Raw genomic sequence first — 144179 nt, forward strand, 5'->3', positions numbered from 1 at the left:
TTGCCGAAAGTTCCGCACAACTTCGTAGAACTTTCGCACCGGATGCTGTTATCGGGCGGAAGCGCTTTAGGCGACTTCCTGTTTTGACGGACGGTAAAAAAAAACTTCCAAGTTTTCTTGCTTGAAGTTTCTAAAAGTGGCAGTTTTTGCTCGCTGTCAGATAACGAAGTTTTCACCTTCTAAACGTGGAATTAAGTGTGGGAATTGTTTTAAATGAACAATTATGTTTTGAAAGAGTGGCTTGAAGCCGTCTAGAGCAGACCGAATAGGTAAGAGGTGTAAAGAATTGTTATGTTTCATTGTTTTAGGTTAAATGTGGAGTCTCAGTCTATGACATGGATTGTAGGTGGTGTTCTTTTTTATTTTATTTTATTGCTTGGATGGGTGAACGAGCTCAAAGCCCACCTGGTATTAAGTAGACTAGATGATGACCGGTTTTTTTTTAACGCCATCTTGTTGTTTCTTTAAGGCGGTTAGTTGCCCTCAATTAAGAAAAATAGTATTATTATTCGCCAATAGATGTCGGGAAGAGTCATAAAGTTGATTATCGATAAAATTGATTATTGAAAACACGAATAAAACAAAATTTTCTGAAAATAAATCGTAGCTAGATTGATTTATCGCCCCGAAATCCTCTGTATACTAAATTTTATGAAGATCGTTGGAGCCGTTTCCAAGATTCAGATTATATAAGTATATACAATGCATCTCAAAGTGTGTGATGACTTTCATATTGCGATGACTCTGGCCTCTAATATCCGCTTAATATCATACCTGGCGTAATAAAAAAAAGATTATTTCACATTGAAATAATTTAATTCAAAGGTCACCGCTGAAACAAGAATTACTTGTAAAGTTTTATCGTCGCAGTCCCCCTGATGCGGCGTGCGCGGCACCCGACAACACCGGCGGCCGCCGGCGTCGCTCCCAACTTGTGTTTTACGAGCTCGTGTCTGTCAAATCGAAAGCGTATTAGTTGTGTTACTTTTATTATTTATTTATTTATTTGGGAAACAAACATATAATATTTTAAAAATTTTTAGCTAAAACAATAACCAAATATGTTTCCACAATCAAAATCACATAAAGTAGAGAGTGAAAAAGAAGAGAAATTTAGAAATTTCAATTACAAAAAAACAAAAGCAACACAATACGTACATATTATTTTATACATTATACGTTTATTATACTATTTATTATACTATATATATTATTTATTATACGTTTTTACGAAATCTGGTTTACGCTAGGGCCTGCCAGTCGTATTTCTAAATGCTTGCGGGATTTGAATACGCTCTGTAAGCTAAAATTCAACTGTCTAAAAAAGGCTATGATTTTAATAGATCTATTATAAAATATGTCGGAGACGGGCATTAGTTTGGTAGCTAAACGAAACGCAGCACGATTCCCGAGAGATGGCAGCACGATTGCGGTATCGTCGGAATTTGGCTAACTTCGTGCTACGACAGAGCCTAGCCGATGGAGGCGCGTAGACGCCATCACACTTACCAACCAGCCTTCTTGAAGAGCGGTGCCTCCGACCTAAGAACTGTCATTCGCTTTCGTTTGCTAACGTCAAGAGATTTCTAAATTCTTCTAAGACAACAAACGTGATTGGTGCACTCAATATTTCTCTTAGCTCGATCACCCTATTCGCCCCTATGATGTCTGACGATGGTGTTAATAATTGTGGCTTCTCTGACAAATATATTCTTGGAAACATATATTATCTAGTGAGGGTTATTCTAAACGTTATTCGACTGTACATTTTTCATTCATGAAATATAAAAATATGCCTACTTTTTCTTTTTCAAAACAGCCAGAAACAACATCACAATTCTGAAAGCTTAGTTCCGAAGTATCTACTAGAAGGTACTGTAATTAATGAGCCGGAGGTCGGGAGGTGGTGACTGAGCGATACACTTTTAAAAAACTTTCCTACTTGCAAAATTATTAATAGGTTTTACGATGGGAGTAGGGATGGGACGAGTGTAGAATGAGTTGCCGAGTTTGAAGTCGTCGTGGCCTAAAGGATAAGACGTCCGGTGCCTTCGTAGCGATGCACCAGTGTTCGAATCCCACAGGCGGGTACCAATTTTTCTAATGAAATACGTACTTAACAAATGTTCTCGATTGACTTCCACGGTGAAGGAATAACGTCCTGCAAAAAATCAAACCCGCAAGATTATAATTTGTGTAATTACTGGTGGTAGAACCTCTTGTGAGGTGTGTCCGCACGGGTAGGTACCACCACCCTGCCTATTTTCCGTGCAGCAGTAATGCTGCCGCTGCCGTGCAGCAGTAATGCTGCCGCTGCTGTGCAGCAGTAATGCGTTTTGGGTTTGAAGGTTGGGGCAGCCGTTGTAGCTATACTGAGACCTTCAAACTCATATCTCAAGGTGGGTGGCGGCATTTACGTTGTAGATGTCTCTGGGCTCCGCTAACCACTTAACACCAGGTGGGCTGTGAGCTCGTCCACCTATCCATGCAATAAAATAAAAAAGAAGTCGGTTTCTAAACAATCATAACGTGACAAGCAATAAGTCACTTATCAAAAAGCTTTAATGTGACAAATATGTCATCAATAAATACCTTTGCTTTTGTATCAATTATTTACGAAAAATGTACGTTTTGATTGACATTGCTGATCGATCAATCAGGGCTGTGTTTAAAAAGTTTTTTGTCTCTAAAGACCAAGACAGTTCCGATCGCAACACGGTTGAGCCCGGACGCGTTTTCCCGAGAAATTGTCGCTGCTGTCGCGATCGTGTGTTTGGATTGCACGACATTGTCGTTGACGTTGTTTTGCATTCCGGACGCTCTGTCGCTGGCATCGCGACCTTGAATCGGTAAAGCGTATTTCGTGTTCGTAGTTTTGCACTCGAAACGACAACTCATTATCATCACTCATTCATTTATTAAATTTATTTATCTTATTCGGCGTGGAAAACAGTCTTTTTAAAGACTAAACCCCCACTGCGATCACCGCTTGTTGTGGCACTCACAACCCAGTGGGGTCCCACCTTCCCAACTCTCCACCCCAATCCCAGCTGACTGCCGTTCTCACGGCATAGGCACTCCCCCCCTTGTAGCTGGTAAAGCTCAGGGGGTGAAATCCTACTCAGGGGACTCGCCTTTCGGCGAGTGTGCCTTAAGTCCCGGGGACGCCCCCCCCGGGCAAACCAAGATGTGCGACGATGACGACCCCGCGATGTTCGCGAAGTTTGTCCGGGAGTTCTGCCCGGACATAATATCGAAGTTCCGGGCCTATAAGGCCAACCAGAAGGCGTCCCACGTACCGGTCGCCGCCGCCGCGGATATCCCCGACTCGCCGATGTCGCCCCCCACCCCCGCGCCCGCGTCGATCGCGTCCTCCGTAGCGGAGAGCTCCGGCTCCGACTCCGAGTCGGAAATGGAGTACGAGTCCGCCGCGAGTCCCCAACCGGGAACCTCGGAAGGGTTCACCACCGTCGCGCGCGGGAAAAAACGCGCCCGCGCCGTGGAACCGTCCGCGGCGCCGAAACAGCCAAAGGCCGCGAACGCGTCGCGTCCTAAAGTCGTGGTCTCACCCGACTCCCCTCGCCGCGCAACCCCGTCGCCGCGCCCCGGGCCCGCGCCCGTCCGAAAAGTTCCCGCGCCGCCGCCGGTCATCCTGCGGGAAAAATCTTCTTGGGATCGCGTGTCCCTGGCCCTTAAGGCCCAAAAGATCAATGTCGTCCATGCGAGGAATATCCCGCATGGAATTCAGATCAAGGTAGAGACATCCGACGACCACAGGTCGTTGACAGCGTACCTCCGCAAGGAACGCATAGGTTATCACACCTATGCGCTCCAGGAGGAGCGCGAACTCCGCGTCGTAATACGCGGAGTCCCGAAAGAGCTCGACGTCGAGCAAATCAAAAATGACCTGGTAGGTCAGTCCTACCCCGTCATAAGCGTGCACCGGATGCACAGCGGTCGCGATAAATTCGCGTACGATATGGTGCTCGTAGCACTAGAAGCCACACCGGAGGGCAAGAAAATTGCCTCATGTCTCCGCACCGTGTGCGGCCTATCGGGGGTCACCGTAGAGGCCCCCTACAAACGCGGCACTCCCGGGCAGTGCCACCGTTGCCAATTATATGGCCACTCCGCGCGTAACTGCAACGCGCGACCGCGTTGCGTGAAATGTTTAGACGATCACGCGACCACCGATTGCTCGCGCGTGAAGGAGACAGCAACGGAGCCGCCGAGCTGTGTACTCTGCCGCAAGCAGGGACACACGGCCAACTACCGTGGATGCCCCAAGGCTCCACGGAAGCGCCCGGCAAACGCGCCCCCTAAAACCGCTGGCCCAAAGACTTCGGCGCCCCGCGCGCCGAAACCGGCTTTCGTACCGGCTCCGGTGCCCACCGTCTCCGCGTGGGCGAAACCGTTGCCGTTCACGAAGGCAGGAACGACACCGGCACCCCAACCGCGGTACGCGCCGCAACCTCTACTCGCGCCGCGCCCCGTCCCCGCGCCCGCGCCCGGTCCCGCGCCTCGCCCCGGCCCCGCGCACTCAAACGATTTTACAATTATTCGCGACTACATCGCCGCGATAAACATCGACCGCATGCGTGCGTTCGCCGACGCCATGCGCAGAGCGGTCACGGCCGAAGACCGCCTAAACGCGACGTTCGAGTACATCGACGTCATCGAGTCCGTCCAGCGCACGCTGGTTTGATTACCGGTAATCAATGGCGTGCAACGGTAGGGAAAAACCGCGTTCCATAAAGTTAGCATTTTATAATGCTAACGGACTCGCGCGTCAGCGCGATCAAGTATATGAGTTTCTCCGCGATAATCTCATCGACATCCTTCTGGTGCAGGAGACCTTCCTAAAGCCCTCGCGTCGCGACCCCAAAGTCGCGAACTACGTCATGGTTAGGAATGACAGACTCTCCGCCCGCAAGGGCGGGACTGTCATTTACTATAGGAGGGCCCTGCACTGCGTCCCTCTCGATACTCCCTCGCTCTTACATATCGAGGCGTCAGTGTGCCGCATCGCGCTGACGGGACACCAGCCGATCGTCATCGCATCCGTTTATCTCCCCCCTGACAAACCCCTCCTGAGCAGTGACCTCGAGACACTGTTCGGTATGGGGGACGCGGTCATCCTGGCAGGCGATTTAAATTGCCACCACACTAGGTGGAACTGCCATCGCACGAATGTGAACGGTAGGCGTCTCGACGCGTTCATAGACGACCTCACATTCGAAGTATTCAACCCCCCGACCCCCACGTGCTATCCGTACAACGCCGCGCGTCGTCCGAGCACAATAGATCTGGCACTGCTGAGGAACGTAACTCTGCGCTTACGATCCATCGAGGCAATGTCAGAACTCGACTCAGACCACCGACCTGTCGTCATGCAGCTCGGTCGCCCACTCAACCGCGAACCAGATACGAGGACCATGGTGGATTGGAAGAAGCTGGGCACGTGCTTAGCTGACACCGCTCCACCAATCCTCCCTTGCGGCCCGGATTCAACTCCATCCCCCGAGGATACCGTCGAATCCATAAACATCTTCACTGATCACGTCTCGACGGCGATCATAAGATCCTCGAAACAAGTCGATGTGGAGGACTGCTTCCACCGCATCAGACTTTCCCCCGAACTTAGGGACCTAGTTAGAATTAGAAACGCGGCAATCCGGGCCTACGATCGATATCCCACGGATTCAAACCGGACTCGGATGCGTCGCTTACAGCGGGAGGTCAAATCCCGCTTAAGCGACGCCCGAAACGAAAACTGGGATAGTTATTTAGAAGAACTCGCGCCCACTCACCAAGCATACTGGCAACTAGCTAGGACCCTCAAGTCCGAAACTATAGCCACTATGCCGCCTCTCGTACGCCCCTCAGGCCAACCACCGGCTTACGATGACGATGACAAGGCAGAGTTGCTGGCCGATGCACTGCAAGAGCAGTGCACCACCAGCACTCAACACGCGGACCCCGAACACACCGAGTTCGTCGACAGGGAGGTCGAGCGCAGAGCTTCCCTGCCGCCCTCGGACGCGTTACCCCCCATTACCACTTCCGAGGTCAAGGAGGCGATCGATAGCCTACAACCACGGAAAGCTCCCGGCTCCGACGGCATCCGCAACCGCGCGCTTAAATTGTTACCAGCCCAACTGATAACGATGTTGGCCACCATATTAAATGCTGCTATGACGAACTGCATCTTTCCCGCGGCGTGGAAAGAAGCGGACGTTATCGGCATACACAAGCCGGGCAAACCGAAGAACGAAACCGCGAGTTACCGCCCCATCAGTCTCCTCCCGGCGATAGGCAAACTATACGAACGGCTCCTTCGTAAACGCCTCTGGGACTTCGTATCCGCGAATAAAATTCTTATAGACGAGCAGTTTGGATTCCGCGCCAGACACTCGTGCGTCCATCAAGTGCACCGCCTCACGGAGCACATCTTACTAGGGCTGAACAGGCGGAAACCCATTCCGACAGGAGCCCTCTTCTTCGATATAGCGAAGGCGTTCGACAAAGTCTGGCACAACGGTTTGATATACAAACTGTATAACATGGGAGTGCCAGACAGACTCGTGCTCATCATACGAGACTACTTGTCGAACCGTTCGTTCCGATATCGAGTCGAGGGAACGCGTTCCCGGCCCCGTCACGTCACAGCCGGAGTCCCGCAAGGCTCCGCCCTCTCCCCGTTACTATTCAGTTTGTATATCAACGATATACCCCGGTCTCCGGAGACCCATCTGGCGCTCTTTGCCGATGACACCGCCATCTACTACTCGTGTAGGAAGAAGGCGTTGCTTCATCGACGACTTCAGACCGCAGCTACCACCATGGGACAGTGGTTCCGGAAGTGGCGCATCGACATTAACCCCACGAAAAGCACAGCGGTGCTCTTCAAAAGGGGTCGCCCTCCGAACACCACGCTGAGCATCCCTCTCCCGACTAGGCGCGTCAATAACCCCGCCCCCGCCGTTCGCCCAATCACGATGTTCGACCAGCCCATACCGTGGGCCCCGAAGGTCAAATATTTAGGCGTCACCCTCGACAGTAGGATGACATTCCGCCCCCACATCAAGACGGTACGCGACCGTGCCGCCTTCATTCTAGGACGTCTCTACCCGATGATATGTAGGCGAAGTAAAATGTCCCTTAGAAATAAGGTGACACTCTACAAAACTTGCATACGCCCCGTCATGACCTATGCAAGTGTAGTGTTCGCTCACGCGGCCCGCATACACTTAAAATCCTTTCAAATTATTCAATCCCGTTTTTGCAGGATAGCCGTCGGAGCCCCGTGGTTCGTCAGGAACGTCGACCTCCATGACGACCTGGACTTAGAGTCCATCAGTAAGTATCTTCAGTCGGCGTCCATGCGCCACTTCGATAAAGCGGCACGACACGAGAACCCTCTCATCGTGGCCGCCGGTAACTACATTCCCGATCCTGCGGACAGAATGGAAAGCAGTCGACGTCGCCCTAAACACGTCATCTCGGATCCTCCTGATCCACTAACGGTGCTTTTAGGTACTTCAAGCACCGGTCACCGTTCTCGTCGAACCCGTCGCTTGCGACGAAGGGCTCGACGAGTAAATTAACTCTCAGACACAGCCCACTGAGTTTCTCGCCGGATCTTCTCAGTGGGTCGCGTTTCCGATCCGGTGGTAGATTCTGCGAAGCACGACTCTTGCTAGGGTTCGTGTTAGCAACATCGTCAGGTTTGAGCCCCGTGAGCTCACCTACTAAAGTTAAGGCTACGCTGAAATAGCCGCTAGGGCTATCAGCTTAGGTAGGAAAAAAAAAAAAAAAAAAAAAAAAAAAAAAGACCAAGGAACTTACGGCCTACCCGTTGGTGAGTAGTCACAGTCGCTAAGGGACATCAACAAGACGAGGGGCACAGTTGTTGGCTACCCAACGTATTGTTCCTTAAAGGACCAACAGCAGAAATTTTCAAAAGTAAAATCGTATATATCGGTAATTCTCGTGATTTTTTATTGTCAACGTACTTTATAATTATTATTATTTTGCTTATGTTGGTGGACGAGCTCACAGCCCACCTGGTGTTAAGTGGTTACTGGAGCCCATAGACATCTACAACGTAAATGCGCCACCCACCTTGAGATATAAGTTCTAAGATCTCAGTATAGTTAAAATAGTTAATATAGATAATTTACTTGCATTAATCGCGAATTATCGTTATCGACATTCTCGACAGCTCGACCATCCCTAACAACACCTTGAAACGATATAAAAAGAAAAGAGAGAATTAAGGAGAGCGAAAGATTTTTGTAAAACCGGCGTCGGTCGAGTTAGTGACGCCACATTAATTCAATGTCGATTACTCGCGCTGAATTCGCTTAAAGACGAACAAGATAAAAATGTACCTCCGTGGCGGGGGCGAGATTGTGGACAGTGCAACCGGCTCTTCAAGTTTTGTCACAAGAACTGTTGTATTATAAAAATGTGTCATTGAGATCTACAATAACGTCCCCTCCATGGCGTTTTACGCGAGCTCTGATATGCCCTGTCTATTTCTGCCGTGAAGCAGTTATGCGTTTCGGTTTAAAGGGTGGGGTAGTCGTTGTAACTATACTTGAGACCTTAGAAGTTACATCTCAAAGTGCGTGGCGTATTTACGTCGTAGATGTCTATGGGCTCCAGTAACCACTTAACACCAGATGGACTGTGAGCTCGTCCACCAAACTAAGCAATAAAAAAATTTAAAAATGCTCTACTTCAGTTGTGGTTTGTCAAGAGTCCTCAGCATTAGGAAGCGGCTTGGCTGTGCCACTAGCATTGCTGATGTCCATGAGCGATGGTGATTACTTACCATCAAGTGGGCTGTATTTTCGTTTGCATAGAATAGGCAATTAAAAACGAATTAGAGAGCTTCCCGTTGCAAGTTGTAAAATATGAAATATAGACTTATCTATATATTAATACGTGAAGCAAAAACTTTGTATCCCTTGTTACGAAAATCGCGCGGACGCAGGAGTATGAAATTTTTCACATTTATAGAGAAGAAGTGCACAATGCTAATATTTTTTTTAAATAATGCCTAAAAGATACATTAAATCAATAAAGAAAACATTACACACACTACATACCATGTATTTGACGCACACACGCATGCATACTATTTATTGTCAAACTTTTGTTCTTGACGTCTGTGGTCTAATTGAGAATAGATTAAATATTGTTTGTCTTTATTAATATTTTTTTATAGTGTAGCCTTGGCGTAATTTGTGATTATAGAAGTATAAAATACAATCATAATAGTGTACAAACTTATTATACAATTCCAATTAATTATAGTCGAATTTCGGCTACTGCGGGACCTCTAGTTTATAGTAAAACCTTAGATTAAAGGCGATGTCTGTATTTCACTTCTTTCGAATACAGTTTATAAAAAAAAAAATTGAAACTAAATTCAGTCCGAATTCACTCTTCAGAACAAAACTCTAAATTTCATTAACAATATAAATACTTTACTTTAGAATTTATAGCCGTATCATGGATTCGGTCCTAATACAAAATGTCTGGACTTAAATTAAATTCGGGAGGTCAACAAATCAGCGTCGCTTACCGTCGAGTGGATTTTCAATTTGTTCTCTAGAGACGGTAAGTGCAGCGTTTATGTGTCACATTCGTACGTCGATGCATAAAAAAGAGTTTCGTGGATGTGGTATTGCTAACAATAACATATAAAAAAATTGTTTGTTCGGCTGCTGACCGGAAAAGATGTGTGCGCGATTCAGATCAGGAACTACTATTTCTCTCCCTAGTTAAGATCTGCCCGATAGCGTCTAAGAGCTGAGCCTATAATACATTGTTAGTGTTTAATATCTTATAAACCTGTGTCCATGAATGGGTAAAATTCGTTTGGAATTGATCCTTAGCGCCCGTGTTTCATGTGAGCTATTATTGTGGTTTGTGTATAGGCTCTTATGGATTGACGAATCGTTTAGAATAAATCGTTCGAAATAAAAACCTTTTGCCTGTTTCTACTCGCAGGATTGTATTCTTAATTCTTATTTTTTTTATCATATATCATTTCCTTAGCTTTTTGCAAGTCAACGAAATAATACAATACACTTTATTATTAAATCTCCTCTGTTATCTGTTTTAAAATTATAACAAGAATTCAAATACTTGACATTGTTAGGATCTCAAATTACGTAGATTTAATTATGAGGTCAAAATGTTTAGTTTAATTTAGGGGAAAAGTTTATCCACTTAACTGCGTACAACTGCGTGCATTAGTTATCGAGTATTTTTCTGAGCAGTAGAAAGATAAATTTAGCAGATCCAGGACCGTCAATGTGAAAGTTGTATTTTTATACCAATCTCAAAAGTATTTCAGATCTTCCTTACTGCATGATTAATTATGAACATACTGGTATACAGCTCTGAATGTAAAAATAACGTGTCCAAACTTCGTTCCTCGTTGTCGCTGCATGTGTCGTGGGCTAGCAACACTAATGATTATTTATGTGCTCGCATTGTCTGCTCCCTAACTCTATGTGTTTGAAAATGAAAATATCTTAGAATGTTCATTTCGAATCATGTGAAATTCGGTTTTAACCAACTTTTAGTTCGATTTGTTTCACATCTTTTTCTCTATCTGTTTTTGAACAATTCACGGACGGTCACCTGGCCCCAATATAGGATTTCCTGTTTGTGGGTACTAGACTGATAAACAGAATCTACATAAGAAACATTCAGACAAAGAGCAAACAAAATTGTTCATGACAATGTTTACTCAATGTGGGAACCCACGACCCTCGATGCAACAGTCATGATCTCTCACTACAGCACCATCGAGTCAGTCACGTGCTGTAGTCTTATATTGAAAACTAAACTAATTCAACTATCTTACTTAACTCCTTAAGCACGTAAATAATGCAATCATTGTGATGTTGTAATTAACCATTATTGACTTCTCGTCGAACCCGTCGCTTGCGACGAAGGGCTCGGCGAGTAAATTAACCCACAGAAACAGTCCATTGAGTTTCTTGCTGGATCTTCTCAGTGGGTCACGTTTCCGATCCGGTGGTAGATTCTGCGAAGCACGGCTCTTGCTAAGGTTAGTCTTAGCAACGTCGTCAGGTTTGAGCCCCGTGAGCTCACCTACTTGTTAGGTTACGCTGTGGTTACGCTGACATAGTTTTTCAAGGATATCAGCTTAGGTAGGAAAAAATATTGACAATGTTGTCTATTGTTGTTAAAAACGTTGTTTATTGATATAAATGATTTTGTTTCTGTCACGATGTGTGGACTTTTCGAACCATTTGGTTGGATAATGTTTCGATACTATTGAGATATCACATCATATTTCAACAACAGCGTTGTGATGTGACAATCACTATAATCACCGATAAATTCTTTAGCTCTGTCCTGGTGAAACTGAAAAGGCCTCCGGGCCACCAGTAATCCCTCAATCATAAAAAAATATCTTTGGCCCTCATGGATCGTGAGTTCGCCTGATCTTGTCACTGATGATACATGAATTGAAATAAGTAACTAAATAGCATTTTCAAAATATATATAACTAAGTGTAAGTAACTCATTACAATATACGTACAAATAAAAAAGGGTGCGTATACTTATGTACGCGCGTAAGAAGTTATACTTTATTTTTATAATTTTTTTTTTGTTTTGTTAAAATTTTAATCAATTTGAAAAAAATTCCATTAAACAACATCCTTAAACACGCATATTGGACATCCCTTTTCTTGACATCGTATAAATTCGGTAATTCTCGGTACGGATCGGAAAGTTCACCTGCGGCTATATTCAGACTCGCCAAGTTACGTCGGTCGTATTGTAATGAGCGATTTAGTGGGCAACTTCATTTCTGTTAATTTTGTGTCACGGTACGCGCGCGCATCTGTAAATTTCACTCTCATCAATTTTTCATAACGCGCCTAAAGAAATATAACTTCAAAAACTCACGACCGAATTATTATACTTTAAGATTTTTTCATTTCGCAATATTATTGACGATCAGAACCATTGTTACTTTAAGATATCAGATAAAAAAAAATCATTTTGTTTCTAAAAGATCTCGTCAAATATTTTATTCACAGGCGTCGTTTCACGTAATTGAGTTAGGGCGTCGATACATTGACTAATAAACGGGGCGCCCGATGCGCAGACACGTGTGCCCGAGGGTTTATCGGTATTGAAATCTAAAGATTGAATGGATATTAAACAAATGTATTGGAAATTTTACGGGCTCGGGAGTGGCAGTCGTGTTTTCTAATCAAGAGGTCGGAGGTTCATGTATGACCACATGGTTTATATTTTTTCAATTGTGTTTCATAGGGATCGTAGGAATGACAGTTAGCTTGGTTGAAAGGTACTTGGAATAGGTGGCCAGTTTTGTCCGAGCTACTGAAACTGAGACTTAGACGTGATTATGGACAATAGAGGTATTCCTAATTTCTTTTAGAAATACCTGTTAGAGAGATTTCGAGCCTGCTTATCTCCACTGTCCGTTTCAGTTTGGAAGTAGACTTTTGAGACAGCGATACTCCACTATGGAACATAACTATGTTGGCTTATGTTAACTATGTGTATGTCACATTTTTACGAAAATCAATTGCGGGTGCTCTGAGGAATTGTTTGAGATGATCCCCTCATCTTCTTTTGATCATCGCACTTCCCGCCCTCGGAGCAGAGTTCATCCATATCATCTGGAACCGCTGCGTTCATCGACAGTGCATTTCCAGAAGTCTTTTTCCCACGTACCATCCGGGTATGGAATGAGCTCCCCTCAACGGTATTTCCCGAGCGCTATGACACGTCCTTGTTTAAAAGAGGCTTGTGGAATATTAAGCGGTAGGCAGCGGCTTAGCTCTGCCCCTGGCATTGCTGAAGTCCATGGGTGACGGTAACCACTCACCATCAGGTGGGCCGTATGCTCGTCTTGTAGGCACAAGGGCAATAAAAAAAAAAATTTCCGTGCTATTGGCAGGCATCAACCACACACGTCCTAAGCAGAATAATATTCGTACAATTATTAAACTCTATTCCAATTGCGAAGTCCCTTTTGATACTTCTTAGTACGTATTTTTTTTATTTTGATTTATTGCTTAGATGGGTGGACGAGCTCACAGCCCACCTGGTATTAAGTGGTCACTGGAGCCCAAAGACATATACAACGTAAATGCGCCACCCACCTTAAGATATAAGCTCTAAGGTCTCAAGTATAGTTACAACGGCTGCCCCACCCTTCAAACCGAAACGCATTACTGCTTCACGGCAGAAATAGGCAGGCTGGTGGTACTTACCCGCGCGTACTCACAAGAGGTCCTACCACCAGTAAAGATCTCTAACTAACTTCTTCTAACTTCTAACTCTTCAGGTTTCGCATTATTTGAAATAACAATAATTTTTTGTTCATGAACGTAAACATCTTTTAAAAAATACACAATCAATCTAAACCATTATACAATTAATTCACACACACAATAACATTATAATGTCATATGCTTATGGGACTTCGTAATTGGTATAGAGTATAATCATACAAGCAAAAATATCGAGAAGCCAACCCCCGACGAAGAGACATAAATCTAGAGCGTATAACGTATAACGAATATTCCACGGACAGCAACATCTGATCGCATGGTAATATTTGCGTAAAATATTTGTATGTAAAGCAGAAAAGCAATCCACTTATACAGTCTTTTACCTGCAGCAAACTCGTCTCTTACATTCAGCCACTTCAATACGAACAGCGACGTGCGTGGAGACGGAACATGTTATTGAAGTTATACTTCTTTAGGTGCGCATGAAAAATTTGTGAGAGTGAAATTTTACGATGCGCTCGCTCCGTGACACAAAATTAACAGAAATGAAGTTGCCCACTAAATCGCTCATTACAATACGACCGACGTAACTTGGCGAGTCTGAATATAGCCGCAGGTGAACTTTCGCGCATGTACACTCGTAAAAAAATGTGTTATTAGCATTAATTTTTTAGTAATATAAATGACAAAATTATTATTTAATATAATTCATACTAAATATTATTAAATTATTAATGTTAAATATTTATTATTAATTATTTAATATTAAAAAAAAAAGAAATAAATTTAATAAAAATAAAGTATAACTTCTTACGCGCGTAAATAAGTACACGCACTCTTTTTTTTTTATATATTAGGCCGTCAGCGCTAAACTGGCCTAAGCTTACCTTAGTTATTAAGGAGCAATGAGTTTTAAGTTTTCATGAATTTGAGTAGACGAAAAAACAATACGCGCAAAAATAATGTTTTATTTTTATTTTGATTTATTGCTTAGATGGGCGGACGAGTTCACAGCCCACCTGGTGTTAAGTGGTTACTGGAGCCCATAGACATCTACAACGTAAATGCGCCACCCACCTTGAGATATAAGTTTTAAGGTCTCAAGTATAGTTACAATGGCTGTCCCACCCTTCAAACCGAAACGCATTACTGCTTCACGGCAGAAATAGGCAGGGCGGTGGTACCTACCGGTGCGGACTCACAAGAGGTCCTACCAACAGTAAATAATAATGTTTACAAAGTCATCTGTTATCTCTGGTTGAAACTATGGATAGGCGGGTTTTGCATTAAAAATTATTTATCTTAAATAAATTGCAATATACATTTAAGCATGATTATAAAAAACTGTGGGTTAGGCCACTTTTGCGTTGACGACCATATATTACGATTGAGTACATTTAAACTCAAGCAAAAGATTGTTTTAAAGATGTTTTATTTAGTAATCAGCAAGCCATTTCAACTCATCATAAATTCATTTTAACTTGTTACATTCTAGAACACCTCCATGCTTAAAATAAAACAAGAATACATTATTCTAAACTAATCTCATATAACAAGTATTGATACATAATAACCGACTTTTTTATATAATATTATCATAAAATTTTAAAGTGGTTTGGTTTTTTTTATTATTCTTCTGCGAACCGATTTCTTAACTACTTAAAATTAATTGGCATATGTATCTGGCCGATATTTTTTGGTTCATATCTGGTTTATCGTTTAGATTTTTTTGATTAGTTTTCTACCTTTTCAATGTAAGCTTATTCAAGCATATTCAAGTTCCGAACAACAAGATTTGGACCATCAGTCTACTGAGCAATTTCACCCGCTCGGTGGAAGAACTTCCTTTTGTCGTAATCTCCATATTTCTTAATACCGAAAAGTCACGTACGAATATTACAATAATCTAATTTCACAAATTTACAAGATCGATTTGCATCAACTCGTTTCGTTGCTCTAACAATTTGCCAAAGACTTACCTCTTCATAAAGAGGGTAGGAATTTTTCTTTATTGTCCGGATTATTCGGGCCCTCTCGAGAGGTTTACGCGATCGGGGACGCACAGATCTTTACGACATTATCAAAGAGGCGTTTCACCTTTATACTTGCGATATTAAGTTATTGCAAGGATCACGAATTGGATTTTATGGGTTTCTGCTACAAATTTTTGTCGAATAATACTACTTTATTGAACGAATTAAGAATCCAAGTGAATCGCGTTTTGAAAAGTGAGATATGAGATTGAGTCTATGGTTTGATTTGATACCTTAATCGACCATCCTGCTGTTCGGAACTTGTCATTGTTTGAGCAGAAATAGAGAAACAGACTATTAGTAAAAATTGTCGATAAACATTATTCCCGTTAACCGATGACAAAGTTTTTATTGTATTCTTGGCATTGATGCGACATGTGAGATTGCACTTTTACTAATAAAAGCGAATGGCACATTCTGCATTGTGATATTTTTACGTCCAGCTTTTTTTCTCAACGCTCTTTGATAATGGTGTGCCTTAGCTTGACAATAAAGACCAAGAATTAGGAGAGAGGTAATGTAGAAAATATAAGTACAAATATAGGACAGATGTTTAGGAGGAAGTCGTTTTTGTGGCTGCCAAACTTAAAAAGTCGTATACAAATTTTTTTTATTGCCCTTGTAGGCAGACGAGCATACAGCCCACCTGATGGTGAGTGGTTAACGTCGCCCATGGACTTCAGCAATGCCAGGGGCTGAGCCAAGCCGCTGCCTAACTATTTAGTTAATATGAGTCGTCTATTATCAAAGGTGGCAATCTGTGCATTTGGACAATTTTTTTTTATTGATATGTCAATACAGATTGATTTGAATAAAATCGTCTCCTTCAAAGAATACGGTTCAAAACCTGCATTAAATAAAGGTTAATAGTTAACCTGTTATTTATCTAAGATGTCGTTCAGAAGAGTTTTGTGACTGCCAATGGAATACAAAGTTAATAATTCGTTTTTCTGATTTACCAATAATTGTCCAAAAGTCACATTGCCGGCTTTGATAATAGTCGACTTATATATTAAGGTATTAATATCACATATTATCCCCACTAAGTTTCTCACCGGTTCTTCTCAGTGGGTTGCGATTGGAATCTGGTGGTAGATTCTGCGAAGCACTGCTCTTGCTACGGCTAGAGTTACCAAATTCTCTCAGTTGAGCCCGTGAGCTCACATACCTGTCCGGGCGTAGCTGCAATATTGCTATAGGTTACCAGCGAATAGGTAGGGAAAGAAAAACAATTAAATATGCCGAAGTACTGACGTGGAACTATTTTATTTTTGCGTAGTCTTGAGGCACGAGGGCGAAGTCTCAGAATTTTATTCGATTAACAGCTTTCTTATCGTATATTTTGTGTGCTTGCGAGTAACAAACATAATAAAACTTTTCATATAATTTTTATGGCCTAATTTCGCGTTTATTATTATTATTTTTTACTAAGATATTATTCGGTGATATTGGGATATTGTGTTAAACTATCCTCTGATATTTTTGTTTCCGAAATTATTGAATTATTTAAAAGAGATTGCAATTCGCACACAGTTAGAAGTAATATTATTTAAGTAACAGATGTTATCATATAAGTCGTCAGTGACCATGAAATCTGTGATGCATTCGAAATGTCATGTTAATGTCAATGTCAGATATTATTTAAAAAAAACTAAGCTGTACAAAAATCGTTGTTGGACAACTAACGAGAAAGATGGATGATTTGGTCAAAGTTTTGGAATATAATTAGATGCGTATAGCCCAAAATGGGAACACAACATAGATACATAAACTCAGCATCGGATAGTTTGTGGTTGAAGTATATTGAACAGTAAAAGTACTTTCATTCAGCTTTTTTACTGGTGGTAGGACCTCTTGTGAGTGCGCGCGGGTAGGTACCACCACCCTGCCTATTTCTGCCGTGAAGCAGTAATGCGTTTCGGTTTGAAGGGTGGGGCAGCCGTTGTAGCTATACTTGAGACCTTAGAACTTATATCTCAAGGTGGGTGGCGCATTTACGTTGTAGATGTCTATGGGCTCCAGTAACCACTTAACATCAGGTGGGCTGTGAGCTCGTTCATCCATCTAAGCAATAAAAAAAAATCTATCCTCCAAACTGATTGGTTGAATTTGACACTACTATTCATACCCCGGTAGTCTTCTTTCAATTCAAAGGACCATAAAAGAATTCGTTAAAATCCCCTGTCAGATACCGGAGGTGTTGGTCGTAGGTGGGTGCAATAATCTTGACGAATGATCCGCGTCCGCGTGCCGAGCCGTGGCGGAGGTGATTCATCACCTATAACTCCGGTAGATTGATTGATGCGGGCTTATGAATTCATAGCGGGTTTTTTTTTTATAATGACACGCGATACGTCTTACGTGCATTAGGTTTTCTATTGCTTCAATAGGCAGATGAGCGCGCGATTTAACTGATGTAATTCGGACGCGACATCCGATTTTGTTGTGTCTGAGTGTAGAGTAAAAATAAAAATATGAAAAGGAACTTTTTTTTATTTTTGATGTGAAACATCATAGCCGCACGTAAAACCAATTTCTGGCGTGGCGACGCATGCCGTGGCGACGCGTCGCCATGCGCAATCGACTGTGCGACTCTTTCCCACCCGATCCGGCGCTAAGCCATCTCTCTCGCTACACTGAGCTCGGATACCTATAGTGTATACTCCGTAGTGTATACAGTGTTGTTTACTACAGTAAACATAACCTGTGTTTTACTTGAAAACAAATTATTTATTTGTAATATTTTATTTTATCATTATGACATATTTAGTTCCTGTTCTTTTCTGCATATTACTTTTACAAAATAATGTCGATGTTTCACATCTGCTAGGCGTCCCGTGACGGCTCACTTTTTTTTTTTACTGCATAGATGGGTGGACGAACTCGCAGCCCACCTGGTGTTAAGTGGTTACTGGAGCCCATAGACATCTACAACGTAAATGCGCCACCCACCTTGAGATATAAGTTCTAAATTCTCAGTATAGTTACAACGGCTGCCCCACCCTTCAAACCGAAACGCATTACTGCTTCACGGCAACAATAGGCAGGGCAGTGGTACCTATCCGCGCGGACTCACAAGTGGTCCTACCACTAGTAAAACATACATTACAGGTAAATATAGATTACAAATAGTTTAGGTTGATATTAACAGTTGTCATTAACCACTTGACCAATGAGGCGATGACGAGTTGCTTAGTAGTGTGTGGTGTAGTGTGGGCTAGTCTAAATTCTCCAACGGTTTTTTCTTTTTATTACATCATTTATCATAAATTTAAAAGTCGAATATTGTGTAACGGTGCTAAAGAGTTTTACCAAAAAAAATGTTCAATAAACAAGGAGTTACTGGAGCCCATAGGTATCGACAACGTAAATGCGCCACCCACCTTGAGATATAAGTTCTAAGGTAAGGTATAGTTATAGGAATACAGCCGAGTCGCTGCCTATCGTATATCCATTATACAGGTTACGCAACCCCTTTTTTTCTATCAGTAGCTTGCTGTCATTCAAGAATGATATCAAAAGTGACCTTTGTGAAGAGTATTAAAAATACAATTGACGGGTTGCTAACATTGCATTAGTGACCGCGAAGCTTAAAGTCTTCTAGCAGTATATGGACATTACCAAACTAAGGCATCTCGTTTCGTTCAGAAGTTAAAAGTTATCCATCGTATCCGAGCTCAAAGCTCTAACTATCTCTCAATAGCATCATAAACTTTAGAACATACCGTTAACTAAAGCTCCTGTTTGAGCTTTTAAGGGAAGCTGTCTCGGTATCCATTAGAGGCGGCTATCACCCACAATGACTGAGAAAGTAATGAGATTAGATTGAGTTCTCTGACCAGGTTCTGGGTTTCGCGTGGCTAAGTCACAAGCGGTTGCGGGTATTGAAAGTGATACATTTGAAAGAAATGTCTATGCGATCCATTCGTTAGAAATTGCTAGTAATATTAATGTAATTTTTAGTTCTAATTTTTACTGGTGGTATGACTTCTTGTGAGTCCGTACCGGTAGGTACCATCACTCTGCCTATTTCTGCCGTGAAGCAGTATGTAATGCGTTTCGATTTGACGGGTGGGGCAACCGTTGTAACTAGGGTAAAGCCGAGATAGATGCCCCACTTTTTGAAATAGTCATGTAATTTTAAAAATATTTATTTTATACGAATAATTTCTATTAATGTAGTTAGCTCAGTCCTTTATGTTTAATTAGTATATATTTTTTTTAACCTATCAAATACAGATTTTGCAGAAATTCGTTTTTCGTAGAACCTTTTTTTGGAGGATAGATGCCTACCTGTATGGATAGTTGCCCCACCAAGAAAATACTGAGTAGGATAGATGCCTGCAATGCAGGATAGTTGCCCTTTATACCGTGTAAACGAAAAAACCAAATATTAAAAAGTTCTATTCCTAAAGCAATTGTCTCCAAGAAACATGGGTCATAATAATACAAAATATTTAGTATTTTAATTTTTTTTATTTTGTATTTTAATGTTTATAATTAGAAGATAATTCTCATATCACACAAATGATCATAATTAAATTTTTAAAGCGTTTGTTTACTAAACTACAAATTTTTAAGTTTCAACATGTATTATCATATTTTTTTATTAATTAAAATTTTACAAATATTTATTCAACAAAAATATAAATTCTTAATTGTTTATAAAATATTCACATTAAATGCCAATGTGTACATTGCAAAATCATATTTTTTTATATTAAAATAACACAATAAAGATATCTTTATTATTTTGTCCATATGAAGTTAAACTGGATAGTGCTTTTAATTTTCCACATCTTCGACATCATTTCTGAAAAACACGTTTCATGAAGCTAGTTCTGAAATATTAAACATTGAATCCAGTCAGATTGAGAATTCGTATTTTTATAGTTTTCAAAACATTCAATGCAGATATTTTTACGTGCGTTTTAGGTATCCCTTAGTTATCCCTTAGATTTCTTTAGGGGCCAATCTATAGTTTTATTTCCTTTCATTTTATAGTTAAGTGGATTGTCTTCATCTTCGCTGCTTGAACTGTAAATCATTTGTTTGTGTTTTATGTTTTCGTGGCATATTTCTGCTGTATTCTGAAATAGCAGAGTATGGAGGGATAGATTGCCCCTAACGGCACCTATACCCCAAAAAATCAGGGCAACTATCCTTTATGATAAGGATAGATGCCCAATTTTTTTGTAAATAAATTATAAACATAATAGCATTTATTTACACCTAGATGCAGACTCAATGAACCAATATATTCACGTAGTAAAAAATATAATGGAATTTTACACTAATTATAAAGTTATACCACGCTAAATACTAACCTTTAAATCTTTGACGTGTTCGTGAAATTCCGCGCGGAGAAAATTTGATGCACGAGGAAAACACTTCGTCACCAAGCGATTGTCAAATGGTACAGAAGGTATAGGGTGACTGTGGTTCCTACTTATTCAATTAATTTTTTGTTATTTGCAAATACATGTATCTAGTTATTTAAGAATTTTGGCGAATAGGCGACAATGGCTGAAAAGACTAATAACTTAATCATATTACTAGAGGATGACGTTTTTAGAAATTATATTTAAATACGAATTACATATTGATAAAATGATGAAATATTCCAATATCCTTTAGGCATTTTTAAGTGAGAACGTGAGTTAAAAAGACACAAATAATATAAATAAACAATTCATTTTCTTGGTCTAACCTTAAACCAAACACTCACTGGCTTCCGGGTGTCTTTAAAGCAGTTAGTTGCTCTGAATTATGAAAAATAGTATTATTATTCGCCAATAGATGTCGGGAAGAGTCATAAACTTGATTATCGATAAAATTGATTATTGAAAACACGAATAATACAACATTTTCTGAAAATAGATCGTAGCTAGATCGATTTATCGCCCCCGAAATCCCCCGTATACTAAATTTTATCGTATAATATATTTTAAAAAAAATCGTTGGAGCCGTTTCCGAGATTTAGATTGTATATATACAAGAATTGCTCGTTTAAAGGTATAAGATTCATCCTTAGGCGGTTTTTCGGCTTTGCGGCTTAGTAAGTAAGTACAATGAAATCGTGTCCATTTGCTTATACGTTTGATACAGAGTTACTAATTGGAATAAGAGAAACCGCGTTCATCTCATGTCTTGGGCTACTCCGAGGTGGTTTAAGGTGTTGCGGAAGGAGCGAGGGATTAGCCGAGAGGCAACGTTGAGATTTTATTATCCAACACTTACATGCATAGACGAACCCGCAGAATGAGTATCCATTGTTCAAAGCGTCACGACATATAGTAACGTAATGTTTGAGTTTTTCAACTAGTTTCCGTTAATTTACTGGTGGTAGGACGTCTCGTGAATCCGCACGGTTAAGTACCACCACCCTGCCTAATTCTGCCGGAAAGCAGTTACGCGTTTCGGTTTGAAGAGTGGGGCAGTCGTTGTACTGTAAAAAGTGAGACCTCAGAACTATTATCGCAAAGTGGCAGTATTTACAAGTAGTTCTGTAAAAGTAAGTTCTATCGAGTAACATTAACCACCCAGAGGAAGAATTCCCCTTCGTCATTATCGCTATCAAACTGGTGACCTGCGAAGAAACTACAATCTTCACCATTACACCATCATGGCGTCATCCGCACACTTAAGAATATAAACTATACAAAGGTTTTATTACGTGTCTTCTGAGTTTAACATTGGACTAACTAGACAGTACCTTATTATGATCGTTTTTGTTATGTGTCTCATATCTATCTATATATTAATACGTGAAGCAAAAACTTTGTATCCCTTTTTACGAAAATTGCGTGGACGGAGGAGTATGAAATTTTCCACACTTATAGAGAAGAATATAAAGAAGAAGTGTACAATGCTAATATATTTTTTAAATAATGCATAAAAGATACATTAAATCAATAAAGAAAACATTACACACACTACATACCATGTATTTGACGCACACACGCATGCATACTACTTATTGTCAAACTTTTGTTCTTGACGTCTGTTGTCAAATTGAGAATAGATTAAATATTGTTTGTCTTTTTTAATATTTTTTATAATGTAGTCTTGGCGAAATTTGTGATTACAGAAGTATAAAATACAATCATAATAGTGTACAAACTTACAATTCCAATTAATTATAGTCGAATTTCGACTACTGCGGGATTATTATCTTTTATTGTCAAAATTTATGGAGCTCAAACATGTAAGAAGCGTGTTCATGTTAAATATTGTAATACATTCTTGCAACGATAATTCCAGTTATTTTTTTGTTAAGTGGTTACCGGAGCCCATAGACATCTACCATGCCACCTCTAGCATGAGTTCTAAGTTCTCAGTTTTACCGTACAACGGCTGCCCCCTCCTTCAAACCACCGCTTACTGGTGGTTTATTTATCTTCTTATTCTATGATAGCTGCCGCTTTAAGCTTCCAACTTAGATCCCGGAACATAGTAGACATATCTAGTTTGGGCTCATCGAATTTGACGAGTTTTACTCACGAAATCCGCTTACTGAGTACGATTTTAAAATTTAAGCATCCAATGCAATGCAATAAAGCAACGGTTACCATGGCAACCATTGTTATTTATTAGATAACGCACGCTGTTAAATAACGCATAAAGAAAGCACAAGCTTATCTATACTAATATTATAAAGAGGAAAGATTTGTTTGTTTGTTTGTTTCGAATAGGCTCCGAAACTACTGGATCGATTTGAAAAATTCTTTTTCCATTAGAAGCCGACATTGTCCCTGATGAACATAGGCTACTTTTTTAAAAAAAAAAAACTTTTATTTTTTTGGTTTCATGTTTGTTTTAATGTTTCCGAAGCGAAGCGAGGGCGGGTCGCTAGTCCACACATAAGAAGAAAACCTTGTACTATCATTTTTTTTTCTTTCAGATAAAGATTTTGTTGGAGGTAATAATTATATTGAATTATATGGCGCAATGGAAACCAACATGAAGACAATCCCGCTCTCCGAGTTAAGCTCCAACTCTCGGACAATTAAGCCATTTCACCTTTAAGGTGAACATCGCTAGCCCTTTGCCAACGTTTACTGGAGAAATATCCGGTTTGTTTATTCCTTTTGGAAATGAAACAGTAAACAAGAGATTGACCGCAAAAGTAATCTTATTTATAGTTGTTTTGTTCACTCAGATATAAAGCAGCTACGTTTGATATATATAATTAAATTGAAGTCAAGCTCCGCATTCCGTTTCACCTGTTCAAAGCAACGAATCTAATGCCGAGTTATCCGATAAATAGCGGCATTGTCGGTGAAAAATGTGGCGTTTTGTCGTCGAGCGGGCCGGCTATTGTGTTCAGGTATCCGAGGGTCTAGTCTAGACGGTATAAAAGTTAAATGAAATGAAAATACGGACTAGATAAATTATTTTCTTATACGTCCTTAGTGTTGTTATTCTTTAGGACTGGTGGCACGGTATTTCATATTTCTGCCGCACCGATGTCATCGGTTACGTTTTAAAGAGTAGAAACAGATATTTAAAAATGAATTGCTGTTCGTTAGTCCCGCTAAAACACGAGAACAGCAGACCGTTTTGGCTAATTTTGGTCTTGAATTATTTGTGGAAGTCCAGAGAAGGTTTAAATGGTAGACAAATATGAAAATGCTTGGAATCAAATAAAAATAACAATTTTGTTTTTCCTTTCACGTGTCCCCCGTCGGACAGATTCCTTTTGTTTATTTTAAGTTTATTTTATACCAAAGTTTAGGTCTTTTATTTATTGATTGAGGCACTACGAAGTCTGGCGTGTCAGCTAGTTTAAAATAAAAACCTTTGAGTCTCCAATAAAATCTTCCAGTTGAGGTGCGGTATCCACATTGGATCTAGGGTGAAGTGCTTGAACATCAAGTGCCTTGAAAGCTGGTCAATGCGTATTAGCCAAAAATGGTGTCGGAATATTTCTATTATCCTGTGAATTATTTCCACTAAAGAAGCAGAGAGTAAAATATTACATAGTATAGCGTATAATTTATATAGTATAATATGTTGTATGAATATTATGTAATATACATACTTAATAATATAATATGAGACTTCAATCACGCAGTTTTTTTTTCGTAGTCGCGAACGGTAAAATATAAGTTTTGTAAAAATCGTTTAAACACATTTGTCCATAAATCATCCTCAACATAGGTCACCGAGATATTGTTATAGTGTAAAATGTATAGACTAAAGTTATTCTAGAGTTATCGCACCGCTCGCCACCGGAGTAGAGTTCATCCATACTACTTCCAGCCACTACGTTCATCCACAGTGCGTTTCCAGAGATCTTTTTTGCCAAGTACCAACCGGCTATGAAATGAGCTCCCCCCTCCACGTTGTTTCCCGAGCGCTGTGATATGTCCTTCTTCAAACGAGGCTTGTGGAGAATATTAAGCGGTAGGCAGCGGCTTGGCTCTGCCCCTGGCATTGCTGAAGTCCATAGGCGAAGATAACCATTCACCATCAGGTGGGTCGTATGCTCGTCTGCCTACAAGGGCAATTAAAAAAACTATATTATAAGAGGTGTCAATGGCATTATGGCGTGTACCAATTACGACATCCCACACTAGTGTTCTGATTTACAATGAAAACGTTCATAACCGAATAACTATGACGTAATTAAGCAGTGGATCTCGTGCTCCAAGGATTACTAGTTTTTAATGTCTATTTTAGTAAAAGGTCATAAGTTGGTGATGATTGATTTACACTAATCCTTAGAACTGTTTATTGAATGAAGGTCTTACTTTTGTCATTTAAATTTATATATAATAATATTTTGTAAGCGCAGTAGTAAAAATTAGATGGCCTACTGACTCGCAATTGCTTAGATTCTCACAATAGATATAAAATATTATGTTTGTGTTATAGATAACTGACAGACTTACGTTCTATTTGTGTGTTATATTTTCACACCCAAATCACTGAACCGATTTTGATGAAGTAAGGTTTGGTAATAATTTGAAAGTTATGAAAGAATATGGGCTACTTCTCATTATACTGTTGATTATGGGGCTCAAGAGACCCTCTAACGCAGCTCTAACGTAGACAGATCTGCGTTAGAGCCAGCAGGTGATATGTTAAAAAATAAAGTTGTCAATGCGTTTTATAAACTTAAAAGCCACGCGCTAAAGAGATTTATGCGATACGAAAGAGTCTTTCAAAAATCGAACGTTCAAAGAATCGGAACCGACCGGAAGTTCAGCCATTTCCTCACTCCACCTGTCACCTCAACGACTTCCGGTCAAATCGTTGAGCGTGTAGACTCTTACAGTTCGATTTTTTATTTATTTTCAACGCCTTTTGTTCGACGGGTATTTGGATTAAATGTGTTGGTATTATTTGGAAATGTTAAAAGTGAACTTAACTTTATTAAGATTCAGAGAAATGTGCTGAATTCGAACATATATTACTGAAAGATGCTGCAAGAATCAAAATTATAACAATCGAGTTCGAAATTACATCAAAGTGGGCTTCTAGCAGTACTAAGCATTTGTCCCAAAAGTATTCTTACCAAAGAATGTCTATGGTCTCCGGTAACCCCTTAATGCCAAATAGACCTATAGCTAGAACAGCTCACGAATGCAAAAATATAGAAAAAAAAACACGTCGCTGACATCATCAAACATATAGATAGCTACAGCTTATATTCTACAATGATCATACAATGATACGATACCTGATAATACTTGATAATGATACAATGATCAAATACTTAGATATGATCTTGCGTTATAGTTTAACTATAATCGTATGATTTTTGTTCAGCGTTGCATACATATATATGTTAGCCGATTAAGGTTCTATATTACCTGGTATAAACCACACCCTGTATAAGCGAATTGCCGTAAGCCCATTTTGGAAAAATACCGACTAATGTGGGGGCGCGGCGGGGAAGCCCCAATGATAGCGAGTAGCTTATCTTAAATAAAGAGTTAACACCAGAAAGATAATCTAGCCACAATTAGCTACAATATTGTATGCAATATGTATTGTAATGGCTCGACGAGTAAATTAACTCCCAGACACAGCCCACTGAGTTTCTCGCCGGATCTTCTCAGTGGGTCGCGTTTCCGATCCGGTGGTAGATTCTGCGAAGCACGACTCTTGCTAGGGTTCGTGTTAGCAACGTCATCAGGCTTGAGCCCCGTGAGCTCACCTACAAACGTTAGGGTTACGCTGAAATAGCCTCTCAAGGCTCTCAGCTTAGGTAGGAAAAAAAAAAAGTACTCTATATACTCTTAGTACACCGCAAACTTACCTGCTGTATCTTTATCTTTTCCAAAATTTCTGTAAATTAAACGGTTTTCAGGAACTATAAGACCGCCTATTCTACAAATGTATCTGCTTGTTGACTGTTTTTTAATGCTAATTGTGTACTGGTGTGCAATAAAGTATATTTTCTCTCTCCCTCTCTCTACAACCGTAAGTCATCTTTGTCTTTGTAAAAAAACAAAGCCGTATTTGTAAAAAGCAATGTAATTTTACAAGAACTGTAGAAAACACACGCGCAATAAATAAACTTCCCGACACACAGGTCGTCTAGACTCTTAATCTAAAGTACCTGACTCACGGCTCCCTTGAATTGTATAAAAACGTTGACTATGAAAAATTGAATACGTTTTCCAGTGGCACATTTTAAATGTAGATGAAAATAAAATTATCTTATTCCATATATTTGTTTGAAACAAATTTTTTTTTTCATTATCGTCCTCTATGCGATCTTCAGCAATTCATCAGAATGTGGTGAAGTTTGGTACAGTTTTGATTGACGTTTCAAAGTCTTCTCTGAAATGTCTATCTTATATAAATTTCTATACACCTACTATAAATGAATCCAGGGGCTCTAGGAACGAAATCAGTTTCGATAGCGCATTGTGTGATAGCAATCACTAAGATGTCTTGGATTTTGGATATAGCTCGGAAGGGGTATTGGTTTTTAAGTCCTTATAAAATGTTTTAAAGCAGAATATTCTTATCCGTTTTTTGAATGGCAGGGAAATCTCACTACTTTTATTTTTATATTTTTTATTGCCTAGATGTGTGGACGAGCTCACAGCCCACCTGGTGTTAAGCGTTTACTGGAACCCATAGACATCTACAACGTAAATGCGCCACCCACCTTGAGATATAAGTTCTAAGGTCTCAGTATAGTTACAACGGCTGCCCCACCCTTCAAACCGAAACGCATTACTGCTTCACGGCAGAAATAGGCGGGGCGGTGGTACCTACCCGTGCGGACTCACAAGAGGTCCTACCGCCAGTAATTAATCTTTCAGCCAACGCATTATGGAAATAGGTGTGATACGAATACATTGCAGTCTAAAAGCTCTCTCGTACTCAACAGCAAGCTTCCAAATAGAGAAAGCTCAAAGAAGGCAGATCAGGACCAAAATAGCGTCCCGAGTGAAGCGCATTTCTCCTTTACCGATTCTGGAACGTTTTTTTCTTCTCTCTTTTCCTGTTTCCTAGGTTTTTATCCCAGATTTTCCACTTTAGCATCTCGCTTTTTAGATTTCTCGTAATTCAATAATTTTTCTGGAAAGCCCTTAATTAGGTTAATGCCACATCTATTTCCTATAGTAAATCGACGTGTGTAAGAGGCGTGTTATCACTTTATTCAAGTCTACGAAGATGTGTTTCTTTTGTTTTTAAGCATCTATTTTTTTTATCAAATTGTTATTTGCCAACGACAGGTTAGAGCGCAGATCTCAAAAGGCATAATTGTAGTGACTTAAATTTTTTATTTTGTATATTAGTGGACAAGCTCACGGCCCATCTGGGTTTAGTATTTAAACCGAAACGCATGACTTTTCGGCAAAATAAGCGGAATGGTATCTGCCCTTGCCGTTTTATGAACCAATATACCCTAGTACGCAAATTGTTTTAGAATCCATTATTGGATTTAGACATTTAAATAAAATTTACTGTAATCTTTCTGAGGAATGACTGTACTTTTAAGCAGATGGATAATATAACGTGCACTGGTCATCGTCTTCCAATCGACTTCCAATGTAACTATACTGAGACCATAGAACTCATATCTCAAGGTAGGTGGCGGCATTTACGTTGTAGATGTCTATGGGCTCCGGTAACCACTTAACACAGGTGGGCTGTGGGCTCGTCCACCCATTTATGCAATTAAAAAAATAATAGAAGCATTGTGACGGCAATGTACTTTACCCCCAATACGATTTTTGACAAGTACTTTTTTAGAAGCCTACAGCTAACGTTAAATTATCACAGTCTGCGAGAACAAACTTCGCGTAACCTACAAATGATAATAATTTTCAATTTTAATTTTAAAAAATACAATAATTTCGGACCGAAATCGTATTTCATTCCTGAGCCAGAAGCGCCTTTTTAATGTTCATACTTTATCTAAGGTTATCTGTTGGTTAAGTTACTTTATTGTGGTCGAAAATGTTCACAGGTCTGTTAAAAACCAGGCCATTGTCGCTTTCGCTCGCGGCATCACGCGCCGGTCTATGCATACGTGCGACTTCTTATAAATATCATCTATCTACTTATATAAAAATGAATTGCTGTTCGTTAGTCTCACTAAAACTCGCAAACGGCTGGACCGATTTGGCTGGTTTGGATGATGAAAGACATAAGTCATTGGAAATTACCATACCCCAACATACTCTTAGATCTTCCTAGTCGGATACTCTTCCATAGAGAGACTTGTTGTACAGAGCTGTCTAGAGGGTAGAAGACCTCAAAGTCGATCCCCTACACGGTGGGTTGACCTCCTTACCAGCACTACGAAAGCCACCGCAGTACAATGTGCTCGCAATGCTAACAGCCGCCTCCAATGGAGAAACATCGCTTGACGTGCGGCTACCTTGGAAGCGAGCGGCGACAATGAGACTCTTAGATCTTTTTGTGTGTAAAAACAAACGTAAATGGCAACATATATATTAAGATACTATATACATATATAATTATATCGGGTATTAACTGTTTTGTTTTTATAATGTCTTGCCCCGTTTTTGTAACACAAAATAAATGAATAAATTTAAAACAATAAATGTGCAATAATGACAAAAAAATCGTACGATTTTTAAATAATCTATCTATGTATATAAAAATGAATTGTTGTTCGTTAGTCTCACTAAAACTCGAGAAAGGCTGGACCGTTTTGGCTAATTTTGGTCTTGAATTATTTGTGGAAGTACAGAGAAGGTTTAAAAGGTAGATAAATATGAATGCTCGGGATTAAATAAAAATAACAATTTTGTTTTCCAATTGATGTGTCCCCCGTCGGATGGATTCATTTTGTTTGTTTTAAGTTTATTTTATACAAAAGTTTAGGTCTTTTATTTATCGATTGAGGCACTACGAAGTCTACCGAATCAGCTAGTCCAATATATATTTTCATCCAATATAAATAAATATCCATCCAATTTGAAACAGTGAGTAGCTTTGAAGCATGAAGGAAATCGAATAATATATCGTTGAAATAACGATTCAAACATATGTATGTTGATGTTTATGCAATTTATTTGAACTATAGCTTAGCATTATACTATATTTGTAAAATAAAATATTTTCAAATTAATTTTCAAGCCTTAATGTAGTCCTTTCGGGTCGTCGCGTCAATGAAAAATACCCTATGCCAAATGTAAAAAGACCGCTTTTGATACGGCGATATAATACAAACTAACATGGACTTTTTCTTGACTTAGTATGAAGGTGAATTAATCTTACACGTAGATATGTATCACGAACTTGTGCTAAGTATGCATTTCATTAGAAAAAATAGTACCTCCTGTTGGGATTTGAACATCGGTCTAATGGCATCGTTCGATATGAATACACTGACCGTCTTATCCTTTACTCCACGGCGACTTTGTAAATTCACGTATGTACGAGACCGCAGCTATACATAATTGTATTACATTGCTTGCTGTGTAGGTAAATAAACTTTAATTGGTTTTCTACTTTTCTGTAGTTTTATAAAAAAAAAAATTTAATTGTCTGTTATTCATGCATTTATTCTCCTTTATCCCAATGTTTTGAGACTTTTTATCTTTGTGATTGGTATTTGAGAGCAGATTTTGACTGTAGTTAAGTGAAAACATGAACCGGTCGCAAGCCTGCATCTCACCGTAATATTATTATGTTGGCTCAGATTGTAATATTTAGTGCGCAGGTACTTTGGCGAGTCTCCAAAAGATGTCGAGCGCAAGATTTTTAAAACTCGCACCGCTGAATTTTAGGCGCCAGCTTTTTTTCACGATTAGCCAAAAGAAACGCCCAACTAGTTTCTTGGTTTCATCAGACAATAAGTCAGAGAAAATGTAATCGGCAGAATTACAATTTCGTTATAACCGGTTATGAGGCGGTTAGCTCTCACGGTTGTAACTTTGCGTCTACTACTACTACTTATTTTTTGTATAATTTTAGAGAAAAAATACTAAAAGATTCTAAAAGATGTCAATTATTTAATCAAGTTGTGGTAGTATATGAAAAGTGTTTAAGCATGTTGATAGTGCGTATTTCCAGTAATACAAATCCACTCGATCAACACTACAGCTTTTATAATACGTGCCAAATAGCCACCAATGAAACAGTCACCAATGAAATTTGATGTAAATACAAGTCAAGTAAAATGTAAGTAGGGGTTAGAAAATTGGCATCCAGGGTGATGTTGCTTTTAAAAATCAAATTTTTGTACGCAATGTTCTTTGCATTGACACCACAAGCTTTTTTTTGCTTAGATGGGTGAACGAGCTCATAGTCCTCTTGTGGTAGGACCTCTTGTGAGTCCGCGCGGGTGGGTACCACCACCCTGCCTATTTCTGCCGTGAAGCAGTAATGCGTTTCGGTTTGAAGGGTGGGGCAGCCGTCGTTACTATAAATGAGACCTTAGAACTTGTATCTCAAGGTGGGTGGCGCATTTACGTTGTGGATGTCTATGGGCTCCAGTTACCACTTAACACCAGGTGGGCTGTGAGCTCGTCCACCCATCTAAGCAATAAAAAAAAAAAAAACTTGGTGTTAAGTAGTTTCTGGAGCCCATAAACATCTACAACGTAAATGCGTCACCCACCTTGAGATATAAGTTCTAAGGTCTCAGTATAGCTACAACAGGTGCCCCATCCTTCAAACCGAAACGCATTACTACTTCACGGCAGAAATAGGCGAGGTGGTGGTACCTACCCGCGCGGAATCACAAGAGATCCTACCACCAAAACAAGAGATCCTACCACATTGCATTGGCTGGTACCAAACTTAAATAAGACCTTAAATACGGTATGAGGAATGGATTCGATCTGTAACCCTTTGATAAAGGAAAGCGCGCAGCTCAGCGCTACGAGCAGATAGCAATCCGCAAATGTATTTGTGTACAAGAGATTGGTTGTGAAACTGTAGGTATGCTTACAAGTGTACCTGAATGTAAAAGTTAACTGGTGCCGCGCCATTACCTCCGTTACAATGTTATATCTGACAGTTTGACGGCGTTATGCTGTAGGGAGTCAAGAAAATGAAAATCAAAGTTTACAATCGGATTATTTTACTTGAAGGAAAAGAATAGAGTTCGTCTTTGTCATCAATTTCCATGTTTGATCCCAGTCGTGCGTAATCGGGCGAGGAGAACATGAATACATAACGCTAGATATTGTGTTATAATTACAAGTTAATAACACTAATTGGCACATAATAAGTCCTGGATCGTATTGTTACATGTGAATCTAATGACACTTCACTAAACACGTAATACAAGTTTGCGATTTGAAACGATTGCCGTTTTTTTACGTAATGGCGGCGTTATCTCTTGCTTAAATATTAATTGTATTATCTATGGTGCCTTGCTGCTGTAATAACTCCCAGTTTTGCGTCAGAGCCCAATGACAGCAAATGACAGTAACAAAATCCCGCTGTCACATATTAAGTGTATAATCTATGGCTGTCACTATTGTCTACTCTCCATAATTGAACGCGCCGTCTTATTTATTATCGATTAGCATAGATGTAATAAGCAATGAAAAGTCTCAGAGTTTTTTAGATATTACTTCAGTTCTAGAACGAAAGTAGTAACGTGTACTCGAATAAAGTATAGTATAGTTGTATACAACATAATCTCTATATATAAAAATGAATTGCTGTTCGTTAGTCTCGCTAAAACTCGAGAACGGCTGGACCAATTTGACTGATTTTGGTGTTGCATTATTCGTAGAAGTCCAAGGAAGGTTTAACGGTGAGAAAATATAAAAAAGCTCGGAATTATATAAAAACAAAAAATTTTGTTTTTCCTTTGATGTGTCCCCTTGATGTGTCTTTTATTTATCGATTGAGGCACTACGAAGTCTGCCGGGTCAGCTAGTATAGTAAAAATATCAACCGCTAATAATAGTTGAGTATATAATGATTGTTCTATCAAGGTATGACTCCGTCACCGTCAGACAACAAGCCTACAAGGGCCAATAAAGACGCGGGGGGCGCATTAAGCCAGTCATCTTGTTTTTGTAAACAGCCCCTAACCTGCTACGGCTACGACCGTACGGGGGCAGCTACCTCGAGACCCTTGATAAGAATGCGGGAATTGATAATAGTCTTATTGTTTACTGTTAGGTTTTTTTTCCTACCTATTCTAGAAACTTCGAGAATTAAACTAGATTCACCCAACTAGTGGGTGAGCTCCCGGGGGTCTCAAACCTAACGCCGTTGCTGACACTAACCCTAGCAAGAGCAGTGCTTCGCAGAATCTACCACCGGATCGAAAACGCGACCTGTTAGGTTTTTTAGGTAAAATCATTGGATGTCATTAGATAGTTTTAAATAAATAAAAAATCGGTTGTCTGTAAAGTCGGTTTACTGACGATAGTTGAACGTGGCAATGTCATAAAAAATACCGATAGAATGGTTTCATTTTTCAAAAGAAAATATTAATTTTATTTGTTTGATAATTATTTTGTATGGACAATTGACACCACATTCACTTTTCACTGAACTTCATACTTGACGAAAACATGTAAATGTATTACTGTATAGCAGCTGTCCACGCGGATGCATCGCTCACTCATGTAGGAGAGAGACAGATGTCGAACGCTACCGAACGCGGAGGCCGATTGTGCCTCTTTGTCGCTCGTTGTACGCTCTCGCTTGCACTTCAAGCCTTAAATGGAACGCCTCAGAGCGAGGCAACGCCGCAAGTCATGTTTTTTCGTGCGTGCAGCCGGCTTCATCGATTTATTAGACGTTGTCACGTCAAAAATAGAAGGTCAATTACCCTATATATAATATTTAAAATAATAGTTTATTCTAATTTTTGGTGCCGTCTATTTCCACAACCGACAATTCCTAAACAATGCCCCGCGCCACTGAACCTGAAGTTAGAAGCTAAACGACAACACTGTAACATCTTCACTCGAGGAAAACAATTAACCATTACTTTTAAAACATTGTTAAGTTTTATTTTCCGTCGTTAATTATTCGCAGTTAACAAGGTGTTGTCTCTGCTTATTTATTACTCTTTGCGCGGTGAGCCACTTGATAAAGGCGACGGTGTACTGTGTTTGTAGTATCGCTTTATCGATCTCAATTTGAGTAGCTTCTGATTTGTTATATTAGTATTTATTTTATTAAAGTGAAACTTTTATTACATCGTCTCAAACTTTTTCGTCTGTGTGTTGCATGTCGCGTGACGGTCGGCCGCGGAGTAGGGATAAAGTGAAAGGCACTCGTCAGAGCAGCCAAGGCCAATATGGCGGCGCCTATAGTTCGTAGCAGCTGACCGGGTAGTGTTAATACTAATACTCATTTGTGCCAGTGCTCCACGCTATTTTGTTTTTGTCAGTGTTTAATGTAAATGTTGTTTGTCAGAGTTAAATGTCTTAAATGTGAATGTGATGTCTATAAAAGTTTCACTTTTACCGTGATTTCATAAAACCACACAATCCTTTTTCTTTTTTTATTATTTAAAAATCGAACGGTTTTTTTAAATTGTTGCACATTTATTGTTTCAAGTTTATTCATTTATTTGGTGTTACAAAAACGGCACAAGAAATTTTAAAAACAACACCCTTAATACCCGATATAATTATGTATATAGTATCTTAATATATATGTTGCCCTTTTTTTTTTACACACAAATAGATCTAAGAGTCTCGTCGCCGCTCGCTTCCAAGGTAGCCGCACGTCAAGCGATGTTCCTCCAGTGGAGGCGGCTGTTAGCATTGCGAGCACATTGTACTGCGGTGGCTTTCGTAGTGCTGATAAGGAGGTCAACCCACCATGTAGGGGATCGACTTTGAGGTCTTCTGCCCTCTAGACAGCTCTGTACAACAAGTCTCTCTATGGAAGAGTATCCGACTAGGAAGATTTAAGAGTATGTTGGGGTATGGTAATTTCCAATGACTTATGCCTTTCATCATCATAAACTTGACTAAATTAGTTGGTATGGAATGTAAAGGACATTATGGGATCGTTGCTATATTTTCCCATCTGAAATACTAGCCTAGGAGTATACAATGCAAAACGCAGAGTATATCTTTCAGAGTATATCTTTCTTTATAGAACAAACTTTACAACAACACGGAGTCTCGTTAGTCAAGTCACCTCACGAAAGAATTAATTGTTGTATTCTGATGCTTATTACTTACAGCGCGAGGTTGCTTTTTACTTTTTTTTGCCATCGTTGAAGATTTACTGGCATAACTAAACTTTCCTTAATGTTATAGTATTAAGTGACTACAAAAATCTGGGATGTAGTTGAATTCGCTTCAGTAATGGATATGAGAATTAGATGTTACTAAACTACTGATAATGTGAGTCTGCTAATTATCTATGGACATGCTTATTTCTATAGCAATCATGCGTCTGATTTCCAAGGTAATGACAGGTGGTGAGACATCTTGCGGTGGGTAAATACCACCAGCCCTTGTTTTTTCCCTCGGGCCTAAGGATATTTTTAGGGTTCTACCCACAAAACGACTCCCCTAGCACTCTATCACTCGTCGTCCGATCAAGTCCAGGGTCAGAACCCGATCAGAGTGGGGGTTTTCCTGAGGTGACCAGACAACCAAACCCGCGGCGCCACTCCAATGATGCCGGACCAATGGGTCATAGAGGTGATGGTACCACCACCCTGTCTATTTCTGCCGTCAACCAGTAATGCGTTTTGGTTTGAAGCGCGAGGCAGTGGTTATACTGCTGCTGCTATCGTAGCATTCACATCATGATGTCTATGGACTCCGGTAAGTACGCAAATGTCAGGGATTACAGAATATATAGGTACTTGTACCATGGAACAACATATTAATAACCTTTAAAGCTTAGATAATTATTTTTGAAATTTGAAAATAGCTCATTTAATGATCGAAAAATCTTGTAGATAACGTTTTTTATATAATTGTATTCAAATAGCCAGTTCCATCATCCATCGTCGTAAAGCATCTGAATAAATTTAAGCCAAACTTGATAATTTGATTATCAAAAACTTGCAAACATAGTAACAAAAAAAGCTACCTATGATTTATTTTATGTTAATAAATAAAATAGCTCAAATGATTGAATGATAGTTTATTTTTAGAAAATTATTCCAATTTATTAGTTCATTATATGTTAAATTTCAGAATAAAGGATTATTTTTTTTGCTTAGATGAGTGGACGAGCTCACAGCCCACCGGGGGTTCAGTGGTTACCGGAGCCCGTAGACATCTACAAAGTAAATGCGCCACCCACCTTGAGATATAAGTTTTAAGGTCTTAGTATAGTTACAACGGCTACCCCACCCTTCTAACCGAAACGCGTTACTGCTTCACGGCAGAAATAAGCGAGGTGGTGGTACCTACCCGTGGGGACTCACAAGACGTCCTACCACTAGTAAATGGCCTCACAAGCGTCATTATAATTCCAAGAGAGACCAGTTAGAGATTCTGTCCAATAGTTTAATATTCAGTCTCAATAACTAAAGCGATCGTACTGGATCGAAACTAACGCTACCGACTATGACATGAGCAACCCTACCTCATTACTCAGAAACATCAAATTACCTTTAAAGAGCGTGTATTTTCATCTCTTTGTGTCAGTCACGTCTCGAGGCTAAATAGCGCTTTGATGTCAGCCCTGCTTTATCACACGTAACAGCGCTAATCACACCGAAACACAGTTATATCACGCTTTCAAACTCCGCCAAATTTACTTTATAGTTTTGCGCCTCGTAAACATGATTTGATAATACGTTAAATGGAAAATAATTGAAGCTGCAAATTAAAATTCCAAAATAATTACTATTAGGGTGATTATTGCTTATCGCGTGTTGTTAGATATTTCATTTTACTGATCTATATCTATAAATGTCTATCTATATCTATCTATATAGGAGATGTATGGAAATGGTAGTGCAAGGTAGAGGGGGAAGAGATCGACCGAAGAAGACATGGATGGAGTGTGTGAATGACGATATGAGAGAGAGAGGAGTGAGTGTTGAGATGACGGCTGATAGAAGAGAATGAAAGAGAAAAATTAGCTGTGCCGACCCCACCTAGTGGGATAAGGTGGAGAAAAAGAAGAATCTATATCTATATATGAATACGTGAAACGAAAACTTTGTACCCCTTTTTACGAAAATTGCGCGGTCGGAGGAGTATGAAATTTCCCAAAGAAAAGAGAAAAGGGTCCTTGAAGTCTGGATACCCCGCCGAGCTGAAGAGCTTTTCGAGGGTCTTCTTATTATGTAATTATAAAGGTCCGATAACTCATTATAAGACCATAACTCGTTGTTTGTGACTACGAAACTATTAAAGTATTTCTCCGCTCATCGGCGAAGGGCTTGGCGAGTAAATTAACTCACAGGCACAGCCCACGGAGTTTCTCGCAGGAGCAGATTAGTGTTAGCAACGACGCCAGGTTTGAGCCCCGTGAGCTCACCTACTTATTAGGGTTACCCTGAAATGGTCTCTCAAGACCATCAGTTTAGATAGGAAAAAATTATTCCAATAATAAAATGAATAATTAAGATCATTAATATTTTAATGTCACCTAATCTCGCTTAAACCATAAAATTCGTTTTAATGATGTCTAAGACTAATGAAGTCTGATGAATTCTCCCATAAATTCTCCTATCAATTTAAAACCATGGTCATATTAGAAGACTAATCATATGTCTGTCATATGATTTAATACTAATCATTTAATTTTAAAACAATCAATCGATAAATCGCAGTCGCGCCATTAAAGATTGCGAAAGAAAGTATCTTCGGATGCGTGTGGGCTGTTCAAAATTTATATGCCGGTTCAGTTTTATTGTGTAATGGCGCAATCATGAGGCGAGCCAGGGATTATGAGCGGGCAGGTACCGCCATCCAACTCATGTCGCGCGCGAAGTCATATTACGTTCTTGTATGAACAGACTTGACAACTTTTTTTTTAATTATTATTATTAAGATATTTTTTTATTGCTTATATGGGTGGACGAGCTCATAGCCCACCTGGTATTAAGTGGTTACTGGAACCCATAGACATCTACAATGTAAATGCGCCACACACCTTTTTTATTGCTTAGATGGGTGGAAGAGCTCACAGCCCACCTGGTGTTAAGTGCTTACTGGAGCCCATAGACATCTACAACGTAAATGCGCCACCCACCTTGAGATATAAGTTCTAAGTTCTCGGTATAGTTACAACGGCTGCCCCACCCTTTAAACCGAAACGCATTACTGCTTCACGGCGGAAATGGGCAAGGCGGTGGTGCCTATACGTGCGGACTCACAAGAGGTCCTATCACCAGTAATTACACAAATTATAATTTTGCGGGTTTGATTTTTACTACACGATGTTATTCCTTCACCGTGGAAGTCAATCATGAACATTCGATAAGTACGTATTTCATTAGAAAAAATGGTACCCACCTGCGGGATTCGAACACCATCGATAGATACGAATGCACCGGACGTCTTATCCTTTAGGCCACGACGACTTCACAAAACTACAACTACTATTTACTACTATTTACAACTACTAACAACTATTTAGCGGGCCGAAAGCAATTGAATACAACTAAATAATGCCAAAAGTAAAATCAGTAAATATCTAATATTCACTGGTGACGCATAAGCGTGCGCTAATTCAAACAAACGCGAATTCTTTCGAAATTCGAGTACATGTATTATTTTATGTTGTAATTGCTTATGGTCGGTCGATTAGTGGTTTATCATGAATGCCGGATACATCATAATCGAAAGAGCATTTTGTGTGTTTCCAAAAGTAGACGACATTTCATGAACGAGAAATATATCGTTTGAATTATTAGAAGTGAATGATTTCACTTTTTGTCTAACAATTAGTTTTAAATATTAATGTATGTAACCATAGCAAATAATTTTTTAAGCTTTTTGTTTAAGTTAAGCTAGAGGAATAAATGTTTGGATAAGTATGATCTTGGTTATTTTGTATTGCCTTTGTAGGCAGACGAGCATACGGCCCGCCTGATGGTAAGTGGTCACCGTCGCTCGTGGACTTTAGCAATGCCAGGGGCAGAGCCAAGCCACTGCCTACCCTTAAGTACTCTCTCTCCACAAGCCTCATTTGAAGAAGGACATGTCATAGCGCTCGGAAAACACCGTTTGGTACTTCCTCTTGGTTTTCTGGCTAAAACTATTGTATAAGTCACCCTAACTTAGCTCACTTTAAGTCGTAAGCATTGATTAACACATACATACAAATGAGTCTACATGTCGTAGAAGGGTCGATTCCTTCATTATTTTTTGACTTAGTGGGCGTATGGTGGGTAGTCGTAAAATGCTTGGGATTACTTTAAAAAATGACATCTTCGAGTTATACAATGTTTTCTTTATAAGTAGTGTAATCCAGCTCCGCTGTGTCTACTTCTCATCATATGAAGATATCGACATCGTAAAACTACTCGAAGATGCTATGAAAAAAATATGCTCCAAGATGCCGACAATAACAGCTGTATCAAATTTTTTCAAAATCGGAATGATAGTATAGTTTTTATTTAACTGAATAATTAGAACACGGAGGATATCAGATATTTTTATTTATTAGTGGTAGCTGTATTCTAATCTATATTCTTAGCTTCTTCATACTCGAATTGATGTATTAGTACTTTAACTAAGGCACCTTGCATACCCTTACCGTTGGGTAAGTCCGTCTGGCTTGGTCCTGTCGCGAAGTCATATTGCTTAACGGGTAGAATAGCTGACGTACCGATGTAACTGAGACTTCAATCTCATAACTTGAGGCAGGCAGAGGCATTCCCTCAATGAAGGAACTTTCAGATTGTAACGTAATGTTACAACTGAAATTGTCTGCAAAATAAAAAGATAAAAAAAAACCTTAAAACAAAAGTATTAATGTTCAAAGCAGTTATTTTATCGACTGTACCGCTGAGGTGAGAACAATAGTTCCCACCTCCCCCCGAGACGTAGGTTCGGCTGGTGCAGACACTGCGCAGCCGCCGGCAGTCGTCACTAGACTTCCTTATTAGTCTTACGTTTGTATTCGAGTTCAGTTAAAGTTCGTTTTCAAACCTAGACGACTTACCTACAAATAATTTATTTAAAAAATATATTTAGTACAGCAATATCGTGTGCTGTTTAATATTAACACGATTAAAATAAACGGATTCGACCCCGCTTTTAGGGTGAGTTGGAAATGGCATATTATTATTTTTTAACGCATTACTTCTTTTCTATTTTTTTGCTAATTATGCACAGCTATATTTCACTTGTTTTTTTTTGCTTTCATTTTTTATTGTGAATTTACTCCGTTCTGGTTGTCCACTACCACGATAATCTCGCCACAAGATGTGGGTACCTTGCTCGAGTTCTCATTGGTCAACCAGATCGGAAGGTAGATAAACCAGTTCGTGAAATTGGTCTTATCGCTTCCAGGGTTCATGCCTTGCTGCCTTTCACGCTTCTTGCTTCGCTTGATAATCTGCGTCTGTGCTGAAAAGGTCATCTCCGCACAGTAACCCGTACCCTGGTGATCTAGCCAGCCCAGGAAACCTCCAGGAGTCCAGACGTGGTGCTTCAGCGGGTCAACCCACGTCCGTTGGCTGCCGGAATTCAGGAGGGTAACCTACAGAGGGAGAGTCAGATCGGCCGTACAACCACACCCTACAAATTTGTGTGCTCAACTGCCTGTTTTTTTTTTTGTAATATATATTCTTTTAACTGAGACACTAGTTTTTTTCTTTTTTTTAAAGGAAAGACTAAGCAGTTGTCGCACTGGCGCCCAACGTGGGGCTATATGACTTTGCCTCTCGAGTCAAGTGGTTGCAGATTATACGTGTGTGTGTGTGTCCTTTTGTTTAACATTATTGTGTTGTGACTGTCCTAAGTGTTGTAAAAATCGTCGTACTGTACATGTCCTATATTGTGTTATTTTTGTGTACCTACATTTTTAGTTTATGATACTCTTACAAACCTAACGTTTTTATTTAAGATTTGTTTCAAGCAAAAATAGGTACAATCAAAATCAAAAGTGTTAATTTTAGTTAATTTAAAATTTAATTAAACAAAAAGCTTGTTTTTTTGTATTAATACAATCCAGACGATTTTTTAATTTAAATAGTACATGTATATTTTTGCTTTATTTGCATTCTTCTGGATTTTTTATTATTTAGCCCTAGACGTTTTATTGGTGCGAACTTTGTAACAGAACGGAGTTTTTTTTTTCTTAACTATATTCCTTTATTTTATTCGTATGCCATTTCGGGCTAACCCTGAGGCATCACTATGGTTTTTACGATAAAATTTTTATCCCTACAAAAAACTGAACTGGAATACGAAGTCGCGATAAGAGGTGAGACCCCCGGTGCTACGGTGGCTGATCTTAGGAAACAGATTAGCAAATTAAGTCAATCTTTTCCTTCAGAAGATATATTATGTTCTCATCTCGAACCCCTAGATGATCTTCAAGCTGTTTTGGACTTGCTGAATAAAGTCAATGCAAGTCTCGAGTCAAGCCCTACTGATAAAAGTACATTATCGCGCATAGAAAATATTTTTCATCACCTTTATCATAGGATCAACAGAATAGTGGTTGATGAAGTAGAGAAGCCGCACTCTGCTTGTAGTAAACTTTTTAAAGAATCCTACGAAAAATTCCAGAAATTAAGCAAAAAGGCAGTTGACCCTCTATTAGTTTGTGTATCTAGTTCAGCATCTGCTTCTGTACCTGGCATTCAGGCACCAATTAATGTCGCTGTTACTTGTGATCGAGGTGTTACTTCAGAACTGAGTAGGCTGAAGTTCGATGGTAAATCATGTGTTCGATCTTTTATTCAACGTGTTTACGAATTTAGCGAGGCTCGTAGCATCCCCGACTCAAAACTTATCTCATCTGCTACAGAAATATTTACAGATGATGCGCTGCATTGGTTCAGGAGTGTTAAGGACCAGGTTTCATCTTGGGATGATCTTGTTATTCTTTTAAAAAAAGATTTTGATAAAGCAGACTATGATTACCGTTTACTTGTTGAGATTCGTGCTAGGACTCAAGGGGAAACGGAAAATATTACGATCTACTTAGCTATTCTCTCGGGTATGTTTGCCCGCCTCTTAAAATCACTTTCGGAAGAGGACAAGCTTGAAATAGTATTACATAATATCCGCCCTTGCTATGCAAGCACTCTAGCCTCTGCTACTGAAATAAGCAACATTGATCAATTGAGATCCTTGTGCAGGAATTATGAAATTGTTCAGTCTAGGCTCGTCCACTTTCGAGAACCATCTGCAGCGACTTCCGATACCTTGGCACCAGAATTTGCGTACAAATATGCGACCAAGGCGAAATCGACCTACGACTATAAATCTAGCTATAGTTACAACAAACAGTCGTATCAACCATTAAAAATAAACGGGAACACTAATATTAATCAAAAATATCTACACAGTATTGAAGAAAGTCATCACGATGCAAGGGAAAAATTACCCTATTGTCCTAGGTGCCGCAACAATACGCATAGTTTTAGGGACTGCAGTAATACGGAAGTTTTGTGTTTTAAATGTGGTCGCAAGGGAGTTAAGAAACCTGAGTGTCCAAATTGTACTGGAAAAAAGGCTCCAAAAAACTAAATTTGCAGAATTGTAGCAAACCATTGTCCCTGGAACATGTAAAGATACACCGTACCAGCCAGGATGAATGGAAGAATTGGTTAAAAACAATTAGTTTATTTTTTAATGGCTACAAGGTTGCTTCAATTCTGCATACAAAACCAATTAACGATAAAAGACCCTATGTTAATATTAAGCGGTTAGTCGATTTATTGTTTGGCAACATGGATCACAAGGCGTTCGCATATTTAGATGATGTGATAATAGTAAGTAGCACGTTTGATGAGCATGTTAGTCTTCTTCTTCGCGTGTTAGACAAACTGCGCCATGCTAATCTAACAATTAATTTAGAAAAGTGTGAATTTTTTCGAAGTAAACTTAAATATTTAGGCTATGTGGTCGACGCGAATGGTTTGCGGACTGATCCGGATAAAGTTACAGCCATTCTAAATTACCCAACTCCTACATGTCGTAAGGACTTGAAACGGTTCCTAGGCACGGCAACATGGTACCGGAGATTTGTCCCAAACTTTAGCACTATCGCAGGGCCGCTTAATAGGTTGACATCGAACAAAAAATCAACACCTCCCTTCCAGTGGACAGATGAGGCCGACACTGCGTTCAAAAAACTTAAGGAATCTTTGGTCTCTGCACCTGTTCTCTCCTGTCCAAATTATGATCTGCCTTTCGAAGTCCATACAGATGCTAGTAACTATGGGATAGGTGGTATGCTCACACAAACTATTGACGGGAAAGAGCACCCTATAGCGTATATGAGCAAGTCCTTATCGGGGGCCGAAAAGAATTATAGCATTACCGAACGTGAGACCTTAGCTGTTCTCGTGGCTCTCGAGCACTGGCGTTGCTATCTGGAGAACGGAAAGACATTCACAGTTTACACAGACCACAGCGCACTTAAGTGGTTCCTTTCCTTGAACAATCCTACGGGTAGGCTTGCACGTTGGGGAGTTCGATTATCGTCGTTTGATTTTGAAATCAAACACCGCCGCGGTGTAGACAATGTGATTCCCGACGCTTTGTATAGAGCTGTCCCGGTCAATACTATCACTACTGCTAAATCACTCACGACTTCTAGTGATGATTGGTATAAGACCCTTTATAATAATTGTTTAACCCAGCCTGTACATTATCCAAATTATCATATCAAAAATGACGCTCTTTTCCGTTGTAGTAAGAATAAGTGTTATCTCACAAATGAATTTTCGTGGAAAGAGGTAGTTCCTTCAGAACTTAGAAACACTGTCATTGCTGAGAATCATAGTGAGCCAACTGCTGGTCATTTGGGTATTTTTAAGACTTACAGACGTATCGCCCTTAGATACTATTGGCCAGGCATGTATCGAGACGTAGCAAATTTCGTAGGTTCATGTTCCACTTGTCTCAAGTACAAAATTCAAAACCATGCTACTTTAGGAGAAATGGGTCGCCCCAAGCAGTGCTCTCGACCGTATCAGATGTTATCTATTGATTTAATGGGTCCTTTGCCTGTGACTCGAAAACAAAATTGCCATATTCTAGTGATAACTTGCTGTTTTTCGAAATTTTGTCACATTTATCCAATTAAAAAGGCAACTTCAGACATTATAGTCCGAATTTTAGAAGAGCAAATTTTCCTCGTTCATGGTGTGCCTCAAACAATTTTTCTCGATAATGGCTCTCAGTTCATTAGTAGTCATACAAATGCACTATTCAAAAAGTATAACATACCAAACGTATTTTTCACGCCAAAATATACCCCCCAGGTGAATACCGTAGAGCGGTATAATAAAACAATTATTACTTGTATTTCTACGTTTGTTGAGAGCGATCATCGGTCATGGGATACTTTTATTCCTAGTGTCCAGTTTGCCATTAATAATTCGGTTAACGAGGCTACTGGTTTCACTCCGTCATTTCTTGTCTTTGGCAGAGAACTAGTAGTATGTGGCTCTCATTATACTGATATTGATTTGGGTGATCAAGTTTTGTTTCTACCTCGAGATGTGTATGCCGAAAACCTAGGGTGTTTGAGCTCCATCTTCGATCAAGTTCAGAAATCTCTATATCACGCACACGTAAAAAACACTGCTAACTATAATTTACGCAGAAAGCCTTTTGAATTTAATGTAGGAGATACTGTTTATAAACGCGCTTACGTCCTGAGTGACAAAGATAAGTATTTTAGTAAGAAGTTAGCACCGAAATATATCAAGTGCAAAGTTGTCGAAAAACTCTCGCCACTTGTCTACGTCCTAGAAGACATGTCGGGTAAAAACATAGGCACTTGGCATATTAAAGACTTGAAAATATTAGGACAACACTCATAGTTGTTACGTTTCGTTTTTGTTGCCCATGCCCATTAAAATCTTTTTTTACATTTCTTGCAAAAAGTCGTAAGCCGATAAGACTTATGACTTTCGTTATGCTATGGAGTCTTATAATTATGCATCTTATTTGATTTATTTTGACTGTTGGTGAAGTATGAAAGGTTGTGTGAAAGGTGATTGTAAGAAATTGATACACGCTTGAAAATTGCGGATTTTAATTTTAAGATTAAAATCCTTATGCGCGACGGGGGGTAATGTAACGTAATGTTACAACTGAAATTGTCTGCAAAATAAAAAGATAAAAAAAAACCTTAAAACAAAAGTATTAATGTTCAAAGCAGTTATTTTATCGACTGTACCGCTGAGGTGAGAACAATAGTTCCCACCTCCCCCCGAGACGTAGGTTCGGCTGGTGCAGACACTGCGCAGCCGCCGGCAGTCGTCACTAGACTTCCTTATTAGTCTTACGTTTGTATTCGAGTTCAGTTAAAGTTCGTTTTCAAACCTAGACGACTTACCTACAAATAATTTATTTAAAAAATATATTTAGTACAGCAATATCGTGTGCTGTTTAATATTAACACGATTAAAATAAACGGATTCGACCCCGCTTTTAGGGTGAGTTGGAAATGGCATATTATTATTTTTTAACGCATTACTTCTTTTCTATTTTTTTGCTAATTATGCACAGCTATATTTCACTTGTTTTTTTTTGCTTTCATTTTTTATTGTGAATTTACTCCGTTCTGGTTGTCCACTACCACGATAATCTCGCCACAAGATGTGGGTACCTTGCTCGAGTTCTCATTGGTCAACCAGATCGGAAGGTAGATAAACCAGTTCGTGAAATTGGTCTTATCGCTTCCAGGGTTCATGCCTTGCTGCCTTTCACGCTTCTTGCTTCGCTTGATAATCTGCGTCTGTGCTGAAAAGGTCATCTCCGCACAGTAACCCGTACCCTGGTGATCTAGCCAGCCCAGGAAACCTCCAGGAGTCCAGACGTGGTGCTTCAGCGGGTCAACCCACGTCCGTTGGCTGCCGGAATTCAGGAGGGTAACCTACAGAGGGAGAGTCAGATCGGCCGTACAACCACACCCTACAAATTTGTGTGCTCAACTGCCTGTTTTTTTTTTGTAATATATATTCTTTTAACTGAGACACTAGTTTTTTTCTTTTTTTTAAAGGAAAGACTAAGCAGTTGTCGCAAGATATTAAGCTGAAAAGAACAGATACTACACTTTGATCTTAGCCAAAAGGCCGAGAAGCGATCTGTTGCTGAAGCGTGTGTCTGGTTGTAGTGTTGACCGCGGGAACCCCCCCTACTCTGACCGGGTTCTGACCCCGGACGGAGATCGGATGTCGGGTGTAAGAGTGCAGGGGAGTCGTTTAGTGGGTGGGCCCTAAAATCCTTGGGCCCGCGATCTGCTCTCAACACCTGCAGATTGTTGAGTCTCACATACCCCGCGCGCCCCCTAGGCGCGGGGGCCTCGTAGGAGGTTCGGCCCTTTACCCGAAAAAAAAAAAGGCAGAGGCATTCCTGGTTATGGTGTATATTGGGCCTGGTAACCGCCTGTTTGTTACGAATATTCCACAGCGAGCTTCACCAAGCCGAGAGTTCGTCTGCTCATACTATCAAAAACAAACATTTAAAAATCTAGCCTAGTGTATGTCATTATAATAATGCGTCCAGTATTGGTTAAACTCTAAATAAAAGCTATTTCAATTTATGACCTCCCTCGCGACATTTGTTTCCAAAACTACCATTTTCAAGTACTGAATGACGTTGAATGTATGTTAAACACTTTTATCGAACCGTGGAAACGCTGCGTATAATTTAGATCCAAATGCCATTATAAAAAAAGAGAAGACGTACGAATTTTTTTATTTTTTTTATTGCTTAGATGGGTAGACGAGCTCATAGCCCACCTGGCGTTAAGTGGTTACTGGAGCCCATAGACATACACAACGTAAATGCGCCACCCACCTTGAGGTATAAGTTCTAAGGTCTCAAGTATAGTTACAACGGCTGCCCCACCCTTCAAACCGAAACGCATTACTGCTTCACGGCATAAATAGGCAGAGTGGTGGTACCCACCCGCGCGGACTCACAAGAGGTCCTACCACCAGTAAAAATTCAATAAAATAAAGAAATGAATCAATTAATCAATTATCGTAACGTATCGTAACCTGGAAACGTTCGTGTGACGGGTCAAGTGAATGGACGTCTTAACATATAATACACACTAGTGCTATGCTTATTTTTATTCCGTAATTATGCGGCAAGCGACATTCGTGGCGTGTCAAGGCAAACCCGTCTCATCTCTCAGCGACACGAAAGCTTCGTTTTTATAATTAAATAATACATTATTTTAATATCCTTATTAAATATTAAATTAAATTCTCGTTTTTACCATCGCACCGCCCGCCACCGGAGTAGAGTTCATCCATACTACCTGGAGCCACTGCGGTCATCCACAGTGCGTTTCCAGATTTTTTGGCACGTACCATCTGGCTATGGAATGAGCTCCCCTCCACGGTGTTTCCCGAGCGCTATATGTCCTTCTTCAAACGAGGCTTGTGGAGAGTATTAAGCGGTAGGCAGCGGCTTGGCTCTATCCCTAGCATTTCTGAAGTCCATGGGCGACGGTCACCACTCACCATCAGGTGTGCCGTATGCTCGTCTGCATACAAGGGCAGTAAAAAAAAATTTTTTTTTCTTGATGAATTATTACGTGTTTATTTTAATTATAGTTGGCTAGATTTAGCTCACGGCCCATCCACCGTTGAAGTGAATGCTTTTAAGGCGTCGATGCAAGATTGGAATATATGTTTGAGTTTTGTCATACAGTAGGTATGTAAAACAATATATTGAGACCTACCAACCTCATATCTTAACGCGGTATCATGTAGTAACGCGTGAGTCGGCCTCGCAATTAAGAACTATTAAAAAAAAGTTATTCAGTTAAGTTCACGACCTTTCTAGAGTTGAGGTATGAATTCGCCGTACCGACTAAGTTGGTATTGGTAGTGCCAAATGTTTCATTATTTTTCGCAACTACTTGTAAAACTTGTACTGATGAGGTGCTAAATCGAATTTGCAACGCACGCAACCTGACGCACGTACACGAGGGAAATTTAAATAACAATAATCTGTCTAATATACTTATATATTTAGTTACTTATATATTTATACTTATATATTATTTGTGCTTTTGTTGTTTGTGTCCTGAGCATTAGTGCGGAAAGGTTTTCGTTTTTTTTTCCCTACCTAAGCTGATAGCCTTGAGAGGCTATTTCAGCGTAACCTTTACTAGTAAGTGAGCTCATGGGGCTCAAAAGATCCGGCGAGAAACGCAGCGGGCTGTGTTTATGGGTTAATTCGCTCGTCGAGCTCTTCGTCGCAAGCGACGGGTTCGACGTGAACGGTGACCGGGGTTTTTGTCATAGAACCACCAACGTACGGAAGGTGTTTTTTTTATACAAATATATCATAATTTGGGGCAAAATTTATAAATTTGTGAATAACTAATTATAAATTATTACTCTGTGCGATTTGCGATATGCGTACCTCTTTATATCTCTAGAATATAATAACATATTGAAAGGGTTGCTTAATAGTATGAGGCGCAGTGTGGTGTCGCTTTGCAAACCTTAGTGCAGGAACTGTTTTTTTTCTCTAGTATGTAGATATTTAAAAGTGACCTTTTTTCCCTACTCATTAGGCTAAGGGACTATTCAAGTTTCGACCGGACGGGTATATGAGCTCACGAACTCAACCTGAGAAAATTTGCTAACACCACTTATTGGTGGTAGGACCTCTTGTGAGTCTGCGCGGGTAGGTACCACTACTCTCCAGTAACCACTTAACAGCAGGTGAGCTCGTCCCCATCTGAGCGATAAAAAAAAATCAGTAATAAATCTGGCAACACTCGAATAAATTTGTGAGCTAATTGACAGGAAATATTTGAATAGTTCGCCTTTAAAAAGGTCAGAAGAACAGCTTAAAAAGTGGGGATGTAAAAAAAGCCAAACAGACTTTTACGGTTTGCACACTAAAATGACATTAATATTTATAAAATGAATCTGTCTAAAAACGTTAATGAATTCATGGAAAGTGTTCGGCGAACAAAACCTAAGATTTATAATTCTTAACTACGCAAACAATTTTCAGTTTTATGTTTGAGCCGCGAAGCTCGTAAATAATGAAATCGTATAAAACTCGTTAAGTGTAGAAATGGTCAAGACACGTTTTGAAGGTCACTCAGAATAGATGTCATTTCAATTAAACGAGTATAGTTTTAATCCAGTTACATAAACCGGTCGTCATTAAATAAAACGGAACCAACAAAAAAAAAGATGTTACTAAATATTAAAAACATTGTATGTTAGAAACACAGTATATTTACAATGTAACTCGTATAATGGAAGTACAGATGCAAGTAAATGTAACAAATGTAAGAGTAATTCTTTTTATTCCTACCTATGCTGATAGCCGTGAGAGGCTATTTCAGCTTCGCCCTAACATGTAGGTGAGCTCACGGGGCTCAAACCGGAGTGATGCTAACACTGGCCCTAGCAAGAGCAGTGCTTCGCAGAATCTACTACCGGACCGGAAACGCGACCCACCGAAAAGAACCGGCGAGAAACTCAGTGGGCTGGTAATTCTTAATAACAAAGTGTTCTAGTCTTTTTAAGAATATGTAAATGACCAGTACTTTCCATATATCAACCGGTGTGTTATAACGTATATCGTGGTTAGAAGTAAAAATAGATAGCCTTGGACGCTGGTGATGTTCACACACATGTCGTGTCCAGTCTGTCACATGCTCTGGTTCCAGAAGGAATACAAAAACGTTAATTAAAATCTATAAATGAATGCCTTATTGCGTTTAACGTCGTCCATTATTGATTATAAAAGAGCGACTTTGCTAATGTCAATTTTGCATGCAAAGAACAAAAATAGTTCCTGGTTTTCGTATTTGGAATATTCATGCGAATAATATTTGTCAATAGCAATCGATCACATTTCAGTAGACAAAAAAAATCATCGCTAAAGTTTGGATCGTAGGTGACGAATATTGCAAATGTTATTCTCATATGATAATATAGAAAACTAACATAATTACGAATATCTCCTTTCAATTCAAAGTTATTTTAGATTATTTCAACCTTATCACTAGTTCAAGTTTACTAATTATTATTTATGTGACGTTTCAACAAAATATACTACAATATATTATTATTATCTACCTTACTCGATGACTGCCGTAGCATTGTACATACATCACTTTAATCTCAAGACTGTAGATGTGTATTTATCTGAGGAATTGGGATGATCTCATGATCACGTTTTTATGATCGCACCACCCGGAGCTGATCCCATGATTGCCTTTTTACGATCGTACCTCCCGCACCGGAGCAGAGCTCATCCATAGTACCTAGAATCACTGCGTTCATCCATAGTGTGTTTCTGGAGATCTTTTCTAGCACATACCAGCCGGCTCTCCAACGAGCTCCCCTCCACGGTGTTTCCCGACGGCTCTGAAATGTCTTTCTTCAAACACAAAACAAGCCCACACCGCATAATTTGGGGTACTCTTTTAGTTTATCGGCAAGTGATTCTATGGCGCACCTTATGTTTGTAAGCAACTTTGTGATCAGAAACGGAGATCAGGGTCAAGTTTAATTACCAACTTAATGACTCGAGTCAACAGAGTAAAAAGTCTCAAGTACATTGCAATAATGGTTATCCCAGTTCAATTCATATTCAAAGCAGAGTAGGTACATGCGCATTTTGCAGCGGCAGTGGACCGGACACTAATGTTAGCTCTGATCACCGGGACCGAACTAAAAACACTACATTAAGCTTTCACCACAATATGCATTACGCAAGCATTTAATGCTTAGACATAATCAATATGAAAATCAATTACGCATTATGTTTGTAAATAAAATAAAATAAAAGATTATTTATCTTATTCGTAATAGAAAGAAGTTTACGTAAGCTTTTCGAAATTAATTCGCTCCGTGTTGTCAAACATAGATGTGAACAACGCAATAGGATACGGTGTGGCGCTGATATACTCAGTAAAGGTTAGGTGGTACTATCTGGTACTAGCTGGTATTCCGATTTGAATTCGGAATACACAACATAGAGCTGAGGAAACATCGTCAGATCAATCCAGAGCTAGATTGTTACAGAAATAATCTCTTGAAATATATTGCTGCAATAGGTCGAAATTAGCAGAAGTAGAAATTAGTCGAAATAGCCAGCCTTAGCATCATGTGCTAGCTAGAGCGTCCTTCAAGCATTGCATGAAGATAAAGGTACATTTAAATTTAGTTTTGATCCAACGTTGGTTGAGTTGATATCTGAATAATCAGAAAAATACTATCAAATATCCTAGGGTTATCACTAGCGCGAGTGTTAGAAGATCAGACCTATTTCTAGCGATTTTGGAACTCGAATCTAAACCGAAATAGCTCTCGGAGGTTTCCAGACCCCAATGGTAATTAAAGTTAAAAAAGAGTAAATATCCAATAGGGAGACTCTAATTCATGAATATTTCCTAGTATTTTCTCTCTTATTTTATGGGAACCAACCAAAAATCTATCGTCATGAATGTGGCATGCCATCTTTTACTTCGGACAAGACTAAGCGACCTTAGTCAATCAAAACAAGGAAGCGTTCTCACTGTAGTTATAATTTGATTACACGCTAATTACGTGTGATTGTTTTGAAACATAATCTAATTTGATATGCGTTATGATACTATTCACGTTTTCGTCACATTTTTTATTGTTAATTTTTAAAAGCTTGGAACGAAATTTTTCGTTCATCGACTTACGTGTGCCTGTATACATCAGGAAGCGAATACCTGTTTTTCCTACCTATGCTGACAGCCTGGAGAGGCTACTTCAACTTTACCTTAACGTGTAGGTGAGCTCACGGGGCTCAAGCCGGATGTGGTGCTAACCCTAGCAAGAGAAGTGTTTCGCAGAATCTACCACCGGATCGGAAACGTGTCGGTCGGCATCAGACACATAGTTTCAATACTATGCTAGATGTCGTATCGGATCCCTACGAATAAGTAAGAGTGCTCTTTATTCGTAGGGGTTAAGGTACTTTATCATTATCATTCTCCTGCCCTTTTCCCAGTCACCTGGGATCGACGCAACATGTTTTCTCCTTCCATACTCCTCTATCATATACCATTTCTTCGCTCACTCCCCTCTTATACATATCGTCTTTCACGCAATCGATCCATTTCTTCTTAAGTCTATCTCTTCCTCTATGTTCTCCCACATTCATAGTTAACATTCTCTTACCAACCTCATTTTTATTTCGTCTCATCACATGTCTATACCATCCCAAGCGCGGACTTCTCAGGTTCTCTGTCACAGGTGCCACTTTCAGACTTCCTCTAATTCTAAGTAAGGTACTTTATCATTATACAGTCAAACCTGGGTAAGTGAGAACTGGATAAGTGAGAAAACTCTATAAGTGAGAGTAATAGCCAGTACCCGTCATTTTAAGCTCCCAAAACCTCTATTAGCGAGAAACAGAAACCTTTGTAAGAGAGAGTCGTTTTTCCCTCATGGACATTAAGTGATACTCCTACTTATTATTATATTTATAATTTATTATTATTATATTATAATTTCACATTGTCTTATTGCTTTACATAACGCCATCTTGTACAGCACTCGAGTTCATAGTTACAGCATAAGTATCGTAATAATGTGAGTGAGTGACACTGCTCGGAGGTGCAATGATGTCTGTGATGACTAAGCTTGTTATATACGTTTGGTGAGAGCGACGCAAATATAGTTTTAAGATATCACTCTCACTGATCTGTAGCCGGCTGGCGTCAGAACCATACGGTACGATATTTAGATGATGTACTCGTATGTATTATATTAAAAATCGTTTTTAAAATGTGGTTCGTATCGAAGTATTTATGTAAACTAGAGGTACCGCAGTAGTCGAAATTCGACTATAATTAATTGGAATTGTAAGTTTGTACACTATTATGATTGTATTTTCTTTTCTTTTTTTTATTGCCTTTGTAGGCAGACTGGCATACGGCCCACCTGATGGTGAGTGGTTACCGTCGCCCATGGACTTCAGCAATGCAAGGGGCAGAGCCAAGCTGCTGCCTACCGCTTAATACTCTCCATAAGCCTCGTTTGAAGAAGGACATGTCATAGCGCTCGGGAAGCACCGTGGAGGGGAGCTCATTCCATAGCCGGATGGTACGTGGCAAAAAAGATCTCTGGAAACGCACTGTGGATGACCGCAGTGGCTCCAGGTAGTATCGATGAACTCTACTCCGGTGGCGGGCGGTGCGACGGTAAAAACGAGATGCCGGTATCATCTCGAACAATTCCTCAGAACACTCCCCATGGAACATACGGTACAAAATACAGAGGGAACCGAAGTCCCTCCGCAGACCCAACGCCAATACTACACTATAGAAAAATATTAATAAAGACTAACAATATTTAATCTATTCTCAATTTGACCACAGACGTCAAGAACAAAAGTTTGACAATAAATAGTATGCATGCGTGTGTGCGACAAATACATGGTATGTAGTGTGTGTAATGTTTTCTTTATTGATTTAATGTATCTTTTATGCATTATTTTAAAAAAAATATTAGCATTGTGCACTTCTTCTCTATATTCTCTATAAGTGTGGAAAATTTTATACTTCTCCGTCGGCGCAATTTTCGTAAAAAGGGATACAAAGTTTTTGCTTCACGTATTAATATATAGATTTATGATGATTAATGTTTAATAACAGAAAAATAAGATTTTGATCGATGTTATCGGTATTAGAAGGATAATAATGAAACATATACGATTTTATGCAATGAAATAATTTGTTTTAATGCAAATTTAAAATAATATACCATCATTTTTAATGACACAATAATAAATCTAATAGATATGATCTCGATGGACGCGTATGATTTTTTTTTTAAAACAAGACTGAATATAATTAAACGCAGCAACTTAGCTGTGCACCTGGCATTGTTGACGTCCATGAGCGACGGTAACCACTTACCATCAGGTGGGCCGTATGCTCGTCTGCCTACACGGGCAATAAATAAAAAAGTGGCGCCGGGCAAGTGTGAATTAATCAAATATTTGTAAATAAAAATTAATTAATTCAAATATAAGCCCTTATAATAAGTTATTATTCTTAATTTATACAAAGATATCCAACTAGTCGCGCGACTTTAATATTACAGGTTTAGTAAAAGCCACTAAATACGAGTAATTGTGTTAATCGCACAGTACTATTGGTGTAGCACGTCTTAATATGTACTAGTGAACGAAGCCGCTTATGACCTAGTGAGAAAGGTGCCGGGTCGGAAGGTCACACGCCGGCCAGACAACTGGAATATCTTCACGGATTATTTTACTGATGTACAGACGGAGGTTTATTAAGTAATTATTTTTATATATATATATGTTTTTCAATTTTTTTTGTTAGATACCAACATGTTATACATCAGCACAGAACATTATAGGTAACTTTTTTTTTATTAATTAGATGAGTGAACGAGCTCACAGCCCATCTTGTGTTGACTGGTTACTGGAGCCCATAGACATCTATAACGTAAATGCGCCACCCACCTTGCGATATAAGTTCTAAGGTCTCAAGTATAGTTACAACGGCTGCCCCACCCTTCAAACTGAAACGCATTACCGCTTCACGGCACAAATAGACAGGGTAGTGGTACTTACCCGCGCGGACTCAAAAGAGGTCCTACCACCAGTAAGGTAACCAATGTGAGTAATTCTAGGCTTTGTGTTAGAATTATGGTGATGGCGATTGCTATACAGTCGCACCTACAAGGTAAACCGTGAACTCGCCTCGTCTACGCCGTTAAAAACGGAAACTTAAAATCCTTAACATGATTCAGAAATTATAAAATCGGATACTTTCTAATTGCGTCACTAAACGCAATCGAACCTTGAACTGTGACTCGAGGACATCACTGACAATACGTTGATGCGAATATATAATCGGTGTCAGTTTTAGATAACTATAAAATAATATATTTACTAATTTTGATTTGGATTGTTTAAGGCGTAGAAAAATTTAGGTTAGGTCGTACACTATGTTTGAGTTATGTGGACCGTATCGTAACGAAAGATACCTTATAAAGATAACCGAATACCTACTCGGTAAGAAATAATAAAACAACGGGATCTATTGTTTCCAATATGTCTCTAGCCTTTTTTTCCGGGCAGGGGGCCGACCCTCATACGATGGTATACGAGCCTAAGGGGCACGCTGGGTATTGACGGTGACTTGGGACTGGACGGTCTGGAGATGCTGATAGGAGACCGCGCCCCCAAGGTTGTTTTTAGGGCCCTACCTGCCGAACGACCCCCCCTGCACTCTATCACCCGACGTCTGTTCTACCCTGGGGTCAGATCCCGGGGAAAGTGGGGGAGTTCCGGCGCTCAACATTACGACCAGAGTCGCTGCGCCACCCCGAGGACGCCCGAACAACGTGTCGTTGAGGTGATTTTCGACGAACATCAGGCTGCTAGAGCGGTGCCGCTCGTGTGCCGGGATACCCCGCTGGACCTGAACCAACCGTATAGGAAATATAATCAATATCAATACAGGAACTCTAATGACCGTCCGATTTGACGCCATATTTTAGAGATCCTAGGACTCCCGGACTCCTGGACTCTATCAGATGTTTTTTTTTTTTGAGGTAACTATGTGACCCCTGAGAATTGACATAATACCAGGGCAAATCAGAGGGAGCCCGTAAATTCTTATATTAAATATAATTTACATAATTTATTTGATTAGGTTATTTTTAATTTGTTTATTATTTATTCGAATTGAAACAATCTCATTCACAATGTAATTAAAATATGTTTTAGAATTGTTAATTGTCTAAACAGAAATTAAGTCAGTTTTACAAATTGAATGAATATTTTTTCTAATGATTTTATTACACAATTAATTGTTCGAAAGACCTTAAAGAGAATGATTTAAAAACGTTATTATTACGTTTTATGTGTATTGACATTTAAATGTTCATGTGATGAAAATATTTGAATACTATTATAATATTGGACGTCTAGCTACTTTGATTATTATGAAGAAGACTTAATAAGTCCATCGACGGGGAACGTTGTTGTATTACGCAGTTCTGCAGATCATGTTAAAATTTTCAACATAACCTGATCTTCCGACCGGTTATACGTGATATCAACCAAAAACGAACATATTTCCCGAATTAAGATCCTTCGTTCTCTATTATATCTAGTCTTTTAAAATAGTTGATAATCATTCCTCGCGGATAAAAATCGATCGTCTGCGATTTATTATAGCCAATCTAATTAAGGCAAATTTTGACCTTTTAACCGAATAATTTAACTCTATAACATCTTCTTTAAGAGGTGTGCAGAATCGATAGACGGGACGTTTAGCTAGTAGTATAGTCATTATAATTTGGCCATTTTGTGTTCTTTTTTTTAATTAGGTTCCTGATCGCAGCTTCGGTTATAGTGCTGAGGACCTCTATTCATTAGTGCGATGATAGGTAGCTCCGCCTTCTTTCACAGGTTTCTAGCTATTCTCATAGAGGAATTCATTCCAATCAATTCAGTGTCTTGGGCGTGGAAACTAGGCAGACAGACAGAGCTTTTCTCACTATCTTTTTCAATCCGAGTCCATCTAAGGCTGAGTGTAGGTCTCTTTATATGCCTTGCATTATTTCGGTCTCTTGCCTTACGCATCCACTCCTCACCAACTATTTTGGCAGATTCATAATGATAATACGTATTAATTTTAAATTACTTTGCTGTATAACTAATAGTATAAAAAGTAAATTCCGAAAATCTCAATTCAATCACTATCACTCAACAGGTCTCTCTATGCTCACTTGGTCAATTACAAAAGTGCCGAAATTATTGATTACATAAAAAAAAAACAACATGATAATGAACAACAATTTACTTTGAGCTTTATTACTGGTGGTAGTACCCTGCCTATTTCTGCCGTGAAGCAGTAATGCCGTTGTAACTACTTATTAGAACTTATATCTCAAGATGGGTGGCGCATTTACGTTGTAGATGTCTATGGGATCTAGACGGACGTGTAGGCTGTCAAATGTATACAAATTTGTTTCCTTCAGTGTTTCCGTCAACGGTCAGGTCTAATGACCTTTATAACCTTCATAAGTCGTATAGCTCTCTAGGATGGTGTAGATCATGATGCACTATTATGTAATGCGACTGGGCCGGTGTTCAATTCCGCAGGCAGATTCTAAGTTTTCAAAGGAAATACTTAACAGATCTTCAGGAATGACTTGACGATGATTGAGTTTTCGATACATTGCGTAATAACTGGTGTTTGTTCGAATTGTGAGCAGAGTTTGGCACTTAATACGCTTTAAAAACATTACAGCCGGCGTGCTATTTAAAAAGCCAACATTAATTGTAATATAAAACAAATATTTGCATCAGACTTTAGTGACTCATTAAAGAGTCGTAGCGTAATTTGTGATATTTGCTTATTCCTCCCTTCCCTCAGACTTATAACTAACTTTCCTTGTACAGAAATCGATATTTTAAATAAAATATTATCGACAAAAAACACAATGTAATCACAAGCGACGTACAGTAGTTAATTATATTAATTAATAATAAAAGTAACAAGATTACGTGCGTAAATATTAGAAGTGTTACATTTTTGCGGGCATCCCTTCCTGCGACCATCGTGTCAAGTCAAATCACATTAGGCTCAAGGACGTATAGAGAACAAGCAAACAAAACAGCCTTTGCTCTTAACTTTTAAATGTACTTATTTGAATAATACGAAATTCTAAAAGAAAAAAAATCTGCCTTCAACAAAATAAAATCACAATATCATCAGCGTAGTCGGAATCAATTGAGTGTGTATTGTCAAGGAGAACTCAAAAAGCACTGATCAGATCTTGTTAAAGTTAAAATGGAAGCACATGAGAAGCACCAGTTTCTAAATAATAATAGAACCCTCAAAATCGTTTCTTCTAGAAGACGGTTCTGAGGTAACATAAAAAACAAATACAATCAAATTGTGAACCACCTCATTTTGTTGAAGTCGGTTAAAAACGTAATGCTTCTGTCGAGAATCACCCGTCTAAACTAAAAATCCGACCTTTTGGCTCCGATGACGCTAATTAAAAAACGATAAATAAAATATAAGGAATGCTGTAAATGTGACCTGATATTTAATTCACTCGTCCTGTCTTGACCTTCACAATGCCATTTATAGACACAAAATGTTGTGCAAAAATGTACTATACATATATTGATTTAAATTAAAATATTGTTGATAATACATTATTATTTTAGAGTGGCATTTTATTTACACCACCTAATTACCAGTGGTCTCGAGGGGCTATTCTGGTTTCACCGGACTGGTAGGCGAGTTCACGGGGCTCATCCTGAGAGACTTTGCTAACGGTTGCCCTAGAAAGAAAGAGCAGTGCTTCGCTGAATCTACCACCGGATCGGAATCGTGACCCACTGAGAAGATCCGGCGATAAATCCAGTGGGTAGTGTGCTTGTAGCCCCATGCGCTGGACTGATCAGGTGAAAGACCTAACTAAGCCCCCACTTAACGAGTGCGTGCGCCAACCTTCAGTTCGCAAACTATGGAGAACATTTGTCAAGGCTTTTTGAAGTCGTCGTGGCCTAAAGGATAAGACGTCCAGTGCATTCGTGTTGACCGATGCACCGATGTTCGAATACCTTGGCGGGTACCAATTTTTCTAATGAAATACGTACTCAACAAATGTTCCCGATTGACTTCCACGGTGAAGGAATAATATCGTGTAATAAAAATTTAACCCGCAAAATTATAATTTGCGTAATTACTGGTGGTAGGACCTCTTGTGAGTCCGCACGGGTAGGTACCACCACCCTGCCTATTTCAGCAGTAAAGCAGTCATGCGTTTCGGTTTGAAGGGTGGGGTAGCCGTTGTAACAATACTGAGAACTTAGAACTTATATCTCAAGGTAGGTGGTGCATTTACATTGTAGATGTCTATGGGCTCCAGTAAGCACTTAACACCAGTTGGGCTGTGAGCTCGTTCAACCATCTAAGCAATAAATAAAAAAAATAAGCAAGGATTCCACATGACTGTTCTGCCAAGAGTTACCAATTATGATGATGAGATGGCTGTAGGTTAAGTATGTCGTACTCGAGAATGGTGACCGGTAGTTGGAATGCCTAAAAGCACTGAGAGTGGATCGGGAGGATCAGAAGTTAGAAATAAGCCTTTAGCGCCATAACCGGACTAAGCGCATTACGTACCGTCTTGTGTAAGGAATATACATCTCCTCGAAATAATTTATAGCTACAGATTCTCAGCTCTATGCTTACTGGTGGTAGGACGTCTTGTGAGTCCGCACGGGTAGGTACCACCACCCCGCCTATTTCTGCAGTAAAGCAGTCATGCGTTTCGGTTTGAAGGGTGGGGCAGCCGTTGTAACTATTCTGAGACCTCAGAGCTCATATCTCAGCATTTACGTTGTAGCTGTCTATGGGCTCCATTAACCACTTAACACCAGGTGGGCTGTGAGCTCGTCCATCCATCTAAGCAATAACTAAAAAAAGGAAATATAAAATTCTAGGACCTAATGTTGAAATAAATTATAAATAAATAAAAACATAAACTTATATTAGTTCGAGATGCGCAAAATAACCTCAGTTAAGTTATTGGTTTGACATAATTCTGTGAACGTTTTTAAATGTAGTGCCATATTTGATGCCCACGGTCACGCCTACGCGACGGCCTTGTGTTGCAAATTGGACAATAAGAATTTTACTAGTGAATACTTAGTAATAACCACAATCGAAGTCTCAAGCGCCCTTTTCAACTTGAAGTGTAAAGCCAAAACGAGTACCACCATACTGCCTATCCCGAGAAATTAAGTAGATGGGTTCTTCATGGTTTTCAGAACGAGAAAACTGTTCCGTAATAAAAATGAACTTCGAAAACGTATCTCAACGTTTTTAAGTCGATGAGATTGTCTGCTTAGAGCCAAAGGAGTGTTCCCACAACTTGAAAGTGGATATTTAAAAATGTCAGGATCGAATTGGAATGGAAAAGCTATGAAGCGGTTTTTTATGGGTTCTCTTATCTGTCTTGTGATTCGGCGAATAAGCTTTTGCTGCCTATATTAACCCTCTTTATTATCAGACGATTCGGGAATACTCTCCGATTTTCCATTCGTAATACCTAGTTTATTTATTTAAAAAATCTGTCAACAAAGCGAAAACCAATATCGTCTGTTTACCTTTAGACTTAATAGAAGTATTGAACGCGATTTCGATCCGGTTGTAGATTCATTCGCGAAGCAACTGCTCTTGAGTTGTTAGGGTCTTCTTCGGAGGCGCTCGAGCACCTGTTAGCAAATCCCACCCTTTGAGTCTTTGCTCTTCCACCTGTCCTGATAAAACTGGAAAGGCCTCCGGGCTACCAGTTATCCCTCATTCATAAAAATATATTTATAGTGTAATTAACAGGTAAAACACCCGTTAGCAGGTGCCCTTATTTTTCAGTTTTGTACACTAAGTTCCTATGTAACAAGTGCACCTAAGACTATAATCCCCATAAGCCCTACGTAGGAACTCTACGTAACACGCATTTACATCTAAGTCTAAAATAAACTCATCATATCTGCTCGTACGATGTACCGTGAATACGAAAGGGTAGTACTACCGCTCTGCCTATTTCTGCCGCGAAGCAGTAATGCGGTAGACGGCTCCCACACTTCGAACTGGAGAAAGCCGTTATAATAATTCACGTTGCTATATCTATGGGCTTCGGTTACCACTTAACACTAGGTGCACCGTGAACTATTTCTCTTGTCATAGTGAACTATCCGAAAATTACTGTGTAAATCTATAACTTACTCGTTATATACATAGTTCACTCATTGTCTAGAAAGTTAATGGAAAGAAGTCTATCGAATTTTTAAAGAAAGCACTTGGTTTGTCGTTTTTAAATCATATTAAAATTATTATATAATAAAATAATATTAAGCTCTTTTACTATAATTTATTTTAAGGACAAAACCAGATTTAGCAAATAGTTTGAAAGCAAAAGTAACTTATTCTTAAAATGCTAAATCGAAAATCGATTCCACTGACATATTATGTTGAAATTCATCTAAGTTTAAACAGAGATATTTTTATAGTAAATCGGGTTTTAATAAACACGTGCACACATATCGAAAAACACGTAGCTTATGTCGCTGTGCATGAATAACTAATGCTCTCAAAACTCAGCTGTGACGTGTGAGAATCTCAGGGAAATATTTTAAGTTTATAATCTTGTAATTTATTACTTCGAAAAGCGCGCGAATCCAACTCAGGCTCAGTGGACATCTTTGAAGTTCAAATGTCAAAATGCACGTCCTCGTCTGCGGCGATGGCCCGACCGAGTATAAAAACCGCTGCGCGCATCTTCGTAGCATCAGTCAATCGTTCACTGTCCTCAAACAACAGTCTTAGGACAAAACAAACAATCAATCAAAATGAAATCGGTACGTGATAACTGTCTACTTTTTATTACTATTCCAAATTATTATTTTATGTGAAATGTGAATTCATAATTAACACCAGTATAATTTGCTAAATGTATTCAAATGTATTGTCTGACCATTGATCCGAGTAAGGTAACGTAACCGAGTAAGCCAACATTGGAAAATAGTTCTAACTCATCGGCATTAGCTATCCTTCACACGTAATTCAGAGTTGCCAATCTATATATATATAAATTAATTGCTGTTCGTTAGTCTCGCTAAAACTCGAGAGCGGCTGGACCGAATTGGCTATAATTAGCCATAAAATGGTCTTGAATTATTCGTGAAAAATATGAAAATGCTCGGAATTACATAAAAACAAACAATTTGTTTTTCCTTTGATGTGTCCCCCGTCGGACGGATTCCTTTTGTTTTTTTTTAAAGTTTATTTTATACAAAAGTTTAGGTCTTTTATTTATCCATTGAGGCATTCGAAGTCTGCCGGGTCAGCTAGTCTGATATAAAACAAGTGAGTCCATGGATATGTCGACTCGGTCCTGATTGTTCGATTTTTTTTCTAGTTCTTCGTTGTCGCTCTCTTCGTCGCCGTAGCTGTCGCTGCCCCAGTCGGCCCTGATGCCGACGCTGTCGTCATCAGACAAGACAACGACAACATTGGTGTCGAAGGATACAACACCGGGTAAGATTTCCCTAAATAAAATGATCACTAATACAATGTTTGAATTACTGTAGCGTTCGTTCTCTGGGTACAGTTTAGGCGCACATTTTTTTATTGCTTAGATGGGTGGACGAGCTCACAGCCCACCGGTGTTAAGTGGTTACTGGAGCCCATAGACACCTACGACGTAAATGCGCCACCCACTTTGAGATATAAGTTCTAAGGTCTCAAGTATAGTTACAACGGCTGCCCCACCCTTCAAACCGAAACGCATTACTGCTTCACGGCAGAAATAGGCAGGGTGACTCACAAGAGGTCCTACCACTAGTAATACAAGTCAGCTTTCTTATAATTTATGTCAATGGCCAATAAGCTGATCCTCCGCAAGCATGACACGAAATATATCGTTCAGCAGTGTCTCTAATGCGAGTCGTTACTCAATAAAATAGGAAAATAATCGGTGATTTTCTCCCGGCAGCTATGAAACCTCCAACGGAATCAAGGCTCAGGAAACCGGTCAACTGAAGAACATTGGCACTGAAAACGAAGCTCTTGAGGTCCGCGGAGAATTTGCGTACATCGGCCCTGACGGTGTTACTTACGCTGTGACCTACGTCGCTAACGAGGGTGGATTCCAGCCTTCGGCACCTCACATTCCCAAGGCTTAAGTCAACCGAACAGGCCCCAGCATCTAGTCCAAAAATACTCATTCATTTGAAAAGTTTTCGTTTGTTATTAGAATCCAAGCGATCTGTGATACGATCCTGATGATATAATACATACGTTTAAGTAATCTGTATTGTTTAATTTACTCCTACTGAGACGGCACATTTTGAACAGAATAGTTTGGCGGCGTTTGCCCTAAGTCGACGAGTGCCTATACCTAATACACACATACTTAAAGTCGTCGTGGCCTAACGGATAAGACGTCCGGTGCATTCGTGTTGAGCGATGCACCGGTGTTCGAATCCCGCAGGCGGGTACCAATTTTTCTAATGAAATACGTACTCAACAAATGTTCACGATTGACTTCCACGGTGAAGGAATGACATCGTGTAATAAAAATGAAACCCGCAAAATTATAATTTGCGTAATTACTGGTGGTAGGACCTCTTGTGAGTCCGCGCGGGTGGGTACCACCGGCCTGCTTATTTCTGCCGTGAAGCAGTAATGCGTTTCGATTTGAAGGGTGGGGCATAAGTAAGTTACTATACTTGAGACCTTAGAACTTGTATCTCAAGGTGGGTGGCGCCTTTACGTTGTGGATGTCTATGGGCTCCAGTAACCACTTAACATCAGGTGGGCTGTGATCCCGTCCACACATCTAAGCAATAAAAAAAAACTTAAGTAAAATTACAAACGAAATTCAGAAATATAATTACAAGAGTAGCTTAGTAGTTACCACGTAACAAAGTTAAAAACGAAAAGAAATTGTGCAAAAGGTTAGTGAAAAGTTAATAAATACTATCGATATGCGCACAATCTTAATGAGTTTTTGAGTCACTGGATACTTGAATAGAAGCTTAAAAATATTTATCAAATCGAAGCACTCTGTTAATAAAAGTATTTCCTGACTTGTATTCCTGTAGATGAAATAATCAATTCCATTCAAATTTTATTATGAAATTTTTTAATCAAGCATCTCGTGTAATTTCAAAGTTGTTTTTTTCACAACGTGTTTCAAGAGTAACCGGTCGATGAACGCATCAATGTTCAAAGGTCAAAATCGATTATGTGCGTTGCTTAATAAAATTTTACGACACCCATATAAATCACATACATCGAAATAAAGCATTCCGAAGTGAGGTCGTTGTATTACGAAACCGATCAGGTACTCATTTTTGTCAATCCGGACTTCATAGATGCATCCATTGGGTTTTGAAATATCGCACGGGAAGCAATCATGCGTGCTGATTCGAAGGTTCAAACTCAACACACCCGTTGTACAGTTTTTTTTTATTGCTTAGATGGGTGGACGAGCTCACAGCCCACCTGGTGTTAAGTGGTTACTCGCCCATGGACATCTACGACGTAAATGCGCCACCCACCTTGAGATATAAGTTCTAAGATCTCAGTATAGATACAACGGCTGCCCCACCCTTCAAACCGAAACGCATTACTGCTTCACGGCAGAAATAGTCAGGGTGGTGGTACCTGCCCACGCGGACTCTCAAGAGGTCCTACCAACAGTAAAAACTCTAGTCTAGTCCTACCACAGTGCAATTGAGACTTTGATCCCTTAAGGATTTGACACCTTAAGGTGGGTGCCCTCATTCATTGTGTGATATTCATTAGCCGCGGTAACCAGTAACCACCCAAGCTATGAATTCCACTCCAAATCTATTAAAAAAGTAGACTAATGGATATATGTACTACATTTTAAATGGGACTGCGTTGCTTTTCTGTGGATATAAGATGGTAGTATTAAGCTTTCGATTTAGATATACCATTATAGTCCTGAGGTAAATTTAAAACCTTCGTATTCATTAGCCAAATTTTAATTTGTTCTTCCATCGAAATGATTTCTAAGCAAATATTTGTGTGTCGTTTCTATTTTATCAAATATAAATTAATTCGGTTGGTTAATGCGGACGCGAGTCGTTTCTCTGATTGATTCGATACTTTGTGATCATGGTCGTGCTTCAGGGTATGTACGGAGCGGCGGACGCACCGTATCAGCAGAAACAAGTGAATTTCCATGATTACACACAGCGAAGCGTCACTGTTTTACTCGTATATTATAGCTTTATACTAAAATCTATATATTAATACGTGAAGCAAAAAACTTTGTATCCCTTTTTACGAAAATTGCGCGGACGGAGGAGTATGAAATTTTCCACACTTATAGAGAATATAGAGAAGATGTGCACAATGATAATATTTTTTTAAAATAATGCATAAAAGATATATTAAATCAATAAAGAAAACATTACACACACTACGTACCATGTATTTGACGCACACACGCATTCATACTATTTATTGTCAAACTTTTGTTCTTGACGTCTGTTGTCAAATTGAGAATAGATTAAATATTGTTTGTCGTTGTTAATATTTTTTATATTGTAGTCTTGCCGAAATTTGTGATTATAGAAGTATAAAATACAATCATAATAGTGTACAAACTTACAATTCCAATTAGTTATAGTCGAATTTCGACTACTGCGGGACCTCTAGTAGGATGTAGTTAATTTACTGACGTTTCGACCTTCTGAATTGGACACACTCAGTCTATCCGGTGTAATCTAATTAAAATTTCAAATTTTTAATTGTCCTTGGCGGCGATCTGATACCGATCCTAAATATATGTAAAATGCGCTGGAATTCGTTCCAAGTTACTAAATCTGTTTTATTTTCCTTGTTATTAGGAAGACGTGGCTCGTTTAATAACGCGTGTTTTTTTACTACCACTAGTAATGTGTGACACAGAGATTTGCATGCAAACTCGTCAGTACGTACGTCACGTGTCGAGTTCACGAGTGCTCATAATTCATTGTTTTTTTTTGGCTAAAATCGTTTATACTTGTCTTATATCTTTAAACGAGCAATTCCGGAAACGGCTCCAACGATTTTTATAAAATTTAGTATACACGGGATTTCGGGGGCGATAAATCGATCTGGCTACGATTTATTTTCAGAAAATGTTGTTTTATTCGTGTGTTCAATAATCAACTTTATCGATAATCAACTTTATGACTCTTCCTGACATCTATTGGCGAATAATAATACTATTTTTCATAATTGAGAGCAACTAACTCCTTTAAAGACACCCGAAGCCAATGAGTGTTTGGTTTAAGGTTAGACTAAGAAAATGAATTGTTTATTTATATTATTTGTGTCTTTTTAACTCACGTGTTCACTTAAAAATGCCTAAACGATCTTCGAATATTTCATCATTCTATCAATATGTAATTCGTATTTAAATATAATTTCTGAAAAACACAATTTATCAAAAAATAATCGTCGTCGTCTAGTTCATTATTAAATTGGACATTGGACAAACAGCCTACGGCATGGTCGTTGTCAAAAAGCCATATGGCGGAGAAAGCTCTACAGAATCATTTTCCGTCTTAAACGGGCAGATGAACTTTCGGGCCACCAGGCCACTCCGTAGATGTCACGAAGTTTCCCGTACCGTATCATAAACAGATTAACAGAACGTTGCCTTTTGAATACGAAGTAAGATTTGTATATCACGGAGCGGTAACCGATATCCGGAATTATTATCAGTACTATTAGGAGTATACCCGGCCAGCAAGCACTTAAGAATCTTTTTAAGCCTCGTTTGAAGAAGAATAAATTGTTTTTTTTCCTACCTAAGCTGATAGACTTAAGAGGCTATGTCAGTGTAACCCTAACAAGTAAGTGAGCTCACGTGGCTCAAACCTGGCGACGAACCCTAACAAGAGCAGTGCTTTGCTGAATCTAATACCGGAAACGCGACCCACTGAGAAGATCCGGCGACAAACTGTGCTGTGTCTGTGGGTTAATTTACTGGGCGAGCCCTTCGTCGCAAGGGACGTGTTGGACGAGAAGAACTAAGCAACTGTGTCGCTCAAGTAAAGCTACTGAAACAGAGTTCATTCCAGTGACGGGCTCAGAGCGTTCATGTAAAAATACAAGCTGGAAACCCACTGTAGGTCCAGTATGCGTTAAATCTGTTGAGCTTTGGGGGAGACCTATGTCCAGCAGTGGACTGCCGCAGGCTGATGATGATGATGAATTCTGTTTCGGCGTTGGGCTGGGTCTAACCCCATTTTCAAATTTTTGTAAGCAGCTCATAGCTGGTGTTTACGCGTTGATTGATCAACGAAGAAAACTCTGTAACAAAAGTGCCCGTATTGATTAATTAACTTAAAAAGTGTTATCCACAGCGGCGTCTTGCTTATTTGTTCGAACAAGCCATGTGCTTTTTATTGTCTATAAAAAAGCGTGAATACAGCCGATAAACGACGCTAAAGTTAAAACTAGTTCTGTGTTTAGGTAAACTTAAGCGTTTTAAATTTCATGCTAAGCAGACAGAATAAGGACGAGAATGTTTATGTCTGTGAAGTGTTTGAATCGAGCCCACTGAGTAGGTAGGTATTCTGTAAAGCACTGCTCTTGCTAGGGCTAGTGTTAACAAATTCTCTCAGGTTGAGCCCGTGAGCTCACCTACCCGTCAGCGCGTAGCTGGAATAGGTAGGCAGCGGTTTGGCTCTGCCCCTGGCATTGCTGAAGTCCATGGGCGACGGTAACCACTCACCATCCAGTGGGCCGTATGCTCCTCTGCCTACATGGGCAATAAAAAAAAGTCCCCTAGACTACTAGTGAGTAGGTAGGGGGAAATTTGAATCGAACACTCGTTTTGACAGAATGAGACCGACCATATTGTATCAATTCCTGTTAATGCGTTTCGGTTTGAAGGGTGGGGCAGCCGTTGTAACTATACTGAGACCTTAGAACTTGTATCTCAAGTTGGGTGGCGCATTTACGTTGTAGATGTCTATGGGCTCCAGTAACCACTTAACACCAGGTGGTCTGTGAGCTCGTCCACACATCTAGGCAATAAAAAAGAAAAAAGAAAAAAATAACATATTTATTCGCAGATATTTCGGCATCTTCGTTTTTTTTTAATTCTTACAGTATGTAGCTATGTCGTTGCAGCGCAGTATTGCAGTTCATTGGGAAGAATAGTGTACAGCTGTCGACGAAAATTGCTTTCTTAATTCTTAAAATTAAACGAACATAAATCTAAAAGCTAGGTGCATGTGTTAGTGCTTGCTATCAAATATCTGTAAAAGTTAAAAACTCTGAAATAAAGCCTTTGGATCCAAATGGCGCACTTGTTGAGACCATGCTTCTTCTTCTCCATCGTTCCCTCATTGCTGAGGATCGTGACTCCGTTTTAGCTTGTCGACTGTCAGCCTCCATCGGTTCCGGTCAGTTGCCTGGTGTAGTGCAGCGCTAAGCGGTCCCCTGGTTTGCTCGGACATCTGGTCGGACCAACGTTTGGGGCTCCGGCCTCTAGGACGTTTTCCTTCTACTTTTCCAGTGACCATCAGACGTTCCAAGTTGTCTACACCTCTGCGGGCAATGTCATCTTTTTGTGTTTATATGTTATATGACAATATGTATATTATACGTATGTACTAATGATCTTGCCTATTTCTGGGGCTAGTCCTCGTGATACACGGAAAAAGGGATGTAGGAGCCGTCATTTTTTTTAATGAATGATGAATTTTACCAAAGTATTTTTTTTCAAACCTTATTCGAAATACATACGAGTAGGTATGACATGTGACAGCATTCAGAAAACATTGATTAGAGGAGTTAATCTCAGACCAGGATCCTACGTGTGGATAAATTGTGATGATGGAGAGAAATGAAGATGACGGGATCATCTCAATGCTTAGCCTGAATGCCAGGTAGTGCATAAGTATTACAGTTTTACGTTTGGCACTTATTGCGGTGAACAAATGTCGTATTCGTTTGTGGTTTGCTATAGTCAATGACCTGGTTTTGCCGTTCCCATTAATGATGTCCATGAGCCCCTATAGCTATAGTACAATATTTGGACTATAGGTAATATAGCAAGACTGGTGGTAGGACCTCTTGTGAGTCCGCACGGGTAGGTACCACCGCCCCGCCTATTTCTGCCGTGAAGCAGTAATGCGTTTCGGTTTGAAGGGTGGGGCAGCCGTTGTGACTATACTGAGACCTTAGAACTATATCTCAAGGTGTGTGGCGCATTTACGTTGTAGATGTCTATGGGCTCCAGTAACCACTTAACATCAGGTGGGCTGTGAGCTCGTCCACACAGCTAAGCAATAAAAAAAAAAAAAAAAAAAAAAAAAAGACAGTGGACACAGTATACCGGCATTTTTTTATTTAATTTTTTCAGGAGGAAATCACTGGACTTCCGCCCTCCACTGGGGATGGAGGGCGGGGCATGTCGGAGTTGAACCGACTAAAACCTCCTGTCGCTCAACAACCAACATCCAAACCTCGCATGAGACAGAACTCATGCAAAGGCAAAGGGGGGAAAGTGAAGCGTTTAGTGCGGAGCACATCTCTCCCATCACCCTCCCCCTCGGGACGCCGGACTGGCGGTCGTCGGCGCCAAGGGATCCTTATACTATGTTAAGTGTTCACAGTTCTTAGTAGAGATAAACAATCGACAAACCACTACTTACTTGGTAGCTAGTCACAAACTGGCTTGAGTCATGAAGTCAGGTTTCAAACGGCCACGCTTAGGATGGGTGACCGCCTCTAAAGTTTACTGATTAAACATGAGATTGCGTGATCATACAAGCGGTAGCGGTTTTCGCAAAATGCTTAACATTTAACAGAGCTATAACCTCTTGGCCTTCACCTTGTTACGTAAAGTAAAGAACGACGTGAGATAAAGTCATAGGTCACACTGTAAGCGGGTAGCGTTTTAATATTTAATACGGCAATTGCATGTCTGTGTCTGTGTGTGGATGTCATTTCACCTTTCTCTTCTAAGCCACTTTTTTTTATAAATTCAGATTTCTAATCACCTATATCAATTTCTGATTTTAATCTAGTATTACGAATCAGTGACCTATGATGTCTGCTTAAAAATATCATCTCTTTTCGGAGTATTATACCAGCGTGCTGCAGGTGTAAACCCGCACGGGTAGGCACCATTAATCTGCCTATTTCTGCCGCAAAACAGTCATGTGTTGAAGAGTGAAACAGTTGTTATAATAGTACAATTGAGACTCCAAGTTTATGTCACAGAGCAGGAAACGGCGTACTAATTTTGAGGTCTATGGACTTCGATAAACCTCTAATTTTTCATATTATGACGCGTAGCCATTATACAATACAAGATATTTGACCGATGCCTGAATCCGGCTTTTTTTTTATTGCCCGTGTAGGCAGACGAGCATACGGTCCACCTGATGGTGAGTGGTTACCCGCCCATGCACTTCAGCAATGACAGGGGCAGAGTCAAGCCGCTGCCTACAATGCCACGGCATTTTCAAGATAAGCTTGCATGCACGTTCCGAACAACCACATTTGGACCGTCGATCTACCGAGCAGTAGACCGGCTCGGTGGAAGATCTCCTCTTCGTTGTTATTTCCACAATATCTTAGATAGGTTGATGACCTCATGGACCACCTGGTATTATGTGGTCATTAGAACCAATAAACAATATCAACGTAAATGACGCCTCCCACATTGAAACATGAGTTCTAAGTGTTAGGTTTTACAGTATAAATAGGCAGGATGGTGGTACCTACCCGTATGGGCTCAAAAGATGCCCTACCAGCTTTATACTGGTTGGACTAAGTCATCAATCCTGAAGCGGTTTTCATACTAAAATACGCTATACCGTCAGTTGGTAAAAACAACTCTTTTTCAGGGGCTCCAAGCGTGTTCAATGAAGAAGGCTGCCTCTTAAGGGACCTATTTCATCTTTCTCAAGTCATTGAGGAAAAAATATAAATACGCTATCCGCTCACAATGAAAACGCATACTAACAGTGAAGATCATTCTTACATCAGCCGACTTAATTCGATGTTAGCAATCCATGTGGAATTTGTGTAGTATTAGCATAAAATTCATATGTCATTTATATTTGATCGGATTAAATTAACGGATTTGGAAGGTTAAAGCTAAATGTAATGATCATTGAGCACATGCGCTGTCTCTCGTGAAGTTTACCTCCAGCAGGGCGTATTGTGAGCTTATGTGCCCTTAACTATTTCTACCGCAAGCACCACTTCGATAAAGCGGCACGACACGAGAACCCTCTCATCGTGGCCGCCGGTAACTACATTCCCGATCCTACGAAAAGAATGGAAAGCAGTCGACGTCGCCCCAAACACGTCATTTCGGATCCTCCCGATCCACTAACGGTGGTTTTAGGTACCTCAAGCACCGGTCACCGTTCTCGTCGAACCTGTCGCTGGCGACGAAGGGAAATTAACCCTCAGACACATCCCACTGAGTTTCTTGTCGGATCTTCTCAGTGGGCATTTCCGATCCGGTGGTAGATTCTGCGAAGCACGGCTCTTGCTAGGGTTCGTGTTAGCAACGTCGTCAGGTTTGAGCCCCGTGAGCTCACCTACTAGTTAAGGTTCCGCTGATATAGCCTCAAGGCTATCAGCTTAAGTAGAAAAAAAAACCGCAAGCAGTAATTAATGTTTTTCAGTTTGAAGGGTGGGAGACTCACGATCAGACCTCATGTCTCAAGCAGGGTTGCGGCGTTACCTTGTTTTGTTTACGGGCTAGTCGTCCGGTTATACAAAACAGTATGATTGACTAAAAACAGATTCCAAGCTTGTGTCAAGAACTAAGTGCCGCAATCACTCCAGGACTGGTAGTAGCCATCATAAATCTGTTAACCTCGCAACAATCAAAGCGACATTTTGATATATTAATAATTTAAAACAAAATCATAAGCCTTGGATACGCATTAGATCTAATAAGGATTCACGCGCTAAAAAGTGCACACCTAATCAGCGATATGTTAATAACCGGATTTATTGATGGAAATTAATTAGGTATGTAAATCAATAAACATATAAAATAGTGTAAAATTAGACTTTTGCTTTGATTGACATAAAATTGAGTTTTGAATGTCGATTAAATGACGACGAAGCCTTATTCACATTGCGAAACAGTTCGATCCGAATTCTCTAATGCGATTCTGTAACATACTGATTCATAAATGTATCTGCAACAGATTTCTTGGATTTTTTGTAATAAAATTCAATACTCAATATCTATACTTAATATTATAAAGAGGAAAGATTTGTTTGTTTGTTTGTTTCGAATAGGCTCCAAAACTACTGGACCGATTTGAAAAAGTCTTTTTCCATTAGAAGCCGACATTGTCCCTGATGAACATAGGCTACTTTTTTTAATTTTTTTTTAATTTTTTTTTTTTGGTTTCATTTGTGTTTTAATGTTTCCGAAGCGAAGCGAGGGCGGGTCGCTAGTATACTAATATTTTAGTAACGAATTACAGGATCTTTAGTCATCATGTATGTTCCGAAAAACACATTATTTAGGATTGTTTCCTAATTTATTTGTAACTAGCGACCCGCCCTCGCTTCGCTTCGGAAACTGTAATTTATTATTGATTTCTCCATTATTTAATGGATGTTATTATACATATAAACCGTCCTCTTCAATCACTCTATCTATTAAAAAAATCGGTTGTCTGTAAAGTCGGTTTACTGACTATAGTTGAACGTGACAACGTCATAAGAAAATACTCATGGAATGGTTTCATTTTTCAATTATCGCAATTATCGTTGCTATAAACAATTGACACCACATTCATTTTTCACCGAGTTTCATACTTGACGAAAACATGTACGCCTCAGAGCGAGGTAACGCCGCACGAGTCATGTTTTTTCGTGCGTGCAGCCGGCTCCATCCAATTAAAAGACGTTGTCACGTCAAAAAACCGCATCAAAATCCGTCGCGTAGTTTTAAAGATTTAAGCATATATAGAGACAGAGAAAGCGACTTTGTTTTATACTATGTAGTGATAAAAGAACATTACGGTAGGCAACTATTTGGCTGCAGTTCTTTTGGCATCGTCCGGGGATACAGGGAGTACGGAAAATTGCCGTAAAGACTTTTTTCTGAGCTGAGACGAGCGAGGCTCTGACATGGACAGAAACAGTGCAAAAGAAATATTACTTTCAATAAGTGATGTTCTTTTTACTTTTGTGCGACGATTTATTTATTTAATTTACAAATTGCATTCGGATTGCAGTTCTCTGGGCGTAAAAGGTCCACAGAAAGAGCATTTTGTATCTTAGGAATATCACATATGAAGTACTTACTGAAGGCGCCTTGTTATAATAATAATAATAATAATAATGATTGGGAACAAATCACGCACGGTCATTTGGCTTAATTTAGATTCACTGTGATGGGCACTAGAGAATGAGATACATACTTATATACGTTTAAATAAATGCATATAATGGATAATAACAAGTCAGAAAAAAGCAAATAAGCCTTTTCATCACACGAATGTTTGCCCACTGTGGGAATCGAACCCATGACCATAACCTTCGATCCTACAGGGTCGCTAGTTACTACTGCATGGAGACAGTCAGTTTTTATAAATAATATTTTGACAAGGCTTACAACACGATCGAAAGAAGCAAGGTCCCTCCTGGCTGAGCTTTAAGCACGGTATAAGATAAGACGAGTTACACCAGTTACAACGAGAAATTTTACCCATATCCAGTAACTCTTTGTTGGTTTCAAAAAAATCTTTACGCAAATAATTAATGTTTAAAAAAAAGTGCTCAATAATTTACATAATTCTTATGTTGTACAAATAATATTATCGAAAAAGCATCTTCACGACTTCAAGTCTTTAATTAGAGTGTTCGATACGATTTTGTAACACGACTTTTCTCGAATTATCAATATTGTTTTAATTAGTTTGAATGTTGTGAAATTATCTTGATATTCTTCAACGGAGATCATTTTTGACTGTCTGTATACACTATTAACAAGTGAAAAAAGAATGTCAATTGTATGCATGAATCATTTGCTTATCTGTCAAAGTAGATTTCACATAAAAAAAATCGTAATCACATTCTACTATTTGAAAACATCGTATCGTATGTTCTAAAGTTTTGCTGTTCGGATGAACCGGTTCTGTTGATTAATCTCAACCGAGTCTCATCTTCAACGGCGCGCCGTGGAAAGTGAATGTCAAGGTTGATTGTAAAACTATAGCGGGTTAATATAGGATAATAAACTTTTTTAAATGTCATTACCAAAAAATACCTAAAAATGTCGCTCGTAAAACTATTTTGAAATAATGTAAATTGAGGATTCACAAGTGATAGTATATTGTTGTCGTTGTCACCGCAATTCGTTGATTAACAATAAAATAGCCGCTTTTTAACATAAGCGTAGATTTAGAAATTAATTATTATTGAAGATTTAGAAAAGGTAGAGGTAGAGGGGTCGACCGAAGAAGACATGGATGGAGTGTTTGAATGACGATATGAGAGAGAGAGAGAGAGGAGTGAGTGTTGGGATGACGGCTGATAGAAGAGAATGTAAGATAATAATTAGCTGTGCTGAGCCCACCTAGTGGGATAAGGTGGATAAAAAATATATATTTAGAAACTAGCTGACCGGGCAGACTTCGTAGTGCCTCAATCGATAAAGAAAATATCTAAACTTTTGTGTAAAATAAAGTTAAAACAAACAAAAGGAATCCGTCCGACGGGGGCCACATCAAAGGAAAAACAAAATTGTTATTTTATTTAATTCCGAGCATTTTCATATTTATTATATACCTTTTAAACCTTTTCTGGACTTCCTCAAATAATTCAAGACCAAAATTAGCCAAATCGATCCAGCCGTTCTCGAGCTTTAGCGAAACTAACGAACAGCAATTCATTTATATATATAGATGAACGAAAAGCTCACCTTGTGTTATGGATGTGGACGTTGGCAGCCGTCGATTTATCTATGTAAGGTGGGCAAGATAAACAAAAAATGCCGGAAAGATTGGATAGCTTTGATTCCCTATCTCAATGCGGTTGGCGGATTCTTTTCGATGAAATAAGAGACAGTGAATTTGAAACTGCAAGGAACAAACAATTCTCCTTCGTGAGCACGATCTTAATTTTTAAATGAAACAAAGAATGATTCGATTATTTCGTGTCCTTCTTGCCTCCGGGCGTACCTACATTGCGTATTTGAAGAGTTATCTCACTCGTACACTCATAGATCAAGCTTTTGATATATTATTTCATCATAATGTGTAAGTGTTCCAAAATACTAAATGCAGTTAATTCACGGTGAAGGAATAATATCGTGTAATAAAAATCATACCCGCAAAATTATAATTTGCGTAATTACTGGTGGTAGGACCTCTTGTGAGTCTGCACGGGTAGGTACCACCGCCCCGCCTATTTCTGCCGTGAAGCAGTAATGCGTTTCGATTTGAAGGGTGGGGCAGCCGTTGTGACTATACTTGAGACCTTAGAACTTATATCTCAAGGTGGGTGGCGCATTTACGTTATAGATGTCTATGGGCTCCTGTAACCACTTAACACCAGGTGGGCTGTGAGCTCGTCCACCCACCTAAGCAATAAAAAAAAAGAAAGTTAATTCAGTTATTTGTTATTACTGTGTAATAATATCTTGATTTTGTAGAATTCTTCAGGTATAGTGAGCCCGGTCGACTAGTTATCACCACCCTGTCTATTTCTGCCACGAAGCACTAATATGGTCCGATTTAGTGGGTGGGGACGTAGTGGCGTTTACATTGTAAAGGCCCGGTGGCCACTTAACAGCAAGCGGACCGTAGGCTCGTTCCTTGTCTACGTTTTTAAAATAATCAAGGCACATCATTTTCAAGGCTATCAGTTTAGGTAGGAAAAAAATATTGCCGCGCATAATTTCGGATATATCTTAAATATATACTCGATCATTTCATATATAAATGGGTGAAATTCTAACATCGACCACAGTCGGCATCGTTCCATCAAGCAGTAAACCCTCACCGGACCAAACCTTCATTATGAAATCCGTGAGTATTAGTACTATTTACTTGTGCCAAGTAGTCTCGCTTTTTTTTTTATTGCTTACATTGGTGGGCGAGCTCACAGCCCACCTGGTGTTAAGTGGTTACTGGACCCCATAGACGCAGAGAGATCACGCAGGTCAATTCTAACCGCGCTCCCCGGTGGTAATTGTTAGTTTCAAATATTTTAATTATTTTCTAAATTTCTTACAGTCTCGTCTTATATATATATTTTTTTAAGTCGTTTTATCAAATCCCCGTAACAGCACGATGTTCTTTCTTTTTTTGTGGAAGTCAGTCATGAAAAAACGGCACGTGCGTATTTCCTTCATTAAATTGGTACTTGCTCGCGAGATTCGAACACCGACTCAGTCGCATCGTTTGATACGACTACACCGAGCGTCTTATCTTTTAGGCCACGACGACTTCGAAATCCCTCGAGATTGAGTTTAAAAAAAAACCAGAAACTAACATTTGGTCTATTTTAAAACAGGAACATAAAAAATGTTTTTAAATTCAAGATTTACACAAAAATAAATTAGCAGTCTCTCACCCAGATTATCATTTTTAAAATAAAAATTTCTTTGTTAAATTTTTCGTTGGTTCCAACAAGACTTAGGGGGCGAATTCAATGAAACTGACTTATGAGTACACACTAAATATGAGATAGTACCTAACTGAAATATTAGAAAAATCTGTTATGAACGACTTATAGAGCATTTAGAGTTAGTAATAAAAGGCAATCAATATTTGAATTCGCTTCCTTCTTTGCTGTTTCTCTACCAGAGCCGGGCGACGCGTTGGGTGCGGCAAAATGGCGGCAAATGTCAAAGCATCATACGTGATTCTATTCGTTCACGAGTACACGTGAACGTCTTCACACGATTACGAATGCCGGTCATTTGACGAAAATAGATTGAATCAGAAATAAGATACTTGAATTCTTGCCTTTTGAATTTTAATACTTAATTAGAATATTCAATACGTATGTGTATATAAATAATACTACACAAGAATTTGGTGTGTTCACATCGATGAAAAGTAATTTAAAAAAAAAGGTGCTAAATAAAATACTGCCAATTATTTTGCTTCCCTCTGTCTGTTTTAATTAGGAACACCTTCGAAGCTATTAAACGGATTTTCATGTAGCCCTAACAAGTAGACAGATATTAATTAGCTATCATTATCAAGGGTTCAACATTTATTGGTACTGTCAGAAGTTAATTATTAAGTAATAAGGCCAATTTGGCAGTCTGTAACGTTTAGTGACCAATGAAATTGATTTTAAAAATCAGTAATCGAAAGAGTTTGCGTCCTGGAAAATAATACGTAAAAGCTACCTTGAGTTCCATCGTTGAGAATAGGTTTTTTTCTACGCGATACGCAGGCAACGTTGCGAGCCGAAAGCTAGTGGCACAAATATATGTAAATCCTAAACAGCTGAGTGAATCGTGAAGATTTTATCACAGCTGCCGCATCTCAACTAATCATATTTAATATTATAAGGACGCACTTAAGGGAAATATACAAAGTAATAGAAAACAGTCAACTTTCTTAGGTAGGACGTCTTGTGAGTCCGCACGGGTAGGTACCACCGCCCTGCCTGCGTTAATAGTTTGATGGGTGGGGCGGCCGTTGTAACTATATTTGAGACCTTAGAGCTCATATTTCAAAGTGTCGGCATTTACGTTATAGACGTCTTTAGGATTCGAATGTACCCACTGCTGACATATTGTTAGTGGCACAGGCCGTTTACCCACTGAGTTCCTCACCGGATCTTCGCAGTGGGTCGCGATTCTGATCCGGTGGTAGCCTCTGCGAAGCACTGCTCTTGCTAGGACTAGTGTTAGCAAATTCTCTCAAGTTGACTCCGTGAGCTCACCTACCCGTTCGGTCGTAGCTGGAATAGCCCCTTAAAGCTGTTGGGTACGCATCACGTCACACGTGTCGATAAGGCGAGTGACCTCAACCCAGGTTGGAAGGGTTTTTTTTTTTTATTGCCCTTTTAGGCAGACGAGCACACGGCCCACCTGATGGTGAGTGGTTACCATCGCCCATGGACTTCAGCAATGCCAAGCGCAGAGCCAAACCGCTGCCTACCGAAATCTACCATCGGACCTATCAACCGTTTGTGTTCAATATTAATAATACCGATGAAACTATAATAATGGAATTACAATACAATATAGATGTGTAAATGATGTATATTTAATTTATGACATAGCAGGATTCCAACATAATCTACTAGTAAAAAAATCGATCATTAATATGTATGAAAACAGTCAATAATTTTTAAAGATGAGCATAATTAACATGAAATTAGAATTTTAAATGGTATTTATGTTAAACCTTGACATTTAGCGATCTTGTTATGCGTAGGATTTTAAATATCAAATATAAAGAGAATCCGATAGGTCACTACATTATTGAGATAGAGTTCTCGTGTATTAAAGAGTCATACATTTTGCGCATATCTCCTAATACTGTACTGAAACTGATCCGAAAGATCTTTGAAGATGAAGATAAAAAGATAATAGGATGTTCAGGAGTCTACCACTTGTTATAGTTGAGGCTGGAGAGTCGCGCTTAGAGCTAATGTGACGGATAAGGCCGCGTGCTCTTCATATATATGTCATTGTTCTTTTAATTTAATTAATTTTTTTTTGGTTTTAACGCAATCTCAGTTGACTCAAAGTTTCTGGGTGCACGATTTTTATTTTTTTCTATGGTAGCCAGTTCAATGTTCAAATATTAACGAATTACACCATAGTTATTCCATGACCACGAAAACTTTAAAGTATTCAAATAGTCCTAAAAAGTACTAGTACATCCGAGGTAATGAAAAAAAAACGTTCGGCGTGCCTTTAGGCCAGGTCGAAACGTAATATCATTTTTATTGCTTACATGATACCAGCATCTTGTTTTTACTATCGCACCGCCCGCCACCGAAGTAGAGTTCATCCATACTACCTGGAGCCACTGCGGTCATCCACAGTGCGTTTCCAGAGGTCTTTTTTGCCACGTACCATCCGGCTATGGAATGAGCTCCCCTCCACGGTGTTTCCCGAGCGCTATGACATGTCCTTCTTTAAAAGAGGCTTGTGGAGAGTATTAAGCGGTAGGCAGCGGCTTGGCTCTGCCCCTGGCATTGCTGAAGTCCATGGGCGACGGTAACCACTCACCATCAGGTGGGCCGTATGCTCGTCTGCCTACAAGGGCAATAAAAAAAAAACATGTGTGGACGAGCTGACAGTCCACCTGATTTTAAGTGGTTACTGGAGCCCATAGACATTTACAACGTAAATGCGCCGCCCACCTTGAGATATAAGTTTTAAGGTCTCAGTATAGTTACTTATGTAATTAATTGTTTAATGATATACTGTGTATCTTGCTATTGCAGTGCATCGTTTTCGCTTTATTCGTGGCCGCTGCCTCGGCCGCCGCCATCACCACCAACAGCAAGGACGCTGTCATCCTTCAACAGACATTTGACAATATCGGCGTTGAGGGTTACGGCTTTGGGTAAGTATTATTTTTTCTTTTTTTATAGTTTAGATGGGTGGACGAGCTCACAGCCAACCTGGTTTTAAGTGGTTACTGGAGCCCATAGACATCACGCAAATGCGCCACCCACCTTGAGATATAAGTTCTAAGGTCTCAGTATAGTTACAACGGCTGCCCCAAGCTTCAAACGCATTACTGCTTCACGGCAGAAATAGGCGGAGCAGTGGTACCTACCCATGCAGACTCACAAAAGGTCCTATTACCATTACAAGTGAAGCTAATATAAAGCGTGTAAAAATAACGATATTCCCTCGCTTCGAGCAAGTGATTAGATGGGTGGACGAGCTCACAGCCCACCTGGCGCTAAGTGGTTACTGGAGCCCATAGACATCTACAACGTAAAATGCGCACCCACCTTGAGATATAAGTCCTAAGGTCTCAAGTATAGTTACAACGGCTGCCCCGCTCTTCAAACCGAAACGCATTACTGCTTCACGGCAGAAATAGGCAGGGTGATGGTACCCACGCGGACTCACAAGAGGTCCTACCACCAGTAATAAAATTTTAAAAGTTTAATTTTCCACTAGCTTTGAAACTTCTGATGGCAAAACAGCCCAGGAATCTGCTGTATTGAAGAACGTCGGTACCGAAAATGAGGCTCTTGAGGTTCGCGGACAGTACTCGTACGTCGACCTCGATGGAAAGGTCCACGAGACGACGTACACCGCTGACGAAAATGGTTTCCATCCCTCCGGAGCAGACATTCCCCAGCTCCCTCAAGTCTAAACCACCAACACCAACGAAAAATGTAGTCCAAAGTGACCTAACAAAGTGTTGTCGATCATCTGCAACGTTAGGATCTTGTACACTAAAAACACGATAGGGTAGCGAATAAAAGATTTGTTTGATTTATTTCGGTTTTATTATTTCCGTTTTGATCCATCACTACCTATATTTCGAAGTAGAGGGAGTTTATTTTCGCACTTTAGGGTTGACGCTATATTACGCTGCTGACGCTATATTATGACACTTTAACGCTATATTCTGCTAAAGGTTTTCGCACGTCGCGTATAGTGCTGTTGGCCATTAACTGCCATCAGTTTGTAGATAAGATTTGCTATGTAATATTGATCATGCTTCAGAACTGATAACGACGATATGACTAGGGAATGGTATAAAAACCTGGTCTTAAGAGACTATCGGATCCTATAACCCTTGATATGAATGTTGCCGTGTATCTTGAAGTCGTCGTGGCCTAAAGGATAATACGTCCGGTGCGTTTGTATGTAGCGATGCACCGGTGTTCGAATCCCGCTGGCGGGTACCAATTTTTTTAATGAAATACGTACTCAACAAATGTTCACGATTGACTTCCACGGTGAAGGAATAACATCATGGAATAAAAATCAAACCTGCTAAATTATAATTTGCCTAATTACTGGTGGTAGGACCTCTTGTGAGTTCGCACGGGTAGGTACCCCCACTCCGCCTATTTTTGCCGTGAAGCAGTAATGCGTTTCTGTTTGAAGGGTGGGGCAGCCGTTGTAACTATACTGAGACCTTAGAACTTATATCTCAAGGTGGGTGGCGCATTTACGTTGTAGATGTCTATGGGCCTCAGTAACCACTAAAACACCAGGTGGGCTGTGAGCTCGTCCACCCATCTAAGCAATAAAAAAAAACAAAAGACCGCGAATCATTCATGCGCCCTCCTCGAAAGTTTGATAAAACCGTTACACAATTAAATTGGGATTTGATCCTCATGTCTTAGAGGACAGTGGCGTTGTAATGTCTATAAGTCTTAGCTACTTATTACTACATAGGCTATGAGCAGGCTCATCCCTCCAAATCTATATATTAATAAGGGAAGGAAAAATTAAAATTATGCATAAAAATACATTAAATGAATAAAAAAAACAATACACACACTACCATGTATTTGACACACACGCATGCATACTATTTGTTTATTGTCAAACTTTTCTTATTGCTTTCAAGTAGTCAAATTGAGAATAGAATAAATATTGTTTTTCTTAATTCATATTTGTCTAAAGTATAGTATTGGCGAAATCTGTGATTATTGAAGTTTAATGTAGTCTTTGACAATAGAACCAATAAGAATGTTCAAACTTATAATTTCGACGAACTCACAGCCGAGCCACACAGGACGAGCTCACAGCCCACCTTGTGTTAAGAGGTTACTGGAGCCCATAGACATCTACAACGTAAATGCGGCACCCACCTTGAGATATAAGTTCTAAGATCTCAGTATAGTTACAACGGCTGCCCTACCCTTCAAACCGAAACGCATTACTGCTTCACGGCAGAAATAGGCAGGGCGGTTGTGCCTACCCGCGCGGACTCACAAGAGGTCCTACCACCAGTAGACTTATAATAATATTTGGGTTTGGATCTCCAGACTTCAAATAAAAACGGTAATTTTCCAAGAAACCCAATTTCTTAAGCAGGTAAAAGCACTCTTAGGCACAATCCATTAGCACTACCTCTGTACTCACCTACATCAAAGTTAATCAAAGCAGAAAGCCACAAAGGACCGAAAAAGGAGTTCCATTGTGACAAATAGTATGTTACACTAGCAACGGCGTGAATGTAGCTCTGTTTCTCAATTATATTTAACTAGCTTTTGCCTACGACTCCGTCCGCGTGGAATAATTACTTTGGCATAACGCTAAGTTTTACCCCCCACTTCATTTACGTAGAAAGTGAAAATATTTTTAATTATATGATAGAATGTTAAGGAGCTATTTAAACACCTATTTTGAAACATTCTTTATTGGTGCTCCACTTGTATTGGTCTTACCGTGATGTTATCTTACACTGAAAGAATTTTTCAAATCGGACCAGTAGTTGCTGAGATTAGCGCGTTCAAACAAACAAACAAACAAACTCTTCAGCTTTATAATATTAGTATAGATTTATAAGCTGTATTGGTAAATGTTGTTGTTGAACCGTGACACGGTTCGGATAAGCGATGACCGGTTTATAAAACGCTTTTATTAAGTATATAAGGATATCTATTTATATCCAACTTCCTTACTAACTCCAATACGTCCTATGAAAAGACAATGCATAAACAATCATATTATCATAATATTCTGATCAGGATTACTGCGTTAAAAATGTACGCTGGTACAAATTTTGTGGTTAATCGGATGTCTTAAAGCTGGTTGTAGATAATATAAACGGTAACAATATTATCCTCGTCGAAAACTCGTCGATTACGACGAAGAGTTCGATAGGAGAACTAACTCATAGACACAGTCCATTGAGTTTCTCGCCAGATTTTCTTAGCGGGTCGTGCTTCCGATCCGGTGGAAGATTTTGCAAAGCACTGCGCTTGCTAGAGTGTTAGCAAATCCTCTTCGGTTTTTTTTTGTTTTTTTATTGCTTAGATGGGAGGACGAGCTCACAGTACACCTCCTGGTCTTAAGTTGTTACTGGAGCCCATACATACCTACAACGTAAATGCGCCACTCACATTGAGATATAAGTTCTAAGATCTCAAGTATAGTTACAACGGCTGCCCCACCCTTCAAACCGTAACGCACTACTTCTTCACGGCAGAAATAGGCGGTACCTACCCGTGCGGACTCACAAGAGGTCCTACCACCAGTAATTACGCAAATTATAGTTTTGTGGGTTTGATTTTTATTACACGACGTTCCTTTCTTTCCTTCACCGTAGAAGTCAATCGTGAACGTTTGTTGAGTATGTATTTCATTAGAAAAATTGGTACCCGCGTAGGATTCGAACACCAGTGCATCGCTCAACACCAATGCACCAGACGTCTTATCCTTTAGGCCATGACGACGACGGTTGAGCCTCACCTACCCGTTCGCGCGTAGCTGGACCTCCTCCAACCTATAGGTTGAAAATAAGACACGTCAAGCAATAACAGTGCATTAAAATGGCAGAATACAACGAATATAAAAATTTGAAGGTTAACGAGAAATTTGGTAACATTTATAATTTATTATTTTATCCGAAGTAGAGCACGCTGCAAAGCATAACACAGATAAGCGCAGGCAAGCGAGATTACATGTGTCTTCAAAGACGCTTTGATATCGCGTAGGTGTTAATGCACCAGCTTTTAACGACCTACCTTTACCGAGTAATACTTTTAAAAGTAACGAAAGAAAAAAGATAGATGCACAGAGTGAAGTAGGTTTTTGACGCTCGTCTTATTGCTGGGTTTGTTGAGGTCGGTGTATACTGACTGGGCATTCAAAGCGTTTACAATCTCATAGAGACCTTTTGTCTCAAGCAAGCAGCGAGCGTCTGTATATCTACGCTATTTTGAAGTAATTGTGGCCTAAAGGATAAGACACCCAGTGCATTCGTGTCAAACGATGCACCGGTGTTCAAGTCCCGCAAGCGTGTACTAATTTTTCTAATGAAATACGTTTTTTTTAATTTTTGTGAGATTACTGGTAGCCCGGACACTTTTCCAGTTTTATCAGGGTAGGTGGGCGAACAAGGGCTCAGCCAGGAGGGCTGGGATTCGATAACTGCCGCCCGTACGCCTCCAAAGGAGACCTAACAACTCAAGAGTAGCTGCTTCGCGAATGAATCTACTAGCGATTCGGAGTCGCAAACCGCTGACAAAATAATGAAATAAGTACTTAACAAATGTTCACGATTGACTTTAACGGTGAAGGAATAACATCGTGTAATAAAAATCAAACCCGCAAAATTATAATTTGTGTAATTACTGGTGGTAAGACGTCTTGTGAGTCCGCACGGGTAGGTACTACTATCCTGGCAATTTCTACCGTGAAACAGTAATGCGTTTCGGTTTGTAGGGTGGGGCAGCCGTTGTAGTATAAAACTTAGATTTAGAACTCATGTCTCAAGGTGGGTGGTGACATTTACATTGTTAATGTCTATAATTAAAAATAGCTTGTGTCTTTTTAATTGTGAGCTCACACTACACCTCGTATTTTATTGGTTTCCAGACAACGTGATCAGACATCGGGTGAAACACTCTCAAATACTAACCAGCCTGGAGCTTCTGGGTCTGCGAAGGGATTTCGGTTCCCTCTGTATTCTGTACCGTATGGTCCATGGGGAGTGATCTGAGGAATTGTTCGAGATGATACCGGCATCTCGTTTTTACCATCGCACCGCCCGCCATCGGAGTAGAGTTCATCCATACTACCTGGAGCCACTGCGGTCATCCACAGTGCGTTTCCAGAGATCTTTTTTGCCACGCACCATCCTGCTATGGAATGAGCTCCCCTCCACGGTGTTTCCCGAGCGCTATGACATGTCCTTCTTCAAACGAGGCTTGTGGAGAGTATTAAGCGGTAGGCAGCGGCTTGGCTCTGCCCCTGGCATTGCTGACGTGCATGAGCGACGGTGACCACTTACCATCAGGTGGGCCGTATGCTCGTCTGCCTACAATGACAATAAAAAAAATATTCTTGGGTATGAGTGTGCAAGTACCTAGTTTCCAGTCATGTGTATTGTGCTCAGTCGGCTCTGTTACAGTATCATATTTCAAAATAATAAAAAAATGTAATTTATCATTTACTATTTAATACGGCGCTATATTTTTATCGGGGGGCACATAACCCGTACATCTTCTCGATAGTAGAACATCCGAAAAAATATTATTATTTTTGAAATTTACGTTGCTTTGCGCATAGAAAGAAGTGATACTAACTTGTAACTTTGATTGAGTCGTTACCAGCTTTATTTTTAATTTTTTTTTATAGCCCGTGTAGGCAGACGAGCATACGGTCTACCTGATGGTGAGTGCTTACCGTCACCCATGGACTTCAGCAATGCCAGGGGCAGAGCCAAGCCGCTGCCTACCAACTCTTCACATATTTTTAACTACACCTATGAGATATTTTCTTTGTTAAATATTCATATTAAACTTACGTTCCGTATAATTCACGTATACGATATGTACATGTGCGCCCCCTGAGCTGGCAGCATGTGCGCGTGATAGTAGGCGTTAATATTACAGGTGCCTTTGATCTATAGGCCCTACGTGGTGGGTCGTGGTTCAAAGTATAAACGGCGGGCGATTGAGAATTGAATGGAAGAGCTAGGAATGGCTAGAAATGGAAGTATAAGTCTTTATTTTATTTTGTTTGAAATCTATATATATAAAAGAAAGTCGTGTTAGTTACACTATTTTTAACTCAAGAACGGCTGAACTGATTTGGCTGAAAATTGGTTGGCAGGTAGCTTAGAACCAGGTGAAGGACATAGGATACTTTTTATCACGTTCCCGTGAGACGTGACATAAAACGTGGTATAACAAAACGCAACTGATATGGAATAACGAAATGCAACTGACAGCTAAATGTAATGTAGTCTGTGGTTAATTATAGTAGAATTTTGAAGTTGACGTGTTGATGTGTTTGTTTCGAATTTCTATTTATTGTGCCGAGATAGGTAATCATTAAGAAAGCCATGCCGCGACCGGCACGATCAAATCTTTCCCGACGAAGCCGTAATGCAACTATATAGGATTCGAAACATTGCGAGTGAAAGGACTAAAGAAGAACAAGAAAATACAATAATAATAATAATAATAACAGCTAAAATACATGGCCAATAAAGTATCATTAAAATACTTGCTATTTTAATTTATATTAATTATCCAAATAAAAAAATTATCATGATAAAATCAAAAGTTCGCTCATTTATTGCCTCTAAGGCGAAACAAAGTTCGCCGGGTCACCTAGTTATCAAATAAAATTTAAAAAGAATTGGAATTAGAGATTATTTCATATCAAGCGAAAAGTAGGATACAAGATGACACCAGATGACAGAAAATTTAAATTAAAAATCAATACCTATGTTGAATTCTGCTTTCAATCTTTAAAGATCTGCGGGAGGAACTAATCACCATTTCGTGTTTCATCATCATGTATCATTGTCATGTTTCATCATCATGTTGTTCATGTCTTGAATTCGATGTGGTGACAAATCATGCTAATGTAATATTTGTTACTAGTGCTCCCGTAGTAGTCGAAATTCAACTATAATTAATTGAAATAACTTTGAACATTATTAAGGTTCTATTGTGTCAAAGACATACTTCTTTATTCACAGATTCCGCCAAGACCACACTATAGGAAAATAATATTAAAGATAAACAATATTAACCTATTCTCAATTTGACCAAATACTTTATGCTATAACAAAGTTTGATATAAACAAAGAGTATATACCTATATATTTTATATGTGCGTGTGTGTGTCAAAATCATAGTAGTATGTGTAATGTTTTTTTTATTGATTTAATGTATTATTAGTGGATTATTAAAACAAAATTTAGCATTCTGCCCTCCTTCTATATATTCTCTAAAGTGTTGGGAATTTCATACTCCTCTGTTGCCGCAATTTTCATAAAAAGGGGTACAATGTTTTTGGTTCACGTATTAATATATAGATAGCTGTGGAAAGAAAAATGTTGAGGCTCAAAAAGCGCTGGCTGGTCTTCGTTAAACGAGCCCTAATATTTTCATATTTGAACATGGTCATTATCGGCTAAATAGGAAGTAAATTAGAAGAGTAGAGCCTGTTCAAAACAATAGTATTATTGGGATTGACGATTATTAATTTTGACCAGAAAATGATTGAGTGTAGTAGTATAAGCATAATAATAGTAAGTCTTTTGATAAATACCAGTGCTCGGATTTGCGACTGAACAAATTCTCGATTATTTTGTTGAATCTCTTTACTTCGATATTTTCATACATCTATATAATTAAAATATTTAGTGTGATTTTGATCTTGTGGACTCGGCGTCGCTCGGTGGAGCAGGAGCTGGGCATCTTGGGTATGACGTGGCAAGAGTTAAAACAGACTGTTTAAAACCAATGTAAATGGAAGGATTTGATTCGAGCCCTGCAGGGCGTACCCCAGCAGAGGGTAATAGGAAAGATAGAAGAAGAAGAAGGGAGTGATCATATCAAAATTTGGGTTGATCTAATGAAACCCGCAAATTTTTCTTAGTAATTATTCCCTAGCAGTTATGTAGGTACACGAATGTGTTATACGATCGGTTCCTGTCACCGTAAAAGTAAATTAACCTACAGACACAGCCCACTGAGTTTCTCGCCGGATTTTCTAAGTGGGTCGCATTTCCGATCGGGTGGCAGATTCTGCAAAGTACCGCTCTTGCTAGGGCCAGAGTTAGAAACACCTCCGGTTTGAGCTGCGAGAGCTCACCTACACGTTAGGGTAACGCTGATATAGCCTCTCAAGGCTATCAGCATAGGAAGGAAAAAAAACCGATCCGAATACTATCTTAATCTGCTTAAACTGCTCACGGACTACCAAATATTTTTCGAATTAAATACGATTCGCTTGAACATTTTTCAATTGACCAACAAACCTTTTCTTTGAAGCTGTACGTCCAGAAATTTAGAGCGCGTCCGTTTCTAAACTGCACCCAACTCCAAATCGAGGTAGACACGTTACAAAAGAACACGTTGTATATTTTGTTAAACAACTGGTTCCGATCGTGCAGATTGTCGTTATATGGCTTTACAAATGTGATTTATTGATTTCCACGATTTCTGCGTTAACTTCAAATTGTATCTAAGGAAAATCGAATCTTAGAACAAATTTATACATTATTTATGAAATATCTATTAATAGAATTTGTGAATGCTAAATGTCTTGGTCGTTGAGATTTAAGTTAATTGATTATTGTCAATACATGCGGTATGGTAACAGATATTGCGAATTATGTAATATGTACCTAGTTTCTTTGACATGCGGTATGGTAACAGATATTGTGTATTATGTAATATGTACACAGGTTCTTTGAGTATCTTTAGAATCATCAGTGGACTGACAGTACGGTTTTCGTCATGGTCGCTCATCTGGTGATTTTCTAGTAATCTACTTACTGATGGGCTAAAGTTTTGACAACAATGGTTGAGGCTCCCGCTTTGTTTGTTACCACTAAGCTTACGTTGGGATTATAATTTTTTCTGGTATATATGGATGTTCCACGGGAAGTACTTTAAAATATTGTTTGAGACCATTTCTTTTTTTTTTTCGTACCATCTGCTTTTAGAATGCGCTCCCCTTCTACTATGAAAATCAAAGCGGCTTTAACGTTGCGGTGTTACTGAGGTTAAAGGGACGGTAATCACTCACCATCAAGTAGGCCGTGTGCTTGTTTGTTTACAATAAAAAACGATGTTTGGTATCGTGGGACACCGGATAGGAACGAAGTCCCTTATTATAAAAATATTAATTTTAAGTTCTATTCGAGGTATAAAGAGAATAAAACTGGAGGTTTCGCAACAACCCACGGTCATTCGGTAACGTGCAAACTTATTGTGGTACACTTCATTCACGGTCGTTTGCATAAGAGTTAGTGTATTGCGCAAACGAACGCTCTGAGATCGTGGTCAATGAATAATAAAAAAATATGTTATTTTTTGTACGTTATTACAAAGTTAAGTCGTACACTGTATGCATTACTAATAAAAATCTTACGTTACGGACGTTTTTTCCCAGTTAGGGTACCTCCGCATCGTCCCATAAGGAACTTCGTTCCAAAAGTAATATTTTATTTTATCATGCTAGTTACATCAAGCTGTCCTGTTTCAGTTGTGTTTGAGGCTGACTGTCAAAAGTCTACCAGGATGTTCGCATCTTTGATTCCAAACAAACGTGTCTTTGATTGTTTTCTTCCTGACACTTTTTCCTCCCCGCGTTGCCATATCGAAGGCAATTTAATGACAGGAAAATTGAAAGTTTTCTCCCTCCCTTTCCTCAAAAAAAAAAAAAACTAGGAAACTCTCGTAAAAATGTGTTCATGAGATAATGGGGAAAAGATTTCGCTATCGTGGACGCCTTGGAACCTGTTCAGAGCGATAAGTGTTTTTTTAGGTTTTCCAGATTAACAGAACTAGTCACGGAGTCCGGTTAAATACTTGAAGTAGTTTAAGTTTGATAGCAGATAAAACGTGAGGTCGTGTTTACGGTACCAAAAATAACTAGAGCTTTCAGATTGACCTTGTGCTTAGTGCGAGTTTTATAACGTTCTCGATCGCGTAAAAGTTAAATTTGTATGCACTTGGAACAGCGCACTAAGCGGCAAACGTAGGTAAACAATCCAATCCCTAATAAATTTGAGTTAACTTTTACGCTATCGAGAACGTTAAAAAAAACTCGCAATAAACACACTGAAGGTAGGCGACTACCGTATCTTTTATAAAAAATACAGTTTAATAGCCCCAACTTAGCCGTTTCTTCTTTGTTATCTATATAGTAGACAAAGGTAATTATCCCTAGACCTCGTCAAATATCCGCAAGAGAAATCGTCTCGGATACTACTGTGCACCATAGACAAGCATTTGATTATTGATTAGCCACATTCATTGATCTGATATACTCAGTAATAGTTTTATTTTAAATAAAATTGTGAAAAAACAGTACTAATTTTTCGACTGAAAAACGATTGGTTCTGTCACAGAGAAGCTATTAACTTTATGAGCGTAGAGATATAGAGTTGAGTTTTCATAGCTTTTAACTTAATTTTATATTAAAATCTTGCAGCTATTGCTTATGTTAATCAACTATTAGTATGTTTATTTTCATTAAATTGATTATCGTAATGAAAAAGTATCGCAATATGATCCTTCATTAATTAATTCATTGCGATATCAGAATCCTTTGTCAGCTTTTTTTATATTTATTTATATGGATTGCTGGTTGTCCGGGGACATTTCCAGCTTCTCCTGGTACGGTGGGAGAGCTCAGCGAAGAGTTGGCTTACTCATTAAATACACCCATACGTCTCACAATGTCGTAGTGATCCTTCCATGCCGTTTCCAAATTTTATTAACCTTTATCCGCGCAATATAAAATTAAAGAGTTAGAAAAATACCGAAAGGAATTTCTACAAAAACGAATACGCTTTTAACAAAAAAAAACAACGTAAAAGACTAAAGTTCGTTCATTGCACCTCTATTAAGCTCGGAATTGGTATCGAATCGGCTAATAACAGTGCTATCAGGTGTAAGGAATTCACTTTCCCTTTCTTAATAGTGAGGGGAAGGTTTTTGTTGATGTCGATTTTTTGTTAATTCTCTATTTTGAAATGTGTTATGTTAGTTGTATCAGGAGCTCTCGTGAACCTATATTTATTTGTACCACCAATATGCTTAATGCTGCCGCGAAACCGTAATGCGTTCCGATTTCAAACCCGGGACAGCCGTTAAACTATACCATTGAGATTTACGCTTTATGTGCCAGGGTGGGTCGTGGCATTGAATTTAGGCTACAGTTTTGGCCATAGGCTCCGATAGCCATTTAGCACTATATTGACGGTCTATTTTGTTTATAAATATAGGTTGGTGATTTTGTGGTGGCGATCACTAGCCCATCGGTATGGATTTGTTTCTCGGCCAGAATGACTACAATATTTTAATATCTTGGAAGGTCTACTCGTAGTAATAGATTGCATACCAGTGGTTTACATAGTATTAAGACTAACAAACTAGGGGTATAATAGATGTGTAAGTAAATAATGTAGTAAATTAAAAATTTTAACATATAAATTGTAGATAAGATTTAAATATTCGTATGTAAGCAATAAAAAGTAAGAACATAGATAGTAAGAAAGTACAATGTAAGAAATTAGAAGTGTAATTGTGTTAGCTTGTATGGAAAATAGTGCTCGTTAGTAGTAAATAATAAAGTAGCCGCCCCACCTGTAGATCATAGAAAAGAAGGACGAAATAAAAGTATTAAGAGTGAAGTGTTGAAGTGTGAATGAAGAATTGGAACGAAAGAATGAAAGTATAAAAGGTCTCCGCCGTGGTCTGTGACCACTATGACGGAGGGTATGGTAGAAAAGCAGGTCCAATACCCTGTGAAGGCGGGTGCTGTATTATATAAAAAAAAAAATACCAGTGGTTGCCAAAGCTTATAGACATTAAGGATACTAGTAAAGTCAAGCCACAGCTAACCGCTTCGGACTCTCCTCAAAGCTCGTTCAACAAAGGACATGTCATGGGGCTCAAGGAACACTGAAGAGTAAAACTCTTTCCAATATATTTAAAAGCACTTTATGCTCTAGATTTATTATAAATTAATCCAGTGGTAGATTCTGTGAAGCTCTGCTCTTGCTAAGGCCAGTGTTAGCAACATTCTCGGTTTGAGCCCCGTGAGCTTACCGACACGTCAAGGAGAAGCTGAGATAGCCTCCAAGACTATTAGCATAGAAAGGAGAAAAAAAAAGTGAATTATCGATTGAAGCACGTTCGTATTATTTAGTCAAAAAGGGAGTAGAGACGTCACTTTTAATTGTATTGAATACTTTAATGGCATAAGCCTATCAATATTTAAAAATAAGTCTATCGATAAACCGTTAAAATTGTTCTCGTCCCTATTTATCTATTTCGTTGAAACTTTGTCCACCTTGATGCGAGTTGGGCAGTTCGTGAAGACATTTAGTGCCATTTTACATTATCACGTCTTTGTAGACGACGCGGAAGTTCTGAGAATTCGTACTTTTGGAAAGTCGACTTGTGTTTGAATTTCTTTCATAACAAAAGCTACACACGAAGTTCTATTTATGCCAAGGAGCTCACTTGGAGTTAAATGAAAGTCTATATAAGGCATAATGTAAATTTTAGATTCTAACTAGAACCTTTACCTCCAAGCTTAAAGAATGCCTTGGTGGTATCTTGGATTTTACCATGTTATTTAATTACGGTTCCCGGCCGAAATTGTTACCTTAATCAAAGATATTTAGCATAGTGTTCTATTTTTTTGATTTTAGGGTTTTATTTTTATAACACGATGATATTTCTTTACTGTGGTAATCGTTCATGAACATGAGTTCAGTACACACGTATTTCATTATAAACATTGGTACCTGCTTGCGGAATTTGATCACCGATCATCATTCGACATGACTACACGAAACGTCTTAACCTTTGGACCACGACAACTTTAATAAATATATATACGAAATGATTCAAATTCATTGAATTTACATTGAAAAACGCTTTCATAGAACTAAAATTAATTAGATACTTGCGTTAAAAAAATAAAAAAATCCTCTTTCGGAGAAAGGTCTCCTTCAGTCTCTCTCTGTCGTCTCGATCCTTTCCCAATCCTTGTTGCCTAATACATTTGTTTCTTAAAATCCTACTTAAAAGACAAAATATATACTGATGGATTAGGCTGTTTCCATGGTGTTTTAATGTGATGACGTCTTTATCTCCACCACCATTCTCTTCATTATTATCATTGCCTTCCATAGTGACAGTAATTAAGACTCACTTTTCTAATGAATTCCATTTATTACATTTCAAGTGTACAGCGATAACAACAGAGAGCTCCGCCTCGTTCGGCTGCTCACGTCAGAATGTTTTTTGCGACAATAGTCCCTCGTATTGATAGTAAAAAGTGGCGGTAACTTAGTCATGAACTCTCATGAATACCATCTTAAACACTTGCTGACATGCGTAACGTTAAGGAAACAGTGAACTTTAATTATTTTTAGTTAACTAAATAGTGAAGTTACGCCGACATATCTATAGGTATATAGTTATATTCAGGTGTGCACTTGACGGCAATAATCGTCAAGTACCGTCCCGCGGGCCGGTTAAACCGCCAACGGCCATTACCGTATTTCAGCCGTTCATATTGTCCACTGAATCAGTCACCTGTCTAGCGTCGACGCTGCTAATATACAGGACCGTTATTTCGTTTCATTGCCCGAACAATAGTCTGGTTGGAATTTCAAATGCATAATTCAGTTTCGAGCATCCTAGTGAACAAAAAAAAAAGAGAGACAAGCGAAATTGAATTTAGCATTTGCCCTTTTCAGAGTTTTCAATAAAATATTGTAATTTAAAAGAAGAAAAAAGTAATAAATGACTACATATTTTTTTCGACTTTCGCAAATCACAGATATGATTACTATTGTTGTTATGGTATTATAATCTTAAGTTTTTTATCGATATTTTATTATTCCCGATGGATTTTTTTTTATTGCCCTTGTAGGCAGACGAGCATACGGCCCACCTGATGGTGAGTGGTTACCGTCGCCCATGGACTTCAGCAATGCCAGGGGCAGAGACAAGCCGCTGCCTACCGAAAAAATGTTTCGTTAGCTTTACAGTTTTTTTTTCTAACATATGTGGACGAGCTCACAGCCGTGGTGAAGTGGTTACCAGAGCCCATAGACATCTACAACGTAAATTCCGCTACCCACTTCGTGACGTAAGTTCTAAGGTCTCACTTTTTACTTCCGCTACCCACTTCGAGACATAAGTTCTAAGGTCTTTTTTTATTGCCCCATTCTTCGAACCGAAACGCATTACATTCATGGCAGAAATAGACAGGCTGGTACCTACCCGTGCGAACTCACAAAACGTTAGGCCACCAGTAAAATGAACAACCACGTTTGATTGACGACTGATCCTAAATACGATTATTGAAATAATTTAAATGCAATATAGTTCTTTCTTATCTATTTATTAATACGTGAAGCAAAAACTTTGTATCCCTTTTTACGAAAATTGCGCGGACGGAGGAGTATGAAATTTTCCACACTTATAGAGAATATAGAGAAGAAGTGCACAATGCTAATATTTTTTTTTAAATAATGCATAAAAGATACATTAAATCAATAAAGCAAAAATTTTCACACACTACTGTGTATTTGACACACACACGCATGCATACTATTTATTTATTGTCAAATTTTTGTTCTTGTCGTCTGTTGTCAAATTGAGAATAGATTAAATATTGTTTGTCTTTATTAATATTTTTCTATTTTTCTTTTATTTTATATAGTGTAGTCTTAGCGTTGAGAATACAATCATAACAGTGTACAAACTTACAATTCCAATTAATTATAGTCGAATTTCGACTACTGCGGGACCTCTAGTTATTAATGTTACGCGCTCGGGTTCGGGATAAATAAAAAATTATACTGAAGTACAAATTAACACTGTATTTGCACTGAGAACACTTAAAACACTTCACAAACACTTTAAAATTCTCAATTAAATTCTTTCGCTTCGCTTCAGGTGATCTGTTCGCTGTGTCGCTTCGAGTAGTTCCGATTATTAACACACTGCGTGCCATCTCTGCAACGCTTTTATAGTCGATACGACATCCCTAGAATCGTCGAGATCATTCCTCACAAATCGAGTACCTTCGATGTGTGTTGATATTCGTTCGGCTATTCGGCGATAGATGGCGTCACTCTTAGGGGCTTAACATTATTTTTCACGTCAACTACCAGACAAGCACGGCACCGACATGTGCTGACTTGTCTGGTAGTTGACTTCTAGTGAAGACGCCTTGTAGTATTTCGGAAATATCGCAACAATTCGTATAGGTGGAATAAAACAAATTCTAACGCTCTGTAGTCGTGTCGAAGTAGCGACCTCATAGATTATCTCATGTTTCCTTTGAAGGACGGTCCAAGCGCTTACTGAGATTCATGAATACCGTAACATGAGTCTCGAATACTTAAAATAATGCCTATGAATCTACCAACGGATTGATTTGCGGTAAAAATAGTGAAAAGTAATATTTCAACTAAAATGATTGAGGGTAGTTCCATGACCATCTTAAATGTAAACAGAAAATGTAATCACTATAGAATTATCAAAAATCAAAAGAAAAGCTGAATGAGGAATGTCAAATAAAATGTATTCAGGTATGATTCAGGCGACTATTTGACTATTTAAGTGTCAGAACCTAAACACTGACGATACACGTACACCTTTTAGAGATAAAGCAAATGTTCACCGCCGTAACAATCTCAAGTCTACAATCTCTGAAAACGTTTGTACGTCTTAATTTATCCGCGTAACATCTCGTCGGAGATTAAAAATGCTAATCAGTGAATTGTACGAAGTAATTTATTCAACTAGCCCTCGGGAGTGTACCTTTCTTCGTATCTACAGCATGTTTTGTACTTCAAAATTTTAAATCTTATAACGGCTATTTGACATTCATAACATAACAGAACAGAGGTAGCTAGAGGTAGGTAGAGGTAGAGATTGATTTCCATGGTGAAGGAATAACATCGTGTAATAAAAATGAAACCCGCAAAATTATAATTTGCGTAATTACTGGTGGTAGGACCTCTTGCGAGTCCGCACGGGTAGGTACCACCGCCCTGCCTATTTCTGCCGTGAAGCAGTAATGCGTTTCGGTTTGAAGGGTGGGGCAGCCGTTGTAACTATAATTGAGACCTTAGAACTTATATCTCAAGGTGGGTGGCGCATTTACGTTGTAGATGTCTATGGGCTCCAGTAACCACTTAACACCAGGTGGGCTGTGAGCTCGTCCACTCATATAAGCAATAAAAAAAAAAAAAAGCTCCGTAGGCCCGAAATTGTGATATAGATACAACTGTTTATATTGCCTATATAAAATTTAACTTTTGGTATTCTTTGCTTAAATCCATATTTCGGGTTAATTTATAATTAATGAGAACTGGCTGTATTCACCTTTGTAAGTATAGGCGCGTTATTATTCTACATGTGCTGCCATCTAGTTTTGATTGATGAATATATCATGATTGTACGGCTATATTGCGAGTTTCTAGCGATCTATGTTAGGATTATGTAGGAAAGCTAACTTAATGTTGCAAAGCTTACATTTACTTGTTCAATATTAAGCAATAAATAAAAATACAATTTTTTTAATTTGATATTGGTCAGAAAGTTTCTATCTACGGAATTCACAGAGGGATGTCTCTTGTTCTTATAAATGTTATTAAAGTAGGGATGACGTCTTGACGTGTTGACGATGAGTTGTTTCAAATTGCTGTGCTTACCAGCATCTCATACATACATCATTGAATAATAATATTTAAAAAAAACACCCTGTACGTTAAACATGGGTTACAGTGATCTCTTCATTAATCTACCGGAGGTATCCTTAATTCATGTTAAATAATGCCGTGTTCGATTCATTACGCCAACCCTCCAGTTAGCGGGGTTTGAGTCACCTGCCACGGCGACTGAACGCAAAACTTCAATGTTACGAAAGTTACTCAACACAACTCAGTGAATTGAAGCAAACGCCGTCTAGTCGGTAGCTCAATTTAGTTCTGCTAGTGGATGTCCCTCACTAGATATGATCAATTATGAATTGATACCTAGAAGAGGCTGTTGTATCCTATAACGTAAGTTTAACCGACTCTAACCAAGCTAGGAGTGTGTTTCAAACTCGTTAAGCGAAATACGCTTCTCTGTTTCTAAGCACTTTGTACTTTTCTACGTACTTCGGCCACATGGCTCGTAGAGGCCCCGATAACTCAGAGAAGCTGATGGTAGTTGGTCAGGTTGACGGGAGAAGATCACGCGAACGCTCACCTACCCACTGGTCTGATCTGGTAAAGGCGCTCACCGGCCTGCCAATAACCGAGGCTGTAAAGACCGCTGAGGACAGGAAGACGTGGGGAAGCATTGTGCATCGAGTGGTCCACATTTCAAATTAGACACGACCTTCAGCAATGAAGAGACTGACTCAGAAGAAGAAGTTTCTAAGCTAGCATAAAACGCAATATTGGCCAGAGGTCACAGAGATAACAAAAAGAAAGTGCAATGTAAAATTTCAGTGCTCCCTTTGGAGACCTAGAGGTAGACCCAAGACAAGGTGGAAAGATGTAGTGCTGAAGGACAAAGGGGAATGCAATGTTGCTGACGAAGATGTCGAAGACATAGCGAAGTGGTGGGGGAGTTTAAGGAAAGCTGTCCCCACCACCATGTGGGATAAATAGCTCGGAAGAGAGAGAGAGAGTAAAATTTGTATGCAATCTATGGCCTCAACTATATAATTTATTTTGCAAATAAAATTTCTGTTCATATCCAAACGAAAGCGTCCATAATTGATTTGTCTTTAAATCGATAAGTTTAAGCGTCTGCAAAAAGTCACATACCATATCTGTTTATAGTCACTGTAGGCAGACAATCGTACGTCCGTCCCATCTAATAGTAGTTGCCGTCGTGGACATCACTACTGCCAGGGGCCAACAAGGCAACAACAACTGCTTACCTTTCAGGGCTCTCTTCAAAGCTCGTTTGAAGAAAGTCTTTTTAGAGGGCTCAGGAAATACCATAGAGGGAGATCATTACAAAGTTGTATGTCGCGTGGCAAAAAAGAACTCTGGAAAAGGGTGAAGGAACCCTAAGTCATCTGGGGGGCGGCGTTATGGTACGTTACGAAGACCTCAAAAAAAAAATGATAACTACAGAGAACTTAGTTAAAATTCACATCACATTCGCACAACACAATTTATCACACATAAAAATCAGAACACACAATCCGATGCCGGAACATCAGGTGCATAACCTCGGGGAGTATTTTAATACTGCCCTTTCGGGCCCTTCGCAATCATTTTATTTTCATACGAAGTCTCAAAGGCCCTGAAGGTTGTACCTCCATGATTTGCCATTCAAAGTGAGACGTGACTCCGCATCAGGTATACGGGTCCGTTCGGCCCACGCCAGTGAGCGTCGGGTTAAGATAATATTGTTGACAGATAGTTCGGGTTACGATTGTGGAAATCAATTTTGGGTTATAGCTTTTTTTTTCATTCGATTTTATTGTTGGCTCTGTTTTGCGTGGCTGTTTATTCTTTGAATTTTGTTTGATGTTGGAATTATTTTCTAAAATCATCTCTACTTACACGGGAGGAAAGATTAGAAATACGTTTTATTTGATAGAAAATTATGTTTATGGGAATCGTCCGTGGTTTATAGATACGAGGTCACACATATCTAGTTATCAGTTTGGAATATATCGATATTTTTTTACCTAGACGAAAAAAAAGCCCATAGACATTAAAACGTGGATGGCACCCGCCTTGAGACATGAGGTCGTTATCTCCATTGAATTGTTTAATGACTCTCCCTACCCTTAAAAGCGTCTGCTTTCATCCGCGCAATAGTCTTATTTCGCGGCTAAAATAGGTAGGAAGGTGGTATCAACATATGCGGTCTTACAATAAGTCGTATGATAACTAACTATATTACAAAACAGATTTATAAATTTGATCAGTTTAATTTTTATGACATAATTTTATAGTTTGATTATTTATAGAAGCTTGGTTCGCGGACATCTTAAATAGGTATTTTATTTGTAAAAATTGTGATCTTTTTCCCCATCGGCCGGATATACGTAAACTGGATTTGCCAACGTAAAAATAATAATAATATGATTTGCATGTGGGATTTGAACGTCAGTATAATTGCATCGCTTGAAATAGTTGCAAAGATACACTTTTTTTTTTATTGCTTAGATGGACGAGCTCACAGCCCACCTGGTGATAAGTGGTTACTGGAGCCCATAGACATCCACAACGTAAATGCGCCACCCACCTTGAGATATAAGTTTTAAGGTCTCAGTATAGTTACAACGGCTGCCCCACCATTCAAACCGAAACGCATTACTGCTCCACGGCAGAAATAGGCAGGGCGGTGGTACCCACCCGCGCGTACTCACAAGAGGTCCTGTTCGCGACGGACACGAATAAATATAAGATTAGAATAGATATTGTTCGCGACGGACAGTGTTAAAAATAGTTATAAGAAAATGTCCGTAATAAATAGTTGTGTTAGAAAATAGTTAAAATAGAGAATAAATAGTTATAAATGTCCGTAAATAGATAATATGTTAAAAATAGGTTAACATAAATAGAACGTTAAATTTTAATAGAGATAGTTAAAAATAGATATAAGTAAATTTGTAAATATTTGTTTGAAAATAAAGATTGGTCCTCGTGGTCTTTAATTTGGCGTGGGAACGCAGGAGCGAGTCACAATACGGGCGACTAATAGAGCGACTAGGCAAACAATAGGCGAGCGAGGCGGCCGAGAGAACAATAGACGCCCACCGTGCTCGGACTCATAATAGCGCTGGCCGAGTGCGCGTGGGCGACCATAAATAAGGGGCCTACCTCGCTGCAAATTCGAAACGAAACCGACACGACCTTACGGCTAGGAAGATCCGCGGAAGGCCGGAGAACGCGGGTCCGGATCCAGTCCGAAACGTAAGACGATTTTCGCGAGTGTCATATTAAATATATACAGTTTTTGAGGCCGCATTATATTAAAATACTAACTCGCTAAAACGAACATAACGCACGAACATCGACCAGACCCGGCACCGGCCGCATCCGCTTCCCGTCCAAACCCGACACGCCCCGGTCCTCAGAGCCAATCCTTATTCCGAAGTTACGGATCCAATTTGCCGATTTCATTCCCCGGGGTACCAGTGCGAGTGACGGACGTGTGAACTAAGGCTGTGCTGACTTGGATACTCTCCTCATCGCGAGTGTACAAAACTCTTGAAGTTCTGTGTAGGCGCGCTGTCAACGCTCCGAACAGAACAAATTCGGGACCCGGGACCAGGTAAGTCGAACGACACTTTATTTCTTAACATTTGTTAATTGCGGGTAGGTGTCGTTCATACCTGTTAAGCTGCGTACTGACTTTATTCTGAGAATAAAATTGAGTTACGTTAGCGCCGCTGAGTCTGGCCACCTGTGTCCGATCCCAGTCCTCCCCTACCCTTCGGGGCTAGGAAGGGCTGAATTCTAAACCCGAACTGGCAGTCGGATCAGTATAGGCTAGAGTACATGGGTGTAGGTGCCTTAGTTAGTTTAGTTTAGATTAGTGTAAATAATAGTTTTTAGTTAGTATAGTTACCACCATAGTTTCCACCCCCTTAGTCTCAGTTAAACCTAGTTTTGATAAATTAATAAATAAATAAAAAAAAAAAAAAAAAAACAATTAAATTAATTCATTTTAAATTAATAGTCTGCTCTCAGCTTTACAACAATCCCTTATCGCATCACTTGTTTTGTCACATCTATAGCCAATAGGAATCGTTGTTTTATTTTAAATTGAAATAACACACATTCCTTCTTCCAAATTACAGAATTCCTCCATTTCTACCCTCTTTCACTTTAATATTTTTAGATTTCAATACATTTAAATTTTTTACCTTAATTTAGCTACGTAATCCGACTGACGACTGCCCATAGATTGTAAGCTTACCTTTACGTTTTATGTTAGTAGTATTAAATTAAATTTTTAGTGACCGATTTAACCTGCCTGTTCGTCTTGTTTGTTCGTGAAAAAGCTGATGTTAATTTAACTAACACCAGTAATTTCCAAATTATTCTTTGTTTGTTTGTTTGTTTCTGGGTCGCATTGACTCGGTGAGTAAGTCGGTAGGGAGCAGCGGTATTGATCGCGCGACCGTGGGCTCGGGCTTGACATCGATCTCACTGATCTGGTGTTAGGTTCGTGGCTCCCGGTCGAAGTCGTGGTCAGCGGCTGCCTGCAGACAACCCGCTGACTCAATGCATGACTACGTATGTTCGTTGTCTGTTATCGTATTATTGTATGGTATTGTGTAGTTAGTTCTTTTACTTCTTTTATTATTCACTTTATTCTAATTCTTTCCAAATTAGCAAGTTTATATAGTCCAATAGTTATATAAGTAGCATCAATAGACCGGAACCATATTTATATATAATATTATTTATAAGTATTTATTCAGTCGGTCTGAACCCCCGTAAGGGATTGTATCTTTATATATTTCTAATTCATTTGTAATTTAATAAGGCACTGATGCCTGGTGACCCTGCTGCTGCCCACTAGATAGCCAATATCATGTCGGGGGGGACATCTCCCCCCATTATCAGCACGCCCGGTCCGTCCCGCAAGGGACGCCAAGCGATGGCGGGAATTTTCGCCCATCGCTCCCAACCCACCGGCCCGGAAATGGACTCCGGAAAGGACGACCGGCCCAGGCCTTCGGTCGCGGCCCAGGGGACTCCGAGGATTCGTCCAGAGGAAACTTCGTCTCCCCCGTTGACGGATCGCTCTGGACCCCCTCGGCCGCGAAAGAAGGTCAGATCCGAGTCCGACCGAAGCATTTCCGAAGCCCAGGACAAACGACCCCGAATTGGACCCTCGTCCAAATCAATAAATGAAGCCGAAGAGGATGAGGACAGCGAGGAGACTTCCTACGAGACAACGGACTCAGAATATGAGTCCGATGTAACTCATTCTTCTCGCTCCTCTTCTTCCTCGAGTAAGGAGTCCCCCCCCACTCGCAAGCCCATTCCCAGACCGAGGATGTGTGTCGAGACGGCCGTGGCTGCAGCAGCTAAGCAGCTGCGTACGCCTCCTCGGTCTCCCTCTCCTCCAATCTCACCCATTCCAACAATCCCGCGCAGAGGTGCCCCCACTACAAGCTGCACAGTGGGCAACCTTGAATCAACAAGGTACATGGACCTCGAACATTCCAAACCTACGACCGGTGCACCCGAGTCTCCGACCCCTTCAACTTCATACGCTGCTATGGCAGCCAAGCAATACGCTCCCACCAAAAAACAATGTAAACCCCCTGCTCCAGATAAGTCTGGTACCAGTGAGGTCCCCCGCCGTCACCCCCCTATTATGGTCGAGGCGCTTCCCAATTGGCCCCGCCATATGGCGGCCTTAAGGGAGCGCTTGGGGAGGGCCCCATCTGTGCGTCCTTACGGAACAGGGTTCCGATTTCTGCCCGCGTCGGGAGAGGAATATAGGGTTGTCCAGGCCTATCTCGCCGAGGTCTCTTCCACTGACAATGCCATTAAATGGTATTGTTACGCGTTGGAGGAGGAGATCCCGGCGAGGGTGGCTGTTCGTGGACTGCCTGCCGATACCGACGCGGCGGAAATCACAAACTCCCTGAAGGAGCTAGGGTTTCCGGCTCGCTACGCGCGGTGCATACGGGCCAAGAGAGGGCGGCCAGGTTGCGTCTTTTATGTAACCTTGGACCACCTCTCGAAGGATGACCTCGCCCGCTTGTACGCGGTTGAAGAACTGATGTACCTGCCGGGGGTGTCAGTTGAGGGATGGCGTCCGAACCGAGGACCGGCGCAGTGCCATCGCTGCCAGGCCTTCGGACACGCCTCCACCAACTGCCACCGAGCAGTCCGCTGTGTGCGATGTGCGGGCGAGCACATCGTGGCGGACTGCCCGAGGCCAAGGGAGGGACCCCTCACCTGCGCCAACTGCGGGAAGGGCCACGCCGCTACTGACAAGCGGTGTGTGGTCTACCGCAGGAGGGCGCGGATGATGGGGGTCGCTATTCCTCCCCCCGTACCGCAAGCAGCGACGCGTGCCAGTCAAGCCCCTACCCCCGCTCCACGTCTCGGTCCACGCCCATCTCTGAAGGGTAAGGGCAAGGGGAAGACCTCTCAACCCCCCACTCTCCCTCCGGTTATAGAGCAACCTGCCACTGTGGAGGCCAACCCAACAGCGGCCACCCTGATGGCAGAAGCAAACCCGCAGCGACAGGCTATAAAGCCGCGACCTGCCCCTCGTTCCAGAGCAGCACTCAATCTACAAGCTGCCCCAACCAGTACAAAAACAATAACAAAAACTCAAAAAAAAAATAAGAAAAAAAAATTAAAAGCCAAAGAAAAGAAAAAAAAACAATGGAAGAAGCAGCTGCCCTGAGAGAAGGCCAAGTTGAGCCAGCTACCGAACCTCCATGCCCAATGGAGACGACAGCTAGCGACCCGCCCCAGAACGTCAACATCACTCTGGGCGACTCACAGCCCCCATTACCACCCCGCCCGCAGAGAGAGCGGCGCAGTGGCCGACAGGACACGCAGCCTGCCGGCTTCGCTGCCTGGCTCCTCTCCCTGTGGGAGAAACTGTCCGAGGTGATCTCCGGAGTAATCCGAGAGATCGCCTCGGGAGCCAGTCCCTTCGGGGCCTTGCTCGCGGGGTTCTACCGGATGATTGCGCAGCTCAATGGCTAGCCAGGAGCTGCGCATCATCTATTGGAACCCCGACGGGATAGGGTCCCGAAGGTCGGAGTTAATCCGACTCGCCCAGGAGTATGACCCGCAGGTTATCCTCCTGGGCGAGACCAAGCTCAAACCTCGACAAGATTTTAGGATGCCCAACTACTTCGTGTACCGACGGGACGAACTGACCTCCAGCGGGCGCCCGTTCAGGGGCACTGCGGCGCTCGTCAGGAGGGACGTGGTGCACGAGGAGCTTGAGCTACTGACCTTCGCCTCTACCAGAACGGTCGGGGTGAGGGTCCACGTACCGGGGGCCGAATTGCGGATTTATGCCGCGTATCGACCCCCGGGTCCTGATTTTGTCGAGGACGATATTAGACGGGCCTTGAACCATGATCGCCATCCGGCCTTGGTGGTCGGGGACCTCAATGCGAAACATGTCGCTTGGGGCTCCCGAATCATCACGCCGCCCGGAAGGCGATTGTACGAGGATGCCGAAAGGGGGGACTACTGCGTGGTCGGCCCCAACGAACCCACCCACGTTCCAACGTTGGCCCGGTACCAACCGGACGTATTGGACGTGTGTGTTCACAAGGGGCTACGGTGCCCTCTAGCGATAGAGGCACTGTACGACCTGAGCACCCCTCACCTACCGATCTTGGTCACGGTGGGTTTGGGGCTCACTCGGGTCGCGACATCCCCTCTCAGGCCTAGGGTCGACTGGCAGTCCTTTACGGGACTGCTGGCCGACCAATCCTTGTTTCAAGACCCGTCTACCCCTGATGAGGTCGACACGGCGGCTTCCCGTCTCGTCGACACCATCAAGGGAGCCCTGGACCAAGCGACGACTCTGGTACCCAGCGGGGGGCCCAGAGCGGAACTCCCGGTGCACCTCAAGACGTTAATTCGTCGGAAGAGGGCACTGAGGAGGCTCTGGGCGACATCTAGGTGTCCCAGGATTAAGCGCGAGCTTAACCGACTTGAGGGTGAGCTGGCGACTAAGATGCGGACTTACCGGGGTGATTCCTGGGAGGGGGGACTGTTGGACGCGTCCGACGACCGTACGATGGCCCCCCTTCACCGCATCTGTCGCCGGCTCACCAACAAGCCTTCCCCCACTTGCCCCTTGGAGGACGAGGGGGGAAGACGGTGTTTTACACCGTTGGCTCGTGCCGAAGTCCTGGCCAACTCGCTGGAGCGGCAGTTCACTCCGAATGTCTCTGCACCCTCGATGGTTGCATTCCATCGTGAGGTGTCAGAGGGTGTAATCCAATTCCTCAAACCGGAATCGCCGGGAGTCGAGCTGGGAGATGACGACTTAGTCACTCCCAGCGAGGTGCGCCTCCTCATCAAGTTGATGAAGAGGCGCAAAGCCCCCGGCGAGGACGGTATTCCTCCCCTCGCCTTGCAAAACCTCCCTCCCTCAATCGTGTCAGCAATGACACGATTGTTTAATTCCATTCTCCGGGTAGGACACTTCCCTGGAACTTGGAAACTGGGCAAGATCATCGTCTTGCCCAAACCCGGCAAGGACAGGAGAAAGCCCTCCAGTTACCGACCGATTACCTTGCTCTCGCACGTGGGCAAGTTGTTCGAGCGGCTGCTCCTGAGGAGAATATCGCCGTATATTCTCCTCAGGCCGGAGCAATTCGGCTTTAGAAGCGGCCACTCGACGACTCTGCAACTGACCCGTGTCCTGCATCACTTGGCAGACCGGCGAAACTCGGGCCAATACACGGTCGCGGTCCTTCTCGATATCGAGAAGGCCTTCGACCGTGTGTGGCACGAGGGGCTGGTCCACAAGCTGCGGGACGCGGGCCTACCGCACGCTCACGTGCGACTGCTCGGGTCGTATCTGGAGGGCAGAACCTTCTTTGTCGCGGTCGAGGGCGCACGGTCTTCCGTGCGTCCCATTACGGCCGGGGTTCCCCAGGGTAGTGTCCTATCACCTATCCTATACGCCCTCTACACCAACGACATCCCCACCCTGGAGGGTCACCTTCGGGCGTGGGAGGAGGACGTGAAGTTGGCCTTGTTCGCTGACGACTCGGCCTACTTCTCGTCCTCTCCGTTCCCCTCTGCAGCCATTATGAGGATGCAGAGGCTTTTGGATTTACTGCCCCAGTGGCTGGACCGTTGGAGAGTCGCGGTCAATGTGGGAAAGACCGCGGCCTTACTCTACGGTCCGGTCCGTATCAGAGTCGTCCCAAAGAAACTCAGCCTCCGAGGTGTGAATGTCGAGTTCAGGACCACGGTCCGGTATCTCGGATGCGACATCGACCGCTCCTTGAGCATGGTCGCGCACGTCAACCGAGTCATCGGTCAGACTCGCGCGACCAGGTTCTTGTTGCGGCCGGTGTTTGCGTCCGGGCTTCCGACCAGGACCAAACTCGCCATTTACAAGACATACGTCCGTTCCCGCCTCACATACGCTGCTGTGGCCTGGTATCACCTGTTGTCGCCGTCCCAGCGATCTAGGTTGCAGGCCCAGCAGAGTCTTTCCCTCCGCATTATCGTCGGGGCCGGGCAGTACGTCAGAAATGACGTTATTGCCCGGGACCTAGGTGTGGAGTCGCTCGTGGAGTTTGTGACTAGGCTCGCCCGTAATATGTACGAGCGAGCCGAAAACGGGCCCCATGAGCATCTCCACAACATAGCCCCGCTGCACGCCAGACCACCGGATGGTACGGCGTTGCCGCGGGAGCTATTGGTACCCCCGACGATCGTTCGGAGATAAAGCTCCTCGCCGGCTGTGAGGCCGGGAGGACCTATGAGCGCCCCTCTCGGAGCTGAGTTTCATCAGCCTCTAGCCCCACGCCTCTTGCCCGTTTGGCGGGTCCCCCGTATGGGGACCGCGGCTGCACCCCGTAGGTGCAGCCTATTTCCATGAGGGGCTTTGACCCCACCCCCCACCCCCCTTTGGGATGGGGTGTTCTTACCCGCTACAATCCTCCCCCCTATCAATATTGTATAACGATGGGGAGAGGGGGAGAGGACTGTAGCGTGGAGTGCGGATTCGCTCTCTCCCCCATATTAGGTTAGCTAGGTTATGTTAGGTTAAGTTAGATTAGGATTAGTTTAGGTGTGACGGCGCGCGCTGTCCCGGCACTCCACGGAGTGCAGGAACGGCGCGCTGCCGTCACTTAGATGTAAGTTAGATTAAGTTAGGTTTACTTTAGGTTAAGTTAGGTTAAGATGAAATTGTAAAAAAAAAAAAAAAAAAACAAGGAAAAAAAAAAAAAAAAAAAAAAAAAAAAAAAAAAAAAAAAAAAAAAAAAAAAAAAAAAAAAAAAAACATTTTGGAGGAGAGCAGCAGCCGCCCCCGGAAGAAGGGAAGAATGAAGAGGAAGAAAGAAGAAGAGAAGAGAAGAGTGAAGAAGGAGACGAAGAAAGAAGTCGACCCCACACACATCTTCAATCCTGCCTGATACTCCATCCAGCAGCGCATCACCCCTGCCTTATTAGGCAGGGAGCTACATGTCCGGGCAGAGGGGTTTCCCCGAGGCCCGCTCCGTGCCCCCCCAAAGGGGGTACGACGACCCCACGACTGCAAATTCAGTTCGAGACAGCGAGCCGACGAGTCAAGACCTCTCCGAAAGAAGAGGAGAGCGCCAACCGAAGAAGAAAAGACTCGCTCCTACGCCCTGCGCCGGTCAAGCCACGAGGACCGTGTGAACGCCATACTTGAAGCCTTCGTTATTTTCCTCGAACCAATCCCAGCACCCGTTCCGCGACAGCCACTGCGGCAATACTCGAGCCACCACGTTTGCCACGAGTAAGAAGTCTAAAAATCACACGTGGTGGCCGAAACCTGAGCGGTGGCCGTCCGGAATATTGGTCCTTCGAGAGCCGGATTCATTTGAGGAAGATCGAAGAAAATTGAAGATTGAAGATTGAAGAAATGGTGCTCACACGGTCCGAGAAGATGAGGTCGTCACGCCTTGACCGGCCCGGCAACGAAGCTGTCTCGGGCTCAACTACGCAAGACGCACAGCAACGAGCTGTGTCGGCCGCGCCGCGTTCGGGAGTGACGCAGGGACCGCCACCGATGGCGGCAACCTCCTCCCAGTCAACCGCGCCGCGTTCGGGAGTGACGCAGGGACCGCCACCGATGGCGGCACCCTCCTCCCAAGTGGAAAAGTGTCCGGGAGTGCCGCGGGGCTCACTAGCGATGCCCCCCTCCCGCCAAATATTGCCTACGCAATACTCGCCGGCGTCGCCAACGGGACCGAACAGCGGGGTCTGTCGTCGAGTGGTCAGACCTCCCAGCACCGCGACACCGGCAACAACCTCAGGCGACGCAGCAACGGAGAGCGTCGTATCCGCGAGCCAGAACAAGAAGGAGTCAGCGCTCGCGGCCAATCAAATAGTACACGGGTCCCACATCACGGACGCCGCTGCCAAAATCTCGACGACAGAAGAAGGCTCCACACTCCGCGACGGGATGGCGCCACCAGTACGAGGATCTTCAAGAAAGTCGAGTCAACAGTCACAACGGCTGTTGCTTATGGCGCGCCTCAAGGAAGAGCATCTTCGCGCCAAAGAAGAACAAGCCCGACTCCAAGCAGAGCTCGCCGCCGCCCGCATCTCAACATTAGAAGCCGAAGCGCTCGTTGAAGAGGAGGAAGATGCGCGCACAACACTCACGGAGGACGAGAACGAGCAATCACAGCGCATCGATACATGGCTCAGTCAGCAACGATCGATCGCGCTACAGGGAGTCGAAGAAACAGTAATGCAGCAAACACACGGATCACCAGCCACCATCGAGCAACCGCAACTGGAACTTCCCGCACCAATAGAACAGCTGAAGCTACCGGCCCCTGCCGCGGCACCGATTGCCGCACCTGTCGCACCGAAGAGCGACATTGCCGAACTAGCAGCTGCCATCGCGACGGCCGCCCGCCAAGCCAGGCCCGGACCATCGCATCGGTACTACGGGGAGCTTCCAGTGTACAGTGGATCGCACCAAGAATGGCTCTCCTTCAAGGTCGCCTACGCCGAATCAGCGGACAGCTTCAGCGCCGCAGAGAATACTGCGAGACTTCGGCGTACGTTGAGAGGAAGAGCAAGAGAAGCGGTCGAAAACTTGTTGCTGCATTACACCGAGCCCGCCGAGATCATGCGGACTCTAGAATCGCGCTTCGGACGTCCAGAAGCAATCGCCGCAACGGAGCTGGAACGACTGCGCGCGCTGCCACGCTGCACGGACACACCGAGGGACATCTGCGTATTCGCGAACAAGGTGAACAACGTCATCGCCGCTCTGAGGGCCCTCGACCGCGTACATTACATGTACAACCCGGAGCTCACCAACATCACATCAGAGAAGCTGCCGTCCACTCTACGCCACCGCTGGTTCGAATTTTCAGCGACTCAACCGGCGGGAGAACCGGACCTCGTCAAGCTGTCGCGCTTCCTGCAACGCGAGGCGGACCTGTGCAGCCCATACGCACAGCCGGAGCCAGAGACGAGAGTGGAGAACACCAGCGGTCGGCGGAAGATGGTGAATACGCCTCAGAGGACGCACACCACGCAAGCGAAGGAAGAGAGGAAATGCGCAGCATGTCAGAAGCCGGGGCACATCCCACAAGATTGTCCCGAATTCGAGAGAGCAGCCATCAGCGAGCGCTGGGATACGGCGAAGCGTGAAAATTTGTGTTTCCGGTGCCTACGGTTCCGGTCCCGGGGACACGTGTGTAAAAAGAGGAAGTGCGGCGTCGACAGCTGTGAACGCACGCACCATGAGCTGTTGCATAAGAAGCCAGCATGGCAGAAGCCGAAGGAAAAAGAAGAGGCGGTCACCTCGACGTGGGCCGCAAGAAGTGCGACAGCCTACCTAAAGATGGCGCCAATTACTGTTATCGGACCGGCGGGAGAAGCAGATACATGGGCCCTGCTGGACGACGGGTCAACGATCTCGCTGATCGACGAAGACTTCGCGAGACGAGTCGGCGCCAAAGGACCGATTGAACCCCTCTTCATCACTGCCATCGGAGACAACAAGATAGACGCAACACGCTCACGACGCGTCCCGCTTAAGCTATGCGGACGCACGGGGGAACCGCAAGAACTGAACCTACGGACAGTCAACGTCTTAAAATTAACACCACAGCGACTGAACATCGAAGTCCTCGCGTCGTGCCATCACCTCACCGACCTCCGGCATCACTTCAAAACGAGCTACGCCTCGCCGAAGATCCTGATCGGCCAAGACAACTGGCACCTGCTGGTGACGGAGGAGATGCGGACGGGACGACGCGATCAGCCAGTGGCGTCTCGTACTCCGCTCGGGTGGGTTGTGCACGGAGCACGCCCGGGAGGCAAGAGACAGCGCGTCAACTTCGTGGGACACGCGACGACGGTCGACACGAACATGGACGAAGCCCTCAAACAGTACTTCGCGATCGAGGGACTCACCGTCGCCGCCAAGACACCGAAAAACGATCCGGACGAGCGCGCGCTGAAGATCCTGCGAGAGACCACTCAACAGCAACCCGACGGCCGCTACGAGACCGCACTGCTGTGGCGTGAAGAGGGCCTGAAGATGCCCAACAATCTTGAAGCCGCGCTGAATCGCCTGACGTCCGTAGAGAAGAAACTGGAGAAGGATCCAAACTTAAAAGAGCGCTACAAGCAAGAAATTAACGCACTGGTAGCGAAAGGATACGCCGAAGTAGCTCCGTCGACGGGTACGAAGGATCGAACCCGGTACTTGCCACACTTCGACGTGACGCATCCCAAGAAGCAGGAGAAGATTCGCATCGTGCACGACGCCGCTGCGAAAACTAGAGGGAAGAAGCCCGAACGACTTCCTGCTCACCGACCCGGACCTGCTGCAGTCGCTGCCTGGAGCGATGATGCGCTTCAGGCAGCACGCCCTCGCCGTCTCCGCGGACATCGCGGAGATGTTCATCCAGATAGGCGTCCGAAGTGAGGACCGCGACGCGCTCCGGTACTTGTGGAGGGAGGACCCTTCACGAGAACCTATAGAATACCGGATGAGGTCCATCGTCTTCGGCGCGACAAGCGCACCTGCAACCACCATCTGCGTGAAGAACCGACTGCAGTACCCGGACGCCGCCGACCTCAAGCTCCACACGTAAGTGGACACCAACAAGTACGCCCACGACGCCGCGTTGTACTGGCGCGTGGAGACGCCCGACGGGGAGATGAGGACCTCCCTAGCCAAAGACCGAGTCGCAACCGTGAAGCTAACTTCGATACTGCGTCTCGAGCTACAAGCCGCCGTGATGAGCAGCCGCATGGCCGCGGCTGTCACAGAGGAACACGACAGAAAACCAGACGCGAGAGCGTTCTGGACAGACAGCGCCACCGTATTGACCTGGCTACGAACGGGGTCGAGGTCGTATCGACCGTTCGTCGCTCACCGCATTGCAGCGATAGAAGAGAACAGCACTGTGGAGGAATGGCGCTGGGTCCCCACAAAGGAGAATGTCGCCGACGACGCCACAAGGGAGATACCCGTCGGCTTTGAAAGAAACCACCGCTGGTTCATAGGCCCGGAATACCTAAGACGGCATCCGGATGATTGGCCCGTACAACGGACTGCAAGAATGGCAGAAGAGACGGGTGAAGAGAAGTGCGCAACGCTCGCCGTGAGCAGAGAGAGCCTCGGCGAAGCGATCCCGGACCCAAGACGCTTCTCCAAGTGGGAGAAGTACCTGCGTGCAACGGGGCGAATACTGCAATTCGTCGACCTATGCCGCAAAAATCGCGAGCGCACTCATTACAAGAGGACCAGACGGAACCCGCGTTCGGACCCGACGTGGGAGAAGAATAGAAAGAAGACGACTTCGAAGACCCCGCTGAACACACCGCGGACGCCAGAGCAAGCAGTCATTCAATGGAAGACTTTAGACGCCGACACGCTTCGACGCGCCGAGACGCTCATTTGGCGACAGAGCCAGCGGGCGGCCTTCGAGGAAGAGATTTTGACGCTCCAACGAGGGAAGCAAGTATCCCCAGCGAGCCGACTGCGAAACTTGTCCGTAACTTACACGGACGGGATATTGAGAATAAACGGACGCATCGGCAACATTGAGGGAGCTAACGTCATCACCTCGCCTCTCGTGCTAGACGGATCCCGACGCGAAACGAGACTGATGATAGACTTCATCCACAGAAAGATGCACCACGCCGGAACCGAAGCTACGATCGCCGAGTGCCGACAGTCGTACTGGGTCTTACGCCTACGCCCAGTGACACGGAGCGTGATCCACAATTGTCTTCCGTGTCGTATCCGCAAGGACACTCCACCGCGTCCAGCCACAGGCGATCACCCACCGAGCAGACTGGCACACCATCGGCGACCATTCACATACGTGGGCCTCGATTACTTCGGGCCCTATCAAGTTACCACCGGCAGAAGCACCCAGAAGCACTACGTGGCCATCTTCACATGTCTCACTACGCGTGCGGTGCATTTAGAACCAGCAGCGAGCCTCAGCACGGACTCAGCAGTGATGGCACTCCGGCGCATGATCGCGCGCCGGGGAGCCCCGACGGAGATATGGAGCGACAACGGCACCAATTTACGGGGTGCCGACAAGGAGCTGCGCCAAGCTTTGGACAAGGCGACTGAGCACGAAGCAAGCTTAAGGCTTATACAATGGCGCTTCATCCCACCGGGCGCACCTTTCATGGGCGGCGCCTGGGAGAGAATGGTGCGGGCGGTAAAGGCCGCGCTCTCGGCCACGGAACAGCCGAGGCACCCGACGCCCGAAATATTTCACACTCTGCTAGCTGAAGCAGAATTCACCGTGAACAGCCGACCTCTCACTCACGTATCGGTGAGCGCCGACGATCCCGACCCTCTGACACCGAACCACTTCCTGCTAGGAGGCCCAGCGCGAGTCCCCGTGCCGGGCAAGTTCGACGACGCCGACCTCATAGGGCGCGCACACTGGCGCGCAGCTCAACGTCTGGCAGATGTGTTCTGGAGTCGCTGGCTCCGGGAGTACCTGCCCGACCTGCAGAACCGGCGGGAGCCCCACAGCCGCGGGCCCGCCCTGAAGATAGGCGACGTCGTGATAATAGCAGACGGAACGCTCCCACGGAACACCTGGCCACGAGGGATCATCCAGGAGGTTTACCCGGGGGCCGACGGCATCACTCGAGTGGTCGACGTGCGCACCGCCGGCGGTATCCTGCGACGCCCGGCAAAGAAGATCATCGTGCTGCCCACGATGTCCGCCGCTCACCAGGGAGGATGCAGCGACGTGAACGACGCTGCACGGCGGGAGGATGTTCGCGACGGACACGAATAAATATAAGATTAGAATAGATATTGTTCGCGACGGACAGTGTTAAAAATAGTTATAAGAAAATGTCCGTAATAAATAGTTGTGTTAGAAAATAGTTAAAATAGAGAATAAATAGTTATAAATGTCCGTAAATAGATAATATGTTAAAAATAGGTTAACATAAATAGAACGTTAAATTTTAATAGAGATAGTTAAAAATAGATATAAGTAAATTTGTAAATATTTGTTTGAAAATAAAGATTGGTCCTCGTGGTCTTTAATTTGGCGTGGGAACGCAGGAGCGAGTCACAATACGGGCGACTAATAGAGCGACTAGGCAAACAATAGGCGAGCGAGGCGGCCGAGAGAACAATAGACGCCCACCGTGCTCGGACTCATAATAGCGCTGGCCGAGTGCGCGTGGGCGACCATAAATAAGGGGCCTACCTCGCTGCAAATTCAGTTCGAGACAGCGAGCCGACGAGTCAAGACCTCTCCGAAAGAAGAGGAGAGCGCCAACCGAAGAAGAAAAGACTCGCTCCTACGCCCTGCGCCGGTCAAGCCACGAGGACCGTGTGAACGCCATACTTGAAGCCTTCGTTATTTTCCTCGAACCAATCCCAGCACCCGTTCCGCGACAGCCACTGCGGCAATACTCGAGCCACCACGTTTGCCACGAGTAAGAAGTCTAAAAATCACACGTGGTGGCCGAAACCTGAGCGGTGGCCGTCCGGAATAGGTCCTACCGCCAGTAATTACGCAAATTATAATTTTGCGGGTTTCATTTTTATTACACGATATTATTCCTTCACCGTGGAAGTCAATCGTGAACATTTGTTGAGTACGTATTTCATTACAAAAATTGGTACCCGCCTGAGATTCGAACATCGGTGCATCGCTCAACACGAACGCACCGGACGTCTTATCCGTTAGGCCACGACGACTACGTTGAGAGTATATTGTTCTTTTAAAATAAAATTTCAAAGCAATTCTTGTCTGCACCGATTGATTGAATTTGATACTAGCGTATGCTGTGATTAGTATTTTTCTTCTACGCCTTACATTAAAACATAATGTGTTATTGATTTCAATATTCACCAGTATTAGAGGGAGTTGAGAAGAAACTTTTTTACCGCACACCTCCCTCTGTGAATCTGGCCGGAACGTGACCGGAGTTGCAAGCATGAAACCCTTTAATAAATACCACTATTTTTTTTATCTGGCAGCACCTTGCGTCCGCCATTTTATGTCCGCCGTGTGTTTTGAATTTGATGATATGAGTTTCGGGGTTTTTATATTGCGTTTTCAGATTTATGTTTCTATATTGTTTATTTGTTTGAAGTGTTAATTCATTATTTTTCTTCTGTTTTTTTTTTCAAATAACATGTCGACATACTGTCATCTACGTAAAATGAAACGTGTCATGAAAATCGTTGCGATTTGAAACGAACACTGATATTTTGCAGGAAAACAGATACCTATTAAGTAGGTAGGGGTATAGGTTTGCACGTTCACTGCTAAGAAAAATGACCCTTTGGCATAGTGCCACAATTCCAAGGAGTACCCCTGCGACCTTCCGTGAGCATTGCGATTCTTAGGATCGACTTTTGAGCGAAGCCCACTATCGGAGTCTTTTAGAGGGCAAAGCCAAGGTGTAGGACCTCTTGTGAGTCGGCGCAGGTAGGTACCACCACCCTGCCTATCTCTGCCGTGAAGCAGTAATGCGTTTCGGTTTGAAGGGTGGGGCAGCCGCTGTGACTATACTTGAGACCTTAGAACTTATATCTCAAGGTGGGTGGCGCATTGGTGGTGGTGGTGGGCTGTGAGCTGGTCCACCCATCTAAGCAATAATAAAAAAGGTGTCGTCAAAAATCCTACTGTCGTTCTTGTCACAACAGTTGAATTCATCAGTACTCGATTATTGTAGATATTACTTAAACAATTATTGTAACTAGTGGTCGCCCGGTAGTCGAAATTCGAAATTCGATAATTAATTGAAAATATAAGTTTGTACACTATTATGATTCTATTTTCAACTACTATTATACTTCTATAATCACAACTTTCGTCACAAATTTCGCCAAGACTACACTATAGAAAAATATTATTAGAGAACAAACAATATTTAATCTATTCTCGATTTGACCACAGACGTCAAGAACAAAAGTTTGACAATAAATAAATAGTATGCATGCGTGTGTGCGTCAAATACATGGTAGCGTGTGTAATGTAATTTTTTTATTTAAAAAAAAAAATTAGTCTTGTGCACCTCTTCTCTGTATTCTCTATAAGTGTGGAAAATTTCATACTCCTCCGTCCACGAAATTTTCGTAAAAAGGGATACAAAGTTTTTCCTTCACGTATTAATATATAGATAAAAAAGCATCAACTTGATTCATAATTTCATAATTCTTCGCTCCTTCCAACAGTATGTTGGAATTTCGTCATAACATTAAAAGTAGCGGCTCTCATACTGTGGATGCATTATTTATATTGGTTATCTATATGAAGTAAAACACAACTTTCACGACCCCCAATAATATTGCGGAATAACTTAATTATCGATTGTGATTATAAACAAAAAACAATAGATTTTACCAACCGAAATAATTGGGAAAAATTCTTTCTGAGTCTGAGGTAATCGAACACTTCTTTCTAATTAGGAAGGATTGCCGTTAATCTAACGCAATTAAAATCTCATCTTGAGATCATGTCTTTTGCGAAGATTTTATTATTACTGCATGAAGAAAGAATAATCTTATTTTTATTATTATTTTATTATTATTTATTTATTTTATTATTACTTATTTTTCTTGTTTCCCTCACCATAGTTTATTATAGTTTTATGATAATTATACAAAGTAAATAAATGATAAGGATGTGGTCTCAGGAAAATCCATTTCTGAATAAAGGAGGCAATTTGTCCGAGATCATGTTGAACTATCGACTTCTGAACAATATACAATTTTTAATACTTCTAAAATTTGAGAGCCACAGACTTAAATAATAGTGCGTGTATCAGCAAAGCCATAAAACTCGTCTAGACAAGTGATTTACGTTCACCTGAGGGTCGAGAATTTTGCTCAAAAAAATAGGTAATTTATTGTGTACCTCAATTGTGCGGGAGAAAGCTTTTTGGGTTATATGTTTTGAAGCTTTTTTTTTCATGATAAGTTTTAATTACATTGGTTGGTTTGATTTTTTTATAACAGTCGCTGGGTTAACAGCCTCTACTTTGGATATTGCAGGATTACCCGTGAGTTTTTTTTTTTTTTTTTTATTGCCTTTGTAGGCAGACGGGCATACGGCCCACCTGATGGTGAGTGGTTACCGTCGCCCATGGACTTCAGCAATGCCAGGGGCAGAGCCAAGCCGCTGTTAGGACTGAAAAGCGCCAATGTTACGGTTTTCTCCACAAATATCGACACAAGTTTCAAATTTACCTTTTCTTTTTCTATTTATAATAATTTTGATCAGCCTACAAGCTTTTTCGTAATACATGTAGGCTTAACGGTAATGTTTTTTACACTATTTGTTTGTATCGCGAAATAATTCTCTATTCCAGTCATTGGCATACAATTAGTATTTTAAACTCACCGTTTCAGGCGAATGGCGATATTATCCTTTTAAAAAAGATAGATTAGATTCCAGAACTCATCGTGGCCTAAAGGATAAGACGTCCGGTGCATTCGTATCTAGTGATGTAACGGTGTTCGAATCCCGTAGGCAGGTACCAATTTTTCTAATGAAATACGTACTTAACAAATGTTCACGATTGACTTCCACCGGAGTTCGTCCACCCACCTAAGAAAAAACAAAAAAAAAAGATAGCATGTTAAAAAAAGAGTATTGTTTACGTGCAAGAAAAAAGGGAAGATTTATAATAAACAACAAAAAGTTTTATTTTGCACAATTATGTCGAAACCAATGGAGATACTCGTAGCGTGCAATGATTTCAGGATAGTGTCGTTAGCTATTTACGAAGCTGATAGTTACAGACAGTTCAACTGAGTGTTCCCAGTTGAAACTATTGTCGTCTTACTGAATGTTTGTCGGTAATTCTATTTCCTGGGACTTTTGCTCTGAATTGACTTTAAAACTTAGTCTGAAATAGTTTTGGTAAAACTTAGTTTCACTTTTGTTGACTTTGAAATAGTTTTTGATCGTTAAAAAAGATCTTGTGTTTTTAGTTTCGTTCGGTTTTCTTCAAAAGCTTAGCAATTTCGTGACATTAATTTTTGAAAGTGTTTTAAATTTATTTAGATTGATTCATTTATGTTTTTTTTTTTTAATAATTTGATTTTGTCAGCGGCTATAATCAAATACAATATAAGTTGTGGCTCGCGGAATTTTTGAAATAACGTAATTGGTTATTTTAGTTGCGATTTATCAACGTGTTTTTATGTAAATCAAATGTGTGAAACTATACAATATTTTAAAATTTAATGAGTCAGGTTCTTTTAGAGAACTTTTAGGGTCAGGTCTATTAGGCAGTGGCTTGACTTTTATTACTGATGTCTAAAAGTGGTGGTAACCACTAACACCCCATATACATATGTAGGTAACTCAACAAACTAATACGGTCATGAAAGGCACCGAAATAGGATACACTATCACTTTGGTCTTTCTTTTTTTTTCTTTTTATGATTGAAAGTTTACTGGTGGCCCGAAGGCCTTTCCAGTTTCACCAGGACAGGTGGGCGAGCAAAGGCTCAGCCAAGAGGGGTGGGATTTGCTAACAACTGCCCGAGCGCCTCCGAAGGAGACCTAACAACTCAAGAGCAATTGTTTCGCGAATGAATCTACTACCGGATCGGAATCGCGACCCGCTGAGAAGATCCGGCGAGAAACTCAGCGGGCTGATGCATGGGTTAGGTTGCACGTCGACCTCTTTGTCGAGTTCGACGAGTACGGTTACCGGGGTCCCTAAGCCTGCCCCTAGTATTAGAGCTGAAGGCATCTAATGCACCACGCTTAATCATGTCAGAGTAAAGGAGCCAACAGATTTAACACTAAAAAGTGAAAGTAATCAAATGGACGTGCCTTTTCTATGCAAACTAACTACTATAATAAATATACATAAACGTACAGACGACCATGATACAGCTAATAAGCAAATGGGTACCGTTTTTTTTAATTTTTGATACAGAGACTAAAAGCTGAATTGAATTCTGAAACTACAGAGCTATAGTTTTGAGTCTGATAACTTTTACAGGAGAGATGTGCTAAGTATTAGAAGAGGTTGTGGCAGGAGATGTACGGAAATCACTGCAAGGAGTGACGAGAGTGAAGGAAAAGAAAAGTTAATATGTAAAAGTTTTGAACAATGAAATATACAACATTCTTAACTATATTCATAGAGTGATATTAAGTGGAAGCGTTACTTGTATAAAGTAAATGGGTTAAACGCTTCGGTATAGGAAACCGATAGAAAGTCCGGCACGTGTGGACGGCGATTGGCTATTAACGTCGCGGTCCGAGCCGGTCGTAAACCGGCCGCTCGGAACGGACAGATACCGGAGACCTTCCGATTATACTGACCGGCTTGGAGTACAATGGGAACGAACATTTTCATTTTTCATGAATCTTCTCGTGGATGAAAGTTTTTGTACCTAATGGAATTGTCATATAGTCACATTCTTTAATTTAACTTTTTGGAGTTTATTGGAGTTTACTCCTTTAGAATCGATTTACATATATAGGCCCGGGGTATGAAAATTATGGGGACCAAAATCGTACTAGCATGTCACACGAAATGCGTTATGCGCCTGATTGGCTCCTGATTGCGTGATGCGTGCGCGCGCCAATCAGGAGCCAACGCGCGGCCGCGTTATCGCAGGTGACGCCGGGCTGCTGCGCCGGCAGTCCGCCACAAAGCCTCGTACTGATCGCGCGTTTCTCTCATTATTGTATTTTCATATATTTGTTAGTCGTTTGTTTTGTGTCTCGTTAATTTGTTAATAATCTGTAGTGTATCGTGTTGTCGTAATATAGAACTATTTCTCGTATTGTTTCGTTTAATTTTTTATATCCAGTAAACTCCAGTCGTGCGTCGGAGCGGACACACACACTTTTTTTCAGATTGTTCGTTGCTAACGTCATTCGTTTATTAATAAAACAAGGATAGATTGACCATAAAATTCATCACTATAATCACGGCCGCCACTATATGACATAATGATAACTAATAACGTTTTCTAATGTATAAGTTGATTGCTGGTTGTTTAAGGACACGCCAAATGGCTATAGTGGTTGATTGTACCACCTTGTCTATTTCTGTAGTTCTTTTTGGTTTCCGGTTCAAGGAATTTTCAAAAGCACAAAATTTTAGTGCAGCAGAACCTTCTAAATCAGATCGGAAGGTGAACGATCACAGTCATATCTCACACTCGATAGAAACCAAAGTAAAAAAATATATATTAATCTCAATTTATCTGCTCTCGTTGTGTCCAATAATTCTTTCGCTACCTTATTTTATGCGGATTATACGATCAGCCGTCCACCTTGTCAACGTTCTTACGTCTCCAGGTTGGACATTGTTACTGATACAGCCTCCAAATGCATCCTTAATAATCCTTACGCTTTTGTAGTAGAGTTCAAACTCGCTTAGACCGAGATCAGTGTAACCTTGGGCTCCACAAGGGTGGAGAAAATTGACTTACCCTAGATAAGGGACGGTAATGGACAATATTTTTTTTCTTCAGAATTAGGTTTGAACGGTAACTGTTTTTCTTGTTTACCTTTATTTTGTTATCTGTTGTATAAAGTGGGTTCGTGTTCATTAATTTATTTTAGGGTTAGGTTATATAGACTCTAGATGAAAATATCTCAAAGTTTGATAGGATTTGTGCTAGTGGCTAAACAGATCATATCACTAATCTCATCATGTCGTCTTCTTTTCAGTAATGCGCCGCCCGCCAAGGAATTGAAATTAATTCAAATTACCTAGAACTATAACGTTCATCCACAGTGCTCATTCCCGATCCTGCGGACAGAATGGAAAGCAGTCGACGTCGCCCAAAACACGTCATCTCGGATCCTCCCGATCCACTAACGGTGCTTTTAGGTACTCCAAGCACCGGTCACCGTTCTCGTCGAGCCCGTCGCTTGCGACGAAGGGCTCGATGAGTAAATTAACTCTCAGACACAGCCCACTGAGTTTTTCGCCGGATCTTCTCAGTGGGTCGCGTTTCCGATCCGGTGGTAGATTCTGCGAAGCACGGCTCTTGCTAGCAACGTCATCAGGTTTGAGCCCCGTGAGCTCACCTACAAACGTTAGGGTTACGCTGAAATAGCCACTCAAGGCTCTCAGGTTAGGTAGGAAAAAAAAAAAAACCACATTGCGTTTCCATAGATTTATTAGCCACGGACCATTCCACTTTGGAATGAAACTCCCTTCCACACCGTTTTTCGGGTACTATGAAATATTTTTCATCAAACGAAATCTAGGGAGGGTGAACGGTAGGCAGTTAATTTGATTATATCCTTGCATTGTTGACGTCCATGAGCGACGGTGACCATTCACCATCAGGTGGACTGTATGTTCGTGTCTGTACACCAAGTCAATAAGAAGGGAGTGATGGTTCAGACTTAGCATTTAACACATTGCTAATGGTATTTTTAAGGTATGATTTCATCTGTATTTAAAAGATTTTATGGTGTGTTTTAATAATCAATGTTTCAATAGTTCGATGTACCTGTGTAAATTAAGATACTAACATTTTCAGAGCTGTAATATAAAGCAATATTTGATTTGCAAAGTAAACATTGATTTCTTGGACCAATAGCATTCGTGTGGGCCAAAAATATTATTAAGCTACCTGCCGTTAGGAAGCGTTCTAAGTGGCCACTAATCTTTCATTTCATTTTATATCTGAATAGCTTTAAATTGGATCGGACTTCGATCGTCTTGAAGAACAACGCTTACAGAACGATGATGATGATCGTTCTTTGATGATTTTGGCAACAGCGACTTGCTTCTACGTTTTTCACACGATATTCAATTTTTTTAGCTGTAACCTTTTTTCATTTGTTCAGTTGCATTAATGCATGCTTTCATCATTTTCATGATCACCATCAGATCATGTTCACAATCTACGGTGATCACTAGTAATGAAACGGACGGTAAACTGTAATTTGAATACCTGGAAAATTTAAAATTGTTTTTATTTTTTTATTAGGACCCAATAAGACGTCAAAGTGATGTAACTCTCAAAATTTGATTCAGCTAAAGCATTAATAGAATAATGAAATCCTTTGGATAGCCATGTATAGAGCATCCTCATATAAACCTTTACGATCTAATTTGGCATCGAACTTGGCCATTTGGCTCTCGGATCTCATACACCATATTACATTCAATGCTCCATGACACACAACAGGTATTATCCCATGAAAACTGCACCATAAAAGCCTTGCTTGATCATCTGATCCACAAACAAATTGGATTCTAAATACGTTTGAATTAGAGCTGAAAGTCGATTAAAATTTTCATTGTTAAAAGCGCATTCTGAATATTCAATGTTGTTTTCGTAGCTATTTTGAAGTACTTATTATTGTTTGATGCCATTCTAGGTATTGTTACAGTATGTAAGGCTTTGGGCTTTGTTAAAATTTCTGGGACATCATGTAGTTTGAAACTAGAGGAATCTTTCATTTTATTCGCCACACATTTGTGGTAGCTCTTTGATATGGTTTGGGACTTTCTGGCTATTTGTTTTCGGCTTTTGGGAGCAAGTTCTAGGTTTAGCTGTATTCTTTTACATCCGACCTTAATAATACTTTTATCCTAATTTATATTCACTGACATTTATATTCACAAGGAAATCAAAGCTAACAAATTCTATACCTTCAATTATAATTAGCTAACTTAGATAAATCATTCTTGGTAGAGCGTACACGTGAGCCCGTGCATAATACGTACAGACAGACTCACTGTGCACTCGATGTTATGTAGTTACTGAAACCAATACTCATCAAGTCATGAATACCACTGTCATGCCTCAGATTTCTGACGTGACGTGAAGACAAGACCACGCTATAGCTTTTCAAAAACGCTAAGAAAGTCTTTTCATTGTGAAGTACAAAGAAACGTGATAAAAATGATTTCTGATGTGGAGTAGCTGTTCCAGGTACAGATGGATTCTGGTCGATATATAGTGATTGAATATAATAAGTGATTGAATCATCTAAAATTATTATTTTAAATTATGATTTTTGGAACGAAGTTCCTTATGAGACGATGCGGAGGTACCCTAACCGGGAAAAAACGTCCGTAACGTAAGATTTTTATTAGTAATGCACACAATGTACGACTTAACTTTGTAATAACGTACAAATTAGTAATGCACACAGTGTACGACTTAACTTTGTAATAACGTACAAAAAATAACATATTTTTTTATCATTCATTGACCACGATCTCAGAGCATTCGTTTGCGCAATACACTAACTCTTATGCAAACAACCGTGAATGAAGTATACCACAATAAGTTCGCACGTTACCGAATGACCGTGGGTTGTTGCGAAACCTTCAGTTTTATTTTCTTTATACTTCGAATAGAACTTAAAATTAATATTTTTATATTAAAGAACTTCGTTCCTATCCGTTGTCCCACGACACCACACATCTTTTTTAAATTATTATTCCTTACCTTACCTTTCAAGGCAGTATCCAAGTTCTTGAGCAGATTCAGGATAATTTACGATCAGATGAACCATAAACCTAATCGCCAAAATTCATATAGCAGTTACGAACTCTATTAGAAATAAGTACAAACAATGATAATGTTAAAAAACAAAAAACAATAATAATATAAGAGCAATTTAACCCATCGAGAAATCTAGGCTTCCTTGATACTCATCGTATATCAGGCGCCGCGGCTAAGTGGCAGCTTAGCTCACCTTATCTGTTTTGGCTCGCGTGGAGACAGCCGGATCCGAAGGTGTTAAGATATGTTATGCGACTACGTATATACTATTGCTTTAGATGTATAATTGGAAAATAATATGTCTTAGCTTAAACTCAAGAAGGACATATAGTATTGTGTTCAATTTTCAAAAGTTATAGTCATAATTAATAGAGCTTTTAGGGTTCAATTCTGCTTTAAAGATTTCAAGATGATTGATTGATTACTAGTCATTTTAAAATTAAATTACTTGTAACTAATATAAATAATAATAATAAATAAATATTTACTAACAATCACGCCACGTTAACTGGTCCCGTGATAAGTTCGTAAAGAACTTGTGTTACAGGTACCAGATAACGGATATAAATGTAAGATTTTTATTATACACATACACATATTTAATATACATCCATAACCCTGGAAAAGACATTTATATTTATCATACAAATATCTTCCCTTGGCGGGATTCGAACCCGCGACCCCCTTGTGTAGTGACCATGTCACTTACCACTACACCAGACGGCCGTGAAAAGATCTTCACAGCGGCGAAATGACATGACACGACGCATCGGACTGTTTCACTCTGTTTCGCTGCAGAAATTGACCAGATTGAAAGAATTTTGTGAATCCTAGCAATTTTGAAATTTTTTTATAGTTTGTATTTTAAAAGTGATAATAAAATCTTGATTTAAATACCAGCTCAATAGTATTTTATAGTGTCACACACTATGTTTAAAAATCACCAAATTTCGTGATAGCAAGGGTGAATGCAAGGATTTTATTAACGAAAAACAAAAACCAATACAAAAGGGATACGCAATGACAATTCTTACTAAAAGCACAGTCGATAACGTAGTTAGACGGCCTGTAATTAGGTTCATGTAATTACCGAGGGACGTTACGTGAGCTAAGTACTAACACCTGCATTATGCAGAAGAAGGGGAGCCATTCCTTCACTAGGTACCTTTAGGAACGACCTATCCTTGGGACTTTAATTTTGTGTTAATATTTTGAATGTACTTTTGTCTGGCTTGTAGGTTTATTTACATTCGACATTAAAGGCGTTTTTATTCTAGTCACAGTGATGATAGTAGTAGTAGTAGATAGAGATCCAGAAAAAACCGGAAAACGCGCCAAACATGTTTTCAAGATAATCTTGGTCGAACAGGTCCGACCAGACGGGTGTCTGCCAGGTGGAACATCTGCTTTTGTTTTTATTTTGTATTTATATATTTCGATTGTTTCTCGGACTGGTCCCGATTTATAGTCGCATTCTGTAAAATGCATATGACTTCGGGAAGTCGTCGTGGCCTAAAAGATAAGACGTCCGGTGCATTCGTATTTAGCGATGCACCGGTGTTCGAATCTCGCAGGCGGGTACCAATTTTTCTAATGAAATACGTACAAACAAATGTTCATATGTTAACAAATGTTCACTATTGACTTCCACGGTGAAGGAATAACATCGTGTAATAAAAATCAAACCCGCAAAATAATAATTTGCGTAATTACTGGTGGTAGGACGTCTTGTGAGTCCGCACGGGTAGATATGCCGTTTCCACCCTGCCTATTTCTGCCTTGAAGCAGTAATGCGTTTCAATTTGAATGGTGGGGTAGCCGTTGTAATTATACTGAGACCTTAGAACTCATATCTCAAGGTGGGTGGCGGCATTTACGCTGTAGATGTATATGGGCTCCGGTAACCATTTAACACCAGGTCGACAAATCTATGCAATAAGAAAATAAAAAAAATACTTGTGAAAATCAAGTCCATAATTGTGTCCTGCCTTATCCAAAGAATTTGGTTTAGCGATGACAGGATTACGCGTAATCGAAGAAAATACTATAATATCATTAATTTGATTAAAAATTACTTGGATAAATATTTTTGTGTATAGGCTGTGAAAGTGTGAAAGTAAATTCTCTGTAGCAAAATCATTGTCACATCAAAACCTATTTTAAGAGAATACGTAAAAACATTTATACGACAAGACGGTTCCAGTCAACATTATCAAGTAATAAGTCGTTTATTATAAGAATGAAGAAAATTAATGGGATTTTTTTTAAATAAATTCCATAAAAGCGGAACAAGCGTCACCTGTCAGGCGGCGTGACGCGGAACGACGTGACAAATTGTGGAAAATAAAAATTACGTGACGACAGTGACGTTTCCCCCTTTTTTAATCGACTTTGTTTGTTTAAACGTGTTTTTATGTTTCGATATTGTTTCGAGTCCTGATGCTTTTGTAATTAAGGAAGTAGATACTATTTAACAATAACAATTCATAAAGACAAAAGTCTCCAACGCTTGCGTGCTTGACATATGGCGCTGAAATGTGGACATTGACCGTAGGTCTGGTCCGTAAGTTTAAATTCCGATGGAATAAAGGACCGATGGCCGATGGAGCAGACGCATTCTGGACAGGAGACCCCGTACTGGTTAGCGCAGCGTTGGGCGCCCCCCTGCCCGTTGGACCGACGACTTACGGCGATATGCGGGAGAAGATTGGATGCGGAAAGCGGAGGACTATTGTGGCGGACTATGGGAGAGGCCTATAGGAGAGGCCTTCAGCCGTGAGGATATACAAGATGATTATGAACATTTAACTGTCAGAAGTTAGTGTGTAGTTTCTACGGACATGTTCATAGTTATTTCGTGTTGCACTTGATGGGAAACGAGAATATGGTCTGGTATTAAGTGATTCCCCGAAAACCATAAACAAATTGAGCTTATCTCAATTATTTTATTTTAATGGGTTTAATCCTTAGTGGGGGAACTCATGAGTACTTCATGAATAGACACGACGGTAATACCTTCTCCAAATACGCCCTACTATAAGTAAAAATTTGGGTATTTCACGTGAAATACAGATGACGTGTATTCTTTTTCAAACTCAGAATCTTATATTGAGTAGTAGAGAAAACTTATATAAGGTTTATCACTATATAACCATGACTTTTGTTCCGTCTTCAGAACTCTTCATGATGCTTTCCTTGGCATGATTTTGGCCACTTCTAACTTCGAAATTAATCTGTGATCTCGCTCGACATGATTGAACTACGTTGCTGCACATGAATTGTGCTGACACTAGGTATATCGGAGATAAACGGGAGTGAAAATACAGGAAATTTTAAAAACACGAATTGTTTCACTCAAACCCTCTGCTGCCAGTCACGTGTCGTGACGCGACACTGGGAATAGGGTTGGCAACAACCGGTTTCTTTGCTAACTTAATTGTCGTGGCTCAGCGATTCGGTAAACGCTTAAAGCCATGAAAGTAAATAAACTTAATATAATTGGATAATAGTAGTAGTAGTAGTAGTATATAGGGCCCTTATAAGTTGTCTCCATTTCACCATGTTATAACTTGACATCGCTTTAGATCAGGCCGGCAGTCTTCATCTTGCTCTCCACGGTGCGTTACTAAGTGTTTACAGGGAGACCAGGTCTTCTCTTGGCACACGGTTTCCACTCCAAAGCCATCGGTCACGCAAAGGTCACACACTGTGGTGCAGCAGAGTCAACGCAGCATTAATTAAACAATACCGAACTAAATTAAATTTGAATGGATGAGGCATCATAACTTACTTATTGAGTGTAGGTTTCCTTTAAAATTAAGTCACGATCAGGAACCAACGAAAGAGATTAGAGGAAAGAGGAACCTCTGATGTGCGGAGGTACTTCGGTTCCCTCTGTATTTTGTACCGTATGTTCCATGGGGAGTGCTCTGAGGAATTGTTCGAGATGATACCGTCATCTCGTTTTTACTATCGCACCGCCCGCCACCGGAGTAGAGTTCATCCATACTACCTGTGCCACTGCGGTCATCCACAGTGCGTTTCCAGAAGTCTTTCTTGCGACGTACTATCTGGCTATGGAATGAGCTCCCCTCCACGGTGTTTCCCGAGCGCTATGACATGTCCTTCTTCAAACGAGGCTTGTGGAGAGTGTTAAGCGGTAGGTAGCGGCTTGGCTCTGCCCCTGGCATTGCTGAGGCCATGGGCGACGGTAACCACTCACCATCAGGTGGGTACCCTCGTCTGCCTACAAGGACAATAAAAAAAAGAAGACCGGAGCTTCAAGAATTTTCTCATGATACTCAAATGCCGGCTGCGACAGCCCTACAAGTGACACGCCGCCGACAGGTAACAAGGTTAGCTGCCAATTTTTAACACGACAACATTTAATTTGAATACTCGTTTCGGAGGCGACACACGTCGCTCCTGCGCGGTGCCTTTAATTTAACCAATTACATTAAAGGCCTTACCTTTGCAATTCGTAAAATGATGCTTTATTTTACTGTTCGAAGTACGGTGTTGCGTTTTTAGTATAATAATATATGACGGAGAGGCTGGTTCCATTCTCTTCATCATTATCATTGCTTTCCATAGTGATAGTAATTAAAACTCGTTTTTCTAATGAATTCCATTTATTACATTTCAAGTGTACAGCGATAACAACAGAGTACACCGCCTCGTTCAGCTGCTCGAGTCTGACACCCATATCTTTAGATATTACCTGCAATATTCCTCCACTCTAACTCATCTGAGGATGCTCGAGCTTTCCTCGAAAACATACTTGAGTTTGGTATTTATAGTTGACCATTACATTATTCCTCAACTCTACTCGACCGAGGTAGAGGCGAAGTATTATAAGTTCTAAAGTCTCAGTATATTTACAGCGGCTGCCCCACCCTTCAAACCGAAACGCATTACTGCTTCACGGTAGAAATAGGCAGGGTGGTGGTACCTACCCATGCGGACTCACAAGAGGTCCTACCACCAGTAAAAAATATTTATTGCTATATCACCAGTATTTATCACTGATTACTATTTTAAATGTAGCATCTGTCTTGAAATACAATGAGTAAATTAAAAAAAACTACTGTGGCGCACAATAATGATGTTGTTGAGCATGTAATGTATACGTTAGAAGTCATATAAACTGAAAGTACAATGGTTATGACTAAACTACAAAATAAGAGTACGAAGAAATTTTACTGGTTGACTTGTTTCGTTTGGAATCCGACGACCAATATCCAGTCCCAGAAATGTCGAATCGATTTAATAAGCTCTACGAAGAAGCGAATCGTGGCTCTATACCTGGATGTGTCAGTAACCCAGCTTTGTTATCTGTAATAATGATTGCAACAAACAACAACGGAAAGTTAATATTTTTAATGGAAACATAAATAAGGATGTTTACATCGAACTTTTACGTTGACGAGCCCGATTCACGGATCGCATTAGACAAGTTTTTTGTCTCCACTTTCTTTTAGTTCAAGTTTATTAGGTGATTGGGTATAAATCTTACTTGTTTATGAAGTCTGTTGTGAGACAAAAAGCTCGTTTTGAGTGTATTATATGGCAACTGTGTAAACTGTATAGAGCAACTGCGTATAGGTGTGTAGTTTTGGGAAATAGAGAGTGACTGATGCATCCTTGGTAGCAGGGTGATGTCAGAATCCACTGGTGAAGATTATGGGGTGACCCGACTAGCTGAGGCTGCATGCATGACACTATCGCACTGCCGTGAAAGAGCAACTGGTGGAGCACCCCATGCATCAGCTCGCTGAGTTTCTCGCCGGATCTTCTCAGCGGGTCGCGATTCCGATCCGGTAGTAGATTCATTCGCGAAGCAGTTGCCCATGAGTTGTTAGGTCTTCTTGGGAGGCGCTCGGGCAGCTGTTAACAAATCCTACCCCTCCTGGCTGAGCCTTTGCTTGCCCACCTGTCCTGGTGAAACTGGAAAGGCCTCCGGGCCACCAGTAATCTTTCAATCATAAAAAAAGAATAAAAAAAAGCAACTGGTTGGCAGTGCATCGCATTTCGACCTGGCAGGCTAGTTCTGGTCTAGTGGAGTATTCCGGTAAACTAATGGTACCATCTGAGCGGCCTGACCGGCTGCCTTACTGAGACAGCTGACGTAGAGTCGTAAACTATCGCTTCGACGATCCCTCGATCGGGCGTCCTCAGGTGCGTATTATTCCACCCGAATTCTGATCCCGGGCGAAGATTGGACTTCGGGTGAGAGAGTGCAAGGCGAGTCGTTTGGTAGTCCTAAAACATCTTTGAACCTAGGCGCGGACGTCTCGTATGAGGTTCGGCACCCTACCTGAAAAACAAGGGTGTTATGAGAATCTAAGTGATATCTTTTCTGCAAGATGAAAGCACGTGCTTCACTTGATAAATAAATAAAAATCATTTCCTTGCGCATGCCTCTACTGCATGAGGACTCATCTTTTAAGCTATGGATTATCAGTAAACTACTATTGAATGTTTTATTAAATGTTTTTTTCAATATTTTTGTAAATCACGAACGCATTCGAACAAGAAAACGCTTCAGTACAAAATTATTTTCCAAGTCGAAATCTGGCCCAAAGTCTGGAGTCGAAAATCTAGATTCGTACTTTGTACGTAAATCAATGCAGCGTTTGTAGATGGTTGTCTGTACGCAGTGGCAGGTTACTTTGGCATTGTTCCCGTGCGTTACGTAGAGGTGTACTTCACTTCCTTTGGTGTAGTACAATTTGATTGCAGTAATCTAGTTCTGGAAAAAATGTATTTTTATATTTTTTTATTTATTTTTTATTGCCCCTGTAGGCAGACGAGCGTACGACCCACCTGATGGTGAGTGGTTACCGTCGCCCATGGACTTCAGCAATGCCAGGGGCAGAGCCAAGCCGCTGCCTACAAGTTTATAGTTAGACTTACGAACTAGCAGGTTACGAACTTGCGGTAGGCAGCGGCTTGGCTCTGCCCCTGGCATTGCTGAAGTCCATGGGCGACGGTAACCACTCACCATCAGGTGGGCCGTATGCTCGTCTGCCTACAAAGGCAATAAAAAAAGAAAAAGAAAAATAGTTGATTTACAAGAGCATCGCGAGTGTTGATCGACAATTTGAAAATACCTTCACTTCTAATGAAAAAAGAGAACGAAATCTCGAACTTGTTGTAACGAGTCTGAGCTATCCTTCAAAGTGGAACTCATGAAGGCTTCCTAGCAGAGATAAGGTACGTATCAGTGGTACTAAGATTCTGGAAGAGGCTGCTGCTACAAACGAGAGGCACAGTTTCGAGGAGTCCACGTCTTCTGATTAACATCAGGGCCAACCATCATTAACCCTCCGATTACAAAACAAACATTGTTTAAAGACTAAAAAAGCATCCCTTAATAACTAGAAATAACATATTTTTGCCCTGTTGATCGTGAGGGTATAAAACTAAAATAACAGTATTGTTGTGTATTTTTCCACTCTTGATCCGTATAAAAAATTCTAGTTGTTCGGACGTTTTGAAGAATGTAAAAATTATGGTAAAGCGGGTTAAAGATCTCCTTTGAGATTGGCATTTATGTATTTGATATCTATCTTGTTCTGTTGCTATTGATGCCTCTTTCCCACCTAAGATTTCTCAATACAATAACTCGTCATCGTTAGATTTAACCGTATGTATTAACTGTGAGTTCGCATATACTGTGGTGCAGGCCGTCTCAGTGTCGTTCCGGGGCAAATAAAGAAATTTCACTTGAAAATTTATTTTCCCCGGAGAGCGTATTCTTGTATCGCATTCGGGTTTTCAATGAGCATGTTTTTAAATTGTTATTCTAAACATATTATCTTTCTTAAAAATTATTTTTTTGAAATTACTTACATTATCTTTGTATTGACACGATATCCTATATTTCGACTTTAGCATTAACAGTTTTAAAATAAAAATTAATAGTATCTGAATAAAGAGGGATTTTTAAACAATTAGCGACTATGTCGACGACAAAACCTGCTTAGGTATATTATTGTATCTCACACAGGAACTGACCAAATCTTTGGTTGTTGCTCAGCAATGTAAACATATTTTGGTTCTATTAAGCCACAAGCGTAACGCACTTATCCATATTGTAACAGAGCAAGCTTTGAGTTTCCTGGTGGTAGTTCTGGCGATTTGAAAGTGCCCATACGTAAGACCTTCTTCTCTTCTTCATCGTTCTCTCACTGCTGAGGATCGCGACCACATGTGATTATCCTCCCAGAGTTCGATCATGCGTAGCATGGACCGCATGGTACAGACTATCACCAAGTGCTGCTTTTATTAGATCTGGTCATCTGGTTGGTGTTCTGCCCACGGCGCGCTTGCCCTCTATGCGACCCGAAATTATGAGCTATTATTACGTAAGCATTAACCAACCAACGCCTCGATCCTAAAAGAACTAAATACCTCTCAAAGGTTATCGTCAACATTGCAATCCAGGATTCTTCGATATTTTGGACACGTATCGCGACGGCCAGCAGAGTATATCGAGAAACTTGTTGTTCAGGGTAGGGTCAATGGTAAGAGATCTCGTGGATGAATCCCCATGCGCTGGACTGATCAGGCGAAAGACCTTACTGAAACCTCACTTAGCAAGTGTGTGCGCCAAGCCTTGGTTCGCAAACCGTGGAAAACATTTGTCAAGGCTTTAATAAGCAAGAATTCCACATGACCACGACTGCTCTGCCAAGAGCAACCGATTATGATGATGATGATTACGTAAGATCTACTTGTATAAAAAAAATATGATTTCAATCGCTAACAGGATTATTACTCCCACTAATATTTCAAGATCAAAGAGCACTGGTCCTCTTAATTCCCTATTTACTGGTCACCAGGCTACGTTGACCAGATAAAGGGCAATAAATCTACGTACCTGTCCGAGGTCACTTCGCCCCAAATAAATCTTCGTGACCCTTGAACTCATAAATATTGAACTATCGAGGGCAGACACAGAAAGAGCATATAGAAAGAAAATTATGCAACTACTTATGACGCGTATGGAAAAACTGATCAAATATATTTGTATTTAGAATTTTTTCTCTATGCACCTGTCATTTTTGTGCATACATTGGCAAAATCAATGCCTAAGGCGTTGGAGCCAAATTTTTTAATAATAAAAAAAAAATTTTGCACTTGCACATACTTCTGGTGTATCTAATCGTGAAGGCTTATTATAGTCCTACCACCATAAAGGCGAGTTAACGCTGATATAATACTCTAAGAACGTTGCTGTCCAATGGTGCCTTAGTCGTTTTTAGACATGACGAGACGAGTGCTATTCTAAGACAACGGCACACAATTAACTGGTTAATGATTAATGACGCTGGTTAGTGGTTAGTATTCAACGGATTCCTTAATCATAGCACAGGCGGATATCTTAGTTCACGACTGATGATTGTCTCTTTGGAGTTGCATCAAAAAATCTACTGACTTTAGTTGTGTAAGTGTTGTTAAAGGGATTAAAATTAGTATTCCGCTGGCACCCAGAGCCACGTGCAATTCCGCTATGTCTGGAATTCTAATTTGTACTTTACTTTTGTACCACACCTTTGGAGAAATTCGCATCGTTATTATTCCTTTTTTTCTCATTAGCTTACGCTCGGAGACGACGGTGACTCAAGTAACAATTAACGGCAGTGCCATTAACAACTTAAATGCGATTTATCAAAGCATAAAATAGAGTGTATAATGAGGTTATGTTCTGTTTTTATTCTTATAAAACATTTCATTAATAGTACTTTGTCTGAAGATTACATTGAGGATTTTATAAATTTAAATGATTAAAACAGTATCTCATTTCCCATACAACTTCAAGACTTCAGTATTCTAATTCTTAATTATAGGTGAAACTAAAAAAAAACAAGTTATCTTCCTTTAAAACTATCTAAAAACTTTTAATAGCCCCGTTCAACCCTCGCCCGGCCAAGGGTTGAACAATTGCCACGTAGTTAGTAATTACATTCGATAGGGGGATGAACAAACACGTGCAGGTGCTAATCGAAAAACTTCCCTTAACAATTTTCCTAACTTTTTCAATATATCTGCAAACTTATCTCTTCACTATGTATAGCAACTGTGTTATTAGAATTAGGAAAAGTGTTGACGAATGATTTGAATAGTCACACAGGTTAGTAGCTTTTTTGCTCTAGATGGGTGGACGAGCTCACGACCCATGCGATCTTATGTTGATATGTTTCAGGAATCGCTAGGAAAAAGCTTAAGATTTATAAATCACAAATATAATTTTTAAGCTTGAAAATATTTGCAGAATAATCGAAAAATGACGATGAAAATCTTTATAGTATCGGAATTCATAGTTTATTTTTTGGGTACCCATCCTCTAGCTAACATAGCGCATTACCCAATTATTTTTTTTCCATAAACTGTATTTTTTTTCGACTATTCTAAAAAAACGCCTCAACGCAAGCAAAAACAAACAAACACAAAATTAAAATTAAAAAACAACTTGTAATTTAATTTTTAGTAGTAATTTTAGTAATTTTTGTAGGCAGCGGTTTGGCTTTGCCCCTGGCATTGCTGAAGTCCATGGGCGACGGTAACCACTCACCACCAGGTGGGTCGTATGCTCGTCTGCCTACAAGGGCAATAAAAAAAAAGAAAAAGATAAAAAAATAATACATTTTTTATACCTAGAGGTACATTTAAGTTATTTTTATTAATACTATATCTCCAGCTATGACCCCAATGTCTTGATTAGATCTTCCACCTGCGCTATGACGCTCTGGCTTTATCTACGTTTATGTTCAACCAAATAAATTAAAAAAACACATAAAATTATCAAACAAAGTTTTCATGCCGTCTAGTCTCATTATTCTTACCATTCAAAACTTCGGAAGCAAGTTACAAGAAGATTTAATTTGTGGTCTCCACAAATCTAGGTTTTAATTCAGCGTTCGTTCTTCGCTTAGGTGCCCTAAATCACGGTGGCAGGTAACGGCCCCAGGGTCTAGTCAACCGTGAAACTGATAGTCATAAAATCCACTGGAAATGAAACATTATGGGTCGGATCTTGGCTATTTCTTAATAAAAGACTAGGCTAGCAGAAGTTTTTATGTTTTGTCATTTTATTTGATTGATAATCACGAGGTCATGTACAGAGGTTATGGTCACAGTTCATGCTATGATTTCGACTTTGACTCAATGACAATGTCATTCGATAGAATAGTGAATAGTTAATAGTTCAACAAAGTAACTTCCTATCGCTGAAACTTTAAGCAATACTTTTCTTGTATAAGGTATTCTGGTAGCGGATTTAGTATTATCTTCGGTTTTCACGTCTCGTAGATATAATTGAAATTATTTTTACGGTTTAATCGGTTTTTTATTGTTATTACATTATCATGGCGATGGTCATCCGTAAAGTAGTTTTAGTTATAGTAGTAGCTTACTGATGGTAGGGCGTTTTTTGAGTCTGCACCGGTAGGTACCATCACGCACTGTACGGTGCTCCCGTGTGGTCGCCCGCACTCTCCGCGAGAAACGCGGCTCTGCTGCATAGAGCTCAGCGGGCGCTTGCGGTGAGGGTCATCAGGGGGTACCGCACCATCTCTCAAGATGTGGCCTGCGCTCTCGCCGGATCCCTACCCTGGGACCTCGAGGCCGAAATCTTGGCTGCGGTATATCGGCGTAAGGCGCAGGCCTTGAGTCGGGGGCGGTCGCCCGGCTCGTCGGCTGTCGGTCGGTGGAAGCGTGCTGCGCGTCATGTAGCATACGCTAAGTGGAGAGAGCGATTGCTGAAAGAACTTGGCCAAACTTCGGCCACCCGCCGGCGCACCCTCGAGGCCCTGGTGCCCGTGCTGGAGGCATGGTCGGATCGGCGTCACGGCGTACTCTCCTTTCACCTTGCGCAGGTCCTCTCGGGACATGGCTGTTTCGGGAGATACCTGTGGAAGGTCTGCAGGAGAGAGCCACACCCGGGCTGTCACCAGTGCGGGCACCCGGACGATGACGCGCAGCACGCGCTCGAAACGTGCCCGCGTTGGGAGCACTCGCGGCGAGATCTCGTCGCGGTGCTGGGGAGAAACCTCTCCCTGCGGGCTGTCGTCGCCCGCATGTTAGAGGATCAGGGCTCGTGGGAGGCCATGGCCAGGTTTTGTGACCTGGTAATGGAGTCCCGTGAGGCTGAGGAGCGTGAAAGGGAGTGGAATCCCTCTTCAGCACCTCAGCGCAGAAGGCGGGATGGCCGGCGCGGGCGTGAAGCTCCCGCTCAGCCCCCGTAGGGACTATCAGGTGGCGGGTGCGGGGGCGCCCGGTACTCGACTGTCGGTCCGGTGGTGGGGCGGTGCAAGGTGGCTCCTGTGCGCCGCCCACGGTGTATCTCCCGAAATGACGTCCTTCGGGATTTTCCCGGAGATGAAATCCCGTCTTATCATCAGGACGGGTACCGGCGAAGGCAGACTTTCGGCGCGCACTGCGGTACCGTATGTCTGGTATAGCCGGTGTGGTGGAGCTCGATGGGGTTTAGTCGGTAGTCGTTCTGCGGGGCAAGTGCTTCGCGCGCCTTTTTCAAGGCGTAGTCTCTTGCGAGGAATTCGGGGAGGTGGAGGACCTTCTCGTCCCCCTCTTCCTCTCAGGAGGCGCCGGAGTCCGACATAACCCGGTTCGTTACCCCCCCGGAACGGGTATCCGTAAATGGATTCGCCAGCGTTAAAAAAAAAAAAAAAAAAAGGTACCATCACGCATCCTATTTCTGCCACGAAGCACTTATGGGTACCGGTTTAAGGGGTAAGGCGGGCGTTGTATCATATAACTTGGAATTAGAACTTATTTTCCCTGATGGATGGTTTTGTTTACTTTGTTGATGTCCAAGGGCTCTGGTATCCACTAAGCAGCAGGTGAACCGTAAGCGGGGCTTAACCAAATAAGCTATAAATATACTTTGGGTTTAAATAAATTTATGAAAAAAAAAATCTGGTGATAGAGTACTCTGTGAGTCCGCTCGCGTATGTGGCACGATCCTGATAATTTCTTACGCGAAGCGTTTATGCGCTTTGGCTTAAAATTGCAACCACAACTATACAATAGAATTGAAATTTCTGAGGACTTGCTACTTCACTAAGCAACCGAGTTTGCAAGTCTGTTTCTGTTTTTAAATATAAGGTCAAACAATTCTATCTCTCATCAACCGAATGATCATTGTTCTATACTCTTCGTATATACTGTGTTACTTATAATATTTTGTATTCAAGTTTAACAATATTTGCTATGTGTATGTGCTTTACTATAATTCTCATGTTGTATTTGTTATTTTAGCTGTTCTACACACACTCATCACTTTAAATTATTATTCTCATAATCCTCTCGCAGGTCTGCTGGAAGAGATTTCTTAAAGAAATAAGCAGTGCCTTTGTATATAATTTTCCTATTACTCTGTACTATGTCTTCTTTTTTGTGTGTACATAAATAAATAAATAAAATAAGTGGACCGTAAGCTCGTTTGACCATCCCAAACAGAAAAAAGGGAAGTTCCATCTTAAAGGAAATGTTTTCGAAAACCAAACAAACGTTCACATTACCATAAGGCAGTCCCCGTGGTTCGCACGGCCTACACTCCCATAACTCACACTCCAACGCTTACGGTCATCGCTTTATTCGAGAAACCCACGTGAGATTTGACTCAAGGAAAAATCAAGTTACGCAAGCGAATTTGAACTGTGTTCCAAAGTAACAGAATCTATTCGAAAATTCCTCTACATGAAAATTACAAATTTACATTTTGCTGCCAAAATCACAGTTTTCCCTTGAAGAATGTTAGGACAAGGTACAATTCGAATACATTGTTTGATTTGGCACTCGGTTTTCTGGCATATGGCCTCATTTGCATTGGACAGGAGCGAAAATTGTCTGTTTGTCACCTTTTATAGTTTGATGCGAATATGGCTTTAGGGAGTTTGTAGCGATTTAATATTTGTGCATCTTTAAATAATATTTTGAACATGACGAAGGATATTAACATGTTGACTGCAATACAGGCCCTGCACGGCGCACTGATGTAATTTATATTAATATATCAGGTGCACAGCTAAACCGACCTACTGAAAAATTATTTGAATGTCGTAGTACTTCAATTAGTTTTCGGGTCTTGATGTGATTAAAAACGCTGAATTTAGTTACGTGTTTGAAGTTAAATGTTTCTAAATTCTTGAAGCTTGAAACATTTCGCATATTTTGCAGTAGGCACCGGCTTGGCTCTGCCGCTGACATTGCTGAAGTCTGTGGGCGACGGCAACCACTCGCCATCAGATGGGCCGTATGCTCGTCTGCCTACAAGGGCCATAAAAAAATGTGTGAAGACGTGGAAAAAAAAACAAATTTTATCATGTAAAGCTTTCTTGATTAGTCTAAGTAAATATCACTCAAAGCATTTTCTTGAAACAACAAACCTGTTCAATCCACTTACGTAGCAGTCAGACGCGAGTCTAGACCGGATCGCACCTATTCCGAAAACTTAATATTTTAGGATCTGATCCGCTCAGCTCTTGAAATAAGATGCCATCTTCTGTCCGTGATCTGAGTAGTGTGGGTAATATATTCCATTTACATGGAACAATTGTTCCAGATTTCTGTTATAAAATTTACTTAGACGTTAGAAAGATTTTTAACGTCTAAGTATAGGCTTATAAATAAGTAAAGACTTCCTTTACTTTATATAAGTAAAGGAAGTCGTCGTGGCCTAAAGGATAAGATATCCAGCGGATTCTGGATTTCTGATGTTCGAATCCCACATATTCTGATAAAATACGCAATGAAAAAATAAATAATACAACAAAAATGATTATTTTCGTAATTAATGGAGGTAAGGTGTCTTGTGCGCCCGTTTGGGAAGGTACCACCCTGTCCATTTCTACGGTGAATCAGTACTGCGTTTCGGCTTGAAGAGTAAACGGCCGTTATACTGTAAAACTGAGACTTAGAACACTAAAGAATGAGTTGAGAGTGAAAGGTGGTTGGCGGCATTTAGGTTGCTGACGTCTATGGCCTCCGTTAACCAATTAACATCGGGTGAGGTTGTGCAGCCATCCAAGCATTAAAAAATCATTCAAAGGCTTTCAATTTCCAACTACGCAATATTGTTTGTATCGAATTCAGATCTCATGAGTTTAGCTTTACGCTTCAAGCCCATATCTTTTGAGAAGCTGTTTTGTTTATTAAGAACAAACATTTTTTTTTCAATTACAATAAATACACTAGAGAGAATATTCAATTTCCGTTTTTAAATACGTAAACCTTCATAAAACACTTGCGGGCGTCTCCCTCATAATTCAAACGAACGAATAAGAAAAAGTTGGAACTCATTACAAAGTTTGGAGATCACCTCAGGTTAAGTTAGGTTACCAAGTTTTCGGGATACGTTGCCAAGAAATCCTGGAGTCCGGAGCTGGATTAGCTGTCCTCGCTCGACCGTACTGTTTGACAAACTAGCAGTTTTGTTACGGAGTTTAAAAACTTAGATTGAAATTGGTTTAAGGAGCTCAAACTTTTGGGTTTGGATAAGGTGGGAAATTTGTTCTGTTTTCGATTTGATTTATTTCAATCAAACATACGTCACGGTTCAGTTTTGTGTGGAAAATATCTCTTTTTATTATTTACTAGCTGTACCCGTCCGCTTCGCTGGGCATTCAAAATTAACATTATTATTTCTCAACCCCACAAAGATTCTCATCATTAACGCCCCCGCAACTGGAGTAGGGAGCCCAACACACATACAAATATCTATCCATTATGTACATGTATTCTCTACATGGATACCAAGTTTCAAGTCAATCGAATGCATAGTTCAGTAGTTATAACGGAACATCCGTAAAAACCACTGTAGATTTATATATTTAATTTTATTATTATTTATGACGGTCAATTATTTGTTTAGTGTATGCCGGAGATTTCAGGTTGCACAATTGATATCGAAGCTGACCAAATAACCAGATGAGTGATTCAAACTTCTTTGTCTACAAAAGACACATATGAGAACAAAAAATTCGCAACAGTGAATCTATACATATTAATAAAATTGGATTGTTTGTTTTTAATATTGAAATAACCGCTTTTTACTACATGCATATGAATACAATAACTGCTTTGTACATAAATGATAGGCAATGACCATATTCGATGTGCAAAAAAAATATATTTCTAGGTATATGTATAAACTAGTATATTATACTAGGTACATACACCAAAATAATATTTTTTACAATTTTTATCTGTCTGTTTGTTCCGGCTAATCTCTGGAACGGCTGGACCGATTTTGACGAGACATTCACTGATAGGTAGCTGATGACTTAAGCTACTTTTTTTAGACTAGCTTCGCCCTGCGGCCTCACCCGCGGTACGACAATTGCCGCCGGTGGCATCGTGGGACTCAGTATTAAATATATTTATAATAAATTGGTTATCAGAGTAAGGTCAGTCAGACATTTAGTATAATTCCTACCGGTAATCAAACGTAGAGATGTAGAGGTACAGCAGACCATCCAATTTCGAACTTACGATTCATTTCAGTAACATATTCAACTGATATCTGTTTTCCAAAATCTGAAAATCAAATTATGTCGTGTTATTGAAAATCCTTTCAACTATGCATCATTTGATGTTCCACAATACACTTTCGACGAGACGTGTCAATGGTTTGACGCAGAGTAATTTTTCATGTCGATGAACATGGACTAAGATAAGGTTTTTTGGATGTGGCTTTTTTATTTGGAAATATTCGCCGCGTTTCGTGCTTTACGCTATATTTTAAAAACAAATCGTTTTTCTGCACTAATAACAATTGATTTCTAAAATGATGAGATTGAAGTTTACCGGTGGTAGGACGACTTCTGATTCCGCATGGGTATGTACTACCACCCTGCCTATTTCTGCGGTGAAGCAGTCGTTTCGGTTTGATGGATGAGGCAATCATTATATTGTACTCATACACTTACCTTAGAGCACATTGTCTCAAGGTAAGTGGCCGCATTTACGTTGTAGATGTTATTGGCTCCGGTAACTAATTAACTACAGGTGAGCCGTGAGTTCGTCCACCTATCTCAGTAATAAAAAGTGTGTGTGTCCGCTCCGACGCACGACTGGAGTTTACTGGATATAAAAAATTAAACGAAACAATACGAGAAATAGTTCTATATTACGACAACACGATACACTACAGATTATTAACAAATTAACGAGACACAAAACAAACGACTAACAAATATATGAAAATACAATAATGAGAGAAACGCGCGATCAGTACGAGGCTTTGTGGCGGACTGCCGGCGCAGCAGCCCGGCGTCACCTGCGATAACGCATTTCGTGTGACATGCGCAATCAGGCGCATAACGCATTTCGTGTGACATGCTAGTACGATTTTGGTCCCCATAATTTTCATACCCCGGGCCTATATATGTAAATCGATTCTAAAGGAGTAAACTCCAAAAAATTGGTCAGTAATTTTTTATGATGACCGTATCCCCCTTTAAGAATCAATGCATTATTTTCTTACGACAGATATACTCTGATGGTAGGTCTCATGCCGAATTCATAGTACTCCACAATATTAATTATTATTTATTTATCATATCGATTTTTCGCGGCAACACTAAATGCCTCATCCAATAATGTTGATCCTTGTAAATCCAGTAGCCCACGTCACGTCACGGTGTGTAACGTGACAGGTGACGTGTTTACACGTCGGCATGCTACCCCTAAACAATCAACCCTTCGATAATTTTGCGGTTGATAAACGATAAAAGGAAAAATCGTTAAGTTTGGTTAAATGGTTTTTTTATTGGCATACATTTAAGAGATTTATTCCAATGTAATAATTATTTTTTCTTATTAAAAAGTCCTATGCATCTACGACTATAAGATGGAGCTAAATATGTCATACATTATTATAAGATTATTATTTATTGTAGGCTACGTTGGTGATCTTGTTATACTTTAGAGTATTTATTGAATATATTAATTAGTATGCAAAATCAGATCCAAATCACCACAAAAAGTAAGCTTAATAAATATCGTATAAATGATTAGCTACTGAAGTCAAAACTAATCTAAGAAGCGAACAAGAACGTAAAACATGACGCAATTATTAATCTCAGGATAAATACTGATCCTTTTCATCATATGTTATTTTGCATATTTCCAATATAATGTGAATGTCCCCACTCTGTGATAAAACGTCGAAGACTTGATTGCAGTTTGCCAAAACAAAAATATAATATAAAATGAAAAATCGCAATTTAAATATCTAAGACTTAATAGATTTGAGCGTCGCGGTAAGAGTCCGTCAAATGAATCCGTAATCTATATATTAATACGTGAAGCAAAAACTTGTATCCCTTTTTACGAAAATTGCGCGGACGGAGGAGTATGAAATTTTTTCGCAATTATAGAGAATATAGAGAAGAAGTGGACAATGCTAATATTTTTATTAAATAATTCATAAAAGATACATTAAATCAATAAAAAAAACATTACACACACTACATACCTACATACCTACACTACTACCATGTATTTGACGCACACACGCATGCATACTATTTATTGTCAAACTTTTGTTCTTGACGTCTGTTGTCAAATTGAGAATAGATTAAATATTGTTTGTCTTTATTAATATTTTTTTATAGTATAGCCTTGGCAAAATTTGTGATTATAGAAGTATAAAATACAATCATAATAGTGACAAACATACAATTCCAATCAATTATAGTCGAATTTCGACTACTGCGGGACCACTAGTTATAATTAAATTCATAATCCTCCAAATTGATTCACCGTAATCTTATTCGAAACGAGTTTACTGTGATCCTTTCGATCAACAAAACTACAATTTGTTGGCGAGTGTCGCGAAGAGAAACCTCCGCAAATTACATTTCTGTTCATCAGTGATACTCTTAAGAGGTATTTGGACGAAATTAACGTAGAATTAGAACAGCGTTAAAAGCTTGATAGTCAATTGGCGGGACAAAAAAACAACAGAAACCTTCTGATGTAACATATTTAACTAATTTATCAATAAAGTAGTATTATTGTTCATGATTTTATGACAAAGATAAGGTGTAGGTAACTGGTTGTAGGATGTATAGTGTGTTTGCATTATTATGTCTATTTTTTTTTCCGCGGCAAGTCATATAGTATGTAGTTTAATTTGAGGGTTGGGGTAGCAGCAAACTGTTGTAAAATACAATTGCTTACATTTAAATGAATACAATAATTTTAGTATAAAAAACGCGAGAATATATCTAAACCTAAACGAAGGAAATACTCTCCTCGCGTCGTTTCCTCACTGCTGAGGGTCGTGACCATTATATGTCGACAGGATTTTGCTCCTTGTAATGTCCCACCCGCGCCTCCGATCAGTGGCCGCATGAAGGCCGTCGTGGAATGGGATCTCTAGTGTGGTGCGGGTTTGGTCGAACCACCTTGTCGGACTGCGCCCGCGCGGTCTCTTTCCCTCGATCTTCCCTGTCACGAAAAGTCTCTCTAAGCTATCCGGTGTTTTCCGAGCAATGTGACCGAAGTACTCGAGTGCGCGGCGAAGGCAGAGTGTGAACAGTCTAGTCTTGATCTGCAGTTGATCTAAGATAGACAGATTGCTTCTCTTCGCTGTCCAAGGTTTCCGGAGCATTCTTCTCCAGCACCACATCTCAAAAGCATAAACACGCTTGCGATCAGCTGCCTTAAAGGTCCAGGTCTCCGCTCCGTATAGAAAAATAGAAAAGACCAGAGTGAGCATCAGTTTTATCTTTGTTTTCTGGGTAATGTTACGGTCCTTCCAGATTTTACCGAGCTGGGTCATGGCTCCCTTTGCCATTCCAGGAAATACTAAGTAACCATTTAATACCAGGACATCAGCTATTTCACTCATTTAGCGTAAGAAAAACAGTATTGTCTACAAATAGGCCGGGACAAAATAAATACGAACCAATTAAAACCTAATTCTCGTCACCGGGATTAACGATTTATCCAAAAACAAAAAAAAGCATTATGACGTAAATTCGTTCCGAAACAAAACGTTGCGGCCCTCGACCGAAAGCGGATAGGTGAAAACAAGCGGAAAATGGTTTGAAAAGCGGCGCGAATTTATTGCGGTGCCTTTTATGGGCCTGATTGATTCGTATGAGCTGAATGCCGATAGAGCGGCCTTTTTGAAGTGCAAGCGAAGTGAGCGATCCCTGTTTGCGATGCGCCCTGATTGATCGGCCGGAGGTTTATGGTTTTTGAGGTTATGGTTTTAAAATCGAGATCGATTGGCGCTTGAAATATTCTATCAGAGCATCGAAATTAGTTTGATTCTTCCGTTTGCAGTTTGTGGCAAAATTTTCCCGAAATTTCGGGAAAAATCTTGTATTAACAAAACGGAGTGGGAGTTGATGGGGAACCCTTTTTTTGGTTATTGCTTAGATGGGTAAACGAGCTCACAGCCCATCTGATGTTAAGTGGTTACTGGAGCCCATAGACATCTACGACGTCAATGCGCCACCCACCTTGAGATATAGGTTCTAAGGTCTCAGTATAGTTACAACGGCTACCCCACCCTTCAAACCGAAACGCATTATTGCTTCACGGCAGATATAAGCGGGGTGGTGGTACCTACCCGTGTGGACTCACAAGAGGTCCTACCAGTAAACTTAAACTAGACTTAAGTCCAATAAGGTTAAGAAGGAGTTAGTCCGGTCTTGTGGTGGGTAACAGTATTTGTCTCTATTTGTTTTTTTTTGGTTTACTCCTTACTATTTCATTTAAAACCCTGAAGCCACTAAGATACGACAATTTTATGGGAATCAAAATTGAGTGTTGGTAAAATCAATAATAGTAAAAAAAAGACGTTTAATATAAAAATCCAACTAAAAAAATTGAAAATAAATTTATTGTAAGAAAATCGTAAAAAAATTAGTTTCCAATTTACTAAGTGAAAAAAAGAGGGTGCTTAAATGAATTTTGACTGCCGAAAGTAAATAAAAGGTTTCACTGTTTAAAATATTGAATTGTCATCGGTCCTTGATAGGTACGCCAAATTTCAAGTATTCTCGAGAAATCGGTGAACATACATAGATAAAAAACTATGGTAGAATTGATAACTTCCTCTTTTGAAGTCGGCTTAAAAAGTCATTTTGGTATCTTAAATAGCTCCTTAATTTTCTATTATTCAAAAATATTGTCACTTCCTACGTAAATGAAGAGGTGGGTAAAATTTAGCGTTAGTCGTCGTAAAGTTAGCGTTAATTTTGAAGTCGTCGTGGCCTAACGGATAAGACGGCTGGTGCATTTGTGTTGAGCGATGCACCGGTGTTCGAATCCCAGGCGGGTACCAATTTTTCTAATGAAATACGTACTCAACAAATGTTCACGATTGATTTCCACGGTGAAGGAATAACATCGTGTAATAAAAATGAAACCCGCAAAATTATATTTTGCGTAATTACTGGTGGTAGGACCTCTTGTGAGTCCGCGCTGGGGAGTACCACCACCCTGCCTATTTCTGCGGTAAAGCAGTAATGCGTTTCGGTTTGAAGGGCGGGGCAGCCGTTGTAACTATACTGAGACCTTAGAACTGATATCTCAACGTGGGTGGCGCATTTACGTCGTAGACGTCTATGGGCTCCAGTAGCCACTTAACACCAGGTGAGCTGTGAGCTCGTCCACCCATCTAAGCAATAAAAAAAACACATTCACTGAGAAAATCTTCCAGTGCTGTCTTTTTTTAATACTAGTGGGCAGAGTATTGTTACATTATTATAAAAAACTACTTTTAATAGTGTCTTCCAGATCATAAAAGCCCAAGAAAATACTATTTCATGGGAAAATCGTTCAATATTTATTGTGTTGGCAACTGCGTTAGAAGTAATTTGCGAACGGGTCCAGACATCAGTTCACCTGTCCCGTTAAGCTCAAAGTTGAAGCTTTAGAAATATATAGAGATGATACGTCTACTATTTCTTTATGTGTTATTCGTTGTACACAACATAAATTTATAAATTATATCATATATTTTTTACAATTACATTATCAGAGACAAAACGTCTGTTGTGTAAGCAAACCTACTGACGTTTATAATGTTCTCGGGATTGAAAAGCATAAAGCTTGGTTATGACAATGTAAATTGTTGTTAGTGATTACCGAAATAGGAACAAAACAATTTGAAAACAGACTTATAGAAAGTCTCATTGATAAAAGATGTCCAAATTAAGTTAACAAAGAGTATATAGTATATAGGAAGGAATCCTCCAAAACTCTATTTAATTTTTGTGACACTATTATCTTGAAGCCTTCCTGGCTTAAAATATTTTTAGTGTGTGAGGTCAATCGCTGGTGACAATATATTTCTTAATGATTTAACTTAAGAGTTCATTGTAAAGCAGCTTATTCACAATTAAAT

General features: G+C 40.8%; 2 protein-coding genes, 3 long non-coding RNA genes and 1 pseudogene across 7 annotated transcripts; 4 read left to right on the forward strand and 2 right to left on the reverse strand.

The window, feature by feature from the left end:
- The first annotated feature begins 26402 nt into the window (after positions 1-26402).
- CPR4 (cuticular protein RR-1 motif 4) lies at positions 26403-62756 on the forward strand. 3 transcript variants are annotated; one of them, XM_062669967.1, is made up of 5 exons: positions 26403-26592; positions 57600-57607; positions 61229-61305; positions 61866-61984; positions 62442-62756. In XM_062669967.1, exons 3-5 carry the CDS (start codon positions 61297-61299, stop codon positions 62629-62631), a joined length of 318 nt encoding a protein of 105 aa, XP_062525951.1. In that variant the 5' UTR covers positions 26403-26592; positions 57600-57607; positions 61229-61296; the 3' UTR covers positions 62632-62756.
- On the forward strand, positions 39783-40519 carry LOC134199427 (uncharacterized). The gene is made up of 2 exons (XR_009973918.1): positions 39783-39980; positions 40231-40519. It is a non-coding gene; the product is annotated as an uncharacterized LOC134199427 (long non-coding RNA).
- Positions 45886-45995, reverse strand: LOC119628976 (U2 spliceosomal RNA; annotated as a pseudogene).
- A 4769-nt stretch (positions 62757-67525) lies between the features above and the next one.
- On the reverse strand, positions 67526-69394 carry LOC134199410 (uncharacterized). The gene is made up of 2 exons (XR_009973899.1): positions 69139-69394; positions 67526-68029 (listed from the first exon to the last, which is right to left on the reverse strand). It is a non-coding gene; the product is annotated as an uncharacterized LOC134199410 (long non-coding RNA).
- On the forward strand, positions 68847-70596 carry LOC134199413 (uncharacterized). The gene is made up of 2 exons (XR_009973902.1): positions 68847-69084; positions 70339-70596. It is a non-coding gene; the product is annotated as an uncharacterized LOC134199413 (long non-coding RNA).
- A 4846-nt stretch (positions 70597-75442) lies between these two features.
- On the forward strand, positions 75443-79914 carry CPR5 (cuticular protein RR-1 motif 5). Its single transcript, NM_001173272.1, has 3 exons — positions 75443-75504; positions 78899-79020; positions 79590-79914. The coding sequence occupies exons 1-3, from the start codon at positions 75496-75498 to the stop codon at positions 79786-79788; spliced, it is 330 nt and encodes a 109-aa protein (NP_001166743.1). The 5' UTR covers positions 75443-75495; the 3' UTR covers positions 79789-79914.
- Positions 79915-144179: the final 64265 nt, after the last annotated feature.

The sequence above is a fragment of the Bombyx mori genome, chromosome 9, assembly GCF_030269925.1.
Source record: "Bombyx mori chromosome 9, ASM3026992v2".
Lineage (NCBI taxonomy): Eukaryota > Metazoa > Arthropoda > Insecta > Lepidoptera > Bombycidae > Bombyx > Bombyx mori.

Coding starts and splice junctions, on each gene's coding strand:
- CPR4 (XM_062669967.1), top strand. Junction 61,985..62,441: donor GTCGAAGGATACAACACCGG/GTAAGATTTCCC, acceptor TTCTCCCGGCAG/CTATGAAACCTCCAACGGAA.
- CPR5 (NM_001173272.1), top strand. Junction 79,021..79,589: donor GTTGAGGGTTACGGCTTTGG/GTAAGTATTATT, acceptor ATTTTCCACTAG/CTTTGAAACTTCTGATGGCA.